This window comes from Helobdella robusta (genome assembly GCF_000326865.2).
Source record: "Helobdella robusta unplaced genomic scaffold HELROscaffold_49, whole genome shotgun sequence".
NCBI lineage: Eukaryota > Metazoa > Annelida > Clitellata > Rhynchobdellida > Glossiphoniidae > Helobdella > Helobdella robusta.
This window is the reverse complement of record NW_008705246.1, coordinates 1066017-1202668: the sequence shown is the minus strand read 5'-3', so window position 1 is coordinate 1202668 and position 136652 is coordinate 1066017. Positions and strand designations below refer to the sequence as shown.

The 136652-nt window shown below is 33.6% G+C and overlaps 14 protein-coding genes across 14 annotated transcripts in view; 6 read left to right on the top strand and 8 right to left on the bottom strand.

The window, feature by feature from the left end:
* Positions 1 to 5468: 5468 nt before the first annotated feature.
* On the bottom strand, positions 5469 to 6696 carry HELRODRAFT_178759 (hypothetical protein; the record flags this gene model as incomplete). Its single annotated transcript, XM_009026831.1, has 3 exons — positions 5469 to 5588; positions 6381 to 6494; positions 6592 to 6696. The coding sequence occupies 3 exons, from the start codon at positions 6694 to 6696 to the stop codon at positions 5469 to 5471; spliced, it is 339 nt and encodes a 112-aa protein (XP_009025079.1).
* Positions 6697 to 6970: 274 nt separating this feature from the next.
* On the bottom strand, positions 6971 to 9540 carry HELRODRAFT_178758 (hypothetical protein; the record flags this gene model as incomplete). The annotated part of the gene is made up of 7 exons (XM_009026830.1): positions 6971 to 7042; positions 7597 to 7704; positions 7879 to 7989; positions 8205 to 8312; positions 8837 to 8974; positions 9190 to 9330; positions 9487 to 9540. The coding sequence occupies 7 exons, from the start codon at positions 9538 to 9540 to the stop codon at positions 6971 to 6973; spliced, it is 732 nt and encodes a 243-aa protein (XP_009025078.1).
* Positions 9541 to 11189: 1649 nt separating this feature from the next.
* On the top strand, positions 11190 to 12383 carry HELRODRAFT_178757 (hypothetical protein; the record flags this gene model as incomplete). Its single annotated transcript, XM_009026829.1, has 4 exons — positions 11190 to 11270; positions 11320 to 11424; positions 11758 to 11867; positions 11921 to 12383. The coding sequence occupies 4 exons, from the start codon at positions 11190 to 11192 to the stop codon at positions 12381 to 12383; spliced, it is 759 nt and encodes a 252-aa protein (XP_009025077.1).
* Positions 12384 to 15325: 2942 nt separating this feature from the next.
* HELRODRAFT_85944 (hypothetical protein) lies at positions 15326 to 35768 on the top strand (the record flags this gene model as incomplete). The annotated part of the gene is made up of 7 exons (XM_009026677.1): positions 15326 to 15513; positions 27770 to 27867; positions 33094 to 33221; positions 33632 to 33838; positions 34765 to 34891; positions 35277 to 35383; positions 35562 to 35768. The coding sequence occupies 7 exons, from the start codon at positions 15326 to 15328 to the stop codon at positions 35766 to 35768; spliced, it is 1062 nt and encodes a 353-aa protein (XP_009024925.1).
* Positions 35769 to 36951: 1183 nt separating this feature from the next.
* On the bottom strand, positions 36952 to 38340 carry HELRODRAFT_178754 (hypothetical protein; the record flags this gene model as incomplete). Its single annotated transcript, XM_009026828.1, has 4 exons — positions 36952 to 37117; positions 37314 to 37390; positions 37856 to 38004; positions 38244 to 38340. 4 exons carry the CDS (start codon positions 38338 to 38340, stop codon positions 36952 to 36954), a joined length of 489 nt encoding a protein of 162 aa, XP_009025076.1.
* A 3438-nt stretch (positions 38341 to 41778) lies between these two features.
* HELRODRAFT_178753 (hypothetical protein) lies at positions 41779 to 43560 on the bottom strand (the record flags this gene model as incomplete). The annotated part of the gene is made up of 2 exons (XM_009026827.1): positions 41779 to 42369; positions 43543 to 43560. The coding sequence occupies 2 exons, from the start codon at positions 43558 to 43560 to the stop codon at positions 41779 to 41781; spliced, it is 609 nt and encodes a 202-aa protein (XP_009025075.1).
* Positions 43561 to 43770: 210 nt separating this feature from the next.
* Positions 43771 to 45842, top strand: HELRODRAFT_178752 (hypothetical protein; the record flags this gene model as incomplete). Its single annotated transcript, XM_009026826.1, has 3 exons — positions 43771 to 44061; positions 45188 to 45455; positions 45607 to 45842. The coding sequence occupies 3 exons, from the start codon at positions 43771 to 43773 to the stop codon at positions 45840 to 45842; spliced, it is 795 nt and encodes a 264-aa protein (XP_009025074.1).
* A 6593-nt stretch (positions 45843 to 52435) lies between these two features.
* On the top strand, positions 52436 to 60085 carry HELRODRAFT_193409 (hypothetical protein; the record flags this gene model as incomplete). The annotated part of the gene is made up of 11 exons (XM_009026825.1): positions 52436 to 52469; positions 53073 to 53206; positions 54880 to 55098; positions 55325 to 55503; positions 55769 to 56161; positions 56810 to 56912; positions 57270 to 57365; positions 57967 to 58056; positions 58616 to 58879; positions 59005 to 59118; positions 59513 to 60085. 11 exons carry the CDS (start codon positions 52436 to 52438, stop codon positions 59693 to 59695), a joined length of 1809 nt encoding a protein of 602 aa, XP_009025073.1. The 3' UTR covers positions 59696 to 60085.
* A 326-nt stretch (positions 60086 to 60411) lies between these two features.
* On the bottom strand, positions 60412 to 73818 carry HELRODRAFT_114462 (hypothetical protein). The gene is made up of 14 exons (XM_009026824.1): positions 73747 to 73818; positions 69014 to 69158; positions 66589 to 66812; positions 66210 to 66453; positions 65666 to 65863; positions 65063 to 65167; positions 64830 to 64963; positions 64242 to 64368; positions 63837 to 63968; positions 63368 to 63575; positions 63165 to 63277; positions 62776 to 62981; positions 62348 to 62434; positions 60412 to 61806 (listed from the first exon to the last, which is right to left on the bottom strand). The coding sequence occupies exons 1-14, from the start codon at positions 73768 to 73770 to the stop codon at positions 61297 to 61299; spliced, it is 2457 nt and encodes an 818-aa protein (XP_009025072.1). The 5' UTR covers positions 73771 to 73818; the 3' UTR covers positions 60412 to 61296.
* HELRODRAFT_114460 (hypothetical protein) lies at positions 73681 to 82583 on the bottom strand (the record flags this gene model as incomplete). Its single annotated transcript, XM_009026823.1, has 9 exons — positions 82514 to 82583; positions 81156 to 81290; positions 80655 to 80699; positions 80427 to 80489; positions 77117 to 77269; positions 76973 to 77042; positions 76491 to 76613; positions 75967 to 76125; positions 73681 to 73844 (listed from the first exon to the last, which is right to left on the bottom strand). Exons 2-9 carry the CDS (start codon positions 81159 to 81161, stop codon positions 73681 to 73683), a joined length of 783 nt encoding a protein of 260 aa, XP_009025071.1. The 5' UTR covers positions 81162 to 81290; positions 82514 to 82583.
* A 9776-nt stretch (positions 82584 to 92359) lies between these two features.
* Positions 92360 to 95730, top strand: HELRODRAFT_178747 (hypothetical protein; the record flags this gene model as incomplete). Its single annotated transcript, XM_009026822.1, has 6 exons — positions 92360 to 92389; positions 93026 to 93137; positions 94357 to 94426; positions 94619 to 94672; positions 94915 to 94916; positions 95624 to 95730. 6 exons carry the CDS (start codon positions 92360 to 92362, stop codon positions 95728 to 95730), a joined length of 375 nt encoding a protein of 124 aa, XP_009025070.1.
* A 4752-nt stretch (positions 95731 to 100482) lies between these two features.
* On the bottom strand, positions 100483 to 112477 carry HELRODRAFT_86102 (hypothetical protein; the record flags this gene model as incomplete). The annotated part of the gene is made up of 5 exons (XM_009026702.1): positions 100483 to 100701; positions 100833 to 101054; positions 102643 to 102794; positions 103279 to 103395; positions 112381 to 112477. Coding segments are annotated over 5 exons (807 nt in total), but the record flags the coding sequence as incomplete, so codon positions are not given.
* Positions 112478 to 114756: 2279 nt separating this feature from the next.
* On the top strand, positions 114757 to 122406 carry HELRODRAFT_102324 (hypothetical protein). The gene is made up of 15 exons (XM_009026821.1): positions 114757 to 114808; positions 115324 to 115480; positions 116171 to 116216; positions 116401 to 116603; positions 116948 to 117040; positions 117594 to 117697; positions 117837 to 117910; positions 118123 to 118190; positions 118397 to 118512; positions 118719 to 118789; positions 118934 to 119019; positions 119127 to 119217; positions 119444 to 119531; positions 121515 to 121665; positions 121763 to 122406. The coding sequence occupies exons 2-15, from the start codon at positions 115372 to 115374 to the stop codon at positions 121810 to 121812; spliced, it is 1350 nt and encodes a 449-aa protein (XP_009025069.1). The 5' UTR covers positions 114757 to 114808; positions 115324 to 115371; the 3' UTR covers positions 121813 to 122406.
* Positions 122407 to 122441: 35 nt separating this feature from the next.
* The window catches only part of HELRODRAFT_193403 (hypothetical protein), a gene marked incomplete at both ends in the record, with an annotated part of 19610 nt that continues 5399 nt past the window's right edge, over positions 122442 to 136652 (bottom strand). Inside the window, 28 exons of the mRNA XM_009026820.1 lie at positions 122442 to 122504; positions 122843 to 122928; positions 123271 to 123349; positions 123821 to 124099; positions 124432 to 124616; positions 124938 to 125036; positions 125434 to 125509; positions 126052 to 126183; positions 126365 to 126497; positions 126946 to 127151; positions 127377 to 127469; positions 127785 to 127817; positions 128340 to 128462; positions 128750 to 128914; positions 129516 to 129616; positions 129919 to 130030; positions 130700 to 130810; positions 131073 to 131202; positions 131742 to 131923; positions 132243 to 132320; positions 132470 to 132565; positions 132836 to 132946; positions 133295 to 133342; positions 133931 to 134050; positions 134528 to 134565; positions 135294 to 135432; positions 135861 to 135927; positions 136397 to 136479. Of these exons, the coding sequence (XP_009025068.1) occupies positions 122442 to 122504; positions 122843 to 122928; positions 123271 to 123349; positions 123821 to 124099; positions 124432 to 124616; positions 124938 to 125036; positions 125434 to 125509; positions 126052 to 126183; positions 126365 to 126497; positions 126946 to 127151; positions 127377 to 127469; positions 127785 to 127817; positions 128340 to 128462; positions 128750 to 128914; positions 129516 to 129616; positions 129919 to 130030; positions 130700 to 130810; positions 131073 to 131202; positions 131742 to 131923; positions 132243 to 132320; positions 132470 to 132565; positions 132836 to 132946; positions 133295 to 133342; positions 133931 to 134050; positions 134528 to 134565; positions 135294 to 135432; positions 135861 to 135927; positions 136397 to 136479 (3168 nt within the window). The remainder of the gene's footprint in view (positions 122505 to 122842; positions 122929 to 123270; positions 123350 to 123820; positions 124100 to 124431; positions 124617 to 124937; positions 125037 to 125433; positions 125510 to 126051; positions 126184 to 126364; positions 126498 to 126945; positions 127152 to 127376; positions 127470 to 127784; positions 127818 to 128339; positions 128463 to 128749; positions 128915 to 129515; positions 129617 to 129918; positions 130031 to 130699; positions 130811 to 131072; positions 131203 to 131741; positions 131924 to 132242; positions 132321 to 132469; positions 132566 to 132835; positions 132947 to 133294; positions 133343 to 133930; positions 134051 to 134527; positions 134566 to 135293; positions 135433 to 135860; positions 135928 to 136396; positions 136480 to 136652) is intronic.

Genomic DNA, 136652 nt, shown 5'->3' with positions numbered 1-136652 from the left:
CTGTTGATGTTGTTGTCCTTGTTGGTGTTGTTGATGTTGATGTGGTTGTTGCTGTTGTTGTTGTTGATGCCGTTGATGTTGTTGTCGTTGTTGTTGCGGGCGTTGATGTTGTTGTTTATGATGATGATCTGGTGGTAGATGCAGATTTGTTTATTCCAGTTTTTCATAAACTTCAGTGTTATTAGTTGTTGTTGTACAAGACAGTTGAGCCGCAGTTGGCATCACGTTAATGTTGTTTTGCTATACCATATCGTTGCAACAAATAACACTTCAACAACTTACAACAAACAACTGCACTAAACAACGAAAGTACACACACACACACACACACACACACACACACACACACACACACACACACACACACACATAACATACACACACACACATATATATATGTAGAGTTTATATAGCGCCGTACAAGTTCTCACAAACATACATACACACACATACACACACACACATAAGCACGAAATTGGTAGTAGAATTTTTTTCTAATAACTTCAACGGCGAACATTTTCATCACTGGCCTCAGGTCATACCTTTTCGCCAGAGTTTGTTTAGGAATTGCTGGCTTTTGATTATTTATTTGCACAACTAAAGGAACGTTAGCCCGCTTTCCTCATAAATTTTTCTGCCGCGGTTATTTCTTACTCAAATCTTTTTCAGTTACTTATCAGTTACTCTCGTTTAGCTTATTTTGATTCTGTAACATGTTCCCTTTATAGTTACGAATAAATTTATGGTTTATCGTTTATTTGTCGACTTTTAAGAAAGTGCGAAGACCATAACAACTAAAAGCAAACTTATCGAAATTTTATCTCTCCTCATTTTTATTCCAATCTTCCTCATCTGATGACCACCTCAAATTTTACAAAAATTGATTCAGCAAAAGTTTCCCATTAGGCTGGTTTAGACAACTTTTCAAACACTCCACCGACAAAATATAAGATATGAAGTAAGCTATCACTAGAGCACACGCATTTGAAGTGAACCAACCTTGAAAGACCATCCCATCCTCATTTCATTGTTCCAGTAACCCCAGAATTTGACTACTTAAGTTACTTGCACCAGCCTTGCTGTTACACAGTGATAGTTATACTCTTACAATCTAACTTCACTATTTATTTACTTATAAAAAGAAACTACCTCTTGAGCTGCTATCAATTGTCAATTTTGTATATCGGCTAACATTCTTCATTAAAAATATACGAACCTACACAAATATGTATCAATATCTGTTTGTGTGTACGTGCGTACGTGCGTGCGTGTGTGTGTTTCTTTATTCGTTCGTGTGTTTATAAATATCACATAAATATATATTTGTATTTATTTTTTGTTTATTTATGCAAGGAAGCGAGCAAGCAAAGAGAGGAACAGCAGTAGCGTCAGTCTAATGTATGCGAGTTGAATGCCTAATTAAGCAATAAATCAAGTGCATCCGCCTGTCAATTTATGCATGCCAATTATTGCATCACTGACGACCGCTGCAGATAAATTGTTCTCAAACAAGGTGCTGAGTACTGCTTCTACTACTGCTACTACTGCTGCTGCTGCTGCTGCTACTGCTGCTGCTACTACTGCTGCTACTACTGCTGCTTCTGCTACCACTAATGTTTCTGTCTCAATAACAAAAAATGTTCCAGCTGCTCAAAACATCAGCGAAAAAATATCAAATAGCAAGATGAACGCCAAGCCACAATAACATCAACACAGTGTTAAAAAATTACCAACCGGCTGGTGTGTCACAAAATGCATAACGTAACAACAGAGACATATCCCACCCAACAACAACGAAACTACTTTTTAAACAACAAAAGATCATCAACAATAACATAACATTAAAACAAACACATTAAAACAACTCACTCAAGACGACACCAACAACAATAACAATGTTAACTACAACAATAAAATCAATAATCAACAACAAAAACAACCCAATACTAACAACAACACACAGAGAATAAGCAGCCGATAAAAGACGTAATGAGAAGACCAAAGAACAAACAATTCTTCGCTTGCAAGCCTCCAACGAATTTTTCATCACAACGACAGAAGCAAGCGCTATAAAAATTAATGTTCTTTGGTGCTTGCATTATTGTAAAAAATTATTTTTATCATTGGCCAGCATCCTGCTAAAAGTATTAAATTATCTTTGTATTTCATATTTTTTGTGATAGCAAAAAACATCAACTCTTTTGCCATATTAGCATATATAATTTATTTATTATTATTTATAATTATTACATGCAATCCACACACACACACACACGCGCGCGCGCGCGCACACACACACACATAGAAAAATACATTATATTTCATTTGTTCCTTGAAAACGCTTTCTCTATAAATATTTCTTTGTTTTTTATTGTCATAAAAACACATTAAATTTGTTTCACAATTTTTATTTATTTAGCTACTCATATTTTCAAATTAATTTTCCAACAATGCCGACTACACTTCTTTCAATGTTTCAAATTAAACTCCAGACTACATAGACAGGTATAGGTAGGAAAAATTGCACTGGCATGTGTTGTGTCCGTGATTTAAATTGCACCGTCTAAGTTTTCACCACATGAAAATTGCCCAGAAATTTACAACACAAACAACAACAACAAACAGCAACACAAACAATAACATAGACTACTACAGTACAACAACGTAAACAACTGCACACCAAACAATCTAAACAGCAACAATATAAACAACAACAACAAACACAACATAAACAACAACAAACAACAACAAAATGTAAACAACAGCGCAACATGAACAACAACAAAATATACACCACAACGCAACATAAACAGAAACAACACAACATAAACAACTACAAAAACAACAACGCAACACAAAATAAACAACAACGACGACAACACAAACAACAACAGCATAACCAACACAATATAAACGACAACAAAAACATGAACAACAACGTAAAGAACAACAACAGAAAATAAACAACACAACACAAACTGCAACAACATACACAACACAATATAAACGACAACAAAAACATGAACAACAACAACAGAGCAATAGCAGAAAAACAACAGCAGACCGGGTGCTGGTTTTATCGAGATGAATTCAGAAGGAAAATTGCTTATGTCGTAAATTGTCAATGATCCGAGAAGGAGTTATTGATATATGGATCTTAACATCATTCATTCATTCTTACGTTCTTATTCTTTTACTTTCTATTTTCCTTTTGTTTGTTCGTTCAATCATCATTCATTCATTTATTCGTTCGTTCGTTCGTTCGTTCGTTCGTTCGTTCGTTCATTGTTCATTCATTCATTCATTCATTCATTCATTCATTCATTCATTTATTCATTCATTCATTCAACATTCAGTCGTTTCTATAAATTTCATAAATTACCATTGTGTAAAGCTCCAAAACAGCGTGTGGTGGTGCTGGGAACATTCAACTTTGGGACGAACCAGCGAAAGGAAGGACCAGAAAGAGAGAGAGAGAGAGAGAGAGAGAGAGAGAGAGAGAAGGGTGGAGAGAGAAAGAGAGAGATAAGAATGGAGAGAAAGAGAAATGGAGAAAGAGAGAGAGAGAGAGAGAGAGAGAGAAAGAGAAAAAGAGGTAGGGTAGGAAGGAAGGTAAAGAGGAGAGGAGAGGAACCGCATGATGCACTGCACACCAGGGGATGAATTACAATATCCAATAGGTCTTGTTTCCAGAAATCCTTTGAGCAAGTTTTATTTGAAATGGAAACAAGTTTGAAACGCAAACATGTTTGAAATGCAAACATGAACATGTAACTGTATCGTTCCACCATAGCCAATTTATTCACTGCCAGCACATGATGCAGTTTAGTTTTAAGCGAGAGATGTTTACCTTTTTTTTTATAACTTTATTAAAAAACAGTGTAAAATTTTTTAGACATTTTTCAAGAGTTAGAGAAAAAAAAGAGAAACCGGTGAACCACGTGCTGAATAGCAACATCGGCGATCTGTGTTCACATTAGAAGAGTTTTTTGTGACAGCAATTGTTTGTGGGATGTTCAATTGTGAACATATCCGTATTATCGCCACCCCCATAAAAACTTCACTTAAATTATCGTTGCATCAACACCATTGTGGTGAAAGCTACCACCCACCATCTGTGCTGAACTACGATCGTCAACACAACACCATCGCAAACCCGATCATCAATCTCACTCACTCCCCTCTATGTATCATCACCTTTTTTATCCCCACATTTATTTCACCAATTTCATCATTCTTATCATGGTATCCCTAACCATCTCCGTCTTCATCATCACCCAATCATCGTCATTATCATCATCATCCAAATGATCTTCACCATTATCCCCTAGTCATCATCATCGTCACCATATTTATCCAGGAAACTTGCACGTACATTCATTCACTCACACGTTCCTTCAATCATTCTTTTATTTATTCACGCACCCACTCACTCGCCCACTTACTCACTCATTCATTGTTTCAGCATATTTGACCAGCTGTCTCTAAAATATTCTTAGGAAGAGATTGAATTGAAGTAATGGTAATGCAAACACATTAGACATTCCTCTATAAATACATTTGCACAAGTTGCTCCAGTTTAAAAATTATGTTAGCGTATTTCCACAAACTAGGATGAATATTTGGTGTATTTTTGTCTATTTATAATGCAAAATCATTGGAGTATATTTTAGTTGAGTTGATGAAATGTCTGCGATATTTTCTTGCTTCTTGTCACTAACCACATTCATTGACTGCATTGTACCATTGAACTTGCATCTTTAAAGAGCTTTTACGTATAGACTTCAGATTTTAGAAGCATTGTCTCTCTTCAATAAGACAAATATTTCAGATTTACATTTAATTCGGAGAAAAATGTCACGATTAGTTAAGAATATGATGAATGAAACTATTATAAAATAATATGTCACCGAGGACTGGCCTTATTCACAACAACACACAGTTAAAGCCCAACCCCGATGGAACGTTTGGCTAGTGCTAAGACTAAATTAGAGGAAATCTGTAGAAAAATTTTCAAAATTTTCACTGAAAACCTATTTTAAACCCACCACGACAACAAAATAAGGTTAAATTTTAGAAACAGCTAGTCAAATATGCTGAAACAATGAGTAAGTGGCGCTGAAAATGCAGTGACTAGGTTCGACTACGAAAAGCTCCACGCTTATCAGGCTCAATGCATGGAAAAAGAGATGGGTTGATTCAAGTGATTTGCAGCATAGACTGTCTGACTGTTGCCGATACACCTGAGGTACTAACGGGAGAACTGTAAAAAAGAAAAAAAATCATTTATATTACGCCCTTCATATTTGTTGATGTTAGGTGTTTCGGCTTTCAATTAAAGATATTTTAATCGCCCCACTAATCATTTTCTACAAGTCAATCAATTTTTCTATCTATGGCGCTCTTAGAAACGCCGAATAGATCAATATCAATGGAGTCGTATTGTTAGGGGAGGGGATTGTTTAATGTTATCTGGCGCCATTCAATTGAATGACAAGATTGCTTCTAATCAAATATCTCCAATAAAATATTTTGAATATTCCAAATTTGTCCGCCGTCCAGTTTCGTCCGCTTATCTGATCGTCCATCTGATCGCGTTATTAAAATTTAATCGTGGTGTGTGTCAAGTTCACGTGCTCACCCCTACACACATATACATGCACACGCACACATATAAACACGCACACATACACCCACAAATAAATTACTTTAATTACTGTTTGCTAATAAAATTATTATTAAAATCCAGATAGCTAATAAAAAACACAAAAAGCATGAGAGAGTACGTGGAAACGCTAGAAAGAATCATTGCGCACTGGAACCCGATGACGGAAGACAGGGACAGGCCTCATTACCGATCAGATACTAAATTGATAAAAGCTAACGTAAAATTTTTTCCAGCTCAACGCTCAAAAATGCCTCATTTCACTTTTAAGTGTAATTGAGATAGCCGGACACACAAGCATCACCCCCACAAATCTAAAGTTCCCCCATTACCTACGGCCCAATCCTTACACTGCAACATTCATCCTATTTGCATTCATCTCCATCTTCAGCGGTGGCACTTTTTTACTCAATTGCGCTTAGCAAGTATTCAAATTTTTGAAAGAAACAAAAACTATCAATCAATCAATCTTCGTTTTGCGTCCAGAGTCCCGGTTCCCCGAGGTAGGACGTAAAACTAAAAAACTGTATTTTCATTAAAAAATTTTCAACAGAAACTAATATTATCATATAATAAACTATAAAATAAACGTGCTCATTAATAAAAATCACAAATTGAAAGGAATAAATACAAAATGAAAAGAAAAAAAAACTAAAAAATGTTTCATAATCAATGGTTTTCTGAAGAAATTTTTTTAAACGTTCACTTTGACAACCTCTTCAGAATCGTCTTTCAACAGTTCAGCTAGGTAGGGTGCTGTTTCTGGAAAATGCAGTTCATATGAGCTACCAATTCCACCTGCAACACTTTGAATGGCGGACATTCTCACCTTGAAGTTTGAGTTTTTCATTTGTTGGTTATTGTCCTTTATTGATAGTAACAGCTGAACAACTCATGGAGTCAGGTGCGTCATCGAATCTTCATACAGTGAAGTTATTGCCTGAATAGTATTCCATTTGACTAATTAAGGGCTTAAACAGGGCATCCCCTGTCCCCGAATCAACGTCATGCAAATAACATTCGCCGCACATAATTTACCTGTTGCATTATCACCAGTTAACTTTGTAGTATCATGCTGAACAAGAATATCTGCCATTTGTTTTATAAGAACGCTAACAAAAATGTTGAATATGTCTTAATTTTTAAGATCATTTGAAAACTAAATGGTAAAAAGTTACCAATCGTCGTCTAAAGACTTGAACAGCTTCAGCAACATTGGCCTGAAGGTTACTTCTGACAGATAAATGACGAACAAGAGAATTGAATCAGTGCAAATATTTTCATTCTACGTCAAGTCATTTATTTTCAGGTCCAAACAATCTGCAGATCATTTTCAAGTTCATGAAACACAACTGAATCCTTTGCATCTAACTTGTGCTGTAGATGATTTTAATAAGAGAAAATTAGCACTTTTTAAAGATTTTCTCTGATGCAGGTTGTTTTTTTTTTGTTGCCCTGTTATGTTCAGCATATGAATTATGAAATTATTAACAAATTCTTTGAAAGAAACTTCGATTTCCTTGTTGCTATCCTTTACTTACATCCATGTTACACAAGAATTCTCTTACGAAATCTTTGTCAGAAACAGCCGATAAAATAATTTTATTGGAATTAAGTAAAAACTCTTTACATAATTGAGAAAAATTTCTGATACTTGAATCAACAACAGCTATCGAAGAATCACTTTTTCCTAGGACTCTGATATAAATCCATCAAGAAACTTTCCCAGTATGATCATTGTTTTCAACCAAGTCTCAGCTGCTTAGTCTTATAATGAAACTGCAATGATATCAAAAGCAATATTCTGCATCTGTTTATCTGTTGTTGTAACATCCAGATCAACTTTTGTAGCATCGCTTCATTCATCTGACGTTTGATTCAATTATCAAAATTAACAACTTCCACAGACATTCATCAACATCACAGCTAACCAGCTGCTTGAACAATGGAATCAATCTATGTTGAGAAATGTGTTTTACAGCATCGACAAACACTCGGAAACCGTCAAGCAAAATTTCATCAACTTTTTTTGGAATTTTCTGAAAGTTATCTTTCAACAGATAAAACTACATCAATCAATTTTGTCAATTGTGAATCATCTCTTTGCAGCAATGCTTTATCAAGCTTACTAAGTCACCAAATGGTGACTTTTTCAAATTTCAAACAGAATTTTTTTTTGCTTTTATATTTTTCTTCTGTTCTTCAACACTAACTTTGTAGTTTACTTTTGAAAGAAGATTAATGAATTTTCTTACATCAAACATTTCGTTGAGTGTGTTTGAGTGAATTTCTATGACCCTCCTAATTTGCCAGAAATTTCGTTTCTAGTTCAGTAATTTAATCAATTGCTTTTACGTTGATATTTGAAGTTTTTCTACATTACAGAGAATCACAACGCTTTGGCACCAAATGGTGATACTTTTTCTAAATGTTCAACAGAAATTTTTTTTCTACCTCATATTTTTCTTCTGTTTGTCTTATTTTCTTATTCATTTAGAAATAACGTCAAATTGAAAATTTTAAGAAGAACTGATGCAACATGATCCGCCTCAAGACTGATGTTGGAGAATGCCTCAACTGTTAGAAGAATTTTTGCGTTGCTGACATAAAACTGCATGGGGTGGTAGCAAGTTGAATTGTTAGTGACCTATTATAAATAAATTGTATTAATTTTAAATTTTAAATTGAACAAATGAGCAAAAGAATAAATAAAACATGAAGCTTGCTTACTTTGTGATATCTCTAGATATTCTCAGTCCAGATGACAATAGTCTTCTGCATCTTCATTTTTAGGACACCTGACATGTTTGTTGTTGTGTTCATTTTCTTTGACAAAGTCTTCAGAATCGTCTTCCAACATTTCAGGTAGGGCGCTGTTTCTGGAAGGAGCAGTTCATTTGAGCTACACATTCCAATTGCAACATCTTCGATTGTTCGAATGGCGGACATTTTCACCTTGATGATTGAGTTTTTCATTTGTTGACAAATCAGCCTGTGCAGATTGAAAAGTAGGTTATTTGCCTTCATGGATAGCATCAACTGAACAATCCATGGAATCAGGTGCGTCATCGAACTTTCACTCAGTGAATCGTTGCCTGAATAAATTTCCTTTAAACCTCATGCCGTAAATCAAATTCGTTCAGATTCGTTCGTTCGTTCGTTCAGATTTACAGGTCCAAAGTATCTGCAGAGCATTTTCAAATTCAAGAAGCGCCACTGTTTGGGATATTTCACATCAAGTTCGGCGAAGACGAGCGTGTCGACGGAAGAAGCAGTAGGGGAGAACACCAAGACGACCCTCGCCACATTCTACATTTTCATTTTAGGACTTTTTCATTACTAACTCTGAATAAGTGGTCATAAACAGTAATCAATTTTAGTATTTATTAAATTAATAACATTGATATTTTATTTTTTTCTCAATTAAATGTTTTGAAATAGTTATAACATAACAATGATGATGATGAAAGAAATAAAATGTCCTTTTTTGTTTTACTAATTACTGAAAACAGCAAAAGTTATACTTTAATATAAATTGTAGGTATGTTTTGGACAAGATTTGAAAATCGCTTTTGCACAATGTGAGTGCCCAAGGAGGCAAGTCCTCTGCCACCATGTTGCAGTATTATTATGCTTTGGACATAGCAAGTTGAATTGTTAGTGGCCTATTATAATTAAATTGTATTAATTTTAAATTTTAAATTGAACAAATGAGCAAAAGAATAAATAAAACATGAAGCTTGCTTACTTTGTGATATCTCTAGATATTCTCAGTCCAGATGACAATAGTCTTCTGCATCTTCATTTTTAGGACACCTGACCTGTTTGTTGTTGTGTTCATTTTCTTTGACAAAGTCTTCAGAATCGTCTTCCATAATCATAATCAATGCACAATGTGAGTGCCCAAGGAGGCAAGTCCTCTGCCACCATGTTGCAGTATTATTATGCTTTGGACATAGCAAGTTGAATTGTTAGTGACCTATTATAAATAAATTGTATTAATTTTAAATTTTAAATTGAACAAATGAGCAAAAAAATAAATAAAACATGAAGCTTGCTTACTTTGTGATATCTCTAGATATTCTCAATCCAGATGACAATAGTCTTCTGCATCTTCATTTTTAGGACACCTGACCTGTTTGTTGTTGTGTTCATTTTCTTTGACAAAGTCTTCAGAATCGTCTTCCATAATCATAATCAAGAAAAATTATAACCCTCCTGTTACAAGGACTGCTGGCAACAACTTAACACAAGATTTGAAAATGTTTGGGGTGCTGTTGGTTTTACTTGGCTACTAAGACTAGAGCCAAAAATCGCCAAGCTAGATATCCCCGATGTAGAACTTATACTTTCCAAAGATTTTTTGCACACCAAAAGCTAAAGACAATATCTGGAATCCGTGTTGCGGATGACAGAAGATAAAGCAGTTAAAATTCAAGATTTGACTATAGGACAAAGTTCCAATGAACAACAACTTCATGGTCAATCGATAGTTGCAAAAATTTTATGATCTGTAGCGATAAAAGGTTAACCCTCTCCAACCAGTATAAATGTGATATTTTAATCAAAAATATTCAGCCAATAAAATATCAAGGACTAACTTGATGAGAGAAAAATAATGCTTTAAAAATATTTTACTAGCACAGAAATGAATGAATGGTGAATGAATGAATGAGTGTGTTGGAAGTTTGATGAGTTAATAATAAAATTAATAATAATATTATTATTATTATATATTTTTATTATAATTTTATATAGTGCGCCATTTGAAAGTTGTGCAACAAACAAAAAACGACTCGTGTATTTGTAATACCATACAGTGTACATACATACATAAATTACGAGGCTTCTTTCAACTCCTTAGAAACATTTAAGTGTGTCTATTCATAAACGAAATTTAAAATAAATTTTTAATACATTTTGTAATATAAAAAAACATAAAATAAGATTTGAAAATGTGAGGATTTCTAATTGAAAAATTGTTTAGCACATTTTCGTCAACGATTTTATTATATTAAAATTATATATACGTTATTATAACAGAATATAAGTGTAAAGGAAAAAAAGAATATTTTTCAACTAAAATTGACAATGTTCAATTAAATGAAGAAATATTTTTAAAACATTGATAATGTGAGCAATAAAGGTATATTATGTGTTAAAAAAGATTATGGTTGTTGAGATAGAGGATGGTTTTTTGTTTGTTTTTTCAATTTAGGCCTACTCCTAAAAAATTTTTGTACATTAATAGTCAAAAAAGTAAACTACAAATCACACTAACGAAACCGCAGTACTTAGTACAAAAAACAAATCCAATTAAAAAAACAATCAGCCAGTATGTTAGAAGATGATATCACCGATAACTTACAGGTTACTGCAAATTCAAACATTTTGTACTCGGCTGCTATCAAGCGCAAATGACGTCCGTGGTAGGTCTTAATGCGGGTTACGCTCAAGTTCTCGATTTTATGAGCGATCGCCATGATACAGCTTCAGTTGCTTATCATTTGATGAATTTTAAAAGATGGGTTACAATAAAGGCAAACATCTGGCGAGATCATTTGACAGCGGTTACAAACCATTCAATGGCAATGACAGGAGCCAGGTTATAATAAAGTTAAACACCTGGCAAATTCTTTTGAATGTGGTTACAGACCATTCAATGCCAACTTTATAAGCCGGGTAATAATAAAGGTAAACAACTAGCGAGATCATTTGACAGCGGTTACAAACCATTCAATGGCAATGACATGAGCCAAGTTATAATAAAGTTAAACACCTGGCGAAATCTTTTGAATGCGGTTACAGACCATTCAGTGGCAAGAAATATTTTTTAAGCATTGATAATGTCAGCAATATAAGTATATTCATTGTTGAAAAAGATTATGATGAAATAAATTCTATCAATGCTGATACTTTAATGCTAATGTGCACCTTTGTCGATATCATTTATAGAAGAAATGGAAAAACGGAGAATGAATATCAATCAACACTTGCACAAGGTAGTTAATTTAATTTGTGATGATTATAAAATAGATAAAACTGCAAAGTAAATTTTACCACTTCATATTATTTATTTATTTAATTTTAAGTTGCTGGAGCATCTGGTGTATTGTCCCGTGAAGGAAAAATTTGACAATGATATACTAGAAATTAAAACGTCTCAAAGCTCTATTCCATCATTAATTCGCAAGCTGTTACAGTTGGCAGAAGTGCATCATCAACATCATCAGTATCACGCACTGCATTCAACAGGATGATGAAAACACCATCTGGTTTGCCAACCTGCTTAAATCACTGTTATGAAATGCTATCAAAATTTGCGTTTGAGTTAATATATATAGAATTTCGAAAAGCAGAATTTATAGAAAAACCAGTGTTGCATCTATCTTGCAACTGTTCATTTCTTATCCATTGTAGAATGCAGTGTTGTCACTATTTAGCTACATCAAATAGTAACAAAGAAAACCTATATCTGGCCAGTGATGACAAATGGCTGTCAGAAATTTCTGAGCAGCAAAAGAATGCAGTGACAGAGATAGGAATTTTCAAAGGAACAACACAATTAAACACACACCAAAAAAAGTTAAATGCTGCCATGGTCTCATGCGTCATCTGTACTTCCCGAGTTGCAAAAAAGCAAATTTTTAAAAAAGTTGCCCTGGTTGAAAAATGTGGAGGCTTAGCCAAAAGTTGTGGATCTTGGGGATGGTCCTAATGAAGGTTACACTCAAATTCTCAATTTTATGAGCGATCGCCATGATACAGTTTCAGTTGCATATCATTTGATAAATCTTAAAAGCCAGGTTATAATAAAGGTAAACACCTGGCGAAATCATTTGAACGCGGTTACAGACAAAGTTTCAGTGGCAATGATAAAAGCCTTTTTGACTGGTTGGATTGAAGTTGATTTGAGAGGTTATTTGGCAATGGCATTTGAATGGTGTATTAGCGAACGTGTCCCAAAAAATCAAATAATAATAAAGCACTTTTTTAAAAACATAGCTCGATTTTTAAAATAAAATTTTAGTAAAAAAGATGTTAAATTTTATATAAATGCTTTAACGTAATACTGCAGGCCAAAAGTTATACACGTATGATAAATTTGATTACTTCATTCTTTCATATAACATGTTCGGTGAAAAAACTCCTTTAAATAGTCATTTTGATGAGTTACATGAATCAACAATCTATGAAGAAAGTCATTCCAATCTAATCGAACATGTTTACAATGATGACGATAATGGAATTAATGGAAATGATAGGCTCTTGCTTTCGGATTTTCACACTTAGAAATGTATGGGTGACACATTCAATCTAATATTTGGAGGTGTGCATGAAACAGGAGACAGTTTTGTTTTATACGATACTTATACGATATTTATACGATAGAGGATGAAATTGTCTATTAAAATATATAAATACCTTGAAATGCACGCATAAATGGATTTTTTGCAATTTTTAACTTTTTCATTTCGATGATGGAGTTCAATAACATTTATTATTGTTTTGTATAATTTTTAATTTCAATACAGTTAAAATGTTATAAATAACAAATAAGGATCAATAATAAATAATTTTTCGTTTCATAAAACATTTAAATATAAATATTTTTTATTTAATAGGTTTTTTCATAATATGTCTTTTAATTTTAGTTTTACCAATGCTTTTTTACTCTGAGTTTGAACATCAAACTAATAAAAAGTTTTTTAACAGTTCAAACTTTGAAGTTCAAACTTGTGAACATTACCTTTGACAAAAATAAAAAAAACTTTGGTATGGGTTAAGAGAATGATTTTTGCCAAAATTTACCAATATATAACCTTAGCAAATATAATATATAAATTATAAATGCAAATCTACATGCACTAAAAAAGTATTAACAGGTCAACTCAGCTCCATGGCAGAGCACTATGTTTAGTTTATCTTTAGTTTCTAGTATAAACATTTTTGTTTTATTTTTTGATTTAAATTAAACAGCAATAGGATTGAGATTATAATAATAATGAGTAACAAAAATAATATTTAATAAGAACAATAATTACTCACCAAACAACTTGCATGAACGAAAAAAGAAAAGTGAAGCAAAGATTCTAATAATAATAAAACAAATTTTAACATATATATTAAAACTATTAATTAAACCTAATAAATAAATAGCGAAAATTGTTCATAACTAAATAATAAGGATGAAAATATTTTGTCTCTTGGTTTCATAGTGATCGGTTCATCGTCGTCGAAATGGTTGTTAGTTTTTCGACTGTCGTTGTGAACATTTTTATTATTAACATCTATTTCTATTAAAAAATAATCTGCTTATATTATATTCAAATATTTAAGTTGCCTATTTCTTAAAATATAAAATTTTTTATGTTAAATATTTTTTTAGCGTTCTCCCGTTTGCCGCAAGACATATAGTTTCCTGTTAGAAACATTTTAAACTATTTCTCTTGGAACAATATTGGTCATACTCTGCTAATATCCGCAACTGAGCAACCGAGCTGATACTGTGTGAAAAGATTAGGCAATTTTAAATAATGTTGGCACTCTGACTAGGCAGTGCAAAATCGCTGCAATGAAACAGGTGTTTTTCAGGTTTTTTTTAGACTACACAGAAGCGGATCTACGAGGAACCGGCATACTTAACAGATGTATATTAATTAAACCTAAACACCCCGGTTCACGATCGTCTTCTTATTCTCACTTTTTCTAAACTCGTGTTAAACACATTTTGCTAAATCTGCGTTTGCTTTTTCTGGCCCTTTTCTCTGGAACTCTCTACCTCCAACTTCTCCATCACTTGCAAAGTTCAGGGCGAATTTCAAGACCCATCTGTTTGTAAAATTCACTGAGGAGCGCTGTTGAACATCGCGGAAATAGCGCTTTACAAGCTATTTGATTGATTGATTGATTGATTGATTGACTGATTGATTGATTGATTGATTGATTGATTGATTGATTGATTGATTGATTGATTGATTGATTGATTGATTGATTGATTGATTGATTGATTGATTGATTGATTGATTGATTGATTGATTGATTGATTGATTGATTGATTGATTGATTGATTGATTGATTGATTGATTGATTGTAATTCAATGGGACGGGCACAATTTTTAACTTTACTACTTTCTTTCTTAAACCGGAACTTATACCATGAAAACATGAACAAATGTTTTTCAACAGTCCAATAAAGACTTGAAAGCCGATGGAAATTGATTCACTGTTAGATACAAATTTATCAGATGAAGATAGAGCAAAAATCATTTTTGTAAGTATATAAGATTGACTCGTTGACTCTTGGAAGGTCTTGGTTGGCAAAGATTCATGCAGGTACATGCGCCTGTACTTACAATACAGGCCCTTGCACTTCGAACAAAATTGATGATAGGGCGAATAATTTTATGATAATTTCAAACATTCCAGTCACATTTAATGAGCAAATAATCAGAAATGAACTAAAATTTACAGATCCAACCCGACACGTATTAGAACAAACTTCGAGAAAAAATATAAAATTCCAGCCAATAGAGATGCAACACATAGACCAACAATTGCTCGCTGCTATGAGCGATATTCAGGCAAGTGTAAACAAACATTGCTTTCATAGCCGGCTCTTACATTCCGGGCGTTTAAAAGTTGCGATCAGCTGTTGAAATGTCGGGTCAGACAGGGCCAGTCTACTCTTACGAAAAGTCCCACGTCAGTAGCAGCGGCAGTAGCAGTAGCAGTGGCAGCTTCTTCAAATCCAGCGTCCACTTGAGCTCGAACAAGCGTCAGTTCATCATCTGCAATGCTGGCATCTTCATCACCTACCTGGTCTATGGAGTTCTGCAGGAGAATATGTTAGTAAATACTAAATAGTTAGTTAGTACTTTGGTGCATCTCTCCTTCCTTTCTGTCTGTACGTTATGTTATGTTATAAAAAAAATCAGTGGTAGTTTTCATTTGACCTGTCTTGTTAACATGTGTTCATTTTTAACATGTCAGTTGTCAGTTAATTTCTTATTTTATAGTTAGTACTTCGGAACATCTCTCCTTTGTGTCTGTACGTTATTCTAAACTTTCCAAAACAGCTTCCTATTTTTTTATTTATAAATTATGTAGCTCTGTTGGGTCAGAACTAATGTTACAATTACTGAAGTATGATGAAAAATGATTGTAGTTGTTGTACAACAATTTTATTTAATTTTAATGAGATGTGTATATTTATAATATTTATGAACATGATTGAATAAAATAAACTGATGATGTGATTGAATTGTGATTCATTGTCATCTGTCAGAAAACATGTGTTTGTAGATTTATTAACACAAATTTTGTTGTCTTATATTTTCTACTGGTTTTGTAATTTTTATAATACTTTATTTATACATTAGGATTTGGTCAGATCCATTCGAATGTGTATTAAATGCCATGTTATTTTTTCAAATTGAGATATTTAAACATTAAATTTATCATTAATAAACTGACCATGCCTTATTGTGAAGACAAATTTGGAGGCTATTTTGAAAATGTTTAGTAATAGATATATATTTTAATTTTAAACAACATTGAATCAAGCATTATTTATATTATCACCTGTTCAATCAATAAATTTATATTTATATTTGAAATAATTTCGGCATTTACTGGGATATTGTGATTTAACAATGCTAATTTAATGCCTTATTGTACCATATCAGCAATTTTGGTTTTTTTACTAATTTTTTTTACAGTTTTACTATACCTTGTCCAATTGAATGTTAATATTGATTTCAATTTAAAGACTGAATTATTTAGTTTTTTAAACTTCTTAAATCCGATTGGCACCCTACTTTTTAAGATTTAATTTAAAAAGAAAAATATATATTATGTTTGTTCCTGTGATTATACTTTTTGTAAAATAATAAGATTACATTCATGAAGCTTTTGCGATTTTTATTCATAATTTTATATTTATCTAAAATCTGCATTTTTTAAATTTCATAGTATTGAAAAATGTTCATCATCATGTTGTTTATTGTTACTTACATAATTTGTCAACTTCTTCTGCCATGATTTACAATATGTGACAGCGTACAAGAGCCATCATCCATTTACTTCTGGATTGGTTGCTAGTGGCTAGCCTTTGAATAGTTCATTTCATCCCATAGATGTCGTTTCAGATCTTAAATATTAAATTATTTATTTTCAAATTTTTCAGTTTTTGCACGCATACACACGCACGCACACACGCACACTCATCTGATCACCTGTTTGCGCCCTCTGATGCAACTGATGCGTTTAGTTTATTTAACAAGTTATTGAATATTGTACATAAAAAATTAAGTATCATATTTTCTTACACATTTTCAACACTGCGCTAACCTATATTGTTTGATGTTGTAGAAATGCTCATTTTAAAAGTTAATTCGTCGTCGTTCCTAGGTTCACATTTGTTCAGTCCATCTTGATTCTTTTGTAATAATCTCAGTTGGAGTTGTATCTTTGTGAGTGTTCTTGTTATCATTAAACTTGAGACGTCGGCGCTTTATGCATCATCTTTTAATTTTCATTATTCAATTTAAATAATTTCTAAACCCCCCAAACATTTTATGGATGGTTCGGGGTTTGCCTGCCCAACTACCTGCTATCAAAATATGATCAGCCAGTTTTTGTGCATGGCTATAAATCATACTTCCTAATCATATGATGATAATTTGCTCTAGGAAACCTGTAAACAGTTGGCAGTTCATAATTACATTAAGATAAACACTGCAAACAACCATATAGCTGATGCTGAAGCTAACAGCGTTGTTATGTGAGATGTTGAGACTCTGATAGTGGCTACTCAGAAAATGAAACGTCTATGCTGAACGCATTGTATTTTATCTGTCCTGATATGAGCCATTATACACTATACACTTACATACTTATATACTTATGTACAGTTATATATTCTTTAGCATAACGAAGCGAAATATTTGTTTAGCATATTAGTTTCATAGCTTTGTAAGTGCATTATTGTATAAACAACAACTGCATATGCCTGTCCACATAGTCAGTTTATACATCTGATGAGTTTTAGCCTCAATCACAACATTGATCACCTGATCTCAATGTTGGAGGCGAGCTGAGCCAACCAACCAGCAGTGATACAATCTTTTAAATGATTTGAATATGCCTTTTCAAATAATAATGTTCATGAAAATTATGAAGTTGATTATTAACCTGAGAGCAAGCACATACGCACACCGCTTGTTTATAATTTTACGTTGAAGCAGTTTTGAACAATTACAGAAACAATTATAAACAGGATCTTCTCTTGAGTCATTTGTGGCTGGCAGCCAGTTAGCTAGTTAGTTTGTTAGTAAGTTAGATAGTTATAAGCTTGTCAACCCAGAATGATTGCATCTGGCTTGTTTTTGCCTGCTGGCCTGAAATTAAATTATATAGATAAATGTTTAATACGTTATATAGATAAATATATAGTGCCTTGTAGCGTTTGTTAACGTTTGCTCTTCTCTTCTAGAGGAGATTCAACATTAAAACACCCAGAACATGTAACACATGTGCACATGTGCGTGCGTGCGAATCAGCTGGCACTGATGGTCGGAATTCCTTTTGCACTCGAACCGGGTGGCTTTGAGGTGAGACATGCTGCTCTTATTACCACATTAAGATTACGCCTATACAAGTTCATTTCTTTCTTTTGTCTCAAACATTAAAATTTATTTAATTCTTGAAATATCTCCAATTTTCAACATTCATTGAAACCGTTCTAGGCTTAAAAACAATTCCTAATTTTTAAACTGTTTGTATAACTAACTGACGAGGATGATCATGGTGTACACTTTAATAGTTGCAATTTAAAGATGAGGCAGAACGCAGCGCGAAAATAATGAACAACAGTAAGATAGAAAGGTGGTTGACTGGAAGTTAATGTTGGTGTGGTTTATTGAAAGTTTTTTCATGAGTACTAATTCAACTAGTACCTAATGAGGATGTGATGCCACCATGATCGAGTTCGAAAATCAGGAAACCTTGCAATGACAGCTGGAATGGAAAAATGGATAACTAAAATTATACAAAAAGTGGTCTGGCTGCTATTAGAAAATCAGGGGCTAGATAACCAAAATACCGAATGCCTCTACTATCATTAACGAATAAAGGATTCGTGATTTTGAACTCTGCGCATTTGTTTAACTGGTTTTATTGTAAAATTATTATTATTGCTGTTAGTATTATTATTGTTATTATAATTATTATATTATTATTATTACTATTATTATTATTATCTTCATCATCACCGTAATTGTTTACTTTATCGTTGTTATTATTATTCGATTTGAAATCCTGCTCCGTCTGAGAAAACTATCCAATGCAATTATGAACCAGGAACAATATGGTTATAATGAATATTGCTTACATATAGTGTGTATCTATCTGTCTGTCTGTCTGTCTATCTATCTATCTATTTATCTATCTATCTATCTATCTATCTATCTATCTATCTATCTATCTATCTATCTATCTATCTATCTATCTATCTATCTATCTATCTATCTATCTATCTATCTATCTATCTATCTATCTATCTATCTATCTATCTATCTATCTATCTATCTATCTATCTATCTATCTATCTATCTATCCATCCATCCATCCATCCATCCATCCATCCAGCCATCCATCCATCCATCCATCCATCCATCCATCCATCCATCCATCCATCCATCCATCCATCCATCCATCCATCCATCAGCTTATGTATACACACGCACATGCATACACACACACATATATGCAACCATATTTGCTCGCACGTTTGACATGTGGATCGTTCATCAAATCAAATATTGGTGTAGAAAGAGAAGTTTGTGTTGACGTTTCGGAAAGAAGTTTGCAACACTCAAACTGCAATCTGCACGCACGTGCACGTGATTTAGTGGTTTCACGGACCACGTGGAATTCAATACAACACAACACATGCTCCCTGTTCATATATCTCTTTCTTTATTTATGTCCCGACGCGGTTTTATGGTGTTAAAATTATGAAATTTAATATTTTTATGACTGATTGAGAATTATATAATTCTTATTTATAATTATCTTATTTTTATAGAATTATCATATAAATGAAAAACACTACCATCTGATTAATTAATTAATTAATTAATTAATTAATTAATTAATTATTATTAATGAAATATCTGAAAGGTAGTTAAGTTTTTGTAAAGTTTTACGGTTGTTAGATAGCTACTGGATATGTTATATTCATCACAACATACCAAGCCGAAAGACTATTTGCCTTGTTTTAATGAGCGTTGTTGTTATAACCTGTTGTGATATGGTAGGATGTGATATGATGTGACGTGATGTGAGGCTTGCCTTATCGCGCAAGATGGCTTGTTGGCATGGGCTTTATTATTAAATTTATCTAATTCCTACACATGTCGAAAGCTCATTGACCGTTCGTTTCCTACTATTATTACTTATTATGCACATTTGTCTTCATCAAACATCTTAGCGTGCTATTACTGTTATATTCAACTCTTGCACTGCACACGTAAGCACTCATACGCATAAAGGCACCGCACATACATTCATTAAATTTATCATGTCTGCAAATATTTTGATTATAAACATTAAGTGGTCTTATTGACGTTTGAAAGCATAAAGTTGATAAGCTAGTACATCCTCTATCTTGACAAGCTCATTTTAAACATCCTCGCCACGTCATTCTATTATATTTCTTCTTCTCAAATTGTCTGTGGTCTCATGCTTTCTTGCTACTATCTTTACACGTTTTTGGTTTACTTTTGTTTTTGTTTATTTAAAGATTTTTGGGATTTAAAAATTTTCCCACGTTTTTCCACAGCGCTTGCTGTATGTTAGGTGTGAATTGCGAACGATGCATCTATGTCAGGCAAGGCCAGGCCAGGCCGGCCAGCTTGCCCAACAGTTTGCATCGACGGATTGCAATGGAAAATATGATCGCGTTTTACGTCCGCGAACATAATATGTTGTATAACTTTTACAAAATACAAAAACAAACAAACGTTTATTAGCTTCATTGCCAGGCCAATGAATAACTTTTAAAATATAGTTCAATAGATCAGTAAATAGCATCAAAAAATGAATCTGACTTGTTTAGACATTTCACATCGCTTAATATTCTGTTATAATATCTGGTTCTATAATTAGTTCGCAGAAAAACCATGAAAGCGTAAAAATATAAAGACGACGATTTTGAACTTTCTCAGACTATAAATTGCATATAAATATTTTCGGTTAGTTTTTTTTATTATGCAACTCTAACAAAGGCAGAAATATTTAGATAGCACTCTGTACTCACGGTTAAGCTTTCGTCCCACAAAGTTTGTAAGTACTATACTGGCGTGCTTTCATTTTATTTTAAACGTGTTGAAATTCATTTCATAAGCAATGTTCAATGAAGTTTTTGTTTGGGACGAGAGCTTCCAATTCATTAAAACTTTTAGGGGTTTGATCTATCACGTCAGTCTAGACTGTGCCCAATCGATCAATTGTTCAGGAAACAACACCAGGCTGATTAACAACCTGGGAGCCAATTTTTTGCATGAAAATTGAATTAAATCGTTCTAAAATTATTTATTTTATTCACTGAATTGTTATTCGTTATATTCATGGAAAGTTTTTGTAATGACATCCGTTTCGTAATGTGCACGTCTATGCAATTAGTAATTTGTTTATGCGAAATCAGTCACTTTTTTATATTATCATCACTTTTTCTTTATAATTATTTACAATAATCCTATATAACTGGCAATAGCAATTAGTAAATTAATTAATTAATTAATTAATTAATACAATCTGCCACATGATGTGGCGTTTTAATTCTTAAAAAATTGTAATAATGGTTAATATTAATATCTACGTTATTAAGCTGTTTTTTTTATTATTATTGATATTGATATAACTGATTGTGTATAAATGCCAATGTTTAAAAATCTGCGCTGTTCCATTCAAGGTTTATCACCTGGCATTGTATTGTTTCTCAGCTTGCATGTCACACGCAGTTCTGTCTGGGGCGATTGAATTTAAGATGAATTGAATGTCAGATGCTGTGTTGTGGTTGAATGTCGTTTATTGAATTTAAATTTGAACAATAAAATAAAATAGTGGATTTATGGATATAAAATAATTTATGTCTGGTCTTTTTGCGGCGATTTAAACTAAATGCCGATCGGCAACAGCTTAATTACAGTTCATATCCGTTAGGGACAGTCAATCTTTTTCGGTAAGAAGCGCAAAATTTGTTGAAAATAAATACTAACTTTTGAATCGGTTTCTCAAATTTATTATGAATGTTTTTTAAAATGTTTCTTGTTTTGAGTGAAACATCCTAGCTCCTATAAATCATTCTATATATATATATATATATATATATATATATATATATATATATATATATATATATGAATGAAGGTTTTGTGTAATTGTCAATCGGTTTAAATAGTTAGAATGAATTTATATAAATTAATTACTGTCTAAACATTCATCGCTCATATGCCTCTAATTATTGCTGGGTTTGTATAAACAAGCGTAAACATTCAATTATTATCTACCATCTGAGTGAAGTATAAAGTGCAAGTGCTGAACCTCAATTCCAACCAACATTTCTTGATGGGTGTGTAAAAATATTTGTGAAAACAACCCAGCAATGAATTTTACTGTTTGAATATTACGTATGGTTATTGAACACTACCTGCTGCAATTAATATTGTGCTGATCGGGATTGTTATATGCAATTCATTTGATGATGTCTGTCCGTCAGACGTTTTCTTCTCTCTGTTATATTTTTCTCTTTTGGCGACATGTTGAGAATCAATCTTTTGTAGTTGTGATGGTGGTCGCTGCTGGTCATATCTACCATCTGCGAGTGCGTTTGTGTGTTTGTATGTGTGTGTTTGTATGTGTGTGTTTGTATGTGTGTGTTTGTATGTGTGTGTTTGTATGTGTGTGTGTGTGTTATTTTCTGTGTGAATGAGTTCGTAAGAGTCTGTGTGTGTAATTGCGTTTGTATGCATTGTATGTCGGTATGTGTGTCTGTAGCGTTCATCATCACTGCGGTTGTAGGCCCACTTAGTTTGTTCATTTGTTTGATAAAACCTCAAAATACATTTCGAAGAAATATTATGAATTCTTGTGGAGACCTGGTTAAATTGATTTTTTTATAATTACGATTTTAAAATGTTTCAACGAAACTATTTGCTTTCCGAGCAGTCGATCGAAGAGTATTTATTCATAGAACGATCATATCATGTGGACTGATATATTAAATTGCGTGCATTTAGAAAAATAATAAAAATAATAAACAAATACAAATTGGGGAGATTTTTACTTGTCCGGCTGATATGCTCCAGAATATTTGCATTATCTTGTAGATACACCGAATTGTGAATTTGGCCGAATACTTGATCCATGATTCTTCGACCAAAGCCGATTCCGAATACTAAAAACATTAATTTTTCAAAATGAGAGATAAGCTATTAAAATAAACAAAATAGTTGGCGATTTCTGTCCATCCAACAATTCTTTATCGAGATAATATTTAGCCACTTGTTCAAGTTCTGAAGTTGCACTATACGCCCTTAAACTGGCTACAGAATGTCAAATTTTTGCCAAAAGTTCTGTCAGGCTGATTTTAAGTGCTTTTCTACGTTTTGTTTAAAATTATGTTAAATGATGAATAAGACGTTTTTACATTGGAGGGGATAGTTTATTCAAAATCAGACTGCGTGTTCGTGTTTCACTGTTTAATCTTGTTGTAATGTTTTGCAACATTATAAAAATTTTCAATTGTGGAAATTCTAAATATTTCTACCATCTTCATTCCAAACCGGTATTTGTAATTGGTTATGGTTGAATGACATCAGCGCTCACTTGTTGCTACTTACAATTGAATGAACTAAATGCTGGGGACTGCAGCGTTATTTCTTTTACATTCTATTGTGTAGAAAGATGATGAAAATTTGGATGAAATTAACATCATTCCTCTTAAAAACTTCCATTCAGAACGTTGGTTGTTGGAAGCGATCTTAGCATATTAAAAACTTTGTAAAATTCAAACTGTGAATAACTGAGTTCTGATAAACGCTGTTGATATTATTTATATTAATGAGATGCAAATTTAAAAACCGGTAGTGTTAAAAAATATGTATGTATGTGTGTGTGTGTTTGTGTCTGTGTGTGTGTGTACGTATATGTGTTTGTATGTGTATCTTACAATGTACAAACATCACATATGTATGCAGGACATCACAATATGTACACAGATGCTCATTTAATTTAAACGCTTATTTCATATGATATAATGATCTTCTTGGATAAATATTTGTTTGTCTGTTTGTCAGTTACTTTGTTTGTTTGTTTGTTTGTTTGTTTGTTTGTTTATGTTGTTTATCCTTTTATCCACGTGACGTGCAGGCACGCCGCACACGCTAAACGCGCACACACATATATAAATATATACACATACAAACTCAAAATACATTATACACAAGACAAACAAAATGACTGACATATACATATATACATACATATGTTCATAGTTATATATATATATATATATATATATATATAGCTGTATGGGTAGTAGTTAGTAGAGTTATGTATAGGATGAATGGTGCGCATTGTATGACATGAAGATAGCAACAGGATATAAGCTGGTTGAACGGAAGTTAGGGCTTCATTCATTTCAAATACCTGCTACCGCATCAGCGTAGTTCTTCACTCTTTTTTTTTATTTTCTCTTCATTGTGCAGATTTCTTTTCGTCAAAGTTTTCAATTTTTTAGTTTCGTTGTTATTGAGTTCATTATTCTCGTTCGATTGAATTAGAAGTTGAAAAGGCAGGCGAAGATTCTTGCTTCATTCAGTTTGGTGAGGTGTTGGTTTCGTTTCGTTTCGTTTATTTTATATTTGTTATTTTACAGTTTACAGTTACTTATTATTGCACCGTTATAAATTTATATGGATGTTATATTAATTCATTTAATTTTTGACTCATTCATTGATTTAGCGTTAATGTTTTTGTAATTTATATCCAATATATATCGAATACTTGGTAAGTAGACCAATTGTTGAAAAATTAATTTTTTCAACTTTTTTTGTGAATGATCCTCTCTCTCTCTTTTGATGAGATGGCGAATGGTTTTGTGATTGATAGCATCAACATCAATTATGAGATACATCAGTTGGAAGATCTCGTCTTTTGAAGTAAAATATGCTTCTCATTTTTTTAAATTTAAAAAGTTTTCGAAACATACCGCCAGTCAATTCTCTTACAAACTCCAATAATTCATTGCACATGCAGTTTTATTTCGTAAACATTTGCATTAATATTTCTCCCAGAGAAGACTTGAATGCAAATGGTTTTCTTGTTATAAATGTGCGCGTGTATTTATTTTTAAAAAATTTTAAATTGTTCGTTTAAGAGCTAACATATCTATTAATCATTAAGTTAGTGATATTTTTCAATTTTGTCCTGCTGGAAATAAAATAAGATGATGTATAATTTAGAAGCACATGTTCAGTGGTTCGTTTATCCATTCTTCATTCGACCATACTGATCAGATGTGGAGTGGATGTATGCTGGAAGTGGAAGTTCTTGCTTGCACTCTTATCCTTATTGTTATTTGGTACTTCACTGAAATGCTGAGTAATGTAATGGTCCTAAGCTATACTTCTGCTTCCATTTTTATAGCGTTAAAATAGGAACCTTTATTTTGATTGACAGTTCATGTTTGTTTAAATTTTTTATAAGTGAAAAGTTAGCCGAGGATTGCATGAATAAGAATAAGTTAGTGTTTTTAAGTTTTCTATTGAAAACATTGGATAAAATGGCTAACCAATCAGTTAACATGAATGTTTTTTTTTTTTTTTTTTTTTGATGGCGAGTCACCTGATCAACGTATCTACTGACTTATTTAACTGAAAGTTTCTGTACCAACCGTTAAATAATAATTGAATAAATAATTGTTAAATAATAATTGAACAATTCTTTGTTAAATAATTGAACGTGTATGTGTTTTTCACGTTCAAGCAAATAAATGGCTGGCTATATAAACGGTGAAAATATTTAATAACATCTTAAATAAAATTTCTTTTAATTTTTATAATTCCGCTAAATTGTTTTTATATTTGAATTAACATTTATCTTAGCCATTTCTTACGTTTAGCGCCAATGTATGCTTTATAAATGAGCAGAACTGAATGTTTTTGTTGTCGATACCTGCCTTCAAGATAAATTGATTCGTGGGATTTCAACATTATTTCACGAGTATGATGTTTAGTGTTCTGGTTTGATTGATATATTTCTTCATTGTTCACCATCATCACCATTCAATTAACTGCTCTTCTTTATCTTTGTAGGATAGGTACGGCACTTATCTTTCCACTTATCTTTCGTATGGTCGGCAGTTGCAAGCCACGAATGACAAACACTGCATGCATACACTCCTTCATATGTTCTTATCTTTTGTTCAATCACATAATTATTTTAAATATATTTGTTTATGTATTTTATACACATTTGTATCGTTCTGTTTCCAATTATCTGATTATCAGCCGGTGGTAAGATAGGTTATATATTCCATGTAAGTGAATCAGCATACCTATTTCTGATCCTTAGATCTTATTTAAGAAGTATTTTGTTAGCCATCAACCTATTTCAATTTGTTGTCGTCGCAAGCCACCAAATGCATTTTATCATTTATTTATAAGATCTTTTGACTTTGCATTCAACAACCTGAATTCTTTTTTTTTTACTGCGCCTGTTAAGCTTAAACAATGCAGCCAACAAAGAACACTTTAAACTTTGACGGGTTTTTTAATTTTGAACTTGCCAACCGAAAGTAGTTTTTGTTGTTTTGTATTGTGTTTTTTTTTGTTTGCAATTAAATTTTTTTATTTATTTGCATGAATATTCACTTTTTAACAGTATCTTAATATTGTCATCGGCTGGTCAGCAACTCCTGAAACAAATAGTGGCAAACAACGAACGAATGAATGATGATTATCCAAAGATTGACTGATTGAGAATTTATTCATTTCATTTGAAATGCTATTTCTGCATTAGTTGCCGTCATAGTAGTAGTAGTAGTAGTCGTAGTAGTCGTAGCAGTAGTAGTTGTATCAGTGGTAGTAGTAGTAGTAGTAGTAGTAGGGTTTTTGTTGTTAACTTTGTCATAGTAGTAGTTAAAATGGTTGCTTCAGTTGTGGTAGCAGTAGCTCTTGTAGTCGTTGTAGTAGTTGTGGTGGGCTGATGATTAATTTGGTTTCCTTTGGTGGATCGTGTCTTATCTCAATAAATGATTGGTTCCTACACTGTACCACACATACATCCATCACCATTTGGGTACAACTAATGTCTACGATTTTCAAATATATGTGTGTGTGTGTCTGTGTGTGTGTGTTGGTGTGTGTGTGTGTTGGTTTGTGTGTGTGTTGGTTTGTGTGTGTGTGTGTGTTGGTTGTGTACGCTTGCTTGCACGTATGTGTTTGTAGTTAATAGTAAATATGTATATGTGTGCGTGTGTGTGTGTTGGTGTTGATTTGTGTGTGTTTGTAGTTAATAGTCATTAGACGGTAAATTTATCCAAGGTGCGGCAAAGCCAATGCGAATTCATTGTTTCAATGATGTGCATATGCTTGTATTACTGAACTTGTGTGGATTTTGCGTTATCGTTATTATCAAGTCGCACACATTTTGAAACGACACGCGTTGGCTCGGCTCTTATAACGAATAATATATTTTAGTTTATCATAAAAATTAAAAATTACTTTTTAAAATTACCCTTATTATGTGAGTAATTTTAAAAAGTATTGCAGCCTGTAAAATTAATTGAGACACTTTCATGCTTTTTTTAATCACAACTGATTCACTGGTACAATAATGTTATTTGTTGATTATAGCAATGTTATCAACCTTTCGACACTTATCTATCTTTATGAGCAGTTCAAGTCTGTTCACTATTAGATATGCTTATTAAACGTATTTATTAATATTTTGTCTGTCGTGCAAACTCATGTTTGTTTCATACACATCGTGTTGTTGTTGGTTTGCATGATTGATGTGAACATAAACATGCGACAGATTAAAGAGTGAGTATGGAGAGAGCAAGGAGAGGTACACATACACACTGGTTCTCGTATTTGCTCAGTGTCTCGTTCATGTACTCTTTGCTCAAACAGGTTTGTTTGTCCGTTTGTTTGTCTGTTTGTTTGCTTGTTTGCTTGCTCGTTCGTTTGCTCGTTTGTTTGTTTTGCAATGTTGTGTTGTTAAGTGTTGCTCTTGTTGGTTTTGTTGACGAGGCATGCACTGTGCGTAACATGCATCATTATACATTTGAATGCACATAAAGATTTGGATTTCATTTGCATTCGAACTTTGAACCTTCGCATTGAAGACGCTTGTTTACCGTTACAGCTTCTTACAAGTCTGGTAGCCTAGATGGCAGAGAAGTTGATCGTTCTTTTGTCGGCTGTTTTTTTAGCAGACTGGTTGATTATTTATGGTTGATTAATACAATGTTTTATTGGTTGGCTTTTGTTGGAGGATTGATTGATTGATATTGATTGATGGTTGGTTTCTTGCTTATTCAACAGTTTTTTATTTGGTTGGTCGGTCGGTCGGTCGGTTGGTTGGTTAGATAGTGCTGATCTAGTTGAGTTATGTGGCTGTTGGAGGATGGTTATGTATGAAATGATAAACAGAAGTTTGTGTTATCACAACATAATCACCTCTGATGATGCTGCTGCTAATCATAACTCAGTCAGACCACACTATCTCATCAATCCTGTTTCTCTGCTCCTTCTCCATTCATCATTTCTGTATTTCCTCCTACGGCATCATTTAATTCCCACGGCTGGCGGTATGGTTAGGACGCCTGGTACTGCTTTTCCAGTGACTGTTTTCCAATGCATGGAGGTCTTCGACTATCACGTGGAATTGTTGTTGTGACACGTTTTTCACGCATATTCACATGCGTTCCTTGTGTGTGTGTATGTTTGTGTGTATATATATATATATATATGTGTGTGTGTGTGTATATATATATTTGTGTGTTGTTGTTGATATTTCACCATAAGTAAGAGAGAAATATAACAAAAAATCTTCTGTGTGTGTGGGTGTGTGTGTATATGTGTGTGTGTGTGTGTGTGTGTGTGTGTGTGTGTGTGTGTGTGTGTGTGTGTGTGTGTGTGTGTGTGTGTGTGTGTGTGTGTGTGTGTGTGTGTGTGTGTTGATTGTGTTGATATTTCTTCGACAGGATTCATCTTTAATATCATCGCTTCATCGTCTTCAGTATCACAAAGTCATCGTTATCAGTATCAATCATTATGTTATCATCGTCAGCCCCATTGCCAGTTTTACTAACAGGGCTATCTCTGTAATCATCATCATCATCCAGGCCATTATCATGATTGGATGATTATTTTCTATCTTAATTATCATCATCAGAACCAAGCCAACGTCATCATCACTTATTATTATTATTATTGTTGTTGTTATTACTACTACTACTACCACTAATTTTACTACTACTATTACTACTACTACTATCATTTCATCATCATATCGGTTACTTTCAAGACAGCATCTATCGCCTAATGCTTTATCATTGTCACATCATTATTATCATCATCGCTAGAGATGATCATTATTATCTGTCATTATCGTTACAATCATCATTCTGTCAGTCAGTCAATCATCATTCATTCATTCATTTATTCATAATTTATATAGCGCAATTTTCGTAATGACCAATGGTGTCTTTTAATTTTTAAAAACGCAGCCAGTCAACGCGTGCATATGTTGAGAGTTAGCATGTGCATGAGGGACGGGGTAAGTGAGGGCTATCACGGTTGTGGCCGGGTGCCCTACCGTTGGATACTATCATTAGTATCATCAGCTGTATGCCCATCGTCATTTTATATTACCAGTATTATCGTATCGTCATCAGGTACTTTTGATATATATCTTAATCAGTCATCTATTTTTTCGGCACAATGCCATCAACATTCTTATCATCACAATCAACGTTAAGCATCATTTTCATTTGTTATCTGATTTATTTTTCACTTATTCTCGTGAAGCTACTTTCATCGCAATCTAATTGCACTCCTCATACTTTAATTGAAATATATTTGCACTCCTCCTCATCATTTTCATCGTCCGATTGTTTCAATCATGCACTCCTCACAGTCGCAACTAAATTATCATCATTCATCACTGCATTTTCGTTGGAGTCTGGTCATTACGACGAAGGACTGGCTAGCCAGATGTAATCATCGCCAGGTCGCCCCACCGGTAATCTTTCTAATTTGTCTTACTAGTTGTTATAACCACTTGTGACGATACTTTTTTTGCTAGCATCGTCATCAACGAATGATCATTTTATCATCTTCTTCAACATCATCGCCATCCTTATCCCAGCTTATCAATTGATGTGCATTTTTATGAAGGGGATGAAAGGTTAAAGAGCTCGCACATTTTTTAATATAATTCATCGCACACGTGCATCACACACGCATGCATATGTGTATACACACGTACACACTCATGCACAAATGTATGCACATACATACATGCAAACATACTATTAATTTGGGTTGTTTATTTTTGTATCTCTTCCGACACTGATGAACATTCATACATAGTATTGATGAATATTTATACATAATATTTAATTCCATTCAGGACAACGATTTGAATTACTTTTTTTTAATTTTCATAAATTTTTAAATTCTACATTCGTTCTTTTAATTGTTTTTATTTGGCCGTCCTTTTTTTAGCAGAATGTCTTGAAATAAAATGAAATGTTTCGAAACAAGTCCGAAGAATGTGTGCAACTCATCCAACCAAAATTTTACAAGACGGATTTGTAAAAAAAAATTTCTGGCTGATTGGGGGAGTGCACTTTTGTGACTGTTTGTTGACGGTTGGTTGTTGGATCAGTTGGGCCTATGAGTTGGTTGAGTTATATCGAAATAAAGTAGCTTCATGATCCAAACATGCATGCACGCACGCACGCACACGAACATACATCAGTCAGTCAGTCAGTTCACAATGTACGTTGATGTGTGCATTCTGAATTGATTGTTGTTCGTGTTGTTGTAAGTGTTGCACGCTGGTTGATCGTGATGTTCACGTGGTCGCTCGGCTTATCTATAACTCAGTTAGTTCATGGGACCAAATGTTCTACATTTCGACCGGTTGCCCGCGGTTAAATTTTTCTGAATATTTGTAGGAGGAACTGGGGCAGGACGGCCAGTTTTGCTTGCATGCTCCAGTGACGAAAATAAATATTACACTGGTATTATTATTATTGTATGTTTATTTAAACTAAGGTTATTTCGTTGTCTCTTTGGTTATATTTTTTTCATTTATTAGCTACGGTGCGGTTGCTTTTATTAGCTGAAATATTGGCTTTCATCTTCAAGTTGTCATCAGTTACACGTCATGTCGTCAGCATTACATCATCATCTCATTACCATCATGTCGTCACCATGATGTCAACCGCTAATGTGTTATTCTACTTTATGTGACTCATTTGACCATTTTTCATATAGTTTTGTAGACGATGAAAGATGATAATTAATATGAAATTTTTCAAATTTAAATTTTTCAAAATTTAGTACACCTATGTTGTTGGCCTGAAACGACTAAATCACTTTTGAATCAGTTTTCGGGTGATTTGCTAACGGGTTTTCATTTATTAATTTATTCATGTATCTATTCATCTATCTATCCATTCATGTATCCATTTGTTTATCCATCCATTTGTCAATTCATCCATCTATTCATTCATATGTCCATTCATGTATCCATCCATGTATCCATTTGTCTATCCATCCATCTAGCCATCTATCCATCTAGCCATCTCCATCTATATAGACATCTATCTAGTCGCTAATCAATACAACCATTCATGTATCCATTTGTTTATCCATCCATGTATCCATTTGTCTATCCATCCATCTAGCCATCCATCCATCTAGCCATCTCCATCTATAAAGACATCTATCTAGTCGCTAATCAATACAATGATAATTTTCTTTGTATGTATATAAACATTCATTCATTGTATATTAAGTGTTTGAAGGTTTATAAATAAATATGCACCATAGCAATAGTTATTCATATTATTAAAAACTGTACATACATGCTGTATTATATTCATTTGCAATAAATTACCATTATATGCTTCCAATTAAATTTCAAATATTTCTTTGTTGCTATCTCTCTCTCTCTCTCTCTTCCTCTCTTTTTCTCTCTATCTCTTTCTCTCTCTATTTCTCTATTTAATATTATATATGTTTAACACTAAGACGGTTTGATGAATGGTTTGATAGAAAGAAAGAGAGAGAGAGAAAGTAAGAGAGTGAGTGTATGTAAGAAAGAGTTATAATATATTGTAAAAATAGATTGAGTGAGTGATTAGATGGTTTGATGAATGAAGCGGACGGAGGGAGAGAGAGAGAGAGAGGGAGGGCTGTCTCGAAGATGACGAATCGGGACGAAACGAGCCAAAATTAAATCAATTAAAAATGGATGAATAAAAGAATAAACTAATGATAGAATAAATGAACAAATGAATAAAAGATTGAAAGAACGAAGGAAAGAGAATGAATGAATGATTCAATGAATGCAAAAGTTGAAGGATTGCTGGATGTACATGGATGGAAATACGATTGAAATGTTGTAGATTAAATTAATGCGTTGCAATCAATGTGTGGAGATATGGGTGAGGTCACTAAATGAGAGTTTGAATGAACTTGTGTCAATTTTAGGTGCGTGTGTGTGTGTGTACGATCTGTTCAATACGGAATTAACTAAATTAATCTAATCAACAGAGTTTGAAATGGAAGATTGTATGAATAAATGATCGATTGATTGAATGATTGAATGATTGATTGATTGATTGATTGATTGATTGATTGATTGATTGATTGATTGATTGATTGATTGATTGATTGATTGATTGATTGATTGATTGGTCGAAGGACCAAATGAAAAAGTTGAAAGATTGAATAAATCAATAGTAGACAAACAAATAGCAAATTATTCAGTGCAAACTAAATAATGTTTTGCAAGCTACCAAGTACCTGTTGAAGTGGTCATGTTGTTGCAGCTGATAGTCTTGCTTATATTGTTGCTGTGGCGTTGTTGCTAGGATGCGGATGCCACTGATTATGTTCTTGTTGGAGATGTTTTGATACTATTTCATCTGTTGTTTCCCTCAGACGTGTCAGTGATGACCTTACAAATGTTATACACTGACGTTGCTCGTGTTTTCGATAAAATCATTGCCATCAAGGATTACATCAATCAAATTAACATTACCAAGTGTTATATACTGTATAATATATTCTAACTCGCCAACTAACCCTGACCCTGCCACCCACCACACCACACAGCCATCAAAACACAGGGGGGACATGTGGAGAGTTCCCCACGCGTGCTCTTCATCATCATGTCGCTCAGTTACGTCGGAGCCATGCTGGCCAGCAACGACGCTCTCAGATATGTTAGCTATCCTACGCAGGTTATTCTTTGAGTTTTTTTTGGTTATTTTGCGGTAATTTATGAAAAATTGAAGTTAGATGGTGTTCCCAGCAAATTCATTTACTGTATTGTTATGGGAAGTCATCCGTTATTTTTAATTAACTTTGGTCGCATGTCAAAAAACAGACTCAACAGCATTTTTAGCGAGTGCGCCCCATTCATACACGCACAACTAGTTAACTGCGGGATGCTTTGTCTTCCGGAAAATTTTTCATTCCCTTGCGAATAACTTCTTCCCTCTAATCTCCAATCCTAATGTACCTGCCCCATCTTAAAACATTATCCATGTGTTGAATCATTAGAAGTGTCATCATTATTATTATTATTATTATTATCATTGTTGTTGTTGTTTATGTTATTACTCCATTTGAAACGTTCCCTATATGCCAGGTCCTGGGCAAGTCTATGAAGCCGATCCCTGTCATGATCCTGGGCGTGCTGCTGGCCCGCAAAAAGTACCCCTACAGCAAATACATGTACGTCCTCATGATCGTCCTTGGCGTCGCCATGTTTATGTACAAGCCCAAGAAGAACATTTCACCAACCAATCAGGATAAAGTGGGCGGGATCAGCGTGGGGTATGGAGAGCTGCTATTGGTCAGTGTTTTTGCAAATATTATTGGATGTCGTTATATATAAGAATAATATATATATATATATATATATATATATATATATATATATATATATATATATATATATATATATATATAAAGATCTTCATTGGCTGAATGTGGAAAAACGGATAATTTTTAAAATGTGTATCTTGATGTATAAAGCCATGAATGGAATCTTGCCCAGATATTTGTTGGAAATAATCAAGAAAAAATCAGTGACCATGGATGGCATTCGCTTGAGAAGTGATTGTTCAAATTTAATGATAGCAAACAGTGCTCACTTGTGTATTGGTGCACGAGGGATTGCTGTTGCGGGTCCAGTGTTATGGAATGGTATACCAGAGTCCCTGAAGAAGCCGGAAATGAACATGGATGCTTTCAAGAAGAATCTCAAGAATTATTTGTTTTCGATTTGATTTTTGTTTCGTTATCATGTACACGTACTCAAACAATTGTTTATTCTCTCGACTATAAAGTAGCGCTTTTGAAATTTTTTCTTTTTTAATTGGCGCTTTATAAATTTTTGAAATAATAAATAATAATAATAATAATAATAAATAATATATATATATATATATATATATATATATATATATATATATATTCAAATATATAACTTTTTTGCGAAATTATTTATGAAATTGTCATTTTATCTTTTTGAAATTTGCCAAAATTTATGTCAGTGAAAACGGGTTTTTGCAAACTCTGAATGTTGGTTTAGTAATCAGGTAACAAGACTTCTGCAGTATTTAGTGATTTTAAAAAACGTAAACTTATTTTTATTTGTAATTTGTTATTCTAACACGAAAAAACTGTTATCATAAAAACCAGTTGTTTTTTTTCACCACCATCTGCACTGTTAATTACTATCAAAATCACCATCATCTTAATCATCAAAACATTCAGTTGGTGAGTTTGTTGTTGGACGGGGTGACGGGAGGTGTGCAGGATAAAATACGGAGCCAGCACAAGATCAAGACGCACACCATGATGCTTCACATGAATCTCTGGTCATCACTGTTTCTTTTCATCGGTTGGCTGCTTTCTGTCATCGTTCATTGTTGGTGTTGAATAATTGGTCGACAAATTGATTGATTAATCACTTTAAAGGATGAATTCTCTGATTAAAACCTCCATTTTATAGTAAATTAATTGAACATTCATTATGACCAACGATCTGCGTTACTAACCAGCATAAACATTTCACATTGTATGACGTGACTAGCAAACTTCATAGGTCACTGTAAATTATCATGACCCAAAGTTGGATGACTAGCGTTAACCATGAGCTAGATGACGTAAGGAGTGACTTGGGTGATGTAACACGTAATTTAGATGACTTTAGACATGAATAAAGTGGCTTAACGATAACTTGGTGGCACAACACGGCTTATCATTTGACACCCTCCTCCACACAGGTCTCATTGTGACAGGTGAGTTGGTGAGTTTCATTGGGTTTGCATCAAGGCATCCATGGATCATCTTCCAGCTTCTCACATTTTCCATCTGCTCTGCTGTCGGACAGGTATTTAATGTAAACGTTTATTAACACAATTCTTAAGTACGTTTCTCTCTCTTGCTCCATTTTTTTAATCTATCTCTTTAATGTTTAAAAACATGAAAGAGTCCGTTTGAAACATTAACTTTAATGTTTAGAGTTTTCAGTCGATTTAGAGCTTAAGCTTTTTACAACACCACAACAGAACTTCATCTTCATGACCATCACGAACTTCGGGCCTCTGCCATGTAGCATCATAACCACCACCCGAAAGTTCTTCACTATCCTGCTGTCCGTAGTCATCTTCAGGAACCCGCTGAGTTGGATGCAGTGGTCAGGCACCATCCTCGTCTTCCTGGGCCTCTCCTTCGATGCCTTCTTCGGCAAGAAGAATGATGGCGGCAAATCTTAACATGGCCCTCTGTTAGAAATCCTTAATTAGACGCGTCTATTTTTTCAGGTTGTCCAGCATTCTGTCCCTAGAATTTTTAACACCTGAACGCGTTCATTCTCGTTAATAACTTTATTGACCGCTTATTTATCAGGCGTGCTGAAATTTATTTTCGTGTTTAACTTACATGTAGTATGTGTAATATCATAATGTTTGTGTTGTTTTATATAATCTTAGGCTATATATATATAGAATATAACAGAATGTTATATTTTATACGTATGTCTTAGGCATATTTCTTTGTTGATGAAATTAATAGATTCATGTTTATTTATATTTGAATATCTTGTTTGATGCTTTTTTTATTTATTAATTTGGATTATTAAATATTTTATGTGTGGTATGCTGGTGAGATTTATTTAATCTTCGATTGTACAATATAGCACTCTGGTAACTTAAACTGAATTCCATCTCATTAATTTCGAGGTAATGTGGAATTGTGCCAATTATTTCGATCATTTGTATATAACTTTATGGTAAAAATACTTTTGTTCCTTTAAAAAGTGACATATACAATTGCAATTGAGTTCAGTTCGTCAGAAAATATTCCCATTTTGATATATTACAAAATTGATATTGACACGACACATCGACTTGCTGTCAAATTGCAAATCAAATATATAACATGGTGTAGATTCTGTTGGATCTGTGTTGGATGAGTAGTTGCAGAATGATTTTGAGCTTATACATTTTCTGCTCATTACGATGTGATGGTGTGCTTGCTATTCTGTTTTGTGGATGTTTTACATTACTGTGTCGCGTTATGGTTTCTATAGGGATTTTGTTTACGCTGTTACATTTATAGGTAACATATTTTTGAAATTTTAGTCGTAAATTGTGCAAAAAAAAATGTAAAAATAGTCAGTTCTGTTCGAAAGCGATAAGAAATCATAAGAAAAGAAAGATTGCATTGTATTGAATTGGATATTCGGTCAATCATATTTAACGGACATTTTGGAGAAAATCATAGAGATTTGGAGATATTTAGATTGCATTTAAGATTCAAGTTTTCATAAGTTGAGAGATTTGCATTTAAGATTCAAGTTTTCATAAGTTAAGAGATAAGTCGTCTAATAAGTTAACGAAGCATCTAAAAAATATGCTCCATCAAAATTTTTCTCGCGATATAGTTATTATTCATGTATCAGTTGTTCTCAGTCTCATTAGCAACAGCCGCACCGTAACTTAAATCTTGAGATGCAACATCATCTTTCGCACTGTCAGCTGGTTGCAGGTCATTACGGGTTGACTTGTAGAAGGTCAGAGCTTGTGACTTGCCCACTTCAACATCAAGGCGGTCAATGTTCCAGCTAATAAAATTATTAAGTTTTAAATATATCTACTCAGATACAAATACGACTGAGACATGAGAAAATGAGTAGAAGAGTCTACAGAGGTGGAACATTAATAACTACATTAACGGTTACGTATTAATATTGCGTAAAGAAAAACAAAATTGAAGCAAACTATTTTTCAGAGCATTAAAACACAAAATTACTTATTAACCTGTCATGTACATCTTTTCTGCTGGCCCATACATGCAAGGCACCTTTCTCATTTTGTCCTTTTAATGGTATCTTCAACTTTTAAAACATTTATTCAAGTTTGAAAGTCATTCAATTAAAGCCACTAATAACGAATTCCTACACATGAAAACTGAAATTTCTGCTATTGAAACAAGAATTTCTTTGAAAATAATAAAACTCAATTATTTAACATCTGATGGTTTGTCAGCATTAATGCAAAAATTACATTACAATACATAGCATAATTACAATATGAATTACATGATAAAATTGTGTAATTAATATAGTTGAAAATACAAAATTAAAAACAAACAATTTTTCAAAACACTCAATCCATCACTCAGCAGCTGCTCCACTGAAATTCTTGTCATAGAGGTTGGACAACAGGTGAACAACGAAGTGAGCATTTGTGTTAGGTATGACACAGACACTTCGTTTAGGTATGACACAGACAACTTTTAAAATGATTCACGTCAATCAATCAAGCAGCATCAAATAAGTGATCAGTTTAGTGGAACTGACCTGAGCTTGAAAACCTGTACTCCATGTTGATCCATCCCACAGATGAAGGTACTTCAACTGAATTGGAGGTCCCAAGGCTTTTATGGCAGGCTCGTATCCATTCAGCAATTCAATTGATTTCTTGTAATATTCCTGCTGTCGAAAATTACCTTCAAATTTATAAAGTAATGGATTTTACAATTCAAATCATGTGAAACAAAAAAATTTCAAATCCTAAACTCACTTAATTAAAATAAAAAATGAAGAAGAGCAGTCTAAAAGTTTTGTAACTTATAAAAAAACAAACTACAGTACGTTGAAATTGAACATGGTGAAACCAGCAAAAAATAAAACACTCTTCTACTCAATACTTAAAAGAACAACATCATCAACAAAAACACTGACAGACTCTGAATTCTACTTTGGAAATAAGTAACTCCAACTATCGAAACAAAACCACCACCGATTGCAATGTTCAGCAGAGTTGATGTTGATGGCATACGCATGTTGTTACAGATGTAGAGTTCCTTTAGAGTTTAGTTAGGTCTAAATCCAAACCATGAATATTGTGAAAGATATTTTTAAATATTAATAAATAATAATTTACAAAAATTGATATGACTAAAACTAAACTAAATTAAATAAGCAATTAAGTCATATACTGCTAGCTATAGTTGCAATAGTATATGAGGGAATAGTAGTAAAAAATAATTCAATCAATCAATCATCATTTAGCGTCCAGAGACCCAGTTCTCCTGAGGTAGGACGTTAGTAAAAAAAATTAATTATAAAATAAAAAAATAATAAAAGTAAAAAATAATTATCATAAAAAACAGTAAGAAAAAAGACCATCAAACCAGAACAAAATGTTCTGTCATCAATTAATTGTAACATTTATCACTATATTTTTGCAATTTTATTAAAAAATAAAAAAAATGGTAAATTTTATTAACCAAACACAAATGCAAACGAAATGATAATTAAATATTAAATAAATAAGTTAAATATAATAGTCATAGAATATAACTTATAAGTATAAATAACATAATATATCTAGCTAAATTTTTCATTATATTAAAATTTAAAATTATTCTATTTAATATTATTTATTCTACCAAATAAATTAATAAATAAATAAACCAACGCCAACCCAACTAAACTAAATAAAATTTAAATTCTAATTCTCTCTCTCTAGTCTAAATCTAACTAACTACTTAACTAAATGACCCTTTTTCGGCTGTTTTTAATTTTAGTCAATCAAGTGCCTTTTAATTTACCCTTTAAAAAAAGTTTAGTTGGTTTAGTACTTTAACTTTTAACTTTTTAGAGCTGTAGTTGAAGTTGTGATCAGTGTTCTCCAGTCGGTTACAGGTTACTCAGTTACTGAATTAGAGCACAAATCGAAGACGTGAAAATACCTTGGAAAAAAAACAGTCGGAGAAGTATGAAAAGCCACTACGGAGATTTAATGCGGTGCTCAAATACTTGCAACAACACAATAAAAGTATCTATTTTATATTACCATGTATATTACCCGCTGTGTGTATCAGGAAGACATTACATTACATTAAATTACATTACAATGACGTATGTATGTATGTATGTATGTATACATACATCACTTTTACTGCATATTTCTTACATACTTCTTATAATCACATTATAATATATGATGACCATAACGTATATGTAGAATAAAGTATGGGTATAACATATAACCACAATCTATTTTTACTTATATGACAAAATTGAATTTACTTTCAATGATTGACCAGATCAACCAAAGGTAAATATATCTAGGGTTGTAATTTGGGGGTATTCGGGCGGGACTCGTTTTGTTACAAATTTTCATTTATTCACATGTCAGCATTTTTATTGAATAATTTTGCAAATGTCCTTTTTCTGTCTTCTTCTTTCTCGTGCCTTATCTTTTCAGGACATTGGCGTCCATCGACCTCCACAAAACCCGATCTTTAACACTTTGTATTAATTGAAATGTAGTGATATTTAACAAGTGACACAAAGACTTCACGAATGTAACACCCTAACCGTTTTAATTTTGTTGATTTTACTTTTGGTGAGGATGTTTTTAATTTTAGAATATGCATCTTTCGCCATAGCTATCCATCTTTTGATATCCATATCCCATTTACAACCTGAGGTAATCAGACTTCCGAGATAATTGAAGCTGTTGACTTGTTTTGCCTGTTTACCATTAATGATTATGGAGCAAATCGGAGCGGTTTTGCTTTTTCTGATAACCATGCATTCAGTTTTGTTGATGTTAATTTGCAAGCCTTTCCTTTCACTTTCAAAAACCACTTTGGAAACAAAAGTTTGCAGTTTTTCCATAGAATCTTCTATAAAAACTGTATCATCAGCATATCTTGCATTGTCCTTACCATTTCCAATTTGAATAATAATGCTAAATCTTTCATTGTTGCTTTCTGAATGATATTAACAAAAGAGCAACTACTCGTTTGTATTGGTGTTATTTGATAACCGGATCATGCGAAGTTCCGGCTATTTGTATTTCAGATTGCATAAAGCAAAACATTGACTGTGAACACAATATAACGATAAAAAAAGAGATTTCTGCTATATGCAAAAGCACGCTCCACAAAAATGACAGTGAAATGAATATCTAGGCAGCCACCGCGATATTTTCAAACCTTATTTCCCCTAGTCCAAACTCAACCATTAAAAAAATGTCAGTTACACCCTTCAAAAGTTTGAGCAGTTAACAACCCCAAGCATCGTACATAGGCAGGGATCTTTTTGTCATATTCGAACCCTGTTTGAATGAACATTGACAAGTGTCTGAACGAACCCGAAGATATAAAATAAAACATAGATAAAACTGAAGTCGACATCATTAACATAAATTCAATTTTGTTAATATAATACTTTAATATATTAATATTTTATGATAAGTTTATCATGTTTTATCATTGCTTATTTCAAAACATTTTTTGAAAGTTGGTACATCTTGTAGGCCTAAATGTCCAAAATTCTTTTCGTCTAAAGGAAGTATGTTCTCTTCATGTAGATATTATTTAAACAAAGTTGAATATTTTGCACAACATTACTAATGAAATTTCTCAATTTACCAAAATAACATAAGTCATAAAAAATGTTAAATTACAATTAAGATTATTTGTAGTGTGGAAAGCGAAGCGTGGACTGAACGTGCATTGCCAACTAGAACTTTGAGTAAAATAACAACGGTAATAAATAATAGTACCAAGGAAAAAATTGAAATGAAAATTTAAAATAAGAAGAAAGAAATTTATAAACAAATAAAATCCTAATAAAAAAAACAAATGATGAAAAATAAAAGATACATTTAAATGATCGTTGCAGAACCGCATAAAAGAGACAATGCGCAACGCTCCTATTGTATTTTTTAATTTCGCGTCTTATTCCATTCAACTTTCACTATGACAGAAGAAAATGTTAAAAGTAATTTTTTCTAAACATTGAAAAATTTAAAACATATTTCTATAAATTAACTAAAATTATAGTGACTGAATTAGCACCGAGTTCCACGTATCAACTGTAAAATAAGTAGAAGCAAAATACAAGTAACAAGTAAAACACATCAGGATAAATTTTTATGAATTGACTGCTAATAAATTTTTCTGAAATTGACGAAAATATACTGTACAGTTGCAGCAGTTTAACAAAGCCATCCAGGGTCACGCGTGTATAAAAAATTTATAGGTGCATGTATGAAAAATATAATAGGTGAATGGAAAAAAAAAGTGCATACTCGCTCACCATTCAAACAAACTTTTTATTCTGACAATAGAAAAAATGATAAGTGATAATATTGGTTGCTATATATACCGTGTTTCCTCGAATATAAGACAGGCATAATAATATAATATATTATTATGCCATTTTTTTCGACATCATTTATTTTTCCCAAATACAATAATATTTTATTCAAATACAATAAGATCATCATCTTCTGGGATACCATCATTTTTTTCCAGATCAAGACCTTGAATTCCAGCCAAGATTTCATTTGACTCCAGCTCCTTCAGTATCATAGGTCCCAATCTATCGTGTTTTGCGATGTAGCTCGCTTCAAATGGCGATGTTTTGTCCAAGTACCCTGCTTTCAGAGCCTTTGCAACACAGCTATCAGTGACTTTGCCCCATGCATTCCTTACCCAAGAGACTACCTCCTGCAGATTAGGCTTCACGAAGTTGTTATTTTTGTTCCTTGACATCCTATTCTCAATATAATCATTGATTTCAAGTCTGAGGTAATCCTTGAAAGGCTTGTTTATTGCAATGTCCAAGGTTTGGAGGTAAGCAGTCATCCCTGCTGGGATCATAACCTGATCAACCCTTCTTTTTGCCAAGAAGTTTTTCATATCCTTTGCACGAAGAGTGCTTGCAGAGTCCCAAATGAGGAGACCTCGTTGACTTCCTTTTAAAACAAGTGGCAGCATAAGGTCCACCCATTTTCTTATTACATTCTGCGTACTCCATGCCTTTTCTGATTCCAAAACATAAACTCCTCCCTGGCATTCAATCTTTTCTTTCTTTCCTTTGGTAATAAGAAGTGGAGCAGCTTTCTTCCCATCCAGACGAATTGCCAAAATGCAGGTGACGCGTGCACTTTCATATCCAGTTGATGGTACATAAATTGATGAAGCTCCTCTGAAGTCGACTGTCTTTTGAGTGTCCTGATCCATGTAAACAGCAGTCTCATCCATAGCAATCATGTTGGAAAGCTGATACTTTGAAAAATCCAAACCATCCATGAAAGACTTGAACACGAGAGCTCTCTTGACAGCTTCTTTATCCTCAAGCTTGAACAGTGTTGTTGATCTTCGTAGTGAGAGTTCATACCGCTGAAGGAAGCGATCCAGCCAACATTTTGAAGCTTTAAACTCCTCAGGAGGGATGTCAAGTGTAGGAGCCATCTCGAGAGCAAAAGCTTGAATCTCAGCTCTGCGCACAACCATACGGTTTTCTCTCTTCTCAGCAATCCAGTCAAAGATGATGTCTTCTAACTCTAGAAAGAATGGACGATTTCCAGAGCCACATTTTTTTTTTTTTGCCTGCCCATCTTCAACCTTTTGATTGAGATCATCATACTGTGCTCGCCATTTCCTAACCATTCGTACGTCCAACTTCTTCTCTTTGCAAAATGCAGTAATATTTTGATCTCTGCATTCTTCCACAATTCCTTTTTTGTATTCGACAGAGTAACTTTTCCTCTTGCCACTCATCTTAAATATGGGCAAAATGTTAGTTTATTTAAATAGAAAAAACAACCCTTACTTTGACAGCTTTGTAACCTCAGGATATGCTTGAAGGAGGAAAAACAGTTCGAAAAACGAAAAATCCTCGAAAAACGAAAAATCTTGCAGCAGTTGACGTTTCCGGTGTGGTTTTGACAGAAGTTTTTGTTGTTGTCAGCTGATTCATACTAGAAATTATAATCGAGGGAGGGCTTATATTCGAGGGAGGGCTTATATTAGAAAAATAGACAAAAAACGTGCTAGGTCTTATATTTGAGGGATGTCTTATATATGAGGAAACACGGTATATATATATATATACATATACATACGTATATATATACATACATATATGTGTGTGCTTATGTGTGTTTGTCTGTGTGTGTGTTTGTGTGTAAAATTTAGTATAAGGTTTGCGATAAAGACATGCACGCATGTGCCTCTTACTATGACGTTAATGCACATTTTATTGCTAGGTTCGCAGAAGTAAAATGGGTTAGATTGTTTTTAAAAGTAGCGTTTTGACGAATATTTTGTTTTAATTTTAATTTCCTCTCAGTTTTTTATAAAATTCATTTATTTCAAGTTTAAATTCATGTCTGAATATTTTTCAAATTTTTAAAGTTTTCAATAAATGAGAAGATGATAAGATTCTTAATAATCTTGCACATTTGGATGGTGTTACATCAATTGCCAGCGTCAATATCATTAGATTTTTCTCTTTCCACCTGGCAATATGGATTCTGGAATGAAGAATTTCATGTCTGTTCGGAAGATTTTCTGATAAAAAGTACGGTTATAGGAAGCAGTGCGTTGGAATGTGCACTGATGTGTGCTACTTCGTACTCACCGTGTTCATCTTTCAATTTTTTACCCAATGAAAATGCTTGCCAACTTTTTCCATACTTGTCGAAACATTTCAGCGTTGGGGGCTCAAATAATAAAAATTGTTTGTACTTTTATATGGTAGGTTGCTGCTGTTTTAACTTTTTATTAAAAATTTTAATTTAAAATTTTAACTAAGAAAATGTTGTTTAACGCAGCTGCTATTGATAATAAAATTTGCAGCAGTAATAAAAATACAAGTCAATATAATAAAACCACTGTAATATTTAATTTTAGAGCAAAGATAATATTCTACAAAGTTTGTTTTTTCATTTTCAATTTAATTTCTTTTTAATTGTTTTTATCGTTTATTCATCAAAGTTGTTATCATCACGCTCCTGTGTCGAATTTGCATGAAAAAAATATCCGACTTAAAAAATACCCGACAATGACGCACAGGGATAGTGTATGTGACTTTTCTCAAATCAACCATCACTGCACCACGGAACATGGAGTGGCGTCTCTTCCAACTACACCGCCACGTCTCTCATATTATTATCATAATGTATAAGCATCTTTTTTTTCTGATAACTACCATTCAATCATTTTTTTCGGTAAACGTTCCTGTCTTGATAAAAAAACTCATTGTGATGGATAAGATTATTTGTAATTTCAAATGATTTTGTGTTCTAAAGTCTTAAGTTATATACCGTAACAACCAGCCAAAGTTTTTCTATACAGAATATTGTTTTAAACTTCAACGCTCGTCACTACCGAGACCAATGTTATAACTTCAAAGATCTCTTATTTCCGTCACCACTGTTGTAGCTTCCGACGATCGTCAAATGTTCTTTATTCCGTAGGTTCAAGATTTTCGATAGATGGACACAATTGCATCAAAGGCAAACTTTGTTGAGCGTTTATTTGAATGCCAACAGTAATAGAAACAATAAACTTCGCTTTCTCTTCCCTTGTAACCTCCACTTAAAGCCTACTGTTTGTAGGACGTATTTAATAGTCGGTTTTACAGCCATAGATACGATATTTCTTTACACTCTATGGTTTACAATTCAAAAATTACAAAGATAACAATAATTGAATAATAAATAGTATAGCGCAATTCTATCATTCCCGCGGTTATAACAATAATTAACTGAAATTAAACAAATAGCGCAATTCGATCATTCCAGTGGTTATAAAAATATATACGTTGAAGTTCATTGATCCGTAAAAATATATTTATTGAAACTGAAAATTTTTTTAAAAGGTAAGTGACGAACCACTGAAATATGTATTTAAATTAAATTTAGGAAATTTGGCCAATCTTGCCATCAAGAGAACAACATTTTCAAGTTCAGTTTATCAAAATCCATTATCTCCAACAAATCATGCAGTAGATGGAAACAGAGGTGGTGTCCTTCTAACCGATGGATGTTTCCACAGTGATTTACTTCCACCGAACTGGATGGCAGTTGATTTGTTGGATGTCTACGCTGTCTATTATGTCATGCTAGTCAGCCGAGCTGATTGTTGTGGTTGGTTTCGTCATCTAATGCTTTCCTATAAAACCCTCTATTGTAGTTTTTTTAAACTTTTTAAAACTAAACCAAAACAACTTTGATTAACTATAATCTTTCCGCTATTTATAAAACATTTGGCCTAATTAATTATAAATAAACAACCAAGGAGAAAGATTAGATAATTACAAAGTTGGATTGAACAGGAGCTTGGAACCTGTTGCCGTCAGATGGAGCTACGATATTTGTGGGCTATACCCCAAAAAGACAGAAGCTGCCTTCTGGTACATAACTCTATGCGAGAGTTATTTGTATGGACACAGATATCTCATTGTGCAGTCAAATGACACTCAAATGTTGACTGTTTGCGAGTTGGAGGTTTATGGGCAGTTGTTTGGCATTTGAAACAATATTCTTCCAACAAATAAATTTCACGTAGCTTCATTCTACAAGATTTTTCATCGTTGTTAAACAGTTTATTACAAAAAATTTTCAAGACCTAAATTGTGTCCCTATAGTGAATTTTAATTTTGTTTTTTGATTGCAACAACTTTAATAGAATGTTTTCATGAAAATTAAATTAGAATAATTTCTGCCAAAAAAGCAAATTATTTTAGTTGTTTCACAATTTCGTAATATTTCACTTTTCCTTTAGCTTAAACATTTTCTAATACAATTACTCCATCGAAAACCTTTGCAAGAAGAGCTCTACTAAGGCCATCGCTCCGTTGGTTACCCAAAAAACGATATATAAAATTACATTCCAGTGAATAATAAATAAATAAATAATTGAGTGAATGAATAAATGAGTGAACGAATAAATGAATCAATAAATAAATTAATAAATAAATGAATAATAAAACTTTTAATACGGCCATAGTCGCATGATTGATGTGTGAGATGATGGGTGATTGTGACGTCAAATAATTTGATACCTGAGTTAACTGTTTTGAGTACCTGAAATGCTTGCAGTCTTTTTGTTATGATGTGGTTTACCTGAGGTGCTATGCTGAGTGTGGAGGTGAAAGCAAATAATGTCAAATATTTTTTTAATTGATTCGTGCGAGTGATTGATGGATGTTCTGAAAATATGTTATTCTCTTTCGACTATTGTGTATTTTCGATTGATTTATTGAGATTAAGTGACAGATTGTATTGATTGTTTTGACCATGTATGATAATTAATGAGTTGAGTTCTAGTTGGATGTTGTTTGTGTTAGATGATGGGCTGATAAGGTAGGTAGGTGTCGTCAATATATTTTATGATTTTATCAGAATTATAAATAGTTATAAGATTTGAGGCATTGATGATAAAGGTAAACGGTCTTTAAACTAGACTAGAATGCCTATATATAATTATAGATTTTTGAAAGTATCTGTTTTAATTTAGCATCCAAATTTGTTATTAGATATAGTATAAAAAAGTGTTTTAACGAAGCATTGAAATATTTTGACCGTATACATTTAATTATCACTATTTTAATATTTTCATTCTAAAATCACTCTATAACTCAGTCTTTATTTCTGACTTTCACAATTAAGATTATATTTAAAGTTGAAAATGCTGTATATTTGCGAAATTTATAGACTTTTTAATTTTATGTCTTTGGAAATAGAGTAATATATCCATTGTTGAGTAGCTAGTGGTTATCGCTCAGTCGGCTCTAGTTTTAAAAGATTTAACATTTTTAAATATTATTATTATTATTGGTAATAATAATAGTTATTATATACCAAGTATAAATGTGGCTCTTATTTATTTAATATTCTCATTTTGACATTCTCAATTTAACTTTTCTTCATATATTATTTCTTATCTTATAAAAATAAAATAATTATAAAAAATTACTGACAATCAAAACTCAACTTAGCTAAAAGTAAAAAAGCTTTTAGAAACTATGGCTGGTTTGGAAGAATTAGGAATACCCGGACCATCCACCGTTAGAGAAGTTCTGTCAAGTGATGAAACCTTGTCTTCCATTGAAGAATTTCAGGTTATTATTTGGTTATTTTTTTAATAAAATTTTCAATTGTCCTCTAAATTATTTAATTAAAATAATTAAATAAAAAATTGATAAATTAAATCTAATCTAACTAAATAAATAAGACCAAATCAAATCATTCCTGTTTGATGTTTTAATTTTGTTTGGAAGGCAACTATTAGTTGAGTTTACATTACATTACAATTACTGAATTAGAAGTTTTCCCCTGCCTGAAGTTCTGTGTGATGTAACAGTCGGTAGAACCTGAAGGTGGCCATAAAAATTATAATAATATATTTATTTATATATATATATATTATTATGATAAATTTATATAAAGCACCAATTAAAAAAAGTTTTCATAAGCGCTATCAGTAAGTTTACAAACGAAGACAAAAATAACTAAAATAGACATGGAAAAACAAAATGAAAATCACATTGAAAATATGTCTTTACACTATTCTTAAAAGTATCACTAGTTAATCACATTGAATATAAATATGTCTTCAAGTTCTTCCTGGAAAATGTCAGTGGTAAATCCTGGCATTCGCAATGATCCAGGAAGTGCATTCCAGACCCTTGGATCAAACACACTAATGATATATATATATATGTTATATGGTAAAAGACCATAATTAATGCAGTAATTTATGAAATTTACTGATTTTCTAATGTTGGTTAGTTTTTTATTTACATTTCTCATTATTTCTAACCAAATTCTTGCTATCATTATTTATTTGTTTATTAAAAATGGTTATTTGAGGTTTGGTGTTATTTTTGTTGATGGAAGAACTGATGGTGACGTGAAAATAGTCTGATATATCATAAATGTGAACACAACATAATGCTACATGCTGATGTTATTATATGCTGCATTACTTTTGTTTATCGTTTCTGGAAAATTGTATAGTCAAAGACGTTTTTTGTTCTGTTAACCACGGTGAATGGTTTGTGGTTTTTATCGATGAAATTGTCCATCTCACCTGCCCATGTAACACTGTTGCCAGTTAAATTATTGTCAATGACATTGTGTGGAATGTTAATATTGCTGGAAAAGTTGAATGCATTCTTATTAATTTTAACTTTTGGCTCAACGTTATCAGGTTGTTTTGAAAATGCCTGCATTGTTTGCAGCTGTTGTTTATTCAACATGTCTCTTATTTAATTTGTTATCACGTCAAAATTAATTTTCATTATATTGTTCATTTTCTGAATTTTAGCTACATGTATATACTCACAAAAGTAAGACATTTATCCCAAAAACCTGATATTTTTCATGACTTTCAACAGAGAAATGACATCCATAAGTTTTTCCTTTTTTGAAGCTCCATGAAATGTAATTTTATCTGTTTTTCACATTTTAATGTTTCGAAATCTCCTTTCAGTGGTTTTGTAGCCAAATTAATATCTTCAGTTCTGTAAAATTCGATTGTATTAGTAACAAATATATCTTCATCTAACAAACCAAAATTATTAGACAAAAAATACAAAAGTTCGTTAGCGATAAAATTTCTGGCTGCCATTTTTATACACACATACATACTGTTTTGTTAATAAACATATTTAGAAACATTATAACGAGCAATTTAGTATTGGTGGAGAATACAAAACCACATAAAACGGTGAAGAATCAATATTATATACAGTTAAACAAATTATGTTGAACACCAACCACATTCAACATTATAATACATAGATTTTTACATACATACATACATTTTTACATATATACATGCACACGCACATACACACACCACACACACATACATACATACATATTTACATACAAACAAACATCAGCATAAAGTCTAAATGAGGCAAGAGTTATTCAGGGTTTTGGCATAATTGTCCGACCCAGAGAAGTACCTATCTCTTCAAACGTTTTTCTACCCCACAACGTTAAATTTCCGTATCAGCAGCTAGAACAGAATCCTTAAGTCATCCGCACTATATAGTAGAGTTGAAACAGTTTTGGCCCAGTTTGAACCACCTAAAAAATATTCTTCGAGACGCTCAAAATCGGCTTCTTTCTTCATAGGTAAAGAAATTTCAATCTCTGGCAAGTCTAAACTCGTGCTTACAGTAGTTTTGTCGCTGATGAATTGGTTCAAAGGCGTATCTCTTAAAATCCACTCAACTTTTTGGTCTAGTTTGAAAAGAAAATTTTCCATAATTAGGATTTTTTTTAATAGTTGCTCATAATTCGGAGATGCAAAGTAGCTGTATTCCTGTGGATGTTGATCCATATTGTTCCCTTCTTGTTGCCACAAATGCCTGCTCGCTTGGCTCCTCCAAACAGTACCTCATCAACCTAACTTTATTGAAAGACCTTTCTGATGGAATCGTGAGCAAAGATTGTAATCCAAGAACAAAAAAGTATGTTTGAATTAAATTAACTTTGAATTTAGTTTTACAATTAATTTAAACACATTTTTACTATCAAAGACCATCAAAAAATTTGTTTTACAAAAAAGTCTTTTTTAAAAAAAAAAAAATAAAATCTGAAATTTAATTAAAAATTTAAAAAAATGAAATGGATGTTTAATTTGGATAACCACATTTTTATTAAATTTTCATGATGAACTTGGATAACAATTCTTTTTTCAATAAATTGAACAATTTCTAATAAATTCTAATAAGGGAAATTAAAACAACAAACTTTAAATCGAGTAATGCCAACAATTCGATAAAATTCATACAATGCTGTGCATCAATCAATCAATCAATCTTCGTTTAGCGTCCAGAGACCCAGTTCTCCCGAGGTAGGACGTAGGTAGGACAATACTGTTTGTATGTATGTAAGTATATATATATATATATATGTATATATATATATATATATGTATATATATATATATATATATATGTATATATATATATATATATTAGGAATGGGACGGATCCAAGATTTTGGGATCCGTGGATCCGAATCCGGATCTCGACGATGGATCCGGACGGATCCGAATCCGGATCCATGTTGTATGCGGTCATAAAACTAAATAAGCTGTTTCTCTGACGAACCAAAGAAATATTTTTTTTTCGTATTTGTATCAAGTTAATTGTAATATTAGTTATATTAAACACAGTAACAAATAGCATTATTCATTATAATTTATTAAAATAAAAATTTTCACAATCAATAAAGTGGAAGTTTAATATTACATTATTCACTAATCAATCAGATAGTTTTATTCTAGGCAAATTAACTTTCAAAAATGTTAACATTTCAACATTATCCATTAACAACCGATGGCGACCTTTTGTAATCCCCGATGAGACCTTGAATATTCTTTCTATGCACACAGTGCAAGGTGGTGGCGTTAAGTATTTTTTGGCTATTTTTGATAACAGAGGATACTGATTGCGGCAGTGGTTCCAAAATATTAATGGATCTTTATCATGGGAAATTAAAGCTTCTTTCAAATATTTTTCAATTGTTGTCCTTGGTCCATCCATTTTTTCATTTTGTGAATTGTGTGATTGACCAGCAATAACATTATAGGATGACCACAAGCTTCCATCATCTGGCATTAATTTTATTTTTTTTGCTGGTTGCTCAATTTCAGTAGGCCCAACAGCATCAGTTTCAAGTTGCATATATTCTTGAATAAGATTATCTGTCGCAGTGACTTTATGAATTTCTTTCAGGAAAAATTTGTCTTTAAATCGCGGGTCTAACATTGTTGCCAGTGAATATAATTTATTTTCACCAAAATTATTAAATCTTTTTCGCATCTCATCCAATAAAACTGCTTTTAATGTTAGGACACCAGCCTCACATGTATTTTCTTGTAGTTTGGTTTCTATCAATTTTATAATCGGAATGACCATTGAAATTGAAACACTTTCACCGCTTATCGCATTAGTAGCTTCAGCAAATGGTGAGAGGACAGTTATGCATTTTTCCATTAATTGCCATTCAGTTGGTGTTAATGACACCGGTAAATCATTCTCACTGCCATATTCAATTATTGCTCTTTTTTGTTCTCGCAGGAGTTCCAGCACGGAAAGACACGTATTCCATCTGGTTGGCTCTTCTTGAATAATACAAATTTTCTGCATGGGTAAACACCATTGCTCAAGAACAACATTAAAAATCTGTAAAATTTTAATGGCTGTATGTCTTGAGTGCATTGGTGCAACATTCAAGACAAACATTTTCCTTTCGTATGATGTGGTTAACCAATGTGCAGTTATCCCAAAGTAGGATTCTGTTGACTTTGATGTCCAGATGTCCATCGAAAGAACTACATCCTCTGCATCATTCATCTGTCGTTTGATTTCTTCGGTAATGGACTCCTGTTAGAAATTGCAAGTTGAAGTTCAGATAAGTACATTCTAATAACAAATAACATAACATCATTAAAAAAAAATTATTTGGCTTAAATTAGAATTTAAAAATTTTATATACAGGATATAATTTAAAAAAAATAAATTATAAAATTTTGTTGAAATTGAAATACTTTTAATTTTGGTAACATCTTTTCTGTTATATACCGTCGACATGGGAGAACATACTTCGGAATAGCAATTGAACAAAAATGATTAAAACCTTCGTCTTCCACTATACTCAAAGGTTGCATGTCTATTGCAATCATTCTAATTAGCGCAGTAGTTATGGCCTTAGACTGTGGATTATCTGCACTCCACTTATCAGACCTTTGAAAACCTGCAACTATTCCTTCTTAGCGAAGCTGAGTTTGTCCATCAGTAAAAGTTGAAGGCTTTGTTGTTGTCACTTTTTCACTCTCCTTTTGCTGAAGATTTCGAAATTTTTCAAAATGCTTGGTACGAAGATGTTTACGCATAGATGATGTACCACAGTCATTTACATCTTTTGCGCCGCGTGATAAAGTTATAGCACAGGTATTGCATCTAACTTTTGTACCATTTTCCAATACTGAAAAATATTCCCAAACCAAACTTTTTTTTTGTTTGGAATCCATCCTTTACGTTCACGTTACGTCAAGTTAATAAATTACCTACAAATGTGCGCACACCTCAAACGAATTCTAAATGGCGGATCGAAATCCAAAGATACTTCATATAGGTGTTTAATTAATCCATGATATAGCATAGCATGAAGCTGAATTTCTAAAATAAAAAAGTTTTTATTTTTAAAATGTGCAATAATGGATTATAAAGTTTACAAAAAATCAAATTTTTGTTTTGAATGTTAAATTTGTAGAGGTGCAAAACGAATCTCAAAAACATCAGTTTTCATAACTTTAAATGATTATTACGTAATCAATGTTGATATTTAGATTCACTTTTTCCCTCAATCGATAAAATTTTCTCGCCGCTTAAGTTGATTTTGGACCCGTAATCCTCAATTTAGGATCCGCGGATCCGAATCTTTTCCGAATCCGGATTCGGAACCGTCGCATTCCTAATATATATATATATATATTTGTGTGTGTATGTGTGTGTTTGGATAGGCTGGACACGTTTCAAATTTATATTTGAAATTCAAGCTTAACAAGAGCTTATTTGATACATATTTGTTTACAAATACTTTGACGAACCAGAAGACAGTGGCGGATTAACGCACAGGCACAACAGGCACCGGCCTGGGGCGGCAAATTTTGAAAACTAGTTATTTAAAAATATTCAAGTTGAATAAAAATAATTATTGAAATTGATACTTTAAAAGGCTTCAAACCAGAATCTCGTGCTGAGGCTAGAGGAATTATTTCTAATTTGAGTTTTCTTGAAACCGGAATTATGCTAGAATTGTGGGGTTTTGTTTTAGAATGTCTGAACAAGTCTAACGTCAAACTTCAAAAAGTAGACATTGATCTATCGACTGTAATCGAAATTTATTGAAATTGATACTTTAAAAGGCTTCAAAACCAGAAAGTCACTTTTAACGTTGCTCAAATCACTCAGAGAAAGATTTGAGGATTATGGAAAAAAGGAGAAGTCCTGTCTTCAGTTGATGACTACAAGGTACCGCCATTAAGAAAACGGAAGCGGCATTACGACGAATCGATTGACAATGAAACAGAATTTACCACTCGAGAAAATTTTCGTGTAAACATATTTTTGGTAATTGTGGATAACTTAAATTCTGAAATGAACAAGAAACGAAACGCTTATGTAGAAGTTAATGAAAATTTCAAAGAAATTGTACAGTTCAAAACATTGTCAATGGGTGAGTTAGAGATTGCAGCAGATGGATTAAGATCTTTATTTCCAAACGATCTAGACGACACCTTAAATACTGAACTGTTGCATTTAAAGTCTTATTAGGCTACGTTAGACCAAAATGCAGTTCCACACACTCCAATTGATTTGTGTAAATGGATAAGATTGAATGACTTGCAGTGTGTATATCCAAATGTAGACATTGCTCTTCGGATGTACACTTTTACTCCGGATGTACACTTTTACTCCTGCTACAAACTTTTCGGCCGAGCGATCTTTTTCTTGTTTAGAGCGCGTTAAAAACTATTTGCTTTCGACAATGTCCGAAGAAAGGTTAAATTATCTTGCAATTCTATGCATCGAAAAAACAATTTTGCAAGATTTAGACATTAATTTCGTTATTGATGAATTTGCGCGCAGGAAGGCACGTCGTAAAGTTTTGAAATAACTTTTATAAACTGCAATGAAAGAAAATATATTTTTTAAAATTGATAATATTACATTACATGAATATTATTAAAAAATGTACCTAATAAAAATGTTTTAACAATATTGCGTTTATATGAATTTAATTTCTAAATTTATTATAAAATTTAAAATTGGGGCGGCAAACCACGAGTGCCTCTAGGCGGCATTTTATACGGCAAAAAGTTTAATCCGCCACTGCCAGAAGAGCAGTGAGCGGGAGAAGAAAAGAATAGTATTCGTTTGGATAGGCTGGACACGTGTGTGTATATATATGTGTGTGTGTTTGTGTGTGTGAATAAAAAAGAATAAGGCCGGGGCGTAAGCAATTATTATTAAATTCTGTCTGCAACAGAATTATGATTTCTAATGGTATTTTTTAATTTGTTATTTATCTAACAAATAGACAAACATCTTTTTAATGTTCATTTTAGTTTTTAATATTATAAAAACAACAAATATATTAAAATAAAATATATTATATTAAAACGAATAAAATTAAAGTTAACTTATTTAAACCAAGAAAACTTTTCCGACAGAATTGTCACCATCACTACAGTAACCAATATAAACTAAAAACTAAACAAAATAATAATACATTGAGTCTTGAATGTAATTTCAATAAATATATTACTAGTTACATGATCTATTCCTATTGTAAATTAATCATATAATGAAATGATTGATCTTGTTGAACTGAAAACTGATGGTGAAGGGAAGATGATGATGATGATGATGACGACGATGACAACAAAATCAATTTTTTTAAGCAAATGTGAAAATATAATGTTGGTTCTATTTAAATGGAAAAAAAATTTTACTCAAATGAGTTTTGTTTCTCCTGACAGGTTTCCAATGGCATCTTATTGCCGTCTCTACAACCAGCTCTGCCCCTGCTGGATTTGCATAAAGTACCTCGCCTGGAGTTCCACCAGTCAGTCCTGGACGAGATGAAGGAGCGCATGATCAGTCGCATCAAAGAGATTGCAGCCGGACCAGACAAGGGAACCAAGTATAGAGTGCTGAACGAGTTGCTCAACAAGTGCATGCCTGTCATCAAAGTGAAGGTGCTATATGTCACCTAGCTTCACAACTAATAATCTGTTTAAATTCTATTGCATCTGCCAAAAAAGTATGGTTCTTCTGCACAACATTTTTTCTTGACTACCTTCCCGCTAATGTTAAAAGTTGCTCTTGAATCATGTATTTGTTTTGTAGAAGGTAACATGATTTTTAAAAGAATTATTTTAATTGTCAATTATAATTAACATTCTTTCCACACACAAATTGCAGTTATTAAGGCCAGTAGTCATGTGTTTGATGCAGTACCTGCCGAAGATCAAGTCCGAACATTTGCAGATTGTCGTGTCGAACAAGGAGCTCTATGATGAAGCTGCCGTCGAGGTGAAGCAGCAGATATGGGAGGGAGATCAATCCTTGTTTGGGGAGGAGGTTTCACCACTGCTCAGAAGGTCTCTTGGCATTTTAGCTCTATAGCTTCAGTCATTTATCGATATCGATTTTATTAAATTTGAAAGTTTCACATCTCTATAGCTGTAAATATTTTTAAAGTTTGATCAAATTTTATTGAAATTCATTATTTCCAGCTTCAATTGAACATACATGCAGATGCAAAACTCAAAACTTGGAAATGTTGAAAAAACATTAAATTACATTTTATATATATATATGTATAAATAATCACCATTTAATTATAAACACCCATCCATCAACCAGCTATGTTGAAATGAAGGAATCAACTCTCCTCTCCATGGACAGTCCACAGTCAACTTTTTTCCAAACCGTTCCAAAACTTCGAAGGCAGACCCACTCGGTGCAGGAGGTGGTGAGGATGGTCGGCAAGAACACCCACCTCTACGAGATGATTCTTCAGTTCCTTAGGACCATCTTCCTGCGAACACAAAACGTTCACTACTGCACATTCCGATCGGAACTCCTCATGTCCCTGCACGATCGGGAAGTCAGTGAAATACTGGCTGACGATCCGTGCCACAAGTTCACCTGGTGTCTCGACGCATGCATCAGGGAGAAGTTTGTCGATTCAAAAAGAGCTAAGGAGCTGTTAGGATTGCTTGATGCAGTCAAGTGGTCGCAAGAACATGTACTTGGGTGAATTGTTTTGCACTACTCATTCTTCTACATTTTGTTATTATTTTTTTAATTCATTTCAAAATTTCCAGGCATTCAACAATAGTGAGTTTTTTTTTTATTAAGCTATATACTCTGTACTTTTCTGACTCTGAGGCAATTCTAACTGTAATATAATTTGCACATAAATATAATTATACGTTATAGATATTTTTTAAATTTAAAGATAAAATATTTTAATTATCAAGCCAGAAAAAAATATTAAAATGAATGATCAGTGTTCCTGAGAGATTCATCAATAAAAATTGTATTTATAATTATGATCTGATATCTCCGTGAGTGAGAAAGAGAGAGAGAGAGAGAGAGAGAGAGAGAGAGAGAGAGAGAGAGAGAGAGAGAGAGAGAGAGAGTTTTTCAACGTTCATTACACTTTTTCATTATTTATTTTTTAATGTTGTTTGTTACAACCACTACTACCTTTTTCCAGTAAAGCAATTCTCATAAAATAAACTCTTCCAGAATCATCTTCTATTTCTTTCTGTGATAATAATCAATTAATGATAATATAATAATTAATTTGTTTAATTCAATTTATTCGTCAAATAAATAACAAATGAACCGACGGTGTCCACCAACGAATAAAATAATGAACATAATGACGCCCGCCAGTGATCTATCTATGGTCCTCTGTGATCCGCAGTCCATCCACACCATTGCTGCCTCGATCATCAAGAACCTGACGACGTGCATCAACAACGAATCACTTCCCAGGGTTGGCTGGCCTACTTTTTATATCTCTGTGTGTTTCATCTATCTTTCCATCGCTAACTCTCTCTTTCTCTCTCTCTCTCCCCCCTCTCTCTCGCTCTTGTCAGCTTTCGTTTCATTCATGCTGTGAGACATTTGTTCAATCAATGCCAGTCAATAAATTGCTCATACAAAGGTGTCAATATTTTTGTTGTTTTGTAAGTTTTTAGTGTTTTTACTGGTATAGTTTTTGACATAAATTCTTGTGACGAATTTGATTTGACGTACGTTCTAATACAATTTAATAATTTAATATTGAACATGACAATTAATATGATTTGGTTTGAGATATGCTCTAATACGATGACCCCCTTTTCAACAGGCGAATGAGGATGTCGTAATTCTGGTACGCCTGCTCTGCATGGGGTTGAAAGCGTGGAAAATGATTGACAGTCGATTGTTCAAGGAGCCTAAACTGGTCAGTCTTATTGCCTCTGTTTGGTCATGGCATTTAGATTCTGCGTCTGCCAGATTCTGATTTTTTAAATAATAAAAAATATCTTTAACGAACTGATTCATTTTTTTTGTGTTTATCACCACTGTCGCTATCATTACTTGACCACGTCATCAGACGGCTACACCATCACATCGTCACGCGGCCACCACATCATCACGTGACCACACTACTCCCCCACACGACCACCACATCATCACGTGACCACACTACTCCCCCACACGACCACCACATCATCACGTGACCACACTACTCCCCCACACGACCACCGCATCATCACGTGGCCACACTACTCCACCGCATCATCACGTGACCACACTACTCCCCCACACGGCCACCACATCATCACGTGACCTCACTACTCCCCCACACGACCACCACATCATCACGTGACCACACTACCCCACCACACGACCACCACATCATCACGTGACCACACGACCACCGCATCATCACGTGACCACACGACCACCACATCATCACGTGACCACACTACCCTACCACTACACGACCACTACGTCGTCCCGTGACCACACCACCACTTCGTCACCACACCACTACAAAGGACGTTGACCTGATAACTCGTTTCCTTCCTTGCCTCTCGTGGCTCATGGCAGACGATCAGCTGGCTGTGATGTCTGGAAAGACCAATGAGGTTGGTTGGACTGCACCACATATGATGCTTCGTTTGGGTTGTATTATAGGATGATATTAGGTCAATAGATGTAATTAGGTTAACGGATGTAATTAGGTCAACAGATGTAATTAGGTCAACAGATGTAATTAGGTCAACAGATGTAATTAGGTCATGTATTTAGTTGCCTCGGTGTCATTTGTTCATGCATTACAATATTAATCTGCTGTAATGTTAATTTATCGTCACCTGTTCTTTGCGACGAATTAAGCAACTCCAGGAGACAGTGAATTGTTTGCCTTCATTTCTTCAGTACTTTTATTTCGTTCTTTTGTTTTGAGCAGTTATTGTTCGTGTCTCCCGGCCGTTGTAATGTCATGTGTTGTCGTCATCTGTAACTTGCACGGTCTAATGAAGACGGTCTACCAGAGTTATGTAAATAACAGAAATAATGATAGTTTCATAGAATTCGTAAAAAATAGTTTTTAATTTATAGTGATGAATTAATTGTGAGAAAAAAAGACATTTCAGTAATAAAAAATTAAATTCTAATTATACCTGTTTCTTGAATATCATTCAGCAGTTGGATCCAGCTCCTAGCTACTTACTCACTTCATGCGACGATGTTAGTGCCGTGCTGCTGTGCCACTATGCCTTGCACGTCACTAAGCAGGGATGGACCGGTAGCATCGTTCGAGTTGTTTCCTGTTTGAGTGAGGAGTCCGTCAGTGAAGTTGCCTACAGCAACACGTTCCTGCACGACTTCGTATCGCATCTCATTTCATTCCCGGAGATGTTTGCCACTCCTGAGTTCTGCTCCGCTATCTTTGATAAGTTCTTTAAGGTTAACAATCTCTATGTGCGTTTGTGTGTTTGTACTTCGTGTTGAAATATCAATCATTTCATTCATTTATTCATCGTCCATTCCTGTTATAACACCTGCTTGTATCGTCGCAATTTGTGCTCTAGCCTCAATGTTCACAAGACAGTGTCTGCAAGCACCTTATCAGACTGCTGTTGTTCACGCATCACAAAGTTCATACAAACAGCCTCAGTGGCGCTGTCGAGATGCTACAAAACTTGGTTGCTACTTCTTCATCACTATTTTATTCATTCAGGAATGTTTATTATATAAAGCAGATCTTTTTTATGATATGAGTTAATTATGACAACGTCGTTATGAAAATGCTTATTGTTGATAATTTCTCTACAGTTTTCAGGAATGTTTAAGATAATTTCTTTGATTGCCCAAAAAATTATTCTCTACTTTCTATCTTATTCGTAATTCAAAAAAACATTTAATATTTCAATTTATCTGACACTTTGTATTTTATAGCTCAATTGTATTTTCATTTTTATTTATAAATTTACCTTCTACCTTCGAATGAGTTAACTTTGCTTCTCATGTCCAGAATAAGCGACACGTACATGTCAAAAGTACTGCTAATGATCACTTGATTTTCAATCACGTTCACAGAATTCAGTGCAGTTGCAATCACTGTTGGACGGCTTATCAGAGAGAGTTCGAACATACAACGAGCAACAAGTTCAACTGCAGTTGCAGCAGCAACAACAGCAGCAGCAACAGTCAATCGCGGCATCAAATGAGTTATTGGACTCGCCATTCGTCTCAACACCTTTGTCATCCATTCTGTCATAGCATTCCTTCACTCAGTCGATCGATAAATTGATTAATTAATTGATTGAATGATAGATAGATTGGTTGATCAAGCATACAACCAGTCGATCATCCATCATTTCAATATCTTGAATACATTTTTGTATAAATCCGTCCAAATAATTAAACAAACAAATACGAAAGAAGATATGAGCACACCGCCACACATACTTCACCACGTTTAAAAAGTGAAGATGCAAAGGACACTTTTACTTACTTGTTCAGTGTAGCCCTATAATTTTTTACCACATATTTGTACTCGTCATTTTGAATAATTTTTATTGGACAGTCGCAAACAACGCTTCGTTTGGTCACAAATTCGTTCCTTATTTCGCCGCTGTAGTGAATAAATATTTTTTAAGTTTCTAATTTATTTGGTCTTGCATTTTTTGAAAGCCGGCAGAAATCATTCAAATTGACCTTCCAAGATGTTGAATGATGACGGTCGTCATCATTCAAAGTTAATATTACACCGGACTCACATAAATGGCTGAATGATAGGAACGATACTTATGGCGGATACTCACGTTCTTCAGAGCAGGCTTTCCATCCGTTTGTATTTCCCTTTTTTGTATAATGTTTGTAGCACAACCAACTCAACAGGAAATAGATTAAATGCATGCGATAGCTGTTACATTGAAGTAAAGAAGATAATTTTGTTTGTTTTTGAATGATTCAGATTTATTAAGAAACAACGATGAGACCATATACACCATGTTTTATTTTTGTTCCAAAGTCAATTCAATATGCGGCTGTATTTTCCATTTGACGCGCACGGCACAAAAATAACAAATGCTGACTTGTCGGTTGGGTTGCTTGATACTTTAAAAAAAAATGCTACTATCGTCACAAATTTTACGTTTGGCTAATAATAGTTGATGATGGTGGTGATGATGAAATATGATAATGTTAGCTACGCAATTATAATAATGGTGATAACGATAATTAGTATAGTGATAATAAAATAGAAATAATGTAATAAAACAAAAACATTGACAGGGCGATAATGATTTTTGAATTTCAATCGCATCTGAAATGCCAGCTTTATCGGTAAGCATGGTTCCTTTCTTAGTATATGATTATAGTTATATAAATATATATATATAATTATGCGTACTACATAATTATATTTAATTTCACATACCAACTGTCATATGAAATCATATTTTCCAAAATGGAGAGAGCGTGAAAGTGGTGGGGGCGCTACATGCGATGCGTTAAAAACTAAGAGTCATGTTATGTTTAATAACTAAGCATATTAAACGACGATGAAAAATAGGAAATGTGCTTCGTGAAACAACTAATCTCATCGACCTTATTCAATGAAATAAACAATAAATGTGTATTTATATATCTATTATATATATATATGAATTTACAAATTGATAACGTATTTAAAATCATCCTCATTTCATTTAAATCACAAAATTCAATGACTTCATACTAACCGGCGCAAACCAATCCAACACATTATTTAAATTCATGGTTATACAACAAAGCAAACATACCAATCAAGAAGCGCAGTCAACCAGCTTCAATCAATCAATCAATCTACCAATCAATCAAAGGAGTAGAGTACAGCTTCAACTACGCGCTCGATCAGACCCAGCGTAGCGAGGTCTGGGTGGCTGGATAGGTCTGCTCTGATTGATCCTTGACGGCGGTCGGTTGTATTGATATCCTGCTGAATTGTAAGATGGCTGTGATTGGTATGGTTGTGGATCATAATAAGGACGATGTAGATAACTATTCGACTGATCATCACCAAAGGCTCCAAACTCTTCAGCGTCGCTTGCTGGGTTGTTAAAGGTCGGTCTCACCGCACCTGTAGCACTTACGGGGCTGCCAGCTAAGCAGACAGAGCACCTGCTAATCTTATTCATCAAGTTGGCTGCTTTGTAAGTGTCGGACATGGGTTTGCTGTACTGGTTGAATCTATCGAGGACGGATAAGAAGTAGCTGATGTGGTTGGCGTAATGATTGCACTTGCCGTCTCCGTGGCACTCGAAGACAGGACTGGACCTGAAAGTGGTGAGACATGATCCAGGGCTGTGCAGGGTCTGTCCAACCCCGAGTCCTCCCTCCCCTGTCATCTGGGTCATTTCGAGTGAGGGATGAAATTCATTTATCCGTTTTCATTAAGTATTTCAAAGCTACTATGATAATGATTTTGAAAGAATATTTTGTAAGAACTAGGGACAACGAAAAACTGGCGTTTTCTAAACTCTGTCTTTGAGACATTTCAACTAGCGCAATTCATTTTTAATTGTTCACTAATCATTCTAATTCCTACTTAAGTAAAATAATTAATTATCTGTTGACACTGCCTTCTTTACATTGAAATTTAAAAAGAGTGCACCAACGTTACAGACGTGGTTAGTAAATAAAAAAAATTAGTTGAATACGACAGTTGAGAACAAAATAACTTAGTACAAAATTATCTGTTTAGAATTGTAAAAGAGACGAAAAATTATTAAAAGGAATGATATTTTATAAAATCAAAAAGATAAGATATAAGTAAAATAATGAACACATTCTGGCAGGACCAAACTGGACAAAGAACCAGGGATCAAATATAGAATAGCAGAATGAATTGAGAAAGAAAAAAACCCAGCAATGTAATTTGCAACTGACCAGTGCCAAGCTGAATCCACTCCAAATATTGGACCAACCCCTGGGACAATCCGGCACTGAAGTTGCCTGGCTATGGATGGCGATCGGCTGAATGTATTTGTTCAAGCAACTTATTAATTATCACACATTAAATAACGTCCAATATTGATATTCTTCACCATAATATATAAAAAATGTAAAATTTATGATCTCACCAATATATATCAAATAAAAATCTGTAACACCTTGTCACACAGCAAATGATGAGCAAAGAGCAAACACACGCACCACACTACAAGCAGGCAAGCACACTACGGTGCACAGGGACAAAGGTTTGTGAGAGTAGCTCAATCAGTAGTAGTCATGAGGACTTGAATGGGCGCTATATAAACTCTACATATTATTTCTTTTATTAAACAGCACACCATGTCACACCACAGAGAACCAACTTGAGCGTGTGCTTCACAAACCACGCATCTTCCGATGTAAGGCCTGATCTGTTCATTACTGACAGTGGCCATGGTTGCAGTCATATCTTGCTCGGTAGCCAGCCAATATGTTGAGTCACTCCTGGTCGCCATGCTGCACACCTGGTTACTTCCACAGAACAGGTAGGGCATGGTGCTGAATTTCTGAAGGCAACTACTTGGTGAACCTTGGAAAAATTAAAGAGATTGAATGTATCTTTCCGAACTAATACTACCCATACTATGTGGATTGCAACATTTGTTGGTTAAGTTTAGATTGTTCTTTACTTATTTACTAAACACAGTTTTAAAAATTTTGGTGGTTATTTAACAAATTAAACGAATGAGTATATAAAGGCGATCAAACAAACCAAGATCTTGTCCGTGAGCCTTGTGGTTGGCTTTCACATAAAGCAGGGAGTAACCCTCCCAGAGTTTCAATGTACCCTGCGGACAAGTAGGCACTTGAGTTGTCTGACTGTGTCTGCAAGTCCAGTGTTATACAATATTAAAACGTTGTATCCCAATCTAACGTTGTATCACATTCTAATATTTATTATAAAAAAAAACCGACCTGGTGAAATAAAAGCCAGATCCACCTCCGGGTCTGCCATCCAACCCAGGTCCACCTGCCTGCCCGTCCGGTCCGGGATTTCCCGCCACTCCAGTTTGACCCCGCTCACCTGGAGCTCCTGGCAGTCCAGGTGGACCAGGCGGACCTCGATTACCGGATTCTCCTGGTGCCCCTTGAACACCCTTTTGTCCCACCCCGCCTGCAAGACCTGGTAAAGAATAAGTGAGTGAGTGAATGAGAAATTGGGAATTTGAATGAGAGAGAGAGAGAGAGAGAAAGAGAAAGAGATCTTTTTGTTGGTCTTATGAAACAAAATATAAACTGGCATTAAAAACGATTTTGTCACAGGTTGAAATAAAAAAAAAATGTAAGTAATTTGTAAGAAAAAATTTTAACTTTTCAATAATTATATTTTTTGTGCACTAAAACCTTGATTAAATAAAGCGAGCAGGCAAATAAGCCCACAAACCTCTATCTCCCTTGTCTCCTGGCATTCCAGGTTCACCCACTCTTCCTGGTTTGCCAATGTCTCCTGGTGCACCCTTTATTGGTGGAGAGGGTGGTCCGGGAGGTGCGGGATCTCCTTGGTCACCTTTCTTACCTAATAGAACAAAGCATTATGAAACATTTTCAAGCCCAGAATAATTTCTTTTGTGTTCTAGATATATTCAACAAACATCGATCAGTTTAATCATTGCTTGGGAAGTTAAAACCGAAACAGTCTCTAAAATTGCGTAGATTTCAAATTTAGAAAATATCAAAAAACTTAAATTTAAAAAAATTCTGAATCGGTCCATAACAAAATTTATACTCAAATTAACTAAAGAGTAGAAAATATTAACTATATAAACACAATGAAAAATGAACAACAAACCAAGCGGTCCGTTGGGTCCAGGATTTCCTGGTAGACCTCTGGGACCGGGTTCTCCATCGGGACCTTTTGGACCAGGAAGACCATTTCTGCCAGGTGGACCAGTGGCTCCGTCATCACCTTTAGGACCCTGAATTACACAATCATTGAACTATACAAACCTGATTGCAAAAACAAAAAACCTTGTCTTTCAATTAAAAAAATATCAAGTAAATTAAAGGGCAAAAGAACAAAGCGTTTTTTATATACATTCCAACAGGAATATAGGAATTGTATGTAGGTAAACAACGCTTAAGTTTTAAGAAGAGAGACACGAAATATAAAGAAAATTTTTTAAAGCCAATGGGATTCATATGAGAACGCATGGGTGGAGTAAAATGACCCTACAACGATACAAAAAGTTGGTAGTATTTGTTGTCATTCGATTTGTTGCTTAGTCACCTAAACTCATTAATGAATTAGATCTTGTTTTCGTCTAAATTTCAAACTTTATTGTTGAAATATTAATAACATTTTTACCACAGCAATTTTTTTTAAATTCATCATTCTTTCGTTTTAGATATAAAGATAAAATATGAAATATGATTTTACCGGCAAACCATCTTTTCCTGGAGGACCTGGATAGCCTGCTCTTCCCTGTTGGCCAGGCAGTCCAACATTCCCTTTGTCACCTTTCAGTCCATCAGTTCCTGGGAATCCAGGATTTCCTGGGATACCATCAGCTCCTAATTTGAAAATCAAACTTTAATAATAATATTACATAATAATAAAAATATAACAACAAAAACACAACAACAACAAAACAACAATAATAATAATTGAACCTGGTTCTCCTGGATATCCAATATCCCCTGGATCTCCAGGTGGTCCCTTCAATGAGATGCTGGTCGCCCCATTTGGTCCCCTTGGCCCCGGTGCCCCTGGATTTCCTTCAAAATGAATGCATTCAATATAGTCAGTTGATTTTTCATGAAATGATTGATGTCCAGTTATTGGTTATGAATTGTGAATTGTTGAAAGGAAGCATTGGCTTTTGTTTGTCTAACGAAGAAGTTGTGGGTCTATTAGAGACTATATTTCGACATATCTGAATGAACACTGCAACAGAAGCTTACCTGAAGAACGTAGCGAACCAAAAAATTAAGAAAATAGTAAAACATGTAAAAAAATGAAACTAAAGGGCAAGAATTTGTTAATGATAAAAACGTGTTATATATATCCGTACCGTCTTATGTGTTGTTGTATGTTATTTTTAATTGTATTTGTATATATAAGTTTTGAATAAAGCATAAAGAATAAAGCGTAATAAATGTTCAGATTGTTATTAAAAAAAGGGTGATTACAATGATAATGATAGAAATATGAACTAGGTACATGTGTTAATTAAAATAAGGTACGTTATACTGTGTAGCACACATCAGACCAACCTCTATCTCCGGGAAGTCCTTTAGGACCATTCTCCCCATTTAATCCATTACCGCCAGGATAACCAGGCTCTCCTTTCAGTCCTGAAAATCCAGGGTTGCCACGAACTCCGGGGATCCCATCGTCACCGGGCAGGCCAGGGAATCCCGGTGGTCCCGCTCTACCCGGTTGTCCAGTAGGACCATCATCGCCTCTGCTACCTAATTTCGGTATTTTACTGCTAAATTAGGGTTTACAACTAATAAAACATATTCCTTGTTTGCCTATCATATTTTATACCTAGTTTTGTTATTTTTCGATAAAATTAAGATTTATGACCAACAAAATATATTGCTCCAATGGCCTGATGAAATTTCTGCTTGAATACTTGCTAAATAAAAAAATATATGTAGTGCAAGTATGCTATCTAAACAATCCTTAAATAAAATTATCTTCTTAAAAATAAAAGTATCAATTTAAATAATTTTTAAAAACAAAACGGCAGACTCCCAAATAAAATCTTAATTAGAATAGATCTGTAAAACTAAGAGATTCATTTCATTTCACCTTTGAGTCCAAATAGTCCCGGAGCTCCATTATCACCTTTGTCACCTGGCATTCCAAAGGATCCTTTTGCACCAGAATCGCCGTCAAGTCCAGGAGGGCCCTGAAATCCAGGATTTCCTTTTGGTCCATCAAATCCCTTTGGACCCGGTGGACCTGTTAGCCCAGTTGGTCCAAGAATACCAATGAAGCCTCTGTCTCCCTTTTCGCCTTTTCTCCCTGGAACAGGAGGCAAACCTGGTTCACCCTGTGTTTCACCATTTAATAAACTATTATTCGTAAATGACTGAAATTAAAAAAACATTTAATATAATAAAAAGATGAAGAATTTAATGTCAAAAATAAAACTCTTCATTTCATTATGAAACATCATCTACTTTACTTTTAGTCCTGGTGGTCCGACGGGGCCTTGTGGTCCTTGGTTGCCCATATCACCCTTCACACCGGGACTTCCAGGTGTACCAGGAAACCCTGGCGGACCATTATTTCCAAGTGGCCCTGGAAGTCCCTTGTCACCTGAAAGACCAGGACGACCTGTTGAACCTTTTTCTCCAGGTACTCCAAAGTCTCCAGGAGCACCGTTTGAACCTTGCACCCCTTTTGGGCCTTTACGGTAAGTTATAATATAAATGGACGCAATTTAGTAACTACGTTTTCAATTATAAATTTTCAGATATTAATAAAAAAAAGTAAAATCGGCTAAAATATTTTGAAAAACCTTGGACTCCAGGATAAACAAGTCCAGGTTCTCCCGGCTCACCCACTTGACCTGGTAGGCCATCTGTTCCTGCTGGTCCAGGCATCCCAACTCGACCTTTCATGGAATTTAAAAACAAACTTATTAGATATTATTATTAGAAAACATCATTCTATACTTTATATAAGCATTTTATTGTTTACTTTAACAATATAGAGCTGCTTGCATACAAATTACCTAAAACTCATCTGCTAAGCCATATGACAACATATATACCTCATAGCAAATAGCATGTTCTAAAATAACCAATAAGCATAGAGTTTTCTTATTAAACATATGAGATGGTGCAGTCATTTTATAAATGTTAAAACATTAGCTTAACACATAACACTCCATCAGCCTTGTTATCTTAAAAGTAGTTCTACATAAGTTATCATAAACAGCAGCAGCTACTAGACTGAAGAAATATTTTATGTCCATAAAACATAACAAAGAAGTTGGAAATGTGCAAACCTACCAGGAGCACCAATATTTCCTAGTTGTCCCTTTGGCCCACTGAATGAAGCATCACCTGGTTGTCCTTTAACTCCTGGAGCACCAGGTTGGCCTGGGTTACCTACTTTTCCTTGAAGGCCCGAAGGACCAGGTGATCCTGGAAATCCTGGCTCTCCAGGCATACCTAAAAAATATTAACTACTTAAATCACTTCAATTATAACGTTTGATTATAACGTTAAAAAAAATATATATAATAATAATATATATAAAATATTAACTACTTAAATCACTTCAATTATAACGTTTGAAATGTTTGGTTCAATAATAGATTTCCAGCTATAACAAATTTCTAACTGTTCATTATGTTTTAAAAAACAATGTTTTACAACTTTCTTGTTTTCAAAAGATTTCATAAAAATGTCTTAAATATGATAAGGTCGAATCAATAGAGAAAAATTTGAAAGTTGTAAGAAACCAAAACTAGAAAGTTCTACTCAAAACAAGAAAGCAACATACAGATCCATAATAAATTAAACGCCTTTTAAGGTGAGATGATAACATCTGAATAAAAATAGCAGTAAAATAAATAAATGATGTAGTGAACAAACAGTTACAGTAAAATGCTAATGAACTTTGGTGAAAAAAAAACTAAAAAATGTATGATAGATTATATTATTTTTCGCTGATACACAGAATTTCTAAACCAAGCAAAAAAAATTTATAGATGTCAAACCGAGTTCTCCTGGGGCTCCTTTAGTTCCAGGAAATCCTTTCTGACCCATCATTCCTTGTATCCCTGGATCCCCAGGTGGCCCTTGAACACCTGATGTAAAGATGATTCATATAAGACAGCTTATTCAGAGGAAATAATTTGTTAAATTTTTCATGACGTGTTAAACAACATTTAAAACTGATTGACTGTCTAGCTACCCATTGGTGACAATGATCAATGTTAATAATTTTCCAAAATATGTGGTTTGGCGATAAATCAATATTTCTATAAAAATCAGTTAGCAATAACAAAAATAGGGTATAAAAAAATCTAAGGATAGCAGCTCTTGATAACATGAGTCTAAAAAATTGATACTTATAGTTAGCACAACATTTTCAAAACGTAACTTGAGAAATTAAAAATCACATCAACAATTTCATTATAATTAAACAATCAAATCATTTCTTTAACTTATCTCCAACCTTACACTTACACTGTAAAAAAATCGAAAATGAATAAAACATTTTAATTGATTGTTTACAGACCGAACAGTATTTGAACTAAACATTTCAACACTAAACAACCTTTAGCTCCATGTTTTCCCGGATCTCCAATTAGACCATCAAGGCCAGGCATACCTTTTTGGCCTTTCATTCCTGCCAAGCCAGAATCTCCAGGTGAACCCGGGAGTCCAGGATTTCCAGTAGGACCTTGCTGTCCCATATCACCTTTTTGTCCTTGAAATCCTTGGTCTCCTATAAGTTTTTGACAAACAAATTAAAAAAATTATGAAAGATAAAAAAATCAATAGCGCCAGAATAAAAATATCAACCAGGTAGTCCAGGAAACCCTGGAGCTCCAACATCTCCTTGAGGACCACTACGTCCCTCTCCGGGATAACCTTTCTGACCCCTTGCACCAGGCTCCCCAGGCAGACCAATACGACCTTTGTCGCCAGGTTCCCCTTTGAATCCCATGTTTCCTTTTGGACCCTGATAACCATTTCTACCAAAGTCTCCTGGTCTGCCGGGTGATCCTGGATCTCCCTGAGACCCTTTTGAAGTGAAATCTGTGTTCATGCCTCCCTAAAATGGTTTAAAAATTTATAAAAAAAATAAACATAATAAAAAACTAAATAAAAAATGATTACTTGATCGCCTTTAATTCCTTTTAGTCCCTTTGGTCCCGTTTGTCCTTTGTTCCCAAGGACACCTCTAGGTCCTTTATCCCCAGGAATACCAGGTTTACCTGGTAAACCAGCAGGTCCAGATCTTCCTTTAAAACCATCTGATCCAACATCTCCATTAGGTCCTCTAACTCCTAGAGGTCCATTAGGTCCTGGTTTTCCAGGAAAACCTAAGCAAAATTAATCAATTGATTGGTGGATTGACAGGCAGTTAATAAAATAACAAAGCATTTATTTTATTTTAAATTTTTCAGTTCAACTTAATCAAACTCTTTATATTTATATTAAAAAATTGAACACTTTCCAGAAAATTATAGTAAAGAAATTTAATACGAGTTAAGAAGAAGTGAGAACAAAAAGACGATCGTATACCGGCGCGTTTAGGTTCAATTAATATATCTGATAAGTACTTAGGAAATAATTTAAATTGAGATTTATACATAAATGTGCAGATTTTAAAAATTATTCTTTATTACAAGAGAACAAGATGTGAAGATATATGAGAAAAGAAAGGGTCACGAGCAACTAGACGAGCAGCAGAGTTAAAATCTTTACTTAAAGGATAGAGTGTAGAACCAGGAAGACCATAGTAGAGCGAGTTACAATAATCAATCCTAGATAAAACTAAAGTAAGAAGAAGGAAAAGAGTAGGATCGTCAAGAAAAGACAAAAGTTTTTTATTCTACGTACTTTCGCTGTATTTTGTATGCTGATGATACAAACTTATTTTATTCATCAAAAAATCTTATGAATGAAAAATTGCGTATATATAGTGAATTGTTTCAATTTGAACGTTGGTTTAATATAAATAAATTAATAATTAACACAGGTAAATGCTCTTTTATTATTCTGGGTTCCAAGATTGTAACTAACACTATTCCTGATTTAAATATCAACATATGTAACTAAGCAATAAAAAAACTTGACTGGATAAAATTTTTAGGTGTTTGTTTACAAAGTAACTTATTGTGGAACGAACAATCACATATTAGATAATTCTTGTAAAACCTATTGATTTCTTTATATAATTAACAAGATTAAAAATAAACTTAATAAAAATACTCTTGTTATATTTGTAATACTTTTATTCTGCCTTATTTACCGTACTGTAATATTATTTGGGGTAATATTCCGTCGTAAATTGTTAATCATTTATTTATTATGCAAAAATGGTTTATTAAAATATATTATAATTTAACTCTAATGTCTCATGTTGATCATTTGACATTTTAACAGTCAAACAATTGAACATTTATTATTCTTCTATTTTTATGTTTAAACTGATTAGCAACTTTTTACCTAATTGTTTTCTTAAATGTTTTTATTTAAGATCTAACATTCATTCTTTATCGACTTGGCAGAATAATATGTTTTACATATACCCAAATAGGTTAAATATTTTTCAACATAGTATATTTGTAACTGGCCCAAATATATTGGACGGAATTCTGTCAGAAGACATTAAAATTATATCTAACTTGATTGTATTTAAAAAGTTTCTGAAGAAATTTTTGATAAGCTATGATCCGCCATGAGAACTATTATTTGAATTTTGGCATTTGTTACATTGGTTATATATCTATCAAATTTGCATTTAACTTTCATTTTTGTTGTTTAACTAATTAACAATAATACATAAATTTTATTTGTATTGTACAGTGATTACGGTGGCCTTCACAAGATTATTTTATCTCATATGGTCTCCGGAAATCAGCTGTTTGATGAATTTATTTTTAAATTTTTCTTTCAGTTGGTTTGAATAAAAAGTTCGTTCGTTCGAAAGTAAAAAAGATAAAGCCTAGACTACGAAACTGGTTAGAAGCATAAAGAGTTTTAGAATCAGGTAAGATATTAGAAGGAAGAGTAACAAAGCGTTTAGATTTATTAATACAAGTTAATTCATTTAAATTTAGAAGGAATAAGTTTAAAGCACATAGAGTCAGACCAAGCAATAATTGAAGAAAGACATAGAGATAGATTATAAAGAACACTAGTGAGATTAGATGGAGGAAAAGAAGTATAAATATAAGAATCATCAAGAGTTACAAAATGTGTAATGACATTAAAATTTAAAAAACCTAGCCTTTAACTCCTTTGTCTCCCTGAAGTCCATTTATGCCGGGATAGCCTCGGTCTCCTTTGTCGCCTTTGTACTGTATAGTAACGTTGATTGCTACCATGGCACCTTTTTCACCTGAGGCAAAAATTCTACTTTATTAATTCTTATTTTAACCATGCAATTAATTGTTTATTATGATAATTTTACACCCAAACGCCAAACGGCTTGCCTATATCGCGCTGTTTTAAAACTCAAAAGTGTTGGCATGTTGCAAGAACGTTGTAATAAAACATGCCATGAAAAAGCAAAAATCCTTCAGCTCTTTGCAAAATCTGTGGAGGCTAAGTCCAGGCTGCGTAAAAAAAGTTTATTCCAAAACTCTAGACCAGCGACAGCAAAATATCGTTTGCCAGCAGACAGAGTCGTTTGACGATCATATGAAAATTCCTATCCTCATAACGCGGCGATGCACAATGATGCGAGGAAACTGGCTCAGGGATACATTCATCACCTAAATAGACGTTTAGCATATGATAAAGATCTGGTGGACTCACAGACATGATGCTTGTTAATTTGGTTTAGCAGATTTAAATCTGTGATTTATCCTTCAGAGGACCACAACATTCAAATGGATAAAAAAGAAGCTGCAGCTCGTACTCTGCAACCATAATAGATAAAATTGTTGACAATAGATGACCCCTATAAGGCATGAAAACTTTCTAAGACACACTTGATATAAAGTTTTTTGAAACTACAACAATGGCAAAAATTGGTATATGGTTATTAAATCTAAAATTATCTATAAGATATCTCCCCAAGTAAGAAATTCAATTGTATTTTTAAGATAGGTAAAAAATCAGGTTACAGGTATGGACAATTTGCTGTCCTGTACGTACAAATAGTTTATCAAAAAATTTGTTACAATTACAATAATTTACATAATCTTATTGAAAAGTACTTAGCAATGAAATTAGAACATAAATGCACATGTTATATAGTAAATTAATATCTAATAGAATTACCTTTAGGTCCAGGATAGCCAGGTGAGCCACTCAAACCTGGTTGTCCCATATCTCCTTTTATTCCATCAATGCCAATGGTAGAGAAGCCAGGAGAGCCCTTAGGACCAGGAAAACCCTTCACTCCAGGTAATCCATCCAATCCATCAGCTCCCTTTGCGCCGACAATACCCTTGGATTACAGTTTTTATAAAATATTCAATTAAATTACTTAAAACAAAAATAAGAATTTGTTAGAAAGTTAACAATGCAATGTTGGAGATGAAATATTTTATATGTCAATTGAATATGATTCAATATGCATATACGTATATACATAAGTATATATTACAATACAATACAGCATACAAAACAATAACTTTTCTATCGGCTCCCAATGAACGAGATGCGGATGACTGTATATAAGAATAATACCCAACTACTTACAGCCAACTTAAAGAATAAACATATTTGCGTACATTTTGAATAAAGAATTATAAAAAAAATTATTTGTTGCTTACGCTTAACAAAACAATGAGCCATAGACATGAATTAAACAGAAATAATGATAGACTTATTTTTGTAGAAATTTGAAGAAACTCAAAATCAATCAATGAACTCGCAAATAAACAAACTTTTGGTCCAGCAAGTCCATGAAGTCCTTGCATACCTTTCGGGCCAGGAAATCCTTGAATTCCTGGAAAGCCATCTCTTCCTGGTTGTCCTTGCTGACCAGGTGGTCCATCAGGCCCTCTTATAGGATCTATTGGGATTAGTTCACCTTTGTCTCCTTTAAAACCTGGTAGTCCTTGAATGCCTGGTCGACCCGGATATCCCTTGAATAACGTGAACATTTGATGCCATTTTAGTTGGTATTTTTTAGTTATAATAATAATTAAATTTACTATAATAAATAATAATGTTCTTATTATTAAAACATCGTTATTAATATAGCAATCACAATGCCGCTATTTAGTGCTCACAAGATGATAACCTATTGGAATAAATAGCAATATCAACGTTGTCTAACTTTTATTAATTTTCTGAACTTTTCAATCACAAAAGCAAACAACATAAAAAATTGACTTGATAAAATTTTTCTACTGCATTGTATCAGAAAGTATAAAATTTTAAGTAAATCTAAATAAAACCAAAACAAACTATATCATTACCACATTTAAATAACGACAATAAAAGCTAAAAGTTTAACGTCGTTAAGTGAAGATGTTAAGAAAATTTAACAAAGATATTTAACCGATGACTAATACAGGGCTGTATCTTTTGCATAATAATGTTTAATCGTTAAAAAACATTTAAATCAATGATCACACAAAAAATACAATAGCAACATCAAAATTGTTAGTGTAATGAATAAAAAATAAACGTCTTACAATCGGACCAACAGGACCAGTCATACCATCTTGTCCCGGCTTGCCTTTGGGGCCGGGAGGTCCCTTAGGTCCAGGATATCCAATATATCCAACTGCCCCTTATTACAAATATTATCAAAAAACAAATGCTTGGATAACTGTAGGTAGATTGATGATATTAGGTAAGTTATTATAAAAATTGCATGAAAGTGCAAAAATTTGAAATCACGGGGATCTTGAAGCTTTGTAAGAATTGTTGCTTTGTAAGAATCGCAGATTAGAAAAAGTTGTTGCAGCTTGGTTCAGTGGAGATATATAATAGAAATAGCAAAATTAGTTCCACTATTGCTGGAAGAGTGTTAAAACAAGAGTGTTAAAACAATCCATCGCATCATTGAACTTAGAGGCGCTGTTCGGGAAGCTGGCGACCATAATGGGGATGTTTTAAATTCTTTGCAAACATCTCTCTTTCCTCTATTACTTTCCCCTTGTCATCGAGCAGTCTATTCCAGACTTCTACTGCATCGACAGAGAAACGACGTCTTCCCTAGCTTTCTGTTCTGAGTTTTTGAAACAGCAAGTCTCTTCTCTGTTTGGTAGAAGATGTGAGCTTTCGCTCACCAGCGGCTATATAAACAGGCACGGTCAATTATTGTAAATATTTAAGGACCAAACTCTCTCAAACATTGCGATCCTGTAGTCAACTTGATGACAGACTGGCGACTGTATATAATTTTGAAGATTCCGACCGCTAGCATATGTGAATGTGTTGCAGTCTTCTATTCTGACACAAACAATGCCGTGCATCAAAGAGACTTAATATTTGTTAGATTATACGTATGATTTGACGAAGTTGAAAAAACATGGCAGACAAAGATCCTTCAAATGTTTAATCATCGTTGTCAGAGTTCAGCCAGGCACCTATTATATTTTATTGTATTGTGGATTTGCGGAGCGCCTCAATCGAATTATCTTCAAAGGCGCAATGTTCATCATCATTCCCTTCTTGTTATATAAAGTATAAGTAAAGGATAAACAGCAAGCATCGATATTAAAAGATAGGAAAGTGAGCAAAATGAAGACATCATGACAACCAATGTACAATGCAATAAACGGTAAAACTGAAGATTTCCATACTGGAAAAAAAATTAAAATAAAATATTATTATACTAATTATCTTAAACATAAATATTTAAAAAATTACTATTTTTTAAAAAATTGGCGATGAAATGAACAAAACTAACCTGGACCACCCATATCGCCAGGGTCACCCTTTAAACCAGTCAGTGGTCTACGACAAACCTCACAATCCCTACCCGGCAAACCTGGAGTTGTTAATGACCAACATAGCAGTTATTATACTCATCACATTAATTAAATATACAGCTGATGTCTATATAATGTTTTGACTTGGGTAAGGGGTTAAAGGTCAAAAGGTCTATTACACTCTCCCTAGGCTCAGAGGAACCAACAACACGCCACAAACGTCGTATATGAACACATGTCAAATGTGGCATAACAAACGAAGTATGTGACAGGTAATGGTACAATCTAAATAAGTACAATCACAAATAAGTAATTTTAAGTAGAAGTGGCCAGTTTAAATTGACACTATTCAGGTAGATTTCGAAATTTATAATACTACTATATTCAGATTGGCGTTTAGTTGACACATTAATAAAAGATGACTATGAAATAACGTTAAATCCAACACATAAACAAAAATTTTAAAAAATGTCATAAAAACTCAAATAACCTTTCAGGCCTACAATTCCAGGTAATCCAGCCTTTCCTCTAGGGCCTAAGTCACCAGTTTCACCCATGGGACCGGCAGGGCCAGCATTGACACCCGTTCCTTTTTTTGCCCCTTTCCTACCTTTTGGACCAGGGTCTCCAGGATCACCTTTGCATATTTTTTTTTGTCAGCACTACAAATTTATATGTCCTAAATTTAAATTTGTTTTATGGCCAAATAATGATGTATAAAAAATAAGTTAGAGATATATCCTATTCAATTGATAGCAAAATTTCTAAAGTTTTCAAGTCGTAACTCATATGATACTCAATAAACAATCCTAAAAGTATTAAATATTCACAGACAAAAATTAAATTTATTAGGGCAGTTGAGAAAATCAAGTTAATTTGAATCCATTTGGTAAAAAGACACGAGCACAGAAGTTGCCATACAATGTTCGCATGTACATACATAAATTTCTCCATAATTACATAATTATAAATTACCTGGAGGTCCAGGCAAGCCGGGAGAGCCATCGCGACCAGGTGTGCCGGGAAGTCCTGCAGCACCTTTAACTGTGTCGCCAACAAAACCTGGATCCCCTTTCATACCCATCGGTCCTGGGTCACCTTGCAATCCCGGGAGACCATCTTGACCCGGTAAACCTAGAAAATGGAGTATGGTGATTAATGATGGCTATAATTTTATTGATGATGGTGGTGATAATGGTAATAAAATAATATATATTTTCCACGCCCGCCTCTCCAATACCTTCTCTGAGCTCAAAAGAGGGACGTCATATAAACGGCCAATACAAATAATGAAAATAATGATGACAGGGCAAAAATACACATGATATTTTGAGTTCAAAATTTTTAAACAAAAAATTATAACAATGGATTTATATAACAAATAAATAAATATATAAATATATATATATATAATATAAATAAATAAACAAACTTGGTTTGGGATTGATAAACAAATTTGTTTAGAGGAAATGTAATGCATGAAAAAATTATCAACATACCATCATTTCCTTTCATTCCTTTGACGGCATATCCTGGTTCTCCCTTGCGACCTTGAAAACCATCAGCACCTGGAAAGCCATCATCACCTTTATCCCCCATCTCACCTTGCCTCCCTTTCATGCCTGGTTAATAAAAATTTATTCAACATGCATGCAATCAACGTCAGAGGCACACGTTGCACATGGTAGGTGGCGATAACTTTGCATAGTAAATTCCTAAACAAAACAACAAAATAGGTGCAGGCACAATTCTTCGTTTTTTTTCTCTCCACCAAATGGTCATACAGACAAAATCTATTAACTCTACAGAAGATGATCAATGAAACAGTTCTTAAATAGTCAGCAACTATATAGTAGATAATTAAATATATGCAATGAAATTAAAGATAAGTTTTGACGAAGGTAAGGAATGAAGAAATAAAATAAAATGATTAAAAAAATGGATTATAAGATTAAAGATTAAACAAGTAGATGATAGACACCTTTGTCGCCTGGATCCCCTCTCAGTCCTTTTTCCCCAGGTCGGCCAAAACTTGGCTCGATTGGGCCAACCTAATTTCAATTTCGATTCAATTTTGATCAATTAAACCGAAACAAACTGAATGAACAAAATTTTGCGGACTTACTGAATCTCCAGGATCACCAGTCATTCCTTGAGGACCGTCATCTCCTATCTCACCAAATAAACCGGGCTTTCCACTCACTCCCTTCATGCCAGGGAAACCTGGTGACCCAGGTGGACCACTTAATCCCGTAGGACCAACTTTACCCCTCTTACCCTTTTACAAATTATAAAAACAAGTTAATTGACAATGAAATATTAGTCAAAACTTTAAAAACACTTACAAAGAATATCAAAATTGTGAAGTCTAAGCAAAAATTAAAATTTCCAACAATTTTAAAAATATGAAGATGCCTCATTACAACGTTTCCAAAGAGTAATAAAGAGTAAAAATTAAAAAAATAATAAATGATAACCCTAGGACCGGGATCTCCTGTAGGGCCTCTCTCCCCAGGGTAACCAGCAATGCCTTTCTCTCCCTGCAAACGAGAACATGAGAAACCAATTCGCGATATGATGTAATCACTGATACAAGAATACGGGGAGGGCGTTTAAAAAGTCAGCCAACCAACCAACCAACTAACCTTTGGACCGTTCTTGCTGTCCTCTCCTCTATCTCCCTTCTCTCCTTGTTCCCCTTTACTTCCAGGCAGACCACCCTTGCAGTTTTCGAAGGATGTAATAGGAGGATCACCTCTGCCTGGAGGTCCGGGCCTACCCTGATAAAGGTTCATGTAGATGTGTTATTATGTTGATAGCAATTTGTAACAAATGCAACAGTCAATAGTAAGCAAATCTTTTACAATTTTCCTAATTTTTTGGATGCTTTGTTAACACATTTTTAACTGCTGGTTATAAATCATCCTTATCCATTCATTCGCATACTTTTTGTCCCTTTTTTCCCTGGGTGGCTCTTCCTGGGTCTCCTGGCAAACCTGGCTCCCCCACGTCTCCGGGAGGTCCCTGTTTGAAAATTTCAAAAAAGATAATATAATAAATAAAAATTATTAATAATTACGATATGAGATATTATTACTGAATAATATGACTAAAAAACCACAAGAATTAACTACGTTAAGAAACTTGCAGCTATAAATTTCAAACTAAAAGAAATACTTAAAAATCTGCGACAAACTTTTCTTTATATTCAAAAAATCCACCAATCACCCAATCACCAATCTAAAAATCTTTAAATATCCACCAACCAATCTATCAATCTCAGGCCAGGGGTTACTCCACATTATATCAACCGTTAAAATATCTAATACAAAATATGTCATCATCAGTACTTACGGGATATCCATTTGGTCCAGGAGCCCCTAGATAACCTGGAGGACCTCTGGGGCCTTTTGGTCCCTGTGAAAAAAAATTGTATTCAAAAGAAAATTTATCGTTATTGCAATAAATTAATTTATTTGTAAAATAGATTCAAGAAAAACATTTAGATAAAACATAAACCGGAAAGCAGATACAATTTATTGAATGTTTGCTATCGGATTTAAATACTAAAAAATTTTGATGTACTTACATTGGGACCTATTTGCCCTGGTGGGCCAAAATCTCCATCATCTCCAATAATTGGCAAGCCCAACAGTGTGCCCGGATCACCCTGTGTGTCGTTTAATTACTTAAATGAATGATATTCTGTAGTGATTTTATTAAGAATTATTAAGACGATTATTAAGGTAATTTAATGAAGATGGTATCAATGATTTTCAAAAAGTTTCAAAGTATCTTAACAAGACAAAGATGTCGCACTTTTTTTTAACAAAAAATAATAGATTATACTATAAACGCCTTTTACTTTAGTCTCTGTCTGGTTGATTTTTATCAAATAAAGAAACAAACCTGAGATATATAAGTTAATTTCATCACATAACAAACTATTAACCAGCTAAATTTATGTAATTTTCAAAGATGCGGGCTTATGAATTTTAATATTTTGCCCATTTTTTTGTCCTTGGTAATAATAAATATATAAAATTTGTGTGTAATTAAAAAACCAAAATACTTTTAATAGCAAAAAATAGTTTGACTCAATAAAGATGAATTGTAATGCGGATTTCGACTATTAATTTGGCTACCTAATAGAAAACTATCTTGAGAAGTTTAAAAACAATTGGAAGTTTCTACGTTTTCCACTAAGCAACTGAGCACAAAATGAAAAATGAATGCAAATGATTTGGATTGAACCTTTTGACCAGGTAGGCCAGGAATGCCAGGCTGACCGGCCTTACCAGGCCACCCAGGGTATCCAGAGATTCCTCTCTCTCCCTGAAATCCATCAAAAATAAAACATCAAAACATAATATCAATTTAGTTACAATGATTTGCTATCCAACAATCTTTTCATGCACATCACAATATATGAAAAAAGTTTATTTCCATGATACATTATCGAAAAAAGTAGTGTTACTTAAATAACGAAAATAATTAAAAAAGTGGAATGGTGACATATCATCTTGATCTGATGGTCCCGCTGCCCTTTAAACTTTTGTATACTTCCTATTTCTGCAGATTTAAGCTGAACAAATGACAATCATAGTAAGAAGGCTATAATAAATGAGTATTTAGAACTTTACGTTTATTTTAATGTACTAATTACGGTATTTATTGGACGAGTTCACGAGATTAGTAGAAACATCTGTAAGTATGGTTGATCATACTAGGTAGCTTCTTCCACTAACTCAACACATCTCTCGTTAGATGTGGCTGACTAGGAATGCCGGCAAACTTTAGCATCCATCATTTGCGATAATCTGAAGGTCCCTATAAGAACCTACTATACTACCCGATAATTTTGTTGAAATTTCCAGCATAGAAGTTAACGTGGTCTCGGACATTAACAACCAGCTGAGGTGCCCCAAGAAACATTATTTTTTAATACTACGACATACATCAAAGATTTCAAATCTTCATCAAAGATTTCAAATCTTTGGAACATATCCAGAGTAAATGATTTCTAGTCCTGCCTGAAGTGTAGTCATCTTGCGTATAATCTCCACAACAAGAAGTTCAGTTTCATGCAAATTATGCCATCTAAATTTCGTTTTATAACTAAAATCGTAGTCAAGGCAACAAAACCGTTAGTAGTTTAAAGAATTTTCATTGCAGACAATCAACCAGAATTTTAATTTTTAAAAGATTTCACAAAAAGATAGAGAAGAATATTTCTTGTAACATCATAGTACTTTTAAATGTGACGAATCATCAAATAGAATTTGGGATATGTCTAATGTATGATTCTAACTCAACATAATAAAAGCAAACTTACGCACCAACATTTTATCTTGTATACTCAAAATAAGTGATTTCAACTACAAACAAAACAACATAACAAAGCAAAGCAACACCAAACAATAAATTGACCTAACCTTTGAACCATCACATCCCGGCAATCCTTTTGGTCCAGGAGATCCTGGAAGCCCTGGTCTACCCTAACAAACCAACGAAGTTAAAAAATAACAATCCTTAGTAAACATTTTTAAAAAATATAATTAATAAATATAAAAAAGATTGAAAAATAATAATTTCAGATATTAAAATAATAAAAAATTTAAATAAGAAACAAAGCATTTAAATAAAGAAATCTTGAGACTTACATTCAATCCAGGAGATCCATTTAAACCACTTGGACCATCGTCACCCTATACAAGAAATTAAATCAATCAAAGTAACAAATCTGAACTGGCACCAAATATTTAAAAATCAATAACAGTTCTGGTAAATAAATTACAAATTTTTCAAATCTTTTCTCATATAAACATTTCTCACACAGCAGCTGACATGGCTATGAAAATGCTTGGCTTAAGTTCTGTTCTAGTTTTTCAAACTTTATTGGTGATATTAAATACATAGTCTCTCTATTCTCTTGTTGTTTTTTTTACGTTTATATGCAATCTATAACCAAATGGTCAAATGATGAATGCTAAAAAGGTATTTCAACATAAATTCAAAAACTCAAATCCAAAGATAATCAATTAAAGCAATAATCAATTTTAACAAAAATAACCAGCAAATCAAACCAAATAAACATGTGCAAACACGTGGAACAAATTAATTCAGCGGATAGAGAAATAGATACAAACATTCAATCAACTTACTCGCATTCCTTTGGCTCCTGGATAACCAGGTTCTCCAAAACTCCCTGGCTTTCCTTTGGCACCATAAGGTCCCTCTGGTCCTAGGGGTCCATAATCTCCTTGTACGCCTGGCAAGCCGTCTATTCCAGGTTCACCCTTTTATATAATTTTTATAAAATTCATTATTAAATGTTGACAATAATTCATGTACAAACATTTTATCACAATCAGTGTTTTAATTAATTAGAATCTTATAAAATGAATACGAATCAATTCTAAAACGCCGTTCCGACGTGTTCATGGCGCTCCCCAATGAACTTTACAAAGGGATGGGTTTTGGGATCTGTTATGAACTTCGTAAGTGATGGAGAAGTAGTTAAAGAAAGAGGAAGAGACTTCCAAAGAAAAGGGTCAGAAGAAACAAAAGCAGATTTATGGTTAATGGGAGTTTAATAAAAGGTGAGAATAAAAAAACAATTGTAAACCGGGCTTTTAGGTTTTATTAGTATATCTGATAAGCACTTAAAAAATAATTTAGATTGAGACTTAAACATTAATGAGCAAATATGAAAAAATTATCCTATATTTCATAGGTAGCCAGTGTAAGAGAACAAGATATGGAGATATATGAGAAAAGAAAGAGGAACGAGCAACTAGGCGAGCGGCAGAATTGAAAGCTTTACTTAAAAAATAGAGTGTAGAATCAGGAAGACCATAGTAGATCGAATTACAATAATCAATTCTAGATAAAACTAACAAAGTAAGAACAGAGTGGGATCGTCAAGGGAAAGCAAAAGTATTTTTTTCTTATTATTTTTAAATAAGAACTTTTAGCAGCAATGTTAATCTGAGAAGATGTATACTAGAATCAAAAACAAGGCCCAGAACTACAAAACTTGAGAAAAATCAGGAATTTTAAAATTAAGTAAGATATCAATATAAAGAATAGTAAAAGAGTACTTAGTTTTATAGAAACATAATAGTTCCAACTTAGTTGAAAACTTTCAATCGATAATGAAAGAAAGATACAAAGTTAAATTAGGAGAAATACAATTAAGATTAGATGGAAATGGAAGAAAAGATGTATAGATAAACAAGTCATCGGCACATAGCAAGAAAAATAATTTAATAATAGGAAGAAGTAAGAGGAATTATAAGTAGTATTATAAAAACAGCAAAAGAGAAACAATCACAGAGATAAGAAAAAAAACCAGGCAAGATCCAGTTACTTTAAAAAAAGATCCAGCAATTTTAAGAGATTAGTATGAAGATACAAAATAGTTCAGTAACGTAAAGTTCAATTCAAATTTGATAAAAAAAAACAGCAATTTATAAATTTATTTATTTGAATAAATTTAGATGATCATGATCTAACTCACTCTGGGTCCAGGGTTTCCCTCACAAACACACCCGACGCAGCCTTTGCACTTTGATTGGTATCGGAGGGAGGGGTCGCTGAATACATACGACTGATATAATTTTTGTTCAATTCATTCATCAACGATATATTATAGTAATACTAAATTCAAATCAACAAATGAATTCATATTAATTAAAACAATTTGCTTATTAACCTCTGGAAATATAAAAACATAAATAAATTGGCAATAATTAGTGATTATTAAAAAATTGACAATCAATAGAAATAATAAAATAAAAAGCAAGTTGAAAATACATTTGGTAAAAAAAGAAATTTCCATGTGATATTCAAAATGGAGATGTTTGAGCGTGTGCTTTATTTGCATGGCATCAACAGATTATGTACCACAATTTGTTTCAACTGGCAAAATGGTTTGAGGCTTGAATAAAATTTATAATCTAAACATGTATAGATGGCGAGACTAATGCTTCTGTAAGCTAAAAATAATTTTGCTGGTTCATTTAAAACAACGGTATACAACACTTCAATGAAGTCAAATAGAATTAAAATTTTCAAAGTCTGTAAAAAATGTTATAAAAAATATACATTTTAACATCTTTCTTTTCAGATCAATGAAACAAATCTCCAAATTATCATTATTATTACTGGCATTATTATTATTTGAGCATTAATATAGCACCTCTTATAAAACGAAGGTTTTCTCAAAGACGCATTTCATGATCGAAAGAAAAATTAAATAAGTGTTACAGTTTGAATCGATGCAAAAACATTAAATAATATATAAATTCACAAAAAGGTTCAAAAAATGTCATAAATTGAAGCGTCATCTTCTTTCTTCAGTCAGTCGATGCGCTCAGTTCACTTTTATTGACTGTCGTTGCTGTAGTTGAAGTACCACCACTCATGAAGTCAGACATCCATCGGCCACAAAATTTCTTCGCTATTCTCATCAGAATATTTGGCATCAACAGTCAATACATGACGCGAAACAAGGTTGTCAAATTAACTTAAACATGGATTAAAGTGAAACGACAGTTACAATAATACAATGGAACTGATAATAAAAATTATGGTTACAATTATAATAAAGGTTAAACAAAATGATTTTAGATTTGAATGAATAATGTTTGACCAAAAAAATATTAACTAACATATTTAAAAAATTATTAACATCCACATCTATCTTGAATTGAAATCAAATGTTTTTAACCTCACTACCACGCCATCGGTTATAAGTTTATGAGATCGAAACTTTCAAATAATGTATAACGCTCTCATACCGATTTGGTTGGAATGCCATTTTTATGAAAATCAAAGACCATTAGTGCATGTGGGTTAGGGTACGAGTGTGGTTGTTTGCCATGTAATGTGACACTCAATTCCGACTGTCAGGGACGATTCTTAAGCAAATTTGTAATAGTCAGAGCTACAAAATCAAGGAGAGTTTTTAAAATTCAAACTGGTTTTTAAATGGAATGATTTTCTTCATCTAAGAATAAAAAATTATTCTTCTGTTTGCCTACGTTCAAAATATGCAATAAAATGATGCATACAAGCAATATAATTTTAAATGAATCCTTACATTCCATTGGTGAATAAAAATTCATAAAAACAACTAATATGTACAATATTGTGTAAAGAATAGATAATCATTGCAAAGTTTGCTCCTCCATCGAGCCAAGTTTAAAGATAATTTCAATTCAAGGTTCTCCTATCCCATGCTTCATATAAGCAGCAAGCTAAGGCATACATGTGTACATGCTTGCATAGAGCATGCTTGTGTAATGTAATGTTTTGTTGTAGGATAAGAAAGATAAGCATGCTGTATTATCTTCATTCAAAAACTGTAACTTTATTTTCGCTTTTAGTTCCATTGAATTTATTTATAAAACTTTTTCATGAAAAACCGTTGAAACGAAATTTAAAAAAACTTCTATGCATAAGTTTAGTAATTGCTGAATAACTGACAATATATAATTGAAATAGCAAAAATGAATAAAAAATACTATAGAATCAAAAACTATATCATGTAGAATGAAGCTTTAAACAAACTCAAAAACTGCTAAAAAATTTTTAATGATATAGTGTCTATTTCAATCATTTCCAATGATGCATAGATAACTTAAATGATGTGAATAATAAGAATCAACTAAACTACCTTCCATTAATTTTGCTCATTATTGTACAATTTTTAATAAGTTTTACTCTGTCTTATTAATCTTATTATTTACTTATTATAGAGAATATCACTGGTGAAGGAACATCTATTTGCCAGTGGCGGATCAAGTATTGTTCATTGGGGGATTATTGCAGTTGTAAAAAGTTGATGACAACCTTTTTTCTGCTAATTTCCGTTTATTCTCGTTTTGGTGAGAGGATGACTTTTAAAACTCTTAGTTGAGGACATTTTTTTGCAAAATTCAGTTACTTTATTACAATATTATACACAGAACCTTATTTTCTTCTTTCGTTGCACCCTCGTCCTTTACTCTGGACCTGCCACTGTTATTTGCACCTCACCATCCTAGTCTCATGTTGTATCACAATTATTTCACAGTTTACTGGTTGCAAGTTCCAATCTTGGATTACGAACGTTTTTGAGAAAATATTTAACTAATGGCGCCTTTGTATAAATTTATTTGAATATTTATCATTTTTACAAGACTTTATGGATTCTTTTTTACCATCAACATAAAAGTATGAAAACTTTTAAATTTAAAGGACATGAGATACAACTCATTTAGTTAATAGTTTAAGAAACACTAACAAATAACAATAGGTTCAAATATATTTTTCACATCTGTGAAAGTTTTTAATTAAGAGCAGCTTAATATAATACAAGCATGAACAAATGACTCAACTAACATGAGTTTTGAGTGTAAATACAACAAAACAACAAAAAATATTTCAACAACCAGCTCAAATATAACCAACCTACACCAATTTAATTTTCTGTACACTTTTATAATGTGTTATCAAAACTCTGAATGTTAATGATATACTGAAAAATGTTATTTGTCACATATTTTACTTAAACCATCAAGACAGAAAACAAAACAAGATACACACCCCAGTAAAACATGGCATTAATATAGTCTGTGCTAACTTCTTGACCACTGGTTTTGTAATTATTTATTTAAAATGATTGATATGTAGTTTTTTAATTATAAATGTTTAACTTTATCTTTTAAGAAGGATCTAGCATAAAATAATTGAATTACAAAAAGATTGCGCAGAACGACCAAAACAAAAGCAAAAAGAACGAAAAAATATTTTTTGTTAAACAACATTCTTGATTCTGTATTAAACATTACTGAACAATAAAATAGCTTACATATATATATTGATTGAAAGCTGGAAATTAACTAATTTTGGTTATTCATAATTTAATGTTTATTTTATTGCTTTTTTAATTTTAACAACATTAAATTATGAACACATATATGTTTTTACATGTATATAAATAATTGTGCATCATCTAATTCATAATCAAGCATGATTTAGATTTAGTTTAGAGGTTTAGTTTTCAAGGTAGCATTTTTTATTTTTATCTTATATTTTATTAAATTAACTTGTTTAAAATTTGTTAAAAAAGTTGGTAAGATAAGTTTTTAGAAGTTTAAGTTATAGTACGGAACCAAAATTAGGAACAATAATATAACTTTTAAAAGTAGAAAATGTGACTGAATTAAGTTAATTACCAAACGAAAAATAACAAACTGCAAAAAAGTTAAAAAGCAGCAAAAACAACACGCATTAAGTAAGATTAAGCATTAAGATAAGAGAAGACCAACCAGAACAAATAAGTCAACAAGAACAAATTGACAAGCTTAGCTCCAAGATCGAAACTTCAAACAATTGAAACCAGCATTCTAACTGTTACTCCCAAATCTTGTCCGATTTAAAATCCAGATTCAATTAATTTAAAATTTAAATTTACACTGGTCGCATCGTTACAACAAAATTTATCTGACGCTTCACCTTGGCAACTAACTAAAGCAGACGAAAATCGAGATAACCATAGATAATAAAACATAAACATCACACTTTATCTTCGGTTTTCATTTAAAAATTGTTTTAAGTGTGAATTTAAAATTGTCCTGTCGAATTTTCTCTATCTTTCTCTCTCTCTCTCTCTCTCTCTCTATATATATATATATATATATATATATATATAAAGAGAAAAATCTTGTTTTTTCTATTATATAAGCTTGAGTTTTTCATATACAAAAATTACTAATTGCCAGATTGTTGGTGAATAAATAAGCATTCCTTTTATTCTGGCAGGAGTGTCTACAGAAATTTGAAGAGTTATTTAAAATATAAAATAGCAGGTTGTCGATCGTTTTTGCTCATCAGAAAATTTTATACACATTTTCCTATTAAAACCAGTACTTTTGTATAACAGTTTACTGAATTAAGTGGAACTGAAATAGACCAAAAAGGCGGATTTTTTGCCTCCAACATTTAACGGAAGATCGACAGGGCTTGAAAACTTGATTATTAATATGTAAATATTACATATAAAAGTTGAAAATTAATAACAAATTAAACAATTAGGATTCCTGAGGAATGGGGCAAGGAAGTCATATTCAGAGAAACAAGCAATTATAACATCATTACTGCAAAGTCTGGCCTAGTGCTTTATGTAGTGTGTATTACGGAAGAGTTTAGGATGGGCTCTTTATTTCTACATACATTGAAGAGAAAGTATACTTTTATTTTGTTAAGTGCTAAATAAACAATGTTATATTATACAACATTATATGTTAAACATTAAAAACATTATTAAACAATAAAATTAAACAGCATTATATTAAGCAACATTATATTTAAATATGTTAGTAATATAAAATTAATTAATTAATTATACAAATACGTTTTTTTTTCAATTTTTGTGTGTGGAACCACAAAAGTGATTTGTCTTGAGTCTTTCATGAAAACTTAGTTTCCGATAAGCTACACGGATATAGAACAGGTTTTCAAAAATTTAACAGCATCACAGACGAAAAAGAAAAACTTCAATTTTCTTGCAGTCACATGTTGCATGTTCACTTGTTTTTACACAAAAGCACACCCCACACACAGCCACAAATATACATTCACGCACGCACGCACACGCATGCACACGCACACACACACGACTATTTTTATGTATTTCTATGGTTAGTTTAGAGAAAGTTTTTCATCAATAGATATTATTTGAGCTGAGTTTAGATCAGAGGTGGGCAACTGGCTGGCCACACACGGCCCGCCAAGCCGATTCATGCAGCCCTCGGAAGTATATTTCAAAATTGTTAAAAAATATTAAAAAAAGTGTCATTTTTCAATACTTACTCAATTTTACTTAAATTCTATTCCGAACATATTAAATAAAAAAGTTTTTTAACAAGTATTACTTATAATAAAATATGTGTTTATGAAGGGAAAATTGACTATAGGCCCATCAGCAGAAAAGTTGCCCCCGTCCATTAACATTTTGCTGCCCCCGTGAGCGCAGGAAGTTTCAAAACAACTTTGTGAATATTTCCTCCCCCCTCGTGGCTCATCGACTTCCCCCTGTCGTTGACTATTTGGGGAAACTTCCCCCACGGTCGTTAACTTTTTTGAAAAATTTCCCTTCTCCCAGCCATCAAATATTTTTTAAAATCTTGCCTCCCCCCCGTCTAATTTGTCTAGATCCGCCACTGAATATGAGCCGACATTTTAAAAAGTAGCACAGCCCTGGTTTAGATTGTTTATTATTCAGCATCATGATTTTGGCATCGTTGCCAATTTTTCCCATCCTTGCATATCCAACACCCAACAGATAATTAAATTCGAATGTTTACATAACTTCTGATAAAAAATGAAGTGATAGCAATTTTCAGGCGGTTGTTTGTTATGTTAGTCTGCTGCAAAGCAGACAAGTTGCTTGCCTTGCACGCTCTTATTTCAACGCTACCCAATTTTGAATCAGTCTATTAATTTCTATTAATCTTTAAATGTAGTTTATTCAAAATATTTGATGAGAACCAATAAATAAACTAAATAAATAAATATAAATAATATATATTATATATATTATGAACGGGTGTCGACATGCCATTGGAAGTACTTTCCGACGCAGATCAGCACACACTCTCACACACACTCTCACACACACAAACAAACAAACAGATATATATATATATATATATATATATATATATATATATATATATATATATAATTTGTACACGCACAGATTTATAGAATGCCAAATTTTCTGTGATCGAATTAACGTTAAATGACATTATATTTGAATTTTTCTTTGCTTGCGAATTTTTATCTCTCCAGAACAATTAATGAATATTAAAAATTAACTTTAAGGTTTAAATTAAAAGAGAAAATGAATCGGGGAAAAAAAAATTAATCCAAAAATTTTTAAAACTTTTACAGAAACTTACAGAAGCCTGCATGACGCAGACAGTCATGATGATAGTTCCTAGCAGCATCAACCAACTTCCGTCTAACTTTCCCGCCATTTTCACCGTCTGTTGAGCGCAGTGTAGTCCGAACAAAAAAGAAGAATCAAATTTTAAATATTTTAATTACTACTTTACAAATAAACAAACATACAAATCTAAACAATTTAGTCAACAATCAAATCCCTGTACTAGGGATTTGATTACAGAATTTTGATCTACAATGTGAATGAATCCTCTATCTATCTATCCAGTCCAATAAAATATTCACTCAATATTTCATGTATCCATCTTAACATTATCTTCTCCTATTCAGTGTTGTTGTTTTGTTTCGCGGTTTAAACGTTAAACCGAACGTTTAGCTCCAGACGAACTTGCTCCGGAGCGTATATTAAATGAAAAGATAAACAGCAGCACATTGCTACATCACTCTCTCCATCATCATCATCATCACCACCACCACCACTATACTCTTCTCAGCACATACCCATCTTACTCATACATACCTACATACATGTATACATACCTACATGTATATAAACCTACATACATACTTACTTACATATACACATGTCAACATACATACATTTATCAACATATATATATTACATACAGGCTTGTATTCCTACATAAATACAAACGTTTATGTACATAACACGTATACTCATGCACATGCATGCATGCATGCATGCATACATAGGCATATATACAAATACACAAACATAAATATACATACACATAGGTTGGAATTCTCAAACATTCAATGTATCCTCACTTACACGCAAGAGCACACTAAAAATATTCACAAGCTCATATATATTCAGCATATAGTTGAGTTTTGTATCTTTAAACAAACGATGAGTTCAAATTTGTTTTGTACAATGCAACTTGTATTTGTTTGTACAACAAACACGTACTCCAGCTCGCACGCACAGACTTCATTCTTCAACAACTTTTTATTCGGATACAACTTAATAATAATGTACGAGTGGAATAATGTGTGTGTGCTCGTGAGAATTAACGCCATTGTGTGTGTGTTTGTATGTATGTGTGTGTATGGGTGTGTTTGTGTGTATGGGTGTGTTTGTATGGGTGTGTGGTGTGTGTGGGAGGGATTTGCACATTTTTTTCACTTTCTTAAAGTTTTTGAAAATTGGATTGCAGACAAGTGTGATAATCTCAGCCATATATGAAATAACTCGCTCGACTTTTAAACTGCCATTGAATCATATGCAATTTTTTCTCCAACGTGAAACATTTACATTAGGATCGAAAAGCTATTTTGATTCGTGCTAGCATGATGTATAACGAATTAATTTTTAATTTAATATATAATATTATTATTGTCTTTGATACATTCATGTAGCACTAATAAAAAAGTTAAAACTTTTCTCGGGAGCTCTAAGCGAAAAGAAGGCTCAAATTCCCGAACTCGGTAGCCGTCCTCCTTCCCATATCAGGCAGGTGGCTGGCGCTCGGTTAACACCAGCTGGATTGTTGTAAATTGCAAATTGTAAATAATATTTCTATTTTTTTTCTATTTAAAAAATTGAAACCTTTGAACCAAAATCTAAAAATAACTATTTAACTAATATTCTAATAACTAATAACTAATTTAACTATTCGAGGCAGTAGTTAAGAAATAGTTAAAAACAACTCTTGCTAACTTTTTAACTCTTTTTTCCATTTAGCTAACCACAATGGTTAATTTTTAACCATTTTAATAAACACATAACGACCAGTTTTTGTTGGCAGCACTACTGCACGAACACATACACACACACACGCAAACACACACACACACGCAAACACACACAGTGGCGGATCTGATGGGCTTTCCTGTTGTGAGCAGTTTCTAATAAAAGTAGTCCAAAAAAGACCGTTTTACCTGTAAAATCGACCAAAAATTGAACGTGACAAGCTAAAAAAAGTTTGTCAGTCACACTATCAAAAATCTTGCCCACCCACAGAAAAATTTTGACCTTCTCGGAAAAATTTAAACATTTTTAAATCTTTAGCCTCCTCCATCAAGGTTGTCTAGATCCGCCACTGCACACACACATACACACAGACACACACGCACACACACGTGAAATCCAATGCACCAGTATAAGAATGCAGAACGCCTATCTAAATGCACGAAAGAAATTGTTGAAGGAAACCACAAACCGCTATGCTGATTCAGAAGTTTTTAAGAGCTGGTTGATGATAACGATTGCGTAATAATATAGGTTCCGTATTCATTCGAAGCCCAAATTTGTGCTTGTTTGTTTATGTGTGTGTGTGTATGGTGTGTGTTTGTGAGTGTGTGTGTGAGTGTGTGTGAGTGTGTGTGTGTGTGTGTGTGAGTGTGTGTGTGAATTCATTGATGGTTGTTCTATCTGGTGTGGCAACGGGTTTGTTTTTTTAAAGATGAAAAGATGAGTTGTATTAATTCTAATCTTAATTCAATTTTTACTCCCAACCAGGCCTACAACATCATCCGCGGTTGTTCCTCCGGGTTCTTCCCTAAAATACTTATCAGTCTTTCCATCATCACCTTTCCTTCTCCAACATTTTATATGCCGTATTATCACTATTTGTTGCCATCGAAATCTCGGTATAAATTTGTAAAAATTTGGGCTGAAAATTTTCTGACTACGCAACTGAACCCCACACCTCAGTTTGAATTTGTCTGGTGTTTTGACAAGCATCATCATCTTGGGTATCATTTTTCTTTCACCATCATCATTCTCTTCAGCACTACCACCATCATCTTCATCTTCCCCGATGTAAGATTCAGCACTTGAGTAAATAGCTTGGAAGAGTGTGGAGTAACGGCTGTACATACAAAACTATAATAAACACACAGACACACACATACACGCACACTTTCTTTTTTCTTTCACACACAAACACACATACATTTAGAGAGAGAGAAAGAAAGAGACTTTCATATGCGTGTTATATAGCTACATGTTTTTTATACAATGTTTTGTATATATGTATGACATACAAAAATGGATATCTATGTACAATTGTATTCATATTTAATTATAAATAAATAAACAAAAATATATGTGCATTTTTATACATGTAGGTATGTAACGATCTGGTATGTGCAAAGTGCACACACACACACGCACACGCACACATGATGTGGATTCAGCTTATTGTTGTTTGTACCTTGTAAGTTTCGCCTAATGCTATAATGATAACAACAGTCCCACATAAAGATGTTTCTCACTCAGAGCAGATTATGTTTATATTTTTAATTTTTTAAATTTCACTTTTAAACTATGAAATTTTTTAAATTTATTTATAAATTACTTTTATTTAATTTTTAAAATTCAAAAAATGAGTTTTGTATGATGTATAAAAGGATGTATAAAATATGTATGATGCATATATAAAACAAAATGGAAGTTGAAGGCTTACTCCTACATACCGTACGCACGCATGCTAATGTTAAAGAAGAAGCTGAAGATTCCAACAATGATGTAATGATGATGATGACGATTATGATGATGATGATGAGGATGATGGTAGTGATGATGAGGATGATGATAGTGATGATAAGATGATAGAATAATGGTGATGAAGACAACAATGATGACGATTACAATAATGGTAATGATGGGACGGTAACGGAGAGATGAAGATGATGATTAAATAAATGATTAATATGATGATGGTGATGATGAAAGGATGGATATGATGATGGTGATGATGAAATGATTAATATGATGAGGACGGTGAGTGAAAATGCATCTCTGACGTTACTGTTCCATCCTTAGCATTTTAATTGTTTATCAATTCTCCTTACTAGATGTTGTTGTCAATGAACGTTTTATTAGAAACTCAACCGAATTTGAAAAATAATTCGAAAAAAAAATGGAAGAAATACTATGTGGGTTATACTCGTGATTGTAATTAGATACCCGAATACAGTCATCATATCCATCATCACCTTTGATGTCAGGTGAATCAATTTTTTTAACACTTTAATGTGAAATATTGTAATAATGTTATTATGGTTACAAAGAAGTCACATTCTACTCTTTAATGCAAGGAAACAAAATCAGCCCAGTGGTTTAGTTCGTGTCAATAGTCACAACGGAACATACCAGCATTGGTTGGAGTTTCATTGGCAGGATTATGCAATTGCGGGAAGAACTGGAACTATTCTTATCGAACGTAAAAAATTCTGAAGAAATTTTGGATTTTTTAAAATATTTTGACAAGTTAAAAATATAAGAGGGCATTGTTTTCCAATCCAATAAATAGTTTGAAAAGGCTGAAAGATTTGTGCTGGTTACATGGCTCCTGCTGGTTTTAGAAGAATATTTTTACAGAAACATTTCAAAATTATTAGTCGGAATTATTTGCTTTTTACTTAGCCCAGCACTTTGAAGATGAAAACAGAACAAACATTGTTCTCCAATGACATATAATGAGATTTCCACAGCATGATCTTAACTCGCACATACATCATGTGAGTACATTTATACATGCAATGAACGTATGAACCAAATTTCCTATATAAACAACTGTAAAACAGTGCTGTGAGAAACATAAAAAGGCGTTAACATCTTATAAAGCTGCTTCTCTAAAAGGATAAAAATAAATAAGATATGTACGTGAATATATATATATATATACATATATATATATAATATATATTTGTATATATATATATATATGTGTGTGTGTGGCGTATGTATGTATGTATGTATCTGTGTTATTCGTGTATGTGATGTATGTTAAATGTATGTATGTATGTATGAATGAATGAATGGATGAATGAATGAGTGAATGAATGAATGGATGAACGAAGGAATGAATGAATGAATGAATGAATGAATGAATGAATGAATGAATGAATGAATGAATGAATGAATGAATGAATGAATGAATGAATGAATGAATGAATGAATGAATGAATGAATGAATGAATGAATGAATGAATGAATGAATGAATGAATGAATGAATGAATGAATGAATGAATGAATGAATGAATGAATGAATGAATGAATGAATGAATGAATGAATGAATGAATGAATGAATGAATGAATGAATGAATGAATGAATGAATGAATGAATGAATGAATGAATGCATGTGTCTTCTACGTATGTGCTTCTGAATAATTATGACATTTGATCATGAAACTTGTTCGTATACCTTCGTGAGTGTGTGTGTGTGTGTGTGTGGGATCATGTATTGAGCACCGAACATGTTCGCGCCGCACATACGTGACTGCATGCATACATGCATATATGGTAGGCTGATTCAGCTTCTCACGTTAAACACGTTTATATGTTAATTTTAATTTTACTGAAATCTGTTTCATTCATTCCATGTTTATATGCACAATTGCACACACACAGACATGCGCATACAAACATACACACAGGCAAACAAATGTACAGAGTCAACTGGAGTTGGAATATTGTGTCGGTGACGGAGTTTTTTAAGCAGCCGGAGTAAGAGTTGGATACTTATCCGACTCCGACACCCTGCATTCTTGAAAGCGTACGAACTAAAGACATTCAGCTTTGTTATTTTCAGGCCAAAAAGCTAAATAGTGCAATGTTCATTTAAATCATTATTTTGGAGGTTTTAATACAATAATTGATTATTATTATTAGCGAAAAATTGATTTTTACCACCATAAGTGGTAAAACATCAGAATGTGAACAAGAGATTGAATATAACCTCGATAAAGAAATGTTAGATAAACACGATTAGACTACTGTTTTTTTCAATGACTAGTTTCTCATTCAAAATAATTATTTTTTCAAAATTTTTGATTTTTTGGTATTTGGTTTTCGGCTTCAGGCGAATAGTGGATCAAACTATTCGGCTTTCGACCAAAGTCTCTATTCGGTGAATCTCTAGTACAAACCAGTATAATTTTTATGTTTATCTTCGTACGATTATGTAAAAAAAATGTTCAACTTCTTCCACCAAGAGGTTCCAAATTTAAACAAACATACAAATCGAACATACGAGCAAGAGTCTTTCTTTACTGCTTCAAATTCCACGCTCATTTTCCTAGAGGCGAAAATCGTTAATACGAATATTCTGGAGTGTGTGAACAAAAAATTTGTCATCTACTCGCAGCACTAAATTATTTTTTTTTAAATTCTTATTTTTCATCCGTTCTAGAAAGCAAACTTTCATTTACAGTGCCAACCAACATTAGTTTAAATGTTGAATGGTGGAAGTACAACCTGCAAATACAGAATTAATCCGAAAGCATCTCTAGTTATCTTAACCAACATCTAACAAACGGCTGACATTTTATGGTCATTTACTTTTTGTTGCTGTAGTCAAAGATTCAAGACTCCAATATACCACATCATGGTTCGGAATTTTTATTCTACATTAATCTAAATAATATTTTGTACATTCGTCGGTATTTTTTCATTTATTTTTCAACAAAGATTGTTATTTCAAATATTTCAACAAAACATGCCTGCGGAACATTCTGGTTTTGGATGAATAAAAAATAAAATTTTGGCGTGTATAGTTTATTTCAACAAAAATATGATTGTGAAAGTTTATACTAAAAAAAATATACAAAAATTTTAATCCCAAACAAAATAAATCATTAAACACCCGAAATAAAAAAGCAAACTGAATTTTAACAAAAAAAATTGACTTGTTTCATTCCACAGGTTTTGAATTTGTTGAAGTGGTTCACATAGAAAAACAAATGAACATTGAAATAGCGACAATGTTGAAGGTTGTGTGCCATGAAGTGTTTGGTCGTTACATGAGATAACATCTAAAAATTTAACCAAGAATTAACCAAGATAAATTTATTGAATTAACTAGCTTCATATCTTGAACACAAACTCAAAAAATAAAATTAATGATAGACAGTGACTTGAGTCAGGCAGAACCAAACTCAAAACTCAAGCCTGCCCATACTACTGACCTATAAATATTTTAGTGAGTGATTTTTAAACAAGATAGATGTCACAAAACTTCGAAAATATACGATTTGTAACCAATGAGACTTTTGTAATTTTGTGAAGAAATCAATAAATGAAATACGACTTATGATTGAATAATAACGTGAAATGATTTTTAAAATAAATACAATCTTTTTTGACATGTCGTGTATTGAATATAAGAGAGGAAATATAATAAAGGATGAATTATCAAAAAAAAAATATAGTATTTGCAGAAAACTGAAATCGATCGGGAAATGAAATATAGAATTTGAAAAACGAACTACAACAGCCGTACACGGAAAAGCCGTGAAAAAAGCGATGGATAGATCAAGCAACGATTTCTACTGCAATGTAACAGAGAACACTAGTTGCAATGAAATGCGTAAGTTGCTAACTAACCAGTCGACCATTTCAATCCAAATAACTATATATTTAACTAAAGATTTTTTTCCAAGCTCAAAACCTCTGACACCAAATTCATTTGCTGCAAGGTAGAATTCAATTCAATACATTCACTATTAAAAACACCTCGTACGAACTTTAAAAAATTCAAATGATCGACATAAAGCTAGTGAAGGAATCCTTCACTAAATACAATATTACAACATTATATGTTCAAATTATGAACAAGACATTGAATTAATCGTATTTATTTCTAAAAGAAGCATTACTACGTATCTATTTACAGTATACATTCAACACACGCATTCTGGTTTTTACTAATTAAAAATAAAAATGAAACATAAATATCTAAATTTACGCCAAAAATGATATTTAAACAGTTTGGAAATCTAGAAATATTAAAAAAAAGATGGCACATTTCGTATAAACAACAGAATTACAAATGAAACTGATTGAAATGACCATTGGAGCATTTTGAGCCAAAATCAACATTACGGGTAGGAGCAAGCTCAGCAATCATTAGCAGTGCAAGTATAATAATACATTTTCAAAGTGTCCGAAAGTTATTCATAATAAACAAAATAATTTTGTTACATATTTATTATTGTAATAACTATTAGATTGTAACGGCGAAACCCCCGAATGTTTGTCAAGTAACGAATCGAAAACAAAAAAAGGATAATTTAATTAAATTAAATAACAAATTAATAATGAATAAAATGAAAGAAACGCGACAAGATGGTGACCGATTCAGTTTTCAAAGGTATCAATGATAAAATTTTAGTTTAAAATGATAAATAACAACACAAAGAACAGTGATGGACCACCGATCTAGCTTTTATCTTACTGATATAATATCAGAATCAAATGTAGATATAATGGATTGCTGTGATTATCATTAAGCACGTAGATGCAACATAAACGACGATAGAGACAATATTGACGAGAATGACGGTAAGGATGAAAATGAAGTCGCTGACGAAACAGATGAAATTCCCGAGACTTTCCAGCTTTGCACTTGAATGAGAAATGATCTTATTGGCAGTTGAAGCAGGCGCTTTCTTCCTATTGGTAGAATGATTAGGAGGATAGCTTGGATGCGTGTTGTAAAACTCGTCGTTGGCATCTTTCTGGTCGATCAGTGATGCAGCAATGAGAAACTCATCCTCATCAGTTACAATTCTTTCTTCAAATTAGTTGTGTGTCGAGGGCATTCTCCAATACAGAAAATTTTTATCCGCTTCTGACACCAGTGTGCAACTTGCGTCGAGTTATTGATATAACGTAGGTTCGCTAATTTCTTATAGATAATCACAACTTCCTCGAACACAGACTCGTTTTTTTATAAACGCCAACAGTTAGTAGGATCACTTAAATATTCGCGAATGACAGAAATGTGATAGATGTCGGCACGATCGCCAAAAATTCTAGGCTCAACTTGACCTTGACCATCCAACCACCATAGCCCACAACCCCAACCTCTCCCTGCTCTGAAAACTTTATATACCCCTTCATATACCCCTTAGCTTGTTCCTAAAACCAAAACCGCGATTCACAATCAGAGAAAGTGAAACAAAGAGTTTCCTTAATTCAACGGTCAAATATCTTGCGGATACATCATAATTATTATTATTCTTTTTCTAAACGAAATTCAGTAATTGTATGCGTATAAAAATGGATTAAACGAATAAATGATTGGTGTTTGATATATTACCATTATATATATATATATATATATATATATATATATATATATATATATATATATAAGCGAATATATATAATATTATATATATATATTCCCTTGATTTTTAAACAACAGCACAACGATGGTGAAGGTGGAAAAACTCAAAAACTAACAATAGCAATAATAAATAATAAAAATAATAACAACAACAACAACAACGACTACGATAATAATAATAATATGGAAAAATATTTAGTTGAGCAGTATGAGAATAAAGCTTGCTAGCAAGAGAACAGAGCAGATAGAAAAATAAATAAATAATAATAAATAAATAAAAAAAACATTCCTCACAAAATATTGTCAACATTGTTATTTCAAAACCGTCATCATCATCTTAACAGTTATCATCATCATTATAACCGTCATCATCACGATCATCATCATTATCATTACTATTATCTTCACCATCATCACCATCCCCCTTGTTGAATACTAAAATACCACACCATCAATCATCTCTGCTGACGTCATCAGCGTTTAAAAAATATTTTCATTGAAATAAATTTCGAATGAGTTAGCGTTAATAGAGACAGATTAGTTTTTTTTCGTGTAACTCATTTAGAAAATGAAACCAGACTACTGTACTAACTAATCCAACATTCACTCATCAAACCACCGTTGGCGTTATACATCCTATCTCAACCTCAAGTCCGAGAACTCAGGCTAGGGCCATCTGTCAACAACAACAAAAAAACATAATTTCATCAACGTCATCATCATCAACATCCTTAATATCACCATCATCATCATCTTAAATATCACCATCATCAACATCAATATCCCCATCACTATTACCATCATCATCAACATCACCTTCGACATCATCATCATTATCACCTTCGACATCATCATCATCATCCTTAATATCACCACCACCATCATCATCGTCGTCATCATCATAGCCAGCTGTATTAACATAGATGACATACCGTATGAGGGAATATATCGTGATTTAAATGCTAATATCAATCGAATTGTTAAATTAATTAAATAATAATTAATTAATTAATTGATATTAATTTATCACAAAATTAATCATAAAAAGTTTTATCCTGCCTAAATACACACACACACACACACACACACACACACACACACACACACACACACACACACACAAACAAACAAATGAACATACATACATACATACACTCATCATTTTCATCATTGGTCGGCGCGATGGCGCAAAGGTTAAGGCGCCTGGTAATGTTGGTGCAGTAACCGGGTTCAAATGTCGAGTGATCCCCGCCCGTCACATGCAAAAGTTTGTGATGCGTGGATAAGCGTGCATTTATACACAGTATGTTTGTTGTAATGATGATGACGAAGCATGATGGTGACGTCATCAACGACATTCAACACCCACATCAAATTCACTCATCGCATCGCATTGTCGTCGTCATCACCATTATCATCATCATGATCAACACCATTATTATCATCATCTACTCCACCACCACCACCATCACCGCAATGACTATTACTACCATCATCATCAGCATCATCATCATCTCATTACATCATCTCACTCATTAACATCACCAGCCACTTTTTCCCGCCTATAAAACAAGTCAGAATGTTGGAAAAGAAAAACATGGCCAAACTTGAATGAAGAAATAGTAAGAATATAGCATAATTTAATGTAATTAATATTAATGTAGCCACATCAATATTAATTAGCCACATCAATATTAATTAGTTACATTAATATTAATGTAGACACATTAATATCAATTCGCCACATTAATATTAATGTATCTACATTAATATCAATTCGCCACATTAATATTAATTAGTGTAATTAATATTAATGTAGCTACATTAATATTAATTAATTATAATATATTTTAGTCGTGCCTAGTTCAAATATTTACAAATCGGCCGTGGTGGTTAATAATAATAACGTTCCTACCACATATATATATCGATCACTACTATTAAGAATGGGCAAAATTATCGATTTTTAATATATGAAAAAGAATAAGAATAATAATAACAATAATAATAATAATACGATATCAGCAAAATAAATAATAAAAAAATAATTAATTGATCAATCAACGTCATGATAATCATCGTCGTCGTCTTCATCCTCTTCATAATCGTCCTGGCCATCACTTCTTAGAGGGATGAACTTCCCCCCGTTGCCCTCTTCGCTGCGGTTTTTCTTGGTGGGTGGGCTGTGGCAGGAGTCGTCGTCCTGCGAGTGGGGCGAGTCCCAGTGTCTCGGGGTCGGTGAGATGGCCCGCACCACCTTCATGCGGCCCTCTACGAACCATTGGTTCTGCGTGTGTGTGTGTGTGTGTGTGTGTGTGTGTGTGTCGTGAGGTTATTTAAGGTTATTTTGGTGGTTTTCATTTTTTTCATTTTCATCATCAAACTACGCAACAGGCAATACTTCAGCGGTTAAAACAGCAATTACAAATTACTACAAAGAACAACTACGACTACTGCATCTAACAACAACCAACAACAACAACAACATCAACGAAGCACTAACAATCCTTCCGTCCCTGCCAAAGAGTTCGAGGAAGTTGCATATGAACTCTCTCGACTTCTCTTCCCACTTGTTGATGAGTTCGTGACCCTTGTCCATCATCCTACCTCTGACCGACTCAACTTTCGACTGCAACTGAATCGTCTTCTCCTGGTTCCAAATGGTTTTCAAATTAATTCGCTTTTGAGGATCGAGAAGCAAAATCAAAATATAAATAGTGTTGATTATATTAATATACACAATCACCATCTTCACCACCACCATCTCCACCATGTACCGACCTTCATGAACCCGACATTGAGCTCCTTGGCAGTGTACCCCCTGGCGAGGTTCCTCCTGACGTAGATGTCGTAGTCCTTGATGATGCGGGCGATGACGTCAGTGGTGGAGATGCCCTCTGTCCTCTCAGTGGCCACGAACCTGCCAGAGTCCTTCAGCCATTTGTAGATGTCCTCTTCTGTGCTCGATCCATAAGGCAAGTCATCGTGGGCCACAAAGTCTATCTGGATGAGTGAGCGATTGACGGCGTGAGGTGTGATAAGTTGTGTGTGCGTGCGTGTGTGCGTGTGTATTAGTGAGTCAGCGTGTTGAACGGGTACAATGATTTTCAAATTTTTTCATAACCATTCCGTCTAAATTTTTTTTACACGTTGTTTGTGATTTTACATTTTTTTTTCAAAACAAAAATTACAACAAACCCGCCGGAAAAAGCAAAAACAACAAGCGAACCAAATTTCTAAGTTTGACGCTTTTTTGCGGAACAAAAACTCCGCGCCACTTATCCATAGCACTATTGCAAAAAATCATTGCAATGACTGAAATTCAACACACTGACAATTACAAATCTTTTTTGTATTTGCCAAAATGAGACGAACGACCAGACAGACAGACAGACAGCAGAACAGCAGACAGTCAGAGAGACAGACAGACAGAACTACATGCGAAAATACTGAAAATGCACAACTCTGGGACTGTGGTTAACGATAAATCCTGAAATATAAGAGGCATTATGTTCCAGAATCAACTTGGATTCCATAACTTGCAGTTCTCTTCGTCCATTGCCTCATTTAAAAAGAGAGCTAAGGAGGAAATTTATGGATGTAGTTCTAAATCCTGACATTGTTTGCTTCATAATTTTCAATTTTAATTTACGGCATCATTTTGAATCTTCCTAATCTTGAAACTCCCCGCTACTCGATTTCTAATTTAAATCTATGATATTTGAAATTTTTGTATAATTAATTAAGTTTTAAGGTCATCGGCATTTTAGCTGTTCATTGTTATACGCCTCCAGGTTATATTGTTTAGTCCATCGAAAAATTAAAAATAAAACTATCGCTATCATCACCACCAACAACACTACCACCACCATCATCCTCACCATCATCATCATCATCATAGCTAGCAAACGCAATTAATATTATTTATTGAAATAAATAAGTTGTGAATGAACTGGGGATTGCAAATCATTTTGCGTGAACAACCGATGATAATTTTAAACTGAACTAAAAAAAAACACCAAGACATATGGCAAAAACAGCCTTACCAGTCAACCAATCATACATAACATAGTGGAATTGTCATATTTAATTATTCATCCAATCATTCATTCATTCGTTCGTTCATTCATTCATTCATTCATTCATTCATTCATTCAGTCACAACAGTCAGTCATTCAGTCCTACATTCATTCATTCATTCATCACATTTGTATTAATGCAGCAAACATGTAGAATGTTCGAAAATATAAATTAGATATTTAATGATGTTGAATAATAATAGCACAACTAAATTTTAAATATAGTCGTATAGTCAGTAACTTATTTAAATATTCATTCATTCATTTATACGTTCATTTATTCATACGTTCATTTATTCATACGTTCGTTTGTCCATCTATCCATTCATTCATTCATTCATTCATTCATTCATTCATTCATTCATTCATTCATTCATTCATTCATACGTTCGTTTGTCCATTCATTCATTCATCCATCCATTCATTCATTCACATTCTTTTTTAAATTAAAATAAACACGTCAATATTTTTTCCTATGAGAGAAAGACGAAAAAATATCCCCCCCCCTAAACCTTGTGGTGCTGCATGAAATCCTCATCAATCTGCCAGGGGGCATCGGCCACGACCTCGTCAACGTACCTGCAGTGCTGCACGGCATCGTACCTCTCCTTCTCATTCATCACCGTTCGTCCTTTCATCTTCCACGTCAGTTCATCGTTGCATACTGCAGTGTGTTTGTGTGTGTTTGTGTGTGTGTGTGTGTGTGTGTGTGTGTGTGTGTGTGGAGATGCAACCTATAATAAGTTAGTAACATACAATGTGCCTTCTGAAGACTTTTAATTTTCTACTGAATGTTTACAGGCTCAAGTGTCCTCTTATTCTAATCATTCCTTCGTTTTGCAACTTTAAACGAAAAAAATTAGCCAACTTTGCGTGATGTCATTTCAACTCCGAGTTTGATTTCGTGAGGCCGTCTGGAGCATTGGAGGTTCACACTTTCTAACTCAATCAACAATTTTGTTGGACGTTGAAATATTGAAACTCTCAGCCAGAGACATCCAGCCAGCATTACTCACATCTTCCACAGCCACATTCATCGTAATTAAAGCAGTTAAACGAAACAAAAATCCAAATTCCAATAGGTACTCGAAAAGAAACCATCTCACATTACATTCCAGGAATGAATACATATGAACAAAAGTAGGAACCTCCAACAATCAGGTAAACACTTGGGAAGACTGCTTTGGCTTGCATAAGTTGTCTGGCATGCCCAGAGTGGAACATGTCGTATATGCCATCTGCATATATCCTCACTGGTCTCTTGTCTGTAAAGTGTGTGTGTGTGTGAGAGTGTGTATGTGTGTGAGTGTGTGTGTGTGTATGTGTGCGAGTGTGTGTGTGTGTGTGTGTGCATGTGTGAGTGTGTGTGCGAGAGTGTGTGTGTGTGAGTTTGTGAATGTGTATGATGACGATGGTACAGGTGATTTTCCCAATATCATCATGCTCATGATCATCATTATTCAACATTGCTATCAACGTCATCAGACTAACATTACAATTACCATTCATTGTAAAAATATATCATCATTTTTCAATATTACTACCATCATCTTCTTCATCATCTCTTTCATCATCACCATCATCACCTTCTTCTTCATTATCAACACCTTCTTCTTCATCATCATCAACAACCTTACACAGCCAACACAATATTAGAGATATTTGCTTTGAAACCGGGCTAAGTTAATAATTATAACTCAATTTTATTTATTTATTTTAAATTTCTTCTTCCACGCCTTGTTCATTCATTCATTCCACGTCTCGCCAGTGTAATCCTCTTCAGTCCGGCTTACCTCTGTACAATTTTAACTTCTTTACAACGACTTGCAAAGATTTCTTCAATAACCCTTAATCTCTAATAATTAATATAATCATAATAATCTAATATTAATTCTCAAATCTAATAATTCTCAAATAACCCTTCCCCTACTCAGGCTTTGCTCATTCAGTTACATCGACCACCAGCCGCAGGAATCAATAAACTAGCCGGTCCTACCAACAAAATACCGCACTCAACCTTCCAACTTTCATCCACTCATAAAAAACTCGTTCATCCACTCATAAGTACTCGTTCATCCACTCGTCATCTTCCTTCGTTCAGCTGCATCAACCTGTCAGCAGATCATCAACAGTCAACAGAAGCTCCACCCACGACTCTCTATCCATCCATGTGGAATGGCCTGCCACCAGCCATCCATCAATCATACTCTTCAAGAGGCGACTAAACATTGTTTATTGGGTCAGGTCAGGCCTTCAGAGACGCTCTTAAATAATAATAATAATAATAATAATAATAATAATAATAATACAAATAATAATATTAAAGTTCACACGACCATCTTAATGAAGATGTTAATTATAAAGATGAGAATGTAGGCAGAAAAACAGTAATATGATTTTGTGTGCGCGTATGATTGTACGTATGTAATTGTATGTATGTATGTAATTGTATGTATGTAATTGTATGTATGTATGTATGTAATTGTATGTATGTATGCAATTGTATGTATGTAATTGTATGTATGTAATTGTATGTATGTAATTGTATGTATGTAATTGTATGTATGTAATTGTATGTATGTAATTGTATGTATGTAATTGTATGTATGTAATTGTATGTATGTAATTGTATGTATGTAATTGTATGTATGTAATTGTATGTATGTAATTGTATGTGTGATGTAAGTAACCATGTACGTACAGTACATAAAGTATGTATGCAATGTGATTGCTGTACAGTTTGTTGCAGAGTAATTTTTAAATAATTATATTTGGGATGATTGATCCAACCACAGTCTTCTCAGTTAGCATCTTTATGATGGGTTAATTTGCTATTGGTGATAGATAAACAAATAATAACAATAAAAAAAATGTGTCACCAAAACCATTCGTTTATTCGTTTATTCATACATTCATTTATAGATCCATTCATCATTCCTTCACCCAATCAATCAATCAATCAATCAATCAATCAATCAATCAATCAATCAATCAATCAATCAATCAATCAATCAATCAATCAATCAATCAATCAATCAATCAATCAATCAATCAATCAATCAATCAATCAATCAATCAATCAATCAATCAATCAATCAATCAATCAATCAATCAATCAATCAATCAATCAATCAATCAATCAATCAATCAATCATATATTTATATATGGGTAACAATAATTTTGTATTCAGCTACCTTTATTTTCATCATCCAAACTCCTTACAACATTCATTCATGCATTTAATTCTTCTTGTGCAACGTACCAACTCAAACCCTTACGTCAACCGATTTAAAAAAAAATAAATTGAGATCATACTATACTAAGCTTTTTTGGTTTGCTTGCTTGTGTGTGTGTTTGTGTGTGTGTGTGTGTGAATGTATGTACATCATCTCAACTTATCAATATATTTAAAAGCAAGTTCTTTAGAACTAACTCTTCAACAGTCTATTCACATTCTTTAAAATGTTAAGATAAGAAACTCGTAAAAAATTACCCTGAAAACAATTTAGGAGTGAAATTTTGTGAGTGTTGATGAAAGGAAGGTTTCGTCATTTTGGACTGATCAAACAATTCGTGAAATTAAAGCCTTCCATGCATTTGGAGCAAGATGACAAATTTTCTTTTCCATTTGGTAAAACGTTAAGAAACCCATCCAAACCACTCTTCCAATAGACAACAAAACACCTCGAATAACTCTGCAGACAGCTTACCTGTAAACACCAACATTGGATAAGTTATCGTGATGTCACCTAAAAAATTCAGTTACCATCAACTCATTTAATAATTCTGGACTTCGACAACGGCTGTTTTTGAGAAATTTAAATTAAATTCTTCTCTGAAGAGTTTAAGAAAGATAAATAAACTCTTTTGACAGCAGATAACCACTCAGTTGACCTGCACTGGTACCGCAGTATTATACACCAAGTACAAACATCAGTAGCATAGACATGAACAAACATACTCAGTAGCACAGACATAAACAAACACACTCAGTAGCACAGACATAAACAAACACACTCAGTAGCACAGACATAAACAAACACACTCAGTAGCACAGACATAAACAAACACACTCAGTAGCACAGACATAAACAAACACACTCAGTAGCACAGATATAAACAAACACACTCGGTAGCACAGACATGAACAAACATACAATATACAACCGCAGTAATTTAAAGTAACATAACAACAATAACAGCATCAGTGTACAATTCACAAATGTATGTACATATGATAAAGCACATGTCACATCTCAGAGTGCTTATCTCACGTGACATTTGTCAGTCAGATCATATGACAATGTCGTCTGTAAGTGTCATCTTGACCATCCTCCTGCTTGCTTGCTATGGTCACCGGTGTACATTAACTAGCCAACATATGCGCCGGACTAACTTATCGACATGTAACATGTAACAACATAGAGATAATCATTCACACATATTTACATACACACATTTACAAACATCACAGTGATCCCATCGCATTTTACAAGAGGACATAACTCAACAACATTTACAAACATGCACGAACACACGCACACACATTTACAAACATGTATAACTTTACATACATTCGTTTACAACCCTGTACGTGTATATATGTATATTCAAACATACACCCATATACAAACAAACGTATACAAATTTATTATCGTGGTAAAATAACACAGATTAAATATATTATAAACACATTGACATGAATGACATGACACATCACATGACATATATGACACACACAACACAACAACGCGGTATCTCAACTTAACTCAACATAACTCAACCTGATGTAACATGAACTACTGAAAATAGATTTTAAAAAACTTACACAGACAAATAAACAATTCTACACTTCTACGTACTACAGATCACACTTGATGTCGTCAAAGCATTAAATTACATCACACCAAAGCACCCTTAAACTTAACTAGCCTCCTTCAACAACATCACATCATCACATGGATGGGGGTTTACAGGGGAAGGTGGGTTTAGGGGCGGGGCGGTAACAGGGGGATAACGTATGTACCAGCACTTGAAATGAGTGGCTGCTCTTAGTATTACTTATCACATATAACATCACATAATGTCCATATCAGGTCACGCCATCATGACGCATTTTACAAGAGGACATCCGTCACAACGCTGTACGGATTACGTACAGCGTTGTGACGGATGTGTTACGTTACGTTACGTAACGTAACACATCTTTTGCGTTACGTTACATCTTATAACGTAAAACTACTACTACTACTACTTGAATCCATACCTAATTGGTTTCCCTCTTATAAATTGCTTGCAACCATGCCGACCAAAGTAAGGCACCATGGCCTCATCAACACAGTGATTTTCTTCATGAGGGGCATATGTTTGGAATTTAATGTTCAATTTACTACTACTACTACCCCACCATCCACCCATCTATCCATTAACCTAACAAAAAACATCACAAAGTTCATCACGTAACGTTTAATTAATTATCTTTGGCCTCTCACTCAAGATAACAACGAAAACAACAACAACGAAAACAACAACAATAATAATAAAGCTGGTAACTGAAAAATGTAAAACACTTCGAATTTTAAACACCAAACGTAAACAATTTAAAGTTTGAGCAGTTGAAAATAAAACAAGTGTACACTCACATAATGATGATTAATGTATATATGAATGTATGTATGTGTGTGTGTGTGTGTGTACGTATGCATGAATGTATGTGTGTATGTATGTACGTATGCATGCATGCACGTATATGTATGCACGAATGTATGTCTGTATGTATGAATGTAAGAATTCATGTACGTGTGCTGTGTATATATGTGTGTATGTAGGTTTATTTGCGTGTGTGTGTGTGGTGTGTGTGTGTGTGTGTGTGTGTGTGTGCGTGCATCGCCATTATTATCCCATATTATATCACTCAGACAATACAACAATACAACTGAAGACTTCACATCAAAGTGTTGAGCTGTTTCGACAAAAAATTTAATCTATGTTACTCTAGAGCTGTGTTGACAAGGAGAAAGAATTAAATCCAAAGATGCAGTTAAAAGTGAATTCCAATTAGACTCTTATAAAATACTTTCAATTTGAAGATTCAAAAGTGTAGGCTTTTTTTTTACTACAAAAGTATTCACTGCAGATCGAACTCGCATGGTATGAGAGGATAGAGATGAAACCATGGATATGAAAAGTTTAAGTCGAAAGAATGAGGTGACAGAGAATAGTGCTGACATAAGTAGAAATGAAAAGAAGTAAAGTTTGAAACATGAGGTGATCGATTGAAAATAAAAAGAATAAAATAAAAACAATATAAAATTAGATATAACAATTCTTATATAGTCCTTTAAATTAGGTTCTCTTACATGTGCAAATGACGTTACTAGTTTAAGAAGACATTTCAAGTGGCGATAGAACGAAATGCGAATAACATTTAAATGTTGAAAAAATTCAATTTTAGATAAATTCGCTCTTTGATATTTAGAACAAAAAAACAAACACTACATACATACATACATACAAACATACATACATATATACATATATACATATATACATACATACATACATACATACATACATACATACATACATACATACATACAAACAAACAAACAAACGAACGAACGAACGAACAAACAAACATGCAAAAATACAAACAAACAATCAAACGAGCAAACAAACTACGAAACGACAGATAAGCGAATTTGAACCAGGTCACCATACAACCATTTATTGTAAGATAGCAATGTATGTAACATGCACAATTACACAAATACTTGTCTACTTCATACACCAAAGAGCTAATGAATCCAACAGACAGGTTCGATAGACATGTAGAAGAGATTGATTTGTAAATTTTCAAACCAACAACAGAAAATCTCCCTGCTGACAAAAACATCAACCAATAATACCATCCTCATCAACAACAATAACATCAATAAGTAATGAATAATTATAACAACAGCAACAACTACTACAGCAAAAATAACAAACACTTCAGCAACAAAAACTACAGAAACAACAACTACAACAACAACAACAAAAACTACTACTACTACTACTACAATAATAATAATAATAACGGTGGTAAAATACAATGAATAAGACAATTATACCCATAACAATACTGATAACATCTTGACAACAAAATTTATAGAAAAAAAATTCATTATAGTGGTCATTGTTCAGTGGCACAGACAGTCCGGAGATGATGCACAAATCAGATGCTGGTTAATTCCATAACTCACACACTCGCTCATTCAAACAGAAGAGACTGAATCCAAAAAATACGAAGTAAGATTCAATAACCACTCCTTGGACAATTTCTTTCGACCCATTTACCGTAATGATAAATCCAGTATTAATTATAATGTGCCAATACCCACGCACTAAGATATGCATGTGTGTGTATGTATGCACGAATGTATGTCTGTACGAATTCATGCATGTGTGTATATATGTATGTATGTAGGTTTATTTGTGTGTTTGTGTGTGTGTGTGTATGTGTGAGTCTTATTTCGTAGGACTAAAAATACAACTGCACAAAGCGATCTTATCATACAAATTTCAATTACCACTCAAGTAAACAAATATCAAAATAAATTATTATTATTATTATATTAAAATAACAATAATTATACTACTACTACTAGTAGTAGTAGTAGTAGTAGTAGTAGTAGTAGTAGTAGTAGTAGTAGTAGCAGCGGCAGCAGAAATATCATAATATAATATTTCTTACGTGTTATTTATTACTTATGTATCTACTTAGCATGTATCACTTATCTTAATAATAATAACAATAATAATAATAATAATAATAATAATAATAATAATAATAATTATTATTATTATTATTACATGAGTATTTATATAGCTCTCTTTAAAATGAAACTTTTCCAAAGCGCCCTTGAGAAAGAAGTAATACCTAACCACAAATACTAACCAAACTATGAAAATAATCAAATATGTAATTATTAATAATTTAAAGTTACAAACAAAGATAGTTAAGTGTCTCCACCTTACGTCCACACAAGAAGATATATCAGATATACATAAAAAGATACACACATATGTGTATCCACATAAAAGATATACAAGAAGATATCCCCAATACGAAGATGATGACCATGATTACATGACTTTATAATGTATGCAGATGACATGTTACAGGTGACAATATGATATTTTGATGTCAAAAAAGTAGTGTTAGTGTAAAATGGTGATGAATTATAGTAAAGTGGTTATAGATTATAGTAAAGACTACTACACAATAACTTGATGATAAAAATTCACTTTGAGTTTAGTTTAAAATATCAACCTGAGAGCAATTGAAGCAGGACTCAAAGTTTAAAAAACTGTAGACAACTCGGCACAGTAGAATAAGATCATTTATATATAAAAAAATTATTTCCTGATAATAATAGAATGAATGATGAAAAATCAAAATAATAATAATAATAAAAATAATTGTAACAGTGATTATAGGGCAATGAGTCTTCCATACAGACACATATATTCACATACATATATATAAATACAAAATACACATATAAAATCTTTTTTAAGAACATTAATCTATAATGGAAATTTGATAGTCCATTAATCTACAATGGAAATTTGATAGTACATTAATCTATAAAGGAAATTTGATAGTACAAGCCATAATTATATCATAGCAGAGATTCTACCATCAACCAACTATACACAATAAGACTTTCCTTTTTTTCTTTTTCTTTAAACACGTTAAAGAAACCTTATCTGTATACTTTATCTGAACGTTCCCTACTCATACCTCTTAAAAATTTAAGACACTCTCCTCACTTTTACATCCCTACTCCTAGAACTAATTCTAATTATAATAGCCCCTTGATTAATATGATGAAGCTACGGAATAAACTACCTAAAACCACTAGGCCTATTAGTTCAAAAATTATTTTTAAATTCAGCATTCTCAAGTCATTTAGCATGATTTTTTTTTAACTAACTACACATTTTTTTTGTCTAAATGTGTTTTTCATTTCTACAATTTTATCACTTTAGCCAAATTTCAGCTAAATGTATTAGCCAAATCGGTCATTTATATTCAAAAAATTTCCAAACATTAAGAAAGATTTTACACGAGTATTTTATTAAATCTATCTGCATGCAACTACGTGTATGTCCTTTCCTCCCTATCCATTTTTTTACACCTATGTACGCATTATTTCCATTCTAATCATTTCATCTTCCTGGGTCTCTGAACGCTAAATGAAGATTTCATTTTCATCATTCTCACTGCCATTATTGCTTCAATTGAATTTTCTCCCAAATTAATTTCATGCTTTGTTAGCATTGGTTTTCAGTTTACCACTTTTCTGTTGTATACTTTCAGTATTTTACTCTTAACTTCCTACACACAATCAATCTATAATATGCATTCTATCAGTTATTTTCACTGTCTAAACAAGACTTATTTGTTAATTTATTTCATTTTATTCCGTCACTGATACTCATTTCTGTATTCTGTTTATTTATATGATATTTATCCTCTATGTATCATTTATGGATCATATGTAAGAATGTGTAAGTAGGTATATTTTTGTATATGTATATATATTTATATTGTTTTATGTACTTAAAGACACCTACATCAACAATCCACACACCCCAAAAACTACCATCTCCATCAAATCCATCCGCATGCACATGTATGTATGTATTTAATCCCTGGTATAGAGTTTCATCACACGTTTATTTTGTATTTTTAATATTGCTCAACACCAGTTAATTATTAATTAATTAAATAATTAATTAAATCAATCATTCATACATTCATTCTATAGACAATATAAACAACGATGTTTCAACAGTAAAGAAGTTAGATGGTATCATTAATTTATCTATCCATCTATATTTTCTTCCATTCACTAGAGTACATTCAATCATTCATCCATTCATACATACACATGCATACAGTAATATAAATATAAATGGTCAACAGTTGAGATGATGGTTTCAAAACATTCAACCATCCACCTTTTCTTTCATTCATTCATCCATTCATTCCTTCAGACATACAATAGCTCATTCATTAATTCAAACATTCACATGGCTTTTATCCATTCATTCATCAATGTTCAGCGGTCGAACAATTTAAATGATGTTTTTTTAATGAATGAATGAATAAATGAATGAATGAATGGATAGCCGATAAATGAATAAATAAATGAGTGAAAATGAATAAACTAATTAGATTAAGATGAGAGCTACAAACTTTTGCCCTCCTTAGCTTCCTCCTTCGTTATTTTATTTGAATAATCAATTTGTTTCCTAATCCTCTCACAACAGGCATCCGTCGAGAAGGGTGCTGGCGACCTACAGGACTGAAAATTTCAATTTATTGTGTTTATTTATTTAGTTATTTATCTGTTTATAATTCAATCAATTAATTAATAACAATTTATTATTGATTCATTTATTAATGATAGTTTAGTATGGTCTTGGACTGTTGGTGCCTGGTCCAATTTAAAAAAACAGATTAAATAATTAATAATTTAATTAAATTATAATTATAAAAAAAAGCAAACCTGCCTCCAACAAGAACATATAACATACATACAATCATACATACATACATAGTACATACATACATAAACACATACATACATATACTATACATACATAGGAATCATAGGGATTTTTTGTGAAGAAATCCTTTGTAGATGTACAATGTTCCACACCTTCCGCCATTATTAAAGGTGAACCCGGACAAGCAGACAACAGCAGCACTAATAAAAAAATAGTTAAACGCCAAAACCCTAACCGATTTAACTAAATAAAATTCTGAATAGTCTTATTTAATAAACATTTTTGTCTGAAGATAACAAGAGAAACAAGCGTAACTGAAGTTAGCGCGATGTTAGCAGAATGTCGAAACTTAAGTATACGACCTAACAGCTGGTTAAGAAAACGAAAGTATGTCAGGTCATGATGATAGGATCCCTTATAATTACGCGCTATATAATAACGAATACGGTACATTTATATACATACATTCATACATACACATATTTCTGTTTGTGCTGATTTGTTCTTGATATCGGGTAATTTTAACACTCATGTAGAAAGGTTAAGTTTCCGCTATGCTCAACAGCGCTCTTCAATGAATTTTGCAAACAGATGGGTTTGAGATCCGCTCTGAAATTTGTAAGTGATGGAGAAGTAGTTGGAGAAGGAGGTAAAAAGTTTCAGAAAAAGAGCCAGAAAAAGCAAATGCAGATTTAGCAAAAGATTGTGGAGTGAGGAGTGCCAAGTCTCCCACTGCTATTAAAGGCGAAGGCATGGTTCGATTAAATAATCTCCGTCTGAAACTTAAACTAAATTCGTCATACCCAAATGATGCGGTGCTTGCGCGCATACATAGTGTCAAATGTGTATATGCGTCATGTGGTGTGGATAGCTCAGCCTTTGTGGGACGAAGGATTTAATTATAAGTATAGATATAGAATAACCTGTAACCAGCTCTGCGTTTGATTGACAGAGCTGCATTATAAAGAACAAAAAAACAAAACAAATGACCATTACTATCTTTGACAATTTTTGCTACCGTTACATAAGATTATAGTGTTTTTATAATGGTTTATTAGAATTTGCTGTGAGAACCACAATAATTTTTTATCAATAACATTTTGACCAACGGGAACTAGCTTTAAACGTCTAAGTTATATTAGTTGTAATAGTTTATTCGGTTTAATCCACTATTGAATTTATTACGGCGTTTCGCACACTCTGTGGTGGGAAAAGTTTTTTTGTGTTTTTCGCCAATTCGAGATGATTATACGTTTATATCATATCATATCATATCATATCATATCATATCATATCATATCATATCATATCATATCATATCATATCATATCATATCATATCATATCATATCATATCATATCATATCATATCATATCATATCATATCATATCATATCATATCATATCATATCATATATCATATCATATCATATCATATCATATCCTATCATATCATATCATACCATATCATATCATACCATATCATATCATATACATAGAATAAAATAATCAGCTACTTAAATATGTTTGTTGTATGGATAAAAAAAATAAAGAAATCGTGAACAAAATTATCCTGACGCTCACATGGTTCTGGTGAAAGCTATGTCGTTTTTGTTTGCATGCATTTGTGGCACGTGAAGTAGCTACAGTTCCATTCTAATTTTCCGAAGGTACGTGGACAGCGTATGAGCGATTTTAGTCGATTTTCTTCATGAATATACAAAAATTATATTAACAAAATTTACAATTTAACAAGTGGTATACATGTATAAAATAATAATACTAATGATGATAATAATGATACCTATTTATAGAGACTATATGATATATTTTATATATGAAATATTAATAATGATAATTTAATTTTTTAATAGTTCACTAATCTGCATTTTAGGCTTGTTCAGAAGTAAAAATTTGTTTACACTTGATTTTTCGATAGTTGATTGATGGACAACAACTGAACCGCTGTTTGTTATTATTATTATTATTATTTTGCATATTTTTGTCATTTTCTGTTGCTTATTTTTTTTAATTGAGGTTTGATTTTGAAGGTTTGTGACTGAAATGTATTTATTAAATTAAAAGTTTCAAACTAGGAGTAAATTTTCCATTTTGGTTTTTGGATTGGTTTTCTTACTTTTTTTAATAATTAGTTATTATTATTATTAGCATTGATTAATTTAATTTACATGTTAAATTAATAATAATAATCTGATACTGAACCAATACTGGACATTGAGACGATAGTTATCAGCACACTGAGTGTTTATTTGTTGTATGTAATTAACATTAACAGATTAACTAATTATAATTATATTTTATTTATAACATGACATATGTATGTATGTATGTATATATATATATATATATATATATATATATATATATATATATATATATATATATATATATATATATAATTATATATGAATGAATATGCATATCATGGATAATTCAACTGTCTGTGTGTGTCTGTAAATGTAAATTGTAAAGTAAATTGATTTTTGATAGCCATCATTCAATTTCCAGAAAACTCAAAACATGAAAAGAAAAATCTCCAAAATAATAAATTAATAAAAATGTAATTTTTTTCACTGAAATTTATTTATTTTTAATTTATTTAATTTTAGGATATAATAGGTAGCTAAAGTAGACACTATACAAACGAAGAAACAGTAATGAATTGGAGCAAATTGTTGCAAAACGTGTACAGTGTTGGCTGCATGTGTGGTAGGAGAGGTCTTCTGAAGGAATGCTCACCTGATGTCCAACTTACCTCATTTGAGGGTTTGCATTTTCTTGTTTTACCAGCATTTTATTCAAGTTGATAATTTTTTTCTCTTCTTTCTAAAATATTTTTGGGTGTTTTTAAAAAGATTGATATTTTCAGTGGCTATTTTTGTTGAATATTGCTGAAACTAAAACAGCAGCTGAACTCACGTCATTATGATTTATAAGTCTTTTTGCAACTGGTTTGTTCGGTTAGCTATCATCAAAAAGTCGTATCATCTCTGTTACATGTGCACTGAGCAGAATATGTTTACCTGGTGTCTTGCAATAGTTTCTGTGGAGTAAGATTGGGTAATTTATAAATGTTGGCACTCTTACCTGACATTGCAGGGAAGCTGCATTAAGATTAAAGACACATATTTTCTAGGTTTTTTAGACTTATGTATACCTGATTCTGTCATCTTCTATTTACTATCAAGATAAGTCTTGTATAGCAAAACCGAGAAGCATTAGTATTAATAATATTAATAATAATTAACATAAAATTTAATGAAAAACTTATAAAATATGAAAAACTTGCTTACTATGACTACGGAGGTGGCTAGGGAGAATTTTAGAAACAGCACTCGTCCTCTCAATGAATTGATCAACCTCATTATTATCATCGTCATCATCTTACTTTTAATTTATTCATCATCACCATCCACTTCATATGCCCACCATCACCATCCACTTTATCCTCATCAGCAAGAAAGTTACTTCAGAATATTGTTGGCTCTCCTAAACATTTTGGGTTGGTTCCTCCTTCCATAAAGAATAAATTCTGAATATTTTTTTTAATTTTTAAAGATGTTTGTCAAATTATAGACATACATTTTTATTTTATTTTTAAATTCTATTAAATTATTAAGCTAACTTAGATAAAAATCATAGAAAATATTGTATTTTTATTTCAATAACCGTTGTTGTAATTGCAGTGAGCCTGTAGATCCACAAGTGGCTTCGGAGGCCAACCAGCTGCCCAAGAAGCAGACTGATCTGCCAGCAAAACGGATGTTGGACAGTTACAAGGAGATGGTCATTCCTCTGGGCAGGGACAAGAACCATAGGGACAAATATCTTCTCACTGAAAACTCTTTAAGATTCGGAAGGTTCTTTGAGGATCTTGATACCATGGCTGGTAGGATAATTAATAAGTTAAAAATGTTAAAATTAATTTATTGAATTGCCATGTTTCACCTTTTTAAACGCTTACATCATTGGTTTAGTGGAGAAAAAAGTAAATTCTAGGTAACTGTTTTAACAAAGTGTAAGTAGGTTCATTAATTGGTGCAGCAGACAATGCATGATCTGTAAGCTTTGCAAATTCGTTTCCCACATTCAATTGGGACCCAAAATTTTCTGTTTCAACTAACATTTTTAATTTACTTTGATATTATTTATTTATTGAATGCCATTTTTATAACTATCACACGCCACAAACCGCTACACTTCGTTGCACATACATACACTGTACACGTACAGTCCTGATAAGCTACGGGCACAACCACGACCCAAGCAAGGGACCGACACACAAATCCCCCATCTCCATTGTCACTGCCATGGTGGACTCATTAAGTTGGTTCTCTGTATGATAATTTTTACGCTTATGTGATGATGCTAAGATGCACTCTGTTGTTATTAGGAATGCGACGGTTTCGAATTTGGATTTGCATCCAAATCCAGAGACCCGGTAAGATTCGGATTCGTCGAATCCAACGCTAAGATTCTGTAAAACTGGATCCTTGATTATCAAATAAAGTCAAATTTTAATATTAATTGAATTAAATACTTTCAACTACGATCTGTGATAAGAAATTCTAAACATTTTGAATCGCTAGTTAACCTTTTTCAACACGTGTTTGTTAGCAACTGCAGCCAAATAAAACACCTCTGTTTTCTATTGGCGCGTAATTAAGTTAGACTACGGTTGAATTGTTGATTGTTTTCGGAGCTCTAAGTTGGGACGGAACTTGGTTTGAAATAAATTTAATTATTGATACACATGCATCTTGGATCCGGATTCGAACGAATCCATTACTTCTATTCTTGCTTATGATGTTCTTTTATGCTGATGGGGATGTTGATATGGTGGGCGACTGTGAGGATTGGATCAACTGATTGGATGCAGAGACGAAGACGGAGCAGGTGAATCACGAGAAGGATTTGTTTGTTAGGGGGCATGTCATCTGGGTCGGCAGTTCGTCCATGGAGGTATCCATGATCGTCGAACAGGTTGGTGGGTCAGTGGGTGGTCGCCGGGTGGGTGATGGGTGCTTGTTTTCTTAGACAATCATTAGAAAATTAAATTATAGATAAAAAAGTTATTTTATGTAAATACTATTCATAACTCTTGCAACATGCTCGCTACAAGGAGCTGAATGGCAGAATGAATCAGGTGATCGCTGCAAACTTTCTCATGGTGGCACGCGATCCCATCACAAAGAAGTATTCATTGTTTTTTTTTATACATATTGTGTGATGAGTTCTTTGGTAGTAACCATGCAGATGTTGGGATTACCATTCTGTGATCCGTTAGGATCAGTATCATCTTATCATAGTTGTTGTTTATTGTTATTTTCGTGTAGTATATAGTAGTTTATTGTTATTTTCGTGTTCGAACATGTGCTAACCAACCGCCAATGCAATAACAAACGCAGGAAAGCTTTTGTGAATCCGCTGGACCTCAGGAGTCCAGAGGAAGAGGCACTTTTCGAACTGGGACAGGGTTCGTTCATTTGACATTTTCCAACGTTTCAAAATTCTTTCAATCTGTTTCAAATGGTTTAATAAGAAGAACAAATTTGTACTCACTATTCTTAAACATTTCCCGTCAGCGTTTCAATAATTATTACTAATAGCATCATCAGTTCACATTCCACAACTAGCACACACGCAAAGCACAAAACAAGACATCACGTGATCTACCAACAGCCCATAAACAGACTCGCACCTTACAATCTCAGACGTCGGTCCTCAAAATTCCTCCGAATGATCTGGAGAGGAATTCCCTGCATGACATGTTCCTCAAGACCGTCGACACCAAGTCAGTTTGTGTCTACTGCGCCCTATATGTTTGTGTACAACATGTTTTTATCCACTAAATTGTGTGTATTTGAATTGCTTGCTAGCCAAATGATTTGTATTAGCTCAATTAGCTGTATAACGTCGTCGCTAAGGGGCCGGTCTTTCGTTTAGGATGGTGAAAAAGATTTGTAGATTTGCAAGTTTTTGTTTTACATGCAAGTTTGTTTAGATCCCCTTTTTTTGCATCTTTAACTATTGCAATGCCAGCGTATGCTCATTACGTCACTGTCTGTATCACGTGTTTCCATGTAACAATGTGAATGTAGCAACATAGTACAGTGCACATTACAACGTACAACACAACGTACAACACAACGTACAACACAACAATATGATAAATAAAACGTCGTTGCACTGCGACAACTGAAACGCGACAACAAACAGATCGGGCACGTTGAACAACTTGATTCCACCTGCCAACTGCGTGTGGATGTCGGACGCCGGCCTCAAAAATGTCCTCCACTGCTTCCCACAGGTCAGTCACTTTCAAACTATTCATTCAAACTTTTATATGCTATGATTTACAGCAAAATAATTTCTTCAGTCAAATGATAACGTTTTTTCGACCTTTTTGTTGAACAGCAAAGGAATTTGTACAATAAAGTTTTTGGAGGGTACCTGATGAGGAAGGCTTTGGAACTGGCTCATGCAAATGCAATCACGCACAGGTTGGTCGACTGGCTGGCTAGGTGGTCAGCTAAATGTTTTCTTACACGTTTTGATAATGCTACACTCTAATGCAATACATTGGTGAACTATTTCTTCCATTTCTTTGTGTATTCTAGAATTTTTCGTTTGTGGGCCATGTTGTGTAAATTTTGCTTGAGTTATTTTTAGTTTTAGTTGCTTATATATGAACAGTATTGTTATTTAACGCATCCATCGGACATGAAGCAAATCTCTGACTCATTTGAAGTGTGTAGATGACATCAGCTTCAGGCAGCCAGTTGAGATCGGCCATCTACTCTTTCTTTCTTCAAGGGTTGGTGGCTGTTTGATTGCTACGTTGGGTAGATTGACTTGCTTGTTGTATGCCGTAACTTGGGTCCGTATCTGTGTGTGCGTTTGTATTGCGTGTGTGTGTGAGTGCGTGTGTGGTGTGTTTCATATCTATATTATCAAATAATTCAATCGATCATGACTTGTGTCTTGTATGTGATTTTTCTGATCCGTGACATGCACAGTTAGTGACACTGGCATGTCAGTTGAGGAAATGGAACGGGCAACTACTTTAATGACATTCGCTAGTTCCAAGTCTGAATACCTTTTAACTGAATCATTACAGCGGAGTTATTCATAAAAAACTTTTTCGCTGCTAAATTTATTCAGCTCCTCTGATTGGATGTTTATTTGAACATCTTTTAATTGAATTTCTTTTATCAGATTTTTTAAAAAATCGTCTGTATCCAAGATTCTTTCAGATGGTTTTTTAGCTCTTGTAGCAGCAAAAGCCACACAATACCATCAGACAACACAAACCAACACCGTGAGCAGTTAAATTAAACGAAAACCAATTTAACTTTTTTATTTAAATGTTTATATGATAGGAAAGTATTTTATAAAAGATAAAACTTTATAAACTGTTTGAAACTTTTTCTTTCTCGTGTCTTATCCTTTTAAAACCATCGACGAACTATTTGAAACTATATTATCCGAGATATAAACGAAGTTTTTGAGTATTTATAGATTATTAAAATGTATAGACGGCGTCAAAATTTAATTTTTTTTATTGTCCAAGGAACTACGCTATTAAAATTGCTACGATAATTTTAAACTAAATAATCGGTTAAGAATTATTTCGCGGCAGAATCTCACTATCAATTCAATTGTGAATTTTGATAATCCATTTTTTATGCGTGGATGTTCCTTAATGTTAAATGGCTTTGAGATGGTTTTTTAGCTCTTGTAGCAGCAAAAGCCACACAATACTATCAGACAACACAAACCAACACCGTGAGCAGTTAAATTAAACGAAAACCAATTTAACTTTTTTATTTAAATGTTTATATGATAGGAAAGTATTTTATAAAAGATAAAACTTTATAAACTGTTTGAAACTTTTTCTTTCTCGTGTCTTATCCTTTTAAAACCATCGACGAACTATTTGAAACTATATTATCCGAGATATAAACGAAGTTTTTGAGTATTTATAGATTATTAAAATGTATAGACGGCGTCAAAATTTAATTTTTTTTATTGTCCAAGGAACTACGCTATTAAAATTGCTACGATAATTTTAAACTAAATAATCGGTTAAGAATTATTTCGCGGCAGAATCTCACTATCAATTCAATTGTGAATTTTGATAATCCATTTTTTATGCGTGGATGTTCCTTAATGTTAAATGGCTTTGAGATGGTTTTTTAGCTCTTGTAGCAGCAAAAGCCACACAATACCATCAGACAACACAAACCAACACCGTGAGCAGTTAAATTAAACGAAAACCAATTTAACTTTTTTATTTAAATGTTTATATGATAGGAAAGTATTTTATAAAAGATAAAACTTTATAAACTGTTTGAAACTTTTTCTTTCTCGTGTCTTATCCTTTTAAAACCATCGACGAACTATTTGAAACTATATTATCCGAGATATAAACGAAGTTTTTGAGTATTTATAGATTATTAAAATGTATAGACGGCGTCAAAATTTAATTTTTTTTATTGTCCAAGGAACTACGCTATTAAAATTGCTACGATAATTTTAAACTAAATAATCGGTTAAGAATTATTTCGCGGCAGAATCTCACTATCAATTCAATTGTGAATTTTGATAATCCATTTTTTATGCGTGGATGTTCCTTAATGTTAAATGCCGTCGAGTTGAGCAATGGAAGAATTATAAGGATGGAATAACACGTAAGTAGTTCTGCGTTTGACAGAGTTGCATTATGAAGAATAAAAAAAGAAATTGAAAACACGTACGAGACACCTACATCAAAACCACGAACCAACAAACCACTCAGATTGTCTACACCCACAAAAAGTTGTTGCAACTGAGAGTTCATGCACAGGTTTTAAATCCCCTGACTGACGAACAGAAGACGACCAACACCTTCCAGTTCACGTTCTCAGCTGAGAAGGATGTTCCAACAGTGGTTCCTCGTACGTACGCTGGTTAGTGCGTGTTACATCTTGTGAAGTTTTTTTGGTTACATGGAATCGTGCATTTAATGTTCTTGTTAATTGCCCATCACGACCGCAAACATTTCAGAGTACATGTTGTACGTGGAGGGCAAAAGACACCTGGACAGCCACCTGTAGTACGACTGAGGTGTGATGCTCCTTCATCCTTTCTTGTCGTACCCGCTTCACGTGCTTGCGTATATCTCCAGTCATAGCAACCAATGAGCAGTTTGCCTTAGCTGACCAATTAATTTTAATGTCGATTTAAAATTTGTTACAATCTCATATTTTACTTTTTGTAAACATATTTTAAAATTTTATAAATTGAACTTTTATAAATTTATTGAACGCTTTTTTTACATACACTTTTTACTGAAATTTTTAGCGTATTGCAAATTTTTAAAATGTGGTAACATTAAGATCATGTTTCATTGTTGTATGCCTTCATGTGCCCTAGCTTCTTCTTCACGCTTCTTCTGTTGTCAGTCAGTAGTTCGAACGGCAAAACTCATTTTAATATTCGATATTAAATCTTTTTCAATAAAATTGACCTCATTCGTTCCATGCTTATCATCATCATTATTTTTCCCATAACTTCTAAGCGAGACAAAAGGAATGATTGAATGAAACTTTCATTCAGGTAATAAAATACATGGAAAAGACTTGATAAACAAATGTGCCATTCCCATCTCAGTGTATGTACATAATTAAGAACAATAAATGCACAGCAAATTTAAGTTTATTATCTAACGATTAACTATAATCAATTATTTATAATTAATTGGGGATTTACAATCGGAGAAGCAGGTACATATAGTGTATTCTGCCGTCTGTATTGATGTTCAATGATGAATTTGTTTTTAAATGTGAGCCAAACGAGCAAGTTAAATAAAAATACAAGAGAATGTATGAACTGAACAATATTTTACAAGATGCCATCATCCGCTATCATCATCACAAACACCAACATCATCACACGTCTCTACAATCAACATCATGATCATCGCGATTATTCATTATAAGACTGGCTGGCTGCCTCCTTCGTCATCGTCGCCACGGCCGGCACTTCCTCATCGACACTTCCTCATCTTCTCCATCGTCCCGGTCGTCACTTGCAGAAGAGTGTGCTGAACAACTTGGACAGGTTGACCTCAGCATAAGCACTAACCTTCATCTTCTGGTCAATGACCTCCTTTAGCTCGTTCATCACTTCTACGTCACGCTCCTTCAAGAACTTTGTGCTTCTTTTGTCTGCTGACAGTCAATCAATCAATCAATCAATCAATCAATCAATCAATCAATCAATCATGTAATCTGCATTGTTATCACTTTATCACTTCCATAATGCACACTTTAAACGGATACACCAACGTTACTTACTATGTAATGAGGCATAAATAAAAAAAGTCGCAGCTAGTTCATTTAATTCATGCTATTTAACAAACGTTAAATCTAGTTTTTGAAAATTTTAATTGAAATATTTAAGAAAGATCTGATAGAAGTGGAATAAATAAATGAATGAATAAATAAATGAATGAATAAATAAATGAATAAATAAATGAATAAATAAATGAATGAATGAATGAATGAGCACACCTTTGCTGCTGTCCAGATAGTTGACGTCAAAAACAGTTAGCAAGTAGCACAGCTGGTTGTACAAACTTTTCTCCGTGAACTGCATGGTTGAGATTAATTGGAGATCATTTCGTGTGCCTTTTTTAATTCTATTAAACTTAAATTGCTCAAGTATCTGAGTTTCATCAACTGCCTCACAATCATTATCTCGATGAAATGAAGCAGGTTAACGTTGAAACTAATATAAATTTCATACAATGAATGAAAAAATGAATGGTGCCAACCACTTGTGGTGCCTGCCTGCCTACCTACCTACCTACCTACCTACCCACCCATCCATCGGCCATCTAGTTCAAGTAACTCCATTAAAATTACACATCAGAAACAACACAACTTCCCACATAAACACAAATCAGTAGAATAATCTGTTAGTTATAAGGACTCATCAAAAAACATTGATTTTCTTATAAATTTTTAGTAATTTAATTTAATTTAATTATTAAAACTTATTTAATTATAAAAGTCGAGTTAATATAAGTGAAGGGTACAAATTGAGCAGTTAGTAGCAAACCTCGCACTGCAAAGCATTCTTCCTACAAGCCGGACAGACAGCGTGGCCATTCTTGAACGCTAGAGGTACCTTCCTGGTTCGGAAGTTGCAGCAAACGTCCTCGCATCTCATCCATCCGTCGTAGTACCTCCTGATGAAGCTCCTTACAAATGACGTCAACCTGTTTTTAAGGTAGTTGCCATGCCGCAGAAGATTCGTGGAGCAACTACTGTTGCCGCACCTCTCGAGAGTTAAGCGTTGCTGGGAGGATGTGTTGTTGTTGCTGCTGCTGACGTTGGTCTGGCGAGAGGGATAACAAAAAATGGAAGAAAAATCAGATTGAAATTCAACTGAGGAAAAACACATCAGCCGATTACATTTTAAATGTATTAATTACTAATTTATTAATTTTAATTTACTAACAAAGAAGTTAAACAGACAAAAGTTTAACAAAAGCCACAAATGAATTGTGATATTGGAAGGAACAGAAAAATTAAGTGATGAAAAAGTAGTTGGTACTGGATGGTTAAATAAATACTTATTCTGTTCATGAAAAATAGATAATCAAACGTAAAACAGAAGCTGAAGCTAAGATATTTGGACCACAACACATCCACCAGAGCACAGCAGACCTCATCAGCATATGCAGACTCGATGACATTCACGAAAGCACACGACGGACAACTGATGGTCAGTCTCTCGCAGTCCTTGTACTTCTCCTCGTCACAAACTTCACCACCAGCCAGTCCGGCGCCGTCCTCCTCACCGTCCACGTCTCTTCTTACGATTGTCTGATGGAAGGATTTCGCATCAAGACCTACACAGTTTAGGATGGTGGCGGTGTGAAATAGATCAATGTTAGTTGGTTAGTTAGCTCAGCGTGAGATGGATTTCAAGATGAAAACAAAAATGTTGAAGGATGCCAGGCGTGAATGTTTCCTTTGCAAATGAAAAAGCCCTTTCCTCTTAACAGTCACTTACAAATAATAGTTACTCGACGGATAGCAACAGCTTGAATGCTAAAACGACATCAACAGCAACTGTCAAAGCAACATCAACATCAACAACATCAACAACAACATCAACAACAACATCAACAACAACAACAACAACAGGAATAAAAATTAAAAGGGCCAACCGAGACACTCGGCGATATGTCCAGCGTCGGTGCCCTCGATGGGGTCACACAGTCGTGCCACGACGGGGTGGACTTGCTGGGAGAGGTAGTAGTTGGCGTCTGGAGGGTGGTGGTGTGGTGTCAAACGATGCAGGGGCGGGCGATGGAAATTATGATGTAAAACAAATGGCTATGATGGAGTGATGATGAATCGGATATGAAGATGCATGTTGTTGTTTTAAGGTTTTGATGAATTCACATTCATCAAATATAGATAGATAGATAGATAGATAGATAGATAGATAGATAGATAGATAGATAGATAGATAGATAGATTCAAAGTATAAAAACATAAAAAACATCATAAGAAAATAATTGAATTTTCTAATAAAAAAAAAATATGGCTATAAATAACTAAACATTAAAAATGTACAATAATAGCCCAACAAAAACACGTTGAAACAACATAACACAGCAGCACAACAACATCACACAGCCAGCACAAGAAACACCCCACCAATTTGAAGTGTATCCGACTTGTTGAGTTCGTCGGGATGGTAGGCTCTCTTAGTTGCCGCATCGTTCGTCCCATTCTGTCGGGTGTTGTCGGGCGTTTTATACAAATCGAGACTCACAACTCCACCAGTGGATATCATCACCATACATAACATACACACACACACACACACACACACACAGAGAGAGAGAGAGAGAGAGAGAGAGAGAGAGAGAGAAAGAGAGAGAGAGAAAGAGAGAGAGAAAGAGAGAGAGAGAGAGAGAGGGAGAGAGAGAGAGAGAGAGAGAGAGACACGTACATCAGAAGCATGTTCTAACATATTATTATTATTATATGTAGAATTTGCATTCAGCGCCCATTCAACTCCTCAACAATGCCTTTTTTCTCCACAGACACGCTCTGATTCTTTTTCTAAAAACAGCCTCTTCGATTTCATTTAATTTCAATTTCACATGATGTACAAATCCTACGCTGTTTCATTCACTTGTATTTTTACAATACATTTTTATATGAATTCTGCACCGAAGCAAATGTTTATTGGTCCGTGGTCGGGAAGCTTAACCTTTCTACCCTGACCCATCCACAGTTCAGACACAAACAACACCGAAGACTGCCAACCTGACATATAACGTAATAGATAATGTCACCAGCTTTCAACTTCCTGGCCAGGTGTTTGTTCAGTCTGGCAGCCACCTGGACGTGGGGCAGGCTGTCGATGTCCTTGTAATCCTCGGGACTGCGTGTCAGTTGCTGGGCGGGGTGGAATCAGCGAGATGGTCACAAATTACTTACCACATATGCATCGATACATGTTTGATTCAAATTATCAGTGAAACAAACAACGCCATAAAAGTGACTCAAGTCAAATGTTGTAAGATCATTTAAATTCTTTGACTTTTCATGAAAGCCATGCAAAAAATATTGAAGTTACTTTGGTGATGTAGAACAATTCCTTTGGTATGAGACCCTGCCTGACCTGTTGGGCCACCTCGAACAGCTTGTTGTGAATGTTCTCCACGATGACTTCTCGACTCTCCCCCGAGAAGACCTGACTCAACATGTAACTGCGTGGTTGTTCGTTTTATTTTTACATCCGTAAAAAATAAAAAGCTGCTACAATGACAGTTCATCCTTTACAGACCACAAACACACCAACCAACCAACATTTAGAATTAACGCGATAAACAAAATTGTAGTACAAAATGTCGGCAACAATTTTCCATAATAAAACCGATGGATTCTTCAGTCAGTTAGTAGGAATTCAACTTAGTTTTTTAAGATTTTTTTTTCAAATTTTAGGTATCAACGTAAAAGTACTAAGGGTATCTTCTCCCATCAAGCATAAAAAAGAAGGGGAACCCTACAATCAAATTCTTGAATATAATGAATGAAATTTTCTGCTGCAGGTAGCGGAAAAAAAACATTCAAAATTAATGCGTCCAATCCACATAGAGACAGAGAGAAAGCGAGAGAGAGAGAGAGAGAAAGAGAGACAGCAGACAAAAGACCAACTTTCCAACTTCTTTGGCCAGTGGACACCAATCCCTGCGGACAATGTCAAGACCCTTGCTCTCCTGCTTTGTGACCAGGGAACCATCGGGAAGTCTGGTGGCCATCAGTGCTGCGTACTTCTTCTTCTTCAATAGGAGCATCGATTTGAAGACTCCATCTATGTCAATCTCGAGCAGTCGATACAACTTGTTCACTTCTGATTTGATCTGAATGTCACATAAATTATGCTAATCAGTCTGCAGTAAAATAATTATTTCAAAGCATAATTACTTCAAAGAATAATTCTTTTAATTGTTTAAATTAACTCATTGAATGGATTCATCATCAGGTGCACATAAAAACTGCATAGCCATAAGATGTGATGAGTAAGAAGTAAGAAAGAAGTAAGAAAGATATCACAGTTAGGTCGGCAAACATTCCATGAAAGTAACCTTATTTCCAAGTTTGATGACTTCATCATAGTTGGTCAGTCCAGTGTTAACCATGATGGAGTCAGTGTCTCCATATATGACCTCTATGCCCATCTGGCAGTAACATTGTTCAATACACTACATAACAGCATCTAAATGTTTAGCTTCTTATTAGCATGATTTAACAACATCAACAACAACAAAAGCAACAACAACAACAGCAGCAACAACAACAGCATCAACAACAACAACAACTGTATATAAAAATAACTGAAATTAATTTGATCCTCGAATGATACATAGCAAATAATTGAATAATTAATTACAATTACCCATTGAAAACAACTAAGCGTATGAATGTTCAACTGAAATATAGGTGGCAAGAGAAGACAAAGAAAAGTTGGTGCGAATCAATGAAGAAACACTAACAGCTTGGACTAGATCTCTTGTTTTCAATAGAATCTGGGAAGAGTCAGTCAATGAATAAATAAATAAATAAATAAATAAATTAATTAATTAATATATAAATAAATAAAGAGTTGAATAATTTACTAGAGATAAAACAGATATACAAAAGGCAAACAAGTTAGACCTGCCCATCTATAAACGAAAATAAAACTATTTGTAATATTCAAATCAGAAATCTATCTTCAATATCCATCCACTTAGCTGGTTCATTTTGGTTTGTAGTTGACACCAACAACTAACAACATCATCGTCACCATTAGTCATCATCACCTTCATACTCACCATCACATCCATCTTCAACATCACATCCATTTTTAACGTCACATCCATCCTCACCACCACATGCAGCCTCATCATCACATTCATCTTCAACATCACATCTATCCTCGTCTCCACATCCATCTTCATCATCCCATCATCACCCTCACCACCACATTCAGCCTCATCATCACATCCATATCATCACCCCTCCTCATCACATTCATCTTGACCACCATCAACACCACACTCCCTCACCTCCCGGCCCTTCCCAGTGACGAGAGCGGCTAGCCTCTTAGCATAGAATCTCGACGACGAGAAGCCAAGACATCCGTACATGCTGTTTGCTGTCAGCTTCAATGCCTTCTGGCGTATGTCGTACTGCCGAGTGGGAAGATTAAAGCCAGCAACGTCCATGTTGTGTGATATTTAATGGAGTTAAACACAACCAGAGTAACTTTAAATTATTCAAAATATGCTGTCAGCATCGAATGATGTATTTAAGTACTTCGGTAGGTTGATTATCGCAATGCGATTCCAACCGATCAATCAATCACAGATTATTTAATTAATAATTTATCAACAATCAACCAGTTGACCAACCAACCAACCAACCAGTTGACCAACCAACCAACCAACCAACCAACCAACCAACCACATGGACCCACCTGCAGATACAAATCTGACTTCTCATCACAACTCTTCATAAGTCCCCTCACCTGCTTCCTGCTTTCCACCAACTTCCTGATTTCCGTGGGCAGGACTCCTGGAGGCAGTCCCGAATTCAAGATGATGCCCTCATCGGACTTCCCGTCGGCGCCGGACTCCACTGGCTGATGACGTCAGCATTGTTTAACCCATCAATACTATCACCATCATTCTGGCATTCTTATCACCAGTTCATTCGTCCAGAGTCGTTACTCAAAGTTATTTGGAAAAATATTTTAAAATTTTCAACACAATGGCCTAGTGGTTAAGGTCGCCTGGTGCTGTTTTGCAGTGCGTGCAGTTACCAGGTTCGAATACGACAACAAGATTCCAGCCTATCACATGCGCCGTGTGGTACGTGTTCGTGTGCGATGTTTGTGTCGTGTTGTTGATTCCTCCGATTCTAGAAAGAGTGTAGCTGACCTCTAACCTTTAACCCTTTTCATCAACAAAGCATGGAGCTTGTGAAGGAGGGTTCATAGCAAAGTGAAGTGCAACGGTAACTTCGATCGAATTACGAGTGAGAAAAGAGAGGAAAAGACTGATATAAGAAACATTCGGTAGAAAAAAATTTCATAGATGAATCAAAAAGTTGACAAAAGGATGTAATGTCATGGAGATACTAAAATAAACAAACAAACGAACGAACGAACAGATGAACAAACAAACAAACGAACAAATGAACAAACAAACAAACAGACAAACACATATGCAATTGTTACTCACGTTGTTGGACGAAACGGTAGTGAAGCATATGTTATACTCTTGAATGATGGACGGATACAGACTGTTGAAATCCAATAAAAGAATGAAGTGGTCATAAAACCCTGCAAGGAATCAATAAAATCATAAAAAACAAAAAGAATACATACAAAGAAACCGGCACAGCTTAAACTAATCAGCAACACAACAGATAGACCTTGGCAGACAGACAACACAACAGACAGACCTTGGCAGACAGACAACACAACAGACAGACCTTGGCAGACAGACAACACAACAGACAGACCTTGGCAGACAGAAAACACAACAGACAGACCTTAGCAGACAGACAACACAACAGACAGACCTTGGCAGACAGACAACACAACAGACAGACCTTAGCAGACAGACAACACAACAGACAGACCTTTCTTTGGCTCGAGTACAAGTCCTCCTTCATAGGCAGGTTTCCTCCTTGAAGATTTGTTCATCTTAGCAGCTGCTACATCGTCGTCGTTGGCTTCTTCTTCCTCTTCCATCTGTTGTTAATTGAAAAACTGTCAAAATTATTATTGAGAGTAATTTTTTTATTATTCTTATTATTCTATTCTTTTATTATTCTTTAAAAATCAGGATCTGACAGACTCAGAAACTGTTGCAGCATGCAATACAGTAGTACAAAATTAAATGAATAAGTAAATAAATAAATAAAAAAACGGAGAAAGAAAAATGTTTTAACATGAAAAATAAAAAAAATAGAATAAAATAAATAATAATAAAATAAATAAAAAAAAAAAAAATAAATTGACAATAATTGCTGGTTTTTCAGTTATCTTTACACGACCACTTTGCCTTTGCCATTGTGAGCAATACAAAGTAGGATTGTTAAGTTTCTCTACTAACTATTTGCTTTGGGGCAAAATTTATAAACAAATCTGTTGTAGAAATACAGGTGAGTAAAACAACAACGTGCATGGCATCAGCAACAACGTAAACTCCAAACATATTATATTATAGTGGGATGTAGCCAGGTCTAAGTAATTGTCTGTAGACATGTTATAGACTACTAAACCAACAAAACCTCCAGACATATTATATTAAAGTGAGACGTTGCCGTGTCTACTAGATGTCTCGCCATGTCTACTAGATGTCTCAAAACTCATTATAGACAACAAGACCAACAACATTCTTGCAAGATAACTACAAACTTGTTTTGCTTTTTTATAGATCTTGTCTGGGACGATGAAGTTTTTGCTGTTGAAGGCATGCAGCAGCAAGTATTCGTTTCTCTCTGATCGACCACCCAACAATGTTCTCGACTGTTCATGAACGTTTGTGTCGTGTTGTTGTAGTGTTTGTTTGTTTGTATTGTGTTTGTTGTGTTCGTATTTGTTTGTTGTGTTTTTGTTTGCTTTTTGTTTGCATTGTGTTTGTTGTGTTCGTATTAGGTTTGTTGTATTGTGTTTGTTTTTAAGTTTGTTTGTGTCTGAGTGTTTAGTCAGAAAATGTGTGTTTATATTATTATGTTTGTTAGAGATTTTCTGTTTGCCTGTGATGGCGGGCATTAGATTTTCCACCAACCATGAGGTTTCCACAGATGTTGGTAATCTGGAGTGCGAGAGGCAGGATGTTGAGTTCGCACATGATCCTGAAGACGTACGAACAGTCAGCCATTCCGCAAGACATCAAATCCAGCAACTTCTCAGACGAGCTGGTGGCAGAAGCAAATGGGATAAGATGCTGGTGACAATTAAGTATCACAAACAGCGTTCATGAAGCGTACTTATGTTCTGATAACATTGTACAAGTACTAGCAGCAACAACAACAGCAACAACAACAACAACAGCAGCAGCAGCAACAACAACAACAACAAAAGCAACAGCAGGAACAACAACAAAAGCAACAGCAACAATAGTAAACAGCAACAATAACAGCAACAGCAGCAGCAACAACAACATTGTCCTAAAATCATTTTCCTGACTTAAGTTTTGCCACACCTCATGATAGCTTGCAACAAGAAGACAAACAGCTAAGACTTTGACTTACTGATATCATCTGATATCAAATCAACCTAAGGAACCTCAAAACCCAACTTCAACATCTCCACCACCATCTTCAGTACAAGGACAATCATTTCCGTTACTACTATCATCACCAACATCATCATCATCACCATCACTATCATCATCATCATCATCACTATCATCATCACCATCACCACCATCACTATCATCATCATCAGCAGCAACCTGAAGAGGTAGACAACATCTTTAACTTCCTCCACCATCTTCCTTCTCTCCTTCAAGACGTGATTGGTCAGCTCGGTCAGGTCGTAACTCCGGCAGCGAATGAGTTCTCGTGCTGACAGCTGGACATCGCAGAGCAGTCGACCAGCAAACATCATCTGTATCATGCGCTGGTTGTTGAATCCCTGCAGATGCGCGTGCGTGTGGGGGTTTTGGGTGGGGGACTGGTGACAGGTGGTGTGGATGGGGGGGGAGGTATAGAATTAAACTGAATGTTTGCAATGAATATATTCTTCTTCAGTATCGGCAACATTGCACTATATATACACATAAATATGACCTCTGGCATCATCATCACCAACACCAACATCATCATTACTATTACCACGACCACCATCATCATCATCATTACTACTACCAACACCACCCCAACATCATCATCATCATCATCAAGCACGTACATACTTTAGACATTTGGATTTGATTTCGCTTGAGTCGTCCAACCTTGGACCACTGTGACACTTTACACTTGTGCAGCCTGTGCAGCAAGACGTCCAGTTCAAACCCTGCAATGTCGTGCCCCTGTCAATGTGTTTGTGCGTGTGTGCCTATGTATGCCTGTGTGTGTGTGTGTGTCTACATGTGACGTATGTCTGTGAGTGTACGTTTGTATGCGGCTGTATGTGAAACGTGTTAGCGAGTTTTGACAAGTGCCCTCAAGCAGAACCCACAGCTATGACGTCGGGGTCGACTTTGCCGATCTTGATGGCGAGTAGGGTCAGCAGGGCTCTCTCACAGCCGACCATCTCCACTTTCATCTTCTTCATCTGTGTTGTGCATGCAGGGAGGTGTGCACTCGAATGAATCAATCGCTCGACAGAGAAACGTTTATTTTGTGCAAATTTATCAACAAATCAATCATGACCAAATGAATAAATGAAATAAAAAATGTAAAATATAACAAACAAAATGACAAACAAATAACAAGCAAGCACACATACAAACAAACAAACATATAAGCTAACACACAAACAGACAAGTAAGCTAACAAACAAGCAAACACACGCGCACACAAACAAACGAACAACGGCCTCTACCTTCTTTTCCATTTTCTCCTTCAAATCAAATGGAAAGACACAATTGTTCGGCTTGCTTATGGCTAACGCAAGTGGGAAAGTATTTTTTAAAATTAACATCAAATCGTTTGGCTATCGAAACAAACAAAAAATATTCTTTCATTTGAATTAAAGTGCAATCAATCAATCAACCAATCAATCAATTATTCAATCAACCAATTAATCAATCAATCAATTAACCAACCAATTATTCAATTAACCAACCAACCAATCAATTATTCAATCAATCAATTATTCAATCAATCAATTAACCAACCAAATATTCAATTAACCAACCAACCAATCAATTATTCAATCAACCAGTTAATAAAATAATTAATTAATTAATCAATCAATTAACAACCCAATCAATCAATCAATCAATCAATTGGATGAGTGCCAACCACAAAAGTGTTCCTGAAATGGAATTTTTGGAGCAACTTTATCAATCGGAAGTTTAGAGTTCACCAACATGGAGGCACCAATGATCTGATGATGATGATGATGAAGAAGATAACAATGATGGTGAAGAAGAAGATGGTGATGATATTGAGAAAGAAAGTAAAAGTTTCAATGATGACAATTGTGCACGACGCCAGTTAACACGTGAGGATTGAAGAATGAAGTTAGTGAGGGATTAAAAGAACACAAGCAATCAGGCCCGTCCACTGGTGAATCATCTTTACTTTCGAAGGCAGAAAAACTAACGAGTTCTTATTACAAATTTTGAAATTTGGGCGGTGTGACTGATGGCCTTGTGGTTAAGGTCGCCTGCTGTTGTTTTGCAGTGACCGGGTTCGAATATGACATGCTCCGTGTTTTTTAGGCGTCGCTAAGCACGTATCCAATAAATTCCTCTGAACTTTGGAAGAATGTTTAAGACTTTTTATTGTCGTTAGAGTGAATGTTCAGTCAAATGAGTCAGTACCAGCAAACGTCATCACACAGCAATCACAAACATCTTCACCAACGTTCCAGTAAGACCCCATCAGCCGACAACGCAATCACCACTGATGCCACTACCCTCACCAATGCACACTTCAGCAATTGTCACCCACCACTCCTCCCACCACCCACCTCATTCTCCTTGGTCTGCTGATTGACGTAGGTGATGAGTGAGAGGGACATGACGCAAATGTTTGGAGGGCAGGGCTGGTCGCTCGACACGACAACATCCTCAGGGCGGGTCAAGGACAGCTGCATGAATGACGGAACGAGTGAGTGTACGGAAGAATGAGTGAGAAATTGAGAAATCTGATTTTTTATTTTTTAATTTGTAAGCCATTCTCTTCATCTCATTAAAATCCTATACGTAAATCTCTCTCTCTCTCTCTCTTTCGTTTTCTCTCTTTCTCTCTCTCTCTCTCTTTCCTCTAATTTATTTATTTTATTATTTTAAATTACAAAACATAACAAAAAGGCAAAACTATCAAACACAATCACCTTACCAAATGAAGAGCAATAATTAAGCAGCCGACTGTTACATGATACGAATCAATACGAATCATGAAATATGAGAACATTAAAACAAATGCGTGATGTCGGACAGACAGACAAACAGACATGCACACAAATACGTAGACAGGCGAACATAAAGACAGAGAGACAGACATACTAGCAAACATACTAACAGGTATTGAGACATACAGAGACTGATATATAAACACTACAAACCTCAAAGGCACACCAAGTCACGGCGGGGTTGTTAGTTTCTGCAGAAGGTTTTCATTTCATAAGACAAATATGTTGAATAATAAATAATTTTTTGAGAGAGAATTATTGAATGTCTTGTAATGGCGCCTATGTAGTTTACGTAGTTACATAAAATAATACTTGTAATACCATGCTTGTACAATGTACATATACATATATAATATAAATATATATATTTATATGCAGCTGTTTGACCGAGGAGAAAAATGTTGATTAGACAATTGTGAAAGCAAAAGACAGAAAGGAGTTTATTTAGTGAGGAAGAAAGTAAAAACACAATAATTCAAACTAACAATGAACACACAAATACACTTATATTGAGAGAATCTAGGTGACAAAACATAGGCCACCTGCTTAAACAAACATACAACTACACAAGCAAGCAACCACACAAACATACAAACACACAACCACACTCACATACAAACACACAACCACACAAACATAATGGACTTGCTTAAGCAAATATACAACCATACAAGCAAGCAACCACACAAACATACAAACATTCGACCAACACAAACATGCAAACACACAAACATACAAACACGCAAACATACAAACAAGCAAACATACAAACACACAAACATACTGGACTTGCTTAAACAAACATACAACCATACAGGCAAGCAACCACACAAACATACAAACACTCAACCTCACAAACATAAAAACACACAAACATACAAACACACAGCCACAAAAACACACAACCACACAAACATACTGGACTTGCGAATGTCCAACCAGCAAGGTCCCTTCAGTCTCCTATCAATGAGAAAGATTTCGAGAGACGAGGTTGTCGTGCCAAATATTTCACTGAACGTTTCCCCACTGACGTTGTTTGGGATTTGTGCTTCCGTGGCCTGTTGTCGTTGATGTTTGTTGTATGCTGAATGTCGTAAACTCGAAGATTCAATGGCGTCTACTTACATATTTCATGTTTGTTTATTCATTTGAGGTAATACTTTTCACCATAAACTCCTCATAAATTAAATAAATCAAAACCATTCCAATTTCATTATTGAATCAAAATAAAAAAAAGGGCGGTGTCGAAAGATGGCGTGTGAAAATGAACCATTTAGTCAATCAGTTGCAAGTAGAAACACGGTCATATTTATCAGCAGCATCAAGAAGTCATTCAAATGGACAACAAAAACGAACAAAGACTACATTTAAAATAATGGTAACTTCAATCAAAATCATCTTACAATCGAGCTCAAGCAACTCAACATCACAAACATATCAGCAGTTGATTAAAACATAAAAGAGACAAGAGAGACAGGAGACTCACAGGGTATCTGACTTCCAAATAATCACTCTCCATTGGCACGTCGTTCTTCTCAAATGCATACAGCTTGCTGGATTTCTGGGAAGTTGTTGATTGGTTGGTGGGTGCCAAAAATATATTTCCATGTGATTTCAAAATGTAGTTTCTTTCAACTTGTAACAGTGATTGAAACTTATGTACAGTGTGCTTGCCAAAAAATTCATTGTTCAATATTTGATTTAATAATTGAATACCTGAGTGAATTATTTATATTAAAAATTATAATTTAAAAAATGTTTCTCCCATAAGAATTCAAATCAAAAACATTCAAAATTAGTGCAAGTTTCCTCATTTTGCAAGCAGAAACACAAACAATCAGACATACAAAGACTTAACAAACACATATAACTTACATATGACAGAACACATATAAACACATATAAACATACACATATAAACACACACACACACACACAACAAACATACATTCCAACAAACAGCCATCAGCCAGCTAACCAGCCAGCCAGCCAACCTTAGACTTGAAAGTCATGATGTTGTACTTGGTGGAAAGGTGCTTGTTGAATTCATCGTAGACATCGGCTATGCTGATTGCCTCATCTGTTGGCTGGCCATTCACTAATCTCTGTGGTGTGTTTGTGTGGTGTGTTTGCCTGGATGTTTGTGTGAATGTTTGTGTAGATGTTTGTGTGGTGTGTTTGTGTGGATGTTTGTGTGAATGTTTGTGTGGATGTTAGTGTGAATGTTTGTGTGAATGTTTGTGTGGATGTTTATGTGAATGTTTGTGTGAATGTTTGT

Bases quoted from the DNA above. Each gene is read 5' to 3' on its own strand.
- HELRODRAFT_114462 (XM_009026824.1), bottom strand. From the start codon at position 73,770: ATGACTGGTCCTGTTGGTCCGATT. The intron at 69,159-73,746 runs GTAAGACGTTTA...AAAGGGTCTCAG, and splicing joins CTGGTCCTGTTGGTCCGATT to GGAGATCCAGGATCACCCGG. The intron at 64,369-64,829 runs GTAAAATCATAT...TGTGTAATTCAG, and splicing joins CAGGAAAAGATGGTTTGCCG to GGTCCTAAAGGTGATGACGG.
- HELRODRAFT_102324 (XM_009026821.1), top strand. From the start codon at position 115,372: ATGAATTGGAGCAAATTGTTGCAAAACGTGTACAGTGTTGGCTGCATG. The intron at 116,604-116,947 runs GTAGGATAATTA...GTACACGTACAG, and splicing joins GGATCTTGATACCATGGCTG to TCCTGATAAGCTACGGGCAC. The intron at 118,191-118,396 runs GTTCGTTCATTT...ATCTACCAACAG, and splicing joins ACTTTTCGAACTGGGACAGG to CCCATAAACAGACTCGCACC.